The sequence below is a fragment of the Ranitomeya imitator genome, chromosome 2, assembly GCF_032444005.1.
Source record: "Ranitomeya imitator isolate aRanImi1 chromosome 2, aRanImi1.pri, whole genome shotgun sequence".
In the NCBI taxonomy this organism is placed as follows: Eukaryota; Metazoa; Chordata; class Amphibia; order Anura; family Dendrobatidae; genus Ranitomeya; species Ranitomeya imitator.
The window spans coordinates 434,998,129-435,142,307 of record NC_091283.1 but is presented as its reverse complement, the minus strand read 5'-3'; the positions used below and the strand labels follow the sequence as shown (position 1 = coordinate 435,142,307).

General features: G+C 42.8%; 3 long non-coding RNA genes across 4 annotated transcripts; 1 reads left to right on the top strand and 2 right to left on the bottom strand.

The window, feature by feature from the left end:
* Positions 1-25,126: 25,126 nt before the first annotated feature.
* Positions 25,127-90,172, bottom strand: LOC138664314 (uncharacterized). Its single transcript, XR_011318325.1, has 3 exons — positions 90,117-90,172; positions 27,384-27,541; positions 25,127-25,235 (listed from the first exon to the last, which is right to left on the bottom strand). It is a non-coding gene; the product is annotated as an uncharacterized lncRNA (long non-coding RNA).
* On the top strand, positions 54,035-72,810 carry LOC138664313 (uncharacterized). 2 transcript variants are annotated; one of them, XR_011318324.1, is made up of 5 exons: positions 54,035-54,066; positions 54,765-54,822; positions 68,795-68,831; positions 72,084-72,270; positions 72,354-72,810. It is a non-coding gene; the product is annotated as an uncharacterized lncRNA (long non-coding RNA). The 2 variants fall into 2 exon arrangements; XR_011318323.1 differs by lacking the exon at positions 54,035-54,066 and having other exon boundaries at positions 54,617-54,822.
* Positions 90,173-91,170: 998 nt separating the features above from the next.
* LOC138664315 (uncharacterized) lies at positions 91,171-118,582 on the bottom strand. Its single transcript, XR_011318326.1, has 4 exons — positions 118,466-118,582; positions 113,684-113,734; positions 99,252-99,364; positions 91,171-91,776 (listed from the first exon to the last, which is right to left on the bottom strand). It is a non-coding gene; the product is annotated as an uncharacterized lncRNA (long non-coding RNA).
* Positions 118,583-144,179: the final 25,597 nt, after the last annotated feature.

Below are 144,179 nucleotides of genomic sequence, written 5' to 3'. Positions count from 1 at the left end.
ACCAAAAAAGGACACATTCAAGAAAAAACACCAAAGACACGCAAAGATGCTTACCTGTCTAAATAGGCCTCAATACAAATGCACAAGCAGGGTGCAGCGGACCCAAACAAAATAGCAAATGCACAGGTGCAATACCGAATGAAACAGCCAGCCTTCAATAAGGGTTTGGCCGTGTGGTACACCAATGCACTAAGATAAAATACTCTGTATGTGGCGTGTTCACACAAGGAATACAAAGTATCTGGCTACAGCCTATTAATGACGCCCTATGGCGGACTGCCCAGTGCTAAAATGCATCCCGTGTGAACAGAGGCCACAGTGTACAGAACAATTTGGGCCCAGCTGCACCCTGGTGGTGGTGAGAGAGGCAGTGATGATGATGGTGGTGGGGGAGGCAGTGATGATGATGGTGCTGGGGGCGATGATGGTGGTGGGGGCAATGATGATGGTGTTGGAGGCAATGATGATGGTGGTGGGGGCAATGATGATGGTGGTGTGGGGCAATGATGATGATGGTGGTGGAGGCAATGATGATGGTGGTGGAGGCAATGATGATGGTGGTGGATGCAATGATGATGGTGCTGGAGACAATGATGATGGTGCTGGAGTCAATGATGATGGTGCTGGAGGCAATTATGATGGTGGTGGGGGCAATGAGGATGTTGCTGGAGGCAATGATGATGGTGGTGTGGTCAATGAGGATGGTGCTGGAGGCAATGATGATGGTGCTGGAGGCAATAATGATGGTGCTAGAGGCAATGATGATGGTGCTGGGGGCAATGATGATGGTGGTGGGGGCAATGATGATGTGCTGGAGGCAATGATGATGGTGGGGGCTATGATGATGGTGGTGGGGGCAATGATGATGGTGCTGGAGGCAATGATGATGGTGGTGGAGGCAATAATAATGGTGGTGGGGTCATTGATGATGGTGCTGGAGGCAATGATGATGGTGGTGGGGGCAATGGTGATGGTGGTGGTGGCAATGATGATGATGGTGCTGGAGGCATTGAGGATGTTGGTGGTGGCAATGATGATGGTACTGGAGGCAATGATGATGGTGGTGGGGCAATGATGATGGTGGTGGGGGCAATGATGATGGTGCTGGAGGCAATGATGATGGTGGTGGGGGCAATGATGATGGTGGTGGGGGCAATGATGATGGAGATGGAGGCAATGATGATGGTGGGGACAATGATGATGATGGTGGTGGTGGGAGCAATGATGGTGGTGGGGAAGCAATGATGATGGTGATGGGGAAGGCAATGATGATGATAGTGGTGGTGAGGAAGCAATGATGGTGGTGGGGGAGCCAATGATTATGGTGGTGGTGAGAGAGGCAGTGATGATGATGGTGGTGGGGGAGGCAGTGATGATGATGGTGGTAGGGGAGGCAATGATAATGATGGTGGGTAAGAAAGCAACGATGGTTGTGGTGTAAAGGACAAAGATGGTAGTGGTGGAAAGGACAATGGTGGTGGGGGAGGAGGCAATGATGGAGGTGGTAATGAGTACAATGGTGGAGTGGGAGAACAATGATGATGGTGGAAGGGACTGCATTATACACTTTCAGGGGGGCTACATTATTCCCTATGAGGGGGCTACATTATGATTCTGCGGGGGGCTGCATTATTCTCTGAGGGGGCTACATCATACTATATGAGGGGAGCTGCATTATGCCCTATGAGGGGCTACAGTATATTCTATGGGGGGGCTGCCTTATGAGGGGTTGGCATTATATTCTGAGGGGGCTACATTATATTCTATGGAGGGGCTGCATTATATTTTATGTGGGGGCTGCATTATTCTCTCAGGTGGCTACATCATACTTTATGAGGGGAGCTGCATTATGCCCTATGAGGGGCTACAGTATATTCTATAGGGGGCTGCCTTATGAGGGGGTTGCATTATACTCTAAGGGGCTACATTATATTCTGTGGAGGGGCTGCATTATGCCATATGAGGGAGCTACATTATATTCTATGGGGGGCTGCATTATACCTTATGAGGGGGTTGCATTATATTTTGTGGGGTGCTGTATTATACCCTATGAGGGGGGCTGTATTATATTCCATGAGGGAGGCTACATTATATTCTATGAGGGAGCTGCATTATATTCTATGGGGGGCTGCATTATATTCTGTAGGAGGCTACATTATATTCTATGAGGGGGCTACCCCAACCCCTGCTACATAATTAAGATGTGCACTACCTTATATTATGCCATGATATTAGCGTGTTTTACTACACAATTGATGGTCTTGAATTTATTTCTATGTAGCTACATAGTGGGCCCCAAGAATGATTTTCTCTTGTGGGCCCAAGGTGCTCCAGTCCGACGCTGATGACAGGTAAGACTTATCTATTGATAACACCATTCACAACAGGTGATGTCACAGCTCACTTTCTCCCCCTCATTGCACAGTAACCTCTGCAAAGGTCACAGAGCATGCCTACTATAATCATGGCTAGGTAGCAGCGATCCCATTAATGTAAATTTCACAGGAGTAATACCTGCTGAACTAATATAGAGGGGGATGTCCTTCACTCAGGACACTCTTCAATTAGCCGGAGCAAAACGCCATGGAAAGTGAATCCCTCTGTGTCTGCACCTATCTTGCTTATACTATAAAGCAGTATATGAGACAGATCTGTGTTGTTTTGTGCCCTGCAATGGTTTATCCATAATAATAATGATTTTCTGTTATTGTTTAGATTGGAGAGTGGCATCAGCTCTGCTCCGATTCCTTGAATCTTTTCTGTTTCTTATTACTGCATTCTCAGCAGCCAGGAAGGGGTTAATAAAGAACAGGTGATGAAACTCCTGATGATCTCTGAAGCTTCTGATGCAATAGGATCCAGGAAGGGGGGATGTTAAATCCCCTTAGACCTAACTGTAAATTTAGCAACAAGGTAGAGAGTGTTGTTTACAGGTAAGAGGCGATGCTACCTTTTTCCAGCATTTAAAGGGTTATATAATGGCTTCCATTACAGATGACAGGCTCAGCGAGGGGTCTGTATGGGAATGTATATGTGATATGTCATGAATATAACATTGCAGGGGTGGACAGGACAGGACATAGGACGTGTCACTCCCGCTGCCTGCCCACATCCTAGGAAGAAGAAGAACAAGCGGTCATGACGATAAACGACGACGGTGCAGAACACTTTTTTGGAGAACAAGTTGAAATATCACCTGGAAAAAACTGGTTCAGCTGGTTCCGCAAATTGTATTCGAGTGTCCTCTGCTGCCAAAACAGGGAGTAAAGAGGCAAATATTACCATATCCCAAATGTGTGTCAAGTGTCTACACCGCTCAGGAGTGAATGAAGAACAGATAGCATTAAAACGAATCTGCCACCCCCAAACTGGAACTGAACTATTTAGACTTTCATATAGGGAACTTTGCCCCTATAAATATCCTACCTCTCACAGTAGATTTAAAGGACATTTATTGCATAGAAAAACAGTTTTTATTAAATATGTAAATGAGGGGGTTTCGGTGCTTACTTGTCATGGCCAAGGGCTTGTTGCACCATTCCACCCATTCAATTACAACAATCATCCGTCCCTCCCTTTATGGTGACTAAAAGAATTAGTTTTGAAGCGTTGCCTGATCTAAATAAAGCGCTGCGGAATTTGTTGGCGCTATATAAATAAAGATTATTATTAAATCCCTGGCCCTGCACATACTAACACTGCAGAGACCGAGAGCTTGCATGCAAAGTGTCAGTGTGTACAGGGGTCAAGATCTCATACCTCCTGTCCTGTTTGCAGCATCAGACACTCACTGAACATGGGGTCATAAAGTGGGCCGCCGATACTGACTGAAGAGGGAGATGGGAAAGCATGTAATGTGGTGCGGGTTGGTAGCTGTGGGCGAGTTAATCATCTTTACTCATCTTCCGTGCCCCGATATGCTACATGAAGATGGGGTTCCTGGCTGGGTGTATGGGCTTCGTCTACAGGAGTGCTACGCCCTTACAGGCCACATGATACCAATGACTTCGGTTGACCAGATGTTGAAAAATTCAATGATGAGACCACAAATCAAACATCAACAATCTTTTACTAAACATCAACCTGGTGGGCATTATGTACGATAGCAGGTGCATACCTACACAAACGTTTTCTTTAGAATACGGAGAATCTTCACACATATTCTCTCTTCCCTTCTTTAGGTCTAAGAGGAGGTGAAAATACTCCTAAAAACCCCGATGCTGTATCACATTGGTGCAAGAATGCTGCCACCTACCATTTAGACAGGACCATGAGGAACTAACCGTAAGGCCGGGGTCACACTTGCGGGTGCAATGTAAGAAACTCGCGCGAGTCTCTTGCATCAATATCCAGCACTGCCGCTAGCACTCGTTACCGGAGCGTGCAGTTGCATGTATTTCTATGCAGCTGAACGCTCTGGTCCCAAGTGACGGCGGCAGTGCTGGGTATTGAGGCGAGAGACTCGTGCGAGTTTCTCGCATTGCACATGCAAGTGTGACCCCAGCCTTAGGCCGGAGTCACACTACAGCGAGATATGACCGAGTCTTGCAGGTTAAAACCAAGGTCTAGCACCGGCACTCCAGAGCAGAGCGTGCTGCTCCATGTATTGCTATGCGGCCGGACGCTCCGATCTGGAGTGCCGGTGCCAGAGCTTGGTTTTAACCTGCGAGACTCGGCTGTATCTCGCTGTGTGTGATCCCGGCCTAAGAGGAAGAGTTGGAGGGGGGCGAGTTTGGATGTAACACTCAATCACATGACCTTGATGATGGAATTCCTCACTAAAAGAGTCTGCGCACCAACCCAGAGAAAGTTTTGGGGCCAAAGGAGAGAACGGTCCAGATGTGCTCAGGAGGAGATGCTGCAGCTGGAGTGATAGGTCTGATTGAGAAGCATGTGTCAGCGGACTGCTGTCCAGTTACAAATAGGGCCCCAGCGCCACCAAGTGAGACCTATAGTCCACACTGCGCCGGTCAAGACCCGAGGGCTCGAGCTGTGTCAGTCAAGACACAGTGTCCCAATTATGCCAGTGAATACCCAGAGCCCAGATGACTCTAGTCAAGAGCCAGAAACCAGCCCTCTTTTCCTCAGACAGACCTGGCAGACACCCACCGGCGGTCTTGCAGTGGTTAACCTGAGACACAAGTAAGCTAGGCCATCGCTTCCATCACTGACATATGGTACAGGGGTTGGTCTAGGCTGGAACAGCGGATAGGGCATACGTCAACTGAAGCGAAGGAGGTTCAACGTGCTTTAGTAGACTTTGTCAGGAGGATTTGCGGACTTTAGGAAGAATCGGAGGCTATTATTATGGGAGTAGTCTGCACAGTAGCTCTCACAGGAACGGGTATAACCTGGTAGCGTGCTGAGGCTGGAGAAAGGCACAGCTGGTGGATAGTCTGTGTCTAAGGGGTTCCTGTAATATCAAGTTGCATGGGAATTATCCATATCTCCCAACTTTTGAAAAAGGCAAAGAGGGACAAAGTTTGCAGCGCGCCACAGCAAATTTTAGGCCATGCCTCTGACCACACCCATTTCACAACTAGTCATACCCATATCCACACCACAACCACACTCACTTAGCACTGCTGATCACACTGTTTCATAAACAATAATTATAAACAAAAAGATATGGCCACACAGTGCTCCATTCTGTACAATGGCCACACATGATGCTCCATACTTTATAATGGCCACATAGTGTTTCATACTGTATAACGGCCACACATGATGCTCAATACTGTATGATGGACACACATGATGCTCCATACTGTATAATGGCCACACATGATGCTCCATACTGTATAATGGCCAGACAGTGCTCCATACTGTATAATGGCCACACATGATGCTCTATACTGTATAATAGCCACATAGTGCTCCATACTGTATAATGGCCACACATGATGCTTCATACTGTATAATGGCAACACAGTGCTCCATACTGTATAATGGCCACACATGATGTTTCATACTGTATAATGGTCACAGATGATGCTCCATATTGTATAATGGCCACACATAATGCTCAATACTGTATAATGGCCACACAAGATGCTCCATAATGTATAATGGCCCCACATGATGCTCCATACTGTATAATGGCCCCACATGATGCTCCGTACTGTATCATGGCCCCACATGATGCTCAAATACTGTATAATGGCCACACAGTGCACCATACTGTATAATGGCCACACATGATGCTCCATACGGCATAATGGCCCCACAGTGCTCCATACTGTATAGTGGCCACATATGATGCTCAATACTGTATAATGGCCATACAGTGCTCCATACTGTATAATGCCCACACATGATGCTCAATACTGTATAATTGCCACACTTGATGCTAAATACTGCATAATGGCCACACATAAGGCTCAATACTCTATAATGACCACACATGATGCTCAATACTGTATAATGGCCCTATATGATGCTCCTTACTGTAATAATGGCCACACAGTGCTCCATACTGAATAATGGCCACACATGTTGCTCAATACTGTATAATGGCCACACAGTGCTACATACTGTATAATGGCCACACATGATGCTCCATACTGTATAATGGCCACACATGATGCTCCATACTGTATAATGGCCACATATGATGCGCAATACTGTATAATGGCCACACAGTGCTCCATACTGTATAATGGCCACACATGATGCTCCATACTGTATAATAGCCACACATGATGCTCAATATTGTATAATTGCCACACATGATGCTAAATACTGCATAATGGCCACACAATGCTCAATAATCTATAATGACCACATATGATGCTCAATACTGTATAATGGCCCTATATGATGCTCCATACTGTAATAATGGCCACACAGTGCTCCATACTGAATAATGGCCACACATGATGTTCCACACTGTATAATGGCCACACATAGTTCTCCATACTGTATAATGGCCACACATGTTGCTCAATACTGTATAATGGCCACACGGTGTTCCATACTGTATAATGGCCCCACACGATGCTCAATACTGTATAATGGCCACACAGTGCTGCATACTGTATAATGGCCACACATGATGCTCCATACTGTATAATGGCCCCACAGTGCACCACACTGTATAATGGCCACACATGATGCTCCATACTGTATAATGGCCACACATGATGCTCCATACTGTATAATGGCCACACATGATGCTCAATATTGTATAATGGCCACACAGTTCTCCATACTGTGTAATGGTCACATATGAAGCTCAATACTGTATAATGGCCACACAGTGCTCCATACTGTATAATGGCCACGCATGATGCTCCATACTTTATAATGGCCACATAGTGTTTCATACTGTATAACGGCCACACATGATGCTCAATACTGTATGATGGCCACACATGATGCTCCATACTGTATAATGGCCATACATGATGCTCCATACTGTATAATGGCCAGACAGTGCTCCATACTGTATCATGACCACACATGATGCTCAATACTGTATAATGGCCACACGGTGCTACTGTGTCATCCAGCCATGCTGTGTCGCTGACTGCTCACGTCGCTGCCGCTCCAGTACGCCACTGATAAAGACCTCTCCATGTCTCCTGTTCCAGTCAGTGTCAGAGCAAGGAGCAATATCCGCTCCGATCCAACACAGCCAGCGATCGCGTTAGCAGTTTAAAGCGGCGGTACTTCTGGTCTGAGGCCATGCAGGAAAAGGGGGATCCCGGCAGGGACAGCGAGGCAGAGTTTCAGAATCGGGACTGTCCTGCTGGATCCGGGATGGTTGGGAGTTAGGCACACGCAACTCCGCTCCGTACACACATGGCTCCGCTCTGTACACCTCGTACACACATGGCTCCGCTTCGTACACCTCATACACATACATGACTCTGCTCCGTGCACCTAGTAAACATATAATAATAAACAAAGCACCAGAAAAAACGCAGTCGAAAAATGTCCAGTTATTACAAAGTAGAAAAACAACTTTATTGAATTAAAATACACAGGTGCATATAGGGGAGGACGGGACTGCTGTGCATATACTCCGTATCTCACTACTGCGGTATGTACTATACATCGGATATTTGTTCATAGGGGTATATATATTATTGATGGATTTTTCCAATGACGCTATTTTAGCACATATGGACGTGTAATGTATCCATATGGTCCATGACGAATACCGTTGCACTGCAGCCCGGTCCCTCTATATGAGATGTGTGTGCGGGCTTGTGTAGGGGATTTTTCTGCCCGCCATGCTGTACACCTGTGTATTTTAATTCAATAAAGTTGTTTTTCTACTTTGTAATAACTGGACATTTTTCGACTGCGTTTTTTCTGGTGCTTTGTTTATTATTATATGTTTGTGCAGTTGTCCATTTGAGGTCCTAGGTCCGCCTTGGTCGACATAGTTAGTATAATTAATATATGATATATAAGATATATGATTTATATAACCAAGACGGACTATGTATGCCAGTGATTTGTACCTAGTAAACATGCGGCTCCACTCCGTACACATGCAGCTCCGCTCCGTACACCTCATACACATGCGGCTCTGCTTCATACACCTCGTACACATGCGGCTCTGCTCCGTATACCTCGTACACATGTGGCTCTGTTCCGTATACCTTGTACACATGCGGTTGCGCTCTGTACACCTCCTACACACACGGATGCACTCCGAACACCTCATACAAACCCTGCTCCTCTCCGTACACCTTGTACACATGTGGCTCCGATCCGTACACCTCGTACACACACCACTCCGCTCCGTACACCTCGTATACACACAGCTCTGCTACATCCACACTGCAGTAAACCCCTCCTGATCCAACATATAAACTTATCCTCATCCAGCACCATGACAGCACAGCGGAGTCCTGCATACATGGAGGCCCCTGATCATGTGACCCCAGACGCCTTCCCTCCTGTGACCTCATCACAGTTCCTGTGCGCACAGAGCAGCCATATATTTGGTGTGGGGCTCTGTGGGTGGAGGTATGTGGCTCACATTACAGTGTGGGAAAAGTAAGATCCTGGCCATGACAGCGGGGCAGACTCTCAAAATCGGGACTGTCCTGCTGGATCGGGATGGTTGGGAGGTGTGAGATTATCCATTAACTCCTTTTACCTTCTGATGTCTGATGGTCACCAGCTGACCCGTCGATCTGCTGCAGCTGACTTCACATTATATGCTGTTTCTACAGATTTAACAGGTGAGTTTAATCAGAGCGTAAAGCTCACTGTATTCCTTGGATAAGGCCCTATTTACGCTGATCTCTCCTACAGCTTCCTAGGAAGCTGTCTCTATCAGCTTACTTTGACCCCCATCCCACTCATGGCTAATCATAAATATTAAACATAACTCTCCCTTCTGTAGGGAAAAATACAACATTGTCACTAATAACGCAGGTCACAATATACATTAAACATTACCACAATACTCATGTCTTCAAAGGGAAACATGAACAGCAAGTCCTTTTTGTTACATTATCACTAGTGTTTGAGCATTCCATATTCTGCAAATATCGGGTATCGGCCGATATTCGCTGTATCGGAATTCTGATACCGAGTTCCGATACTTTTGCGATATCAGATACCGGAATCGGAAGTTCCCAGAGTGCAATGATGCGCTATAATGGAGTGTGGGTGGTGCGTGGGCGAAGACTGCGTGTCTGTGTGTGTGGGCGTGGTCTGTGCGAGACCGTGGGGGGTCTGTGCGGGCCTGCCGGGGGTCTAATGCCTGCCAGGGGTCTGTGCGGGCCTGCCAAGCTCTGTGCGGGCCTATCGGGGCTCTGTGCGGGCCTGCCGGGGGTCTGTACGGGCCTGCCGAGGCTCTGTGCGTGAGAATCTTTGGAGGTTTGTATTTCTTTTATTTTATTTCTCATGGGGACAATATTCAGTTTTAAGATTTCTCCCAACATGTGCCAAATTCATATAGACCCCTTTAAAAGAGCCTTGACATGGCAGAAACAAATTAATAGAGGGGTCCACACAGAGACCTCTCCCATCAGCCTTTCCCATTAGGACACACTCTCTGTTGCCAAAGCCAGATAACCTATTTGGCTATGTGCACACGTAAGAAAAGAGGTGCAGAATTTTCTGCACAAAATTCGCATCTCCTGGCAGAATCCGTAGCGGATTTGCGGCGGTTTTTATGCGGATTTTGTGCTGTTTTTATGCGGAATTGCTGCGGATTTTGTGCCGATTTTCTGCGGTTTTTGCCACTGCGGATTTTTAACATGGAGGGGTGAAATCCGCAGCAATTCTTTGAAATCCGCAGCAATTCCGCACTGATTTTTCCGCACATCTTTTTTTTTTCCCATTGACTAACATTGTATGTGAATCACTACGAAGAATAGATGAACAGTTTCATAATGAAGAAGAGCTGGGAAGAGAAGGAATTTCATACATGTACCATTACAGGCAGAGCAGAACACGTCAGGCAGGATATTCAGCATTACATCCATTATCAACATTCTCCTTAGTTATAGATAGGAACATAACAACAAGTGTGCTATGCAGAGAAGGAAATATGAAAAAGAATCAGATGATTGTCCAACCAATGAAAATAGATTTGTAAGTTAAAGGGAACCAGTCATGTAAAAAAACTTTATTAACCTGCAGAAAAATATTTAGAATTGAGAGTCCTCAGTGGTTGATACCTTTTAATGGCTAACTGAAAAGATGGTAACAAATTGCAAGCTTTCGAGACTACACAGGTCTCTTCATCAGGCAAAGACTAAAACAAATTCTGAAGAATCACATATTTATGCACAACATATTTTTCTATCTACTGGCTAACACGGTACCAAGATATATTTCTTTCCTGTATTAACCTGCAGATAATCTTTATTCCTCCAGGCAGTCTTCAGTCATAGAGACACGGCTTCAGTCAATGCTCAGTGTATAGTGAATGGTGGCTGTAACCATGCCCCAGCTCTGACTGACTGACGCACTGCTGAGCTGGCTGTCAGTCAGTGCTGGGTCATGGTTACAGCTGATGTTCTTTGTATACTGAACGATCACTGAAGCCTTAACGGCCCTACCTTTGTGACTAAAAGTCGGAGGCTTCCAGAGGAGTAGTTCATTTACTCCTGGTAGCCGGGCTCTCAGTGCGGCAGTCCCAGAGTTTTAGAAAGCTATTAACCTGTGGATTAACCCCATAACTGCAGATTAATGGCATTTTTTTACATGACAGGTTACCTTTAATCTGTCACCATGTTTTTGCAACTAATCTAATACCAGTACAATGTAGGGGCAGAGGGCATGAATCCAACAGTTTGTCACTTACTGTCCTGTTAAGATTCATTTTTATAAAATCACATAGTAAAGAATAAACCTTATGAAAATAAAGATGTATATACCTGCATTATATCAGTAAAAATAATTATATGTCCATTACCTTCTAAATTGAGAGAGATCTGAAAGCGTTTACCACACGCGACGTGCATTTTTCATTAAAATATATTGTTCCTGCCCCCTTATGTTTTTATGGTTAACTGTTTACCATATAGCTTACCTTATACAATTTGTCTGGGTTTTTCCACCAATTTACCTCATCTGTGTTGTTTTTTTTTGCCTTTTTACTATCTTTGCCTTTTACGCACAACTTCAACCCCTCACTCACAACAGGAGTCTTCCCCTTATCCTTCAAGCATCCCAAGATCACACCCATCCTCAAAAAGCCCTCCCTTGACCCATCCTCTGTGTCTAGTTATCACCCGATATCTCTTCTCCCTTATGCCTCCAAATTACTGGAGCAACATGTCCATCTTGAACTGTCCTCCCACCTCTCCTCCTTCTCCCTCTTTGATCGATTACAATCTGGCTTCCGACCCCATCACTCAACTGAAACTGCCCTAACTAAAGTCACCAATGACCTACTAACTGCCAGGAGCAAGCGACACTACTCTGTCCTCCTTCTCCTGGACCTGCCTTCAACACTGTGGACCACTCTCTTCTGCTACAGATCCTCTCATCTCTTGGCATCACAGACTTGGCCCTATCCTGGATCTCGTCATATCTGACAGACCGAACATTCAGTGTCTCCCTCCCCCACACCACCTCCTCACTTTGCCCCTTGTCAGTCGGTGTTCCTCAATGCTCTGTTCTAGGACCCCTACTCTTCTCCATCTACACCTTCGGCCTTGGACAGCTCATAGAATCCCACGGTATGCAGTACCATCTCTACGCCGATGACAAGCAGATCTACCTATCCGGTCCTAATCTCACCTTCTTACTTACCAAAATCCCGCACTGTCTGTCTGCTATTTCAGCCTTCTTTTGTGCTCGCTTTCTAAAACTGAATATGGACAAAACAGAATTCATCATCTTTCCCCCCTCCAACAGACCTATCCATCAATGTCAATGGCTGCTCACTTTCCCCAGTCCCACACGCCCGGTGCCTCGGGATGATCCTCGACTCTGCCTTCTCTTTCAAGCCACATATCCAAGCCCTTGCCTCCTCCTGCCACCTCAAACTCAAAAATATTTCCCGGATCCACGCATTCCTTGACCGCAACACCACAAAAACACTAGTACATGCCCTCTTCATCTCCCGCCTTGACTACTGCAACCTCCTACTCTCTGGACTCCCCTCTAGCATTCGGGCACCACTCCAATCCATCCTACTCTCTGCTGCCCGACTAATCTACCTGTCTCCCCGCTATTCCCCAGCCTCTCCCCTATGCCAAGCCCTTCACTGGCTTCCTATCGCCCCGAGACTCCAGATCAAAACCCTCACAATGACATAAAGCCATCCACAACCTATCTCTTCCATACATCTGTGACATGGTCTCCCGGTACCTATCGACACGCAACCTCCAATCGTCTCAAGACCTCCTTCTCTACTCCCCTCTCATCTCTTCTTCCCACAACCACATCCAAGACTTCTCCCATGCTTCCCCCATACTCTGGAACTCTGTACCCCAACACATCAGACTCTCGCCTACCATAGAAACCTTCAAAAAGAACCTGAAGACTCACCTCTTCCGACAAGCTTACAGCCTGCAGTGATCCTCAACTTATTGAACCGCCACACAACCAGCTCTACCCTCTCCTTTCATCACCCATCCCCTGCAGACTGTGACACCTCGCGGGCAGGGTCCTCCCTCCTTATGTACCTGTGTCCCTTGTTTTTTGCTCATGTTTAATGTATTTGTCTATATTTGCCCCGTATTGACATGTAAAGCGCCATGGAATAAATGGCGCTATAAAAATGTCTAATAATAATAATAATAATAAAATAATAATAATAATTATGGCTTGGTTTTATAATGTGTCTCAATAAAATTTAATTTTATACTTTCAATTGGTCTGAATAGAATATTGTAGATTGTAAGCTCTCACGAGCAGGGTCGTCTTATTTTGCTTTAATTATTGTATGATAATGTAAGGTTATACACATGGGAAGAGGGAATCAATATCACCATTACACACTGAACGGGAAACCACTGGGTAAATCTGACAGGGAGAAGGACTTGGGGATCCTAGTTAATGATAAACTTACCTGGAGCAGCCAGTGCCAGGCAGCAGCTGCCAAGGCAAACAGGATCATGGGGTGCATTAAAAGAGGTCTGGATACACATGATGAGAGCATTATACTGCCTCTGTACAAATCCCTAGTTAGACCGCACATGGAGTACTGTGTCCAGTTTTGGGCACCGGTGCTCAGGAAGGATATAATGGAACTAGAGAGAGTACAAAGGAGGGCAACAAAATTAATAAAGGGGATGGGAGAACTACAATACCCAGATAGATTAGCGAAATTAGGATTATTTAGTCTAGAAAAAAGACGACTGAGGGGCGATCTAATAACCATGTATAAGTATATAAGGGGACAATACAAATATCTCGCTGAGGATCTGTTTATACCAAGGAAGGTGACGGGCACAAGGGGGCATTCTTTGCGTCTGGAGGAGAGAAGGTTTTTCCACCAACATAGAAGAGGATTCTTTACTGTTAGGGCAGTGAGAATCTGGAATTGCTTGCCTGAGGAGGTGGTGATGGCGAACTCAGTCGAGGGGTTCAAGAGAGGCCTGGATGTCTTCCTGGAGCAGAACAATATTGTATCATACAATTATTAGGTTCTGTAGAAGGACGTAGATCTGGGTATTTATTTATTATGATGGAATATAGGCTGAACTGGATGGACAAATGTCTTTTTTCGGCCTTACTAACTATGTTACTATGTTACTATGTATTGTTAACGTTGTTACTTATGACTTTTGTGTTTGAAACTGTTAAACTGTAAAGCGCTGCGGAATATGTTGGCGCTATATAAATAAAGATTATTATTATTAATAGAAAGTAATTTTCTTTGGTGCTTCTTTTATCTCCTTAATAACAAAAGGGTCAGACATTAAAATGCCCGACCCTTATCTCCCCCCGACATCTTCTGTCGGGGGAGAGTTGGGAGGCCCCATACACATTAGACTGTAGGCATATAGTATCTCGTGGATATTGGTGGGCTCAGACATCTTTAGTCTAATATGAGATACAGCGCTTAGAAGAGAGTATCCCACATCATAAATTGAAATGCCCAAGCTCATAAAATAGTGTCATCCGGCTTAGATACACAGATCAGAAAGCAATATCGGCTTAAATACACCTGTTCACTAGACAACATTAATTTACAGGAATAAAAAATTAAGATGACCTGAAAGCTACGGACATGCCTTAGCCTTACCACATTAACAGGTCATGCAAATAAAATATTCTTTATACAATACTTCCTCCATATTTCTTGATTCTCAGCAGAGGCAGTAAACCTGGTGTTTCTGATGCTTTTCTACCCTGACTTTTATGTACATTTCTACAATCATCCAATAACCAAAATACGTTTATGCAGCATCCACCAGATTTACTGTCGGCACTAGTGTTGAGCGAGTGTGCTCGTTACTCGAGATTTCCAAGCATGCTCAGGTGTTCTTCGAGTATCTTGGGTGTGCTCGTAGATTATGTTTGTGTCCCTGCAGCTGCATGATTTGCGGCTGCTAGACAGCCTGAATACATGTGGGGATTCCCTAACAAACAGGCAATCCCTGCATGTGTTCAGGCTGTCTAACAGTCACAAATCATGCAGCTGCGGAGACACAAACATAACTATGAGCATGCCCAAGATACTCGGAAAACACCCGAGCATGATCGGAAATCTCGAGTAACGAGCACACTCGCTCATCACTAGTCGGCACTGATAGGGTATAATCTCGGAAGCTGCAGTTGAAGACATTTCAGAGGCTCCAGCTTTGTGTCTGTTGTGAAATAATTCAGTGTAATTCTGTATGGGAAACAGGAAGTGACATGAAAGGCGACAGCTCCATACAAAAACCACAGAATGGGTGTCTGATGGGAAACTGAAATTTGGGGTTATGGCTTCTTCTAACATACCAGAACTCACTTGCATTACAACTTTTTACCACTGCAGTAATTACTTTCAAGAAGGCCATAGTATTCTAGCGTGAAAAGACTGTGAAATGCAATAGTTGTGGACTGAATGATCTTCTGGATCTGGTCTCATCCTCTTGTCTCAATCAGACAGGGAACATCTGCAGATCAGGTGTCAGCACCCATATAATATATTCTGTAAACCTCACAAAACATCAATGGAGAGAAAATCCTGTTACCGTTATTACAATATACATAAAAATGTTTCTTTTTCTTTTTGCCGTATATGAGAGAATGGAAGCTTTTGGGGGGAGTGTGATGAACAAAAAACAGCAATTGGGCGTTTTGTTTTTCTTTTTAGGCTGTGTTCACACGTTGCATTTTTGTTGCTTTTTTATGCAAAGTTTAAGCTGCACTTAAGCTGCTTACAAAAATCTTTTTTTCTTAGTTTTTGCTGCATTATTTTCTTAGCTTTTGCTGCATTTTTGTACCCCATTTTTGTCAGGGTCCATTTGTCTGATAAAGTTTGTGCATAAAAAAAATCTGATTCATCTTCATCAAGTTTTGGCACCAAAAGCGCAGCAAACCACTAGATTAATTCATTGAGAGGTTTAGTTTGTAAAATGGGGCCACAAATAGGCAATCCCCATATGTATTCAGGCTGTCTAGTAGTCGCAAATCATGCAGCTACGTTGACATGAACTCTCCAAGCACGCCGAAATACTCGGAGACAGCCCAAATATGCTTGCAGAAACTCGAGTAAAGAGCATACTCGCTCATCACTAGTGCTCTCCAAATACGACATGGCATCCGCTAATTATTCCAGCAAATTTTACATTCAAAAAGTCAAAGGTGCTCCTTCCCGTTCAAGCCCTGCTGTGCACCCAAACAGTTGTTTTACTCTACATGTTGGGTATCTGTGCACTCAGGAGAAAATGCACAACAAATTGACACAGCAATTTCACCTTTTACCCTTATAAAAATGCAAAATCTGGAGCTAAATAGATTTATCTGTGAAGCACATGTGGGTTCAAGGTGCTCAATCCACATCTAGATAAGTTCCCTGAGTGGTCTAGCTTCCAATATGGTGTCACTTGTTGGGGATTTCCACTGTTTAGGCACATCAGGGGCTCTCCAAACATGACATGGAGTCCGCTAATTATGCCAGCAAATTTTACATTCAAAAAGTGAAATGGCGCTCCTTCCATTATGAGCCCTGCTGTGCACCCAAACAGTAGATTTCCCCCACATATGAGGTATCGGTAGGCTCAGGAGAAATTGCACAACAAATTGTATGGTCCATTTTCTCCTGTTACCCTTTACGAAAGTAAAAATAAATAAGCACTGCAGTACTTTGCTCTGCCCTCAACAGGGCAAATCAATGCGCCTGCGCAGGAGCGGCGACAGGAAGCAAAGAAGAGGACAACATCGTATGAAGATAGGAGGCGCCGGACCCAGACCACGACGCCCATTGGACCGGAGCACACCAGGACCTCTCCTGGGTGAGAATAATCTAAAGGTATCGTCACATTAAGCGACGCTGCAGCGATATAGACAACGATGCCGATCGCTGCAGCGTCGCTGTTTCGTCATTGTGTGGTCGCTGGAGAGCTGTCACACAGACAGCTCTCCAGTGACCAACGATGCCGAAGTCCCCTGGTAACCAGGGTAAACATCGGGTTACTAAGCGCAGGGCCGCGCTTAGTAAACCGATGTTTACCCTGGTTACTATTGTAAATGTAAAAAAAAAAAACACCACTACATACTTACATTCCGGTGTCTGTCGCGTCCCCCCGCTGTGCTCTGCTTTACGGCCGGCGCTGACACAGTGCAGGGAAGCTGAAGGCAAGGGACGCGACAGACACCGGAATGTAAGTATGTAGTGTTTTTTTTTTTTTACATTTATAATGGTAACCAGGGTAAACATCGGGTTACTAAGCGCGGCCCTGTGCTTAGTAACCCGATGTTTACCCTGGTTACAAGTGAAGACATCGCTGAATCGGCGTCACACACGCCGATTCAGCGATGTCAGCGGGTGATCCAGCGACTAAATAAAGTTCTGGCATTCTAGCTCCGACCAGCGATCTCACAGCAGGATCCTGATCGCTACTGCGTGTCAAACACAACGATCTCGCTATCCAGGATGCTGCAACGTCACGGATCGCTATCGTTATCGTTCTAAAGTCGCTCAGTGTGAAGGTACCTTAACTTGTTTTACTTATCTTTCAGGTTACATCGGGGGCTTATCTACAGCATTCTGTAAGCCCCTGATGGCGGTGGCCTTAGCTTCTAGGTGAAAAATGGGGTGACAGATTCCCTTTAACTTATTCAGAAGCAGCAATAGACTGTGCAACACAGGGGCAATGTAAGGCAAACATTATCAAAAATGTTATAATTCAACCCAAAATATGTGCATTTAAGAAAAAAATAGTCCCCAATGGTGTACTCTTTTAACTAGTTTAAAAAAGTCCGAAATTTGTTAACATTTTTAAAAAAATTGGTTAGTGATGCCATTTTCTGAGACTTCTAACTTTTGTATTTTTCTGTCAAAGGACCTGTGTGGGGGCTTGCTTTTTTGTGTGCTGAGTAGTGATGAGCGAGTGTACTCGTTGCTCGGGTGACCTCTGAGTATTTATGACTCCTCGGAGATTTAGTTTTCATCGTGGCAGCTGAATGATTTACAGCTATTAGCCAGCTTTATTACATGTGGGGATTCCCTAGCAACCATGCAACCCCCACATGTACTCAGCCTGGCTAATAGCTGTAAATCATTCAGCCGCCGAGATTAAAATGAAATCTCCGAGCACTAAAAAATATTCGGAGGACACTCGAGTGTGCTCGGGAAAACCCGAACAACGAGTACACTCGCTCATCACTAGTGCTGAGCTGAAGTTTATTGATACCACTTTGGGGTACTTATGAGATTTTGATCGTTTTTTAAAATATTTTTTTAGCGCAGTGACCAAAGAAAATAATTTTGGATTTTCCATTTTTTTTCTTTTTCTATTTTGAAAGATCTGATTTCTTAGTCCTTTTAGGGCACTTTAAACCTGTGAACACTTGATGGCTTATGCTGCAATACTACTGCTTTTGTATTGCATTATATAGTGAAATTGCATCTCTTCTATGAGAAAGCATGGCGAAATAGCGGCGAAAGGCACGTCGGGGTGAAAAAGTGTGTATGCCTTGGTATGTAGTAAGATGGTCCCTGTTCATGATTTATGTACATTAATGGGATTACTTTATATGACAATTTGGGGTTTTGTTGGGGCTTGAACCGGCAACAGTATCTTTGGATTTATACATAATATATATGTCATTATACAATCAATTACCTATAAAGAATTTATTATGTTTAATATGTTGCTAATTTCCATTTAAGATATGGAATGGGATAGGCCCCAAACTTCACAAGGTATATGTTATTGGTAGAATGTATAAATTCTGTGTTGTGGAACCATCATTCTATATGGTACTGAGTGCCACCATTTTGGCGTCCTTATTATTTGCACTTTTTATGCATGGTATTTTTGTATTCTCTGTTTGTCAATAAAGAAAATTTTGTACGTTTTTTTAAAAAAACACTCCTATGGTTCTCCTTTTTCAAACATCTCTTCTATGAAGCCTGCCTCTGGCTGAGAATCACAGGACCACAGTGGCTTTCAATGTGGTGACCCATTGCTCCTCCTGATCATGTCACAGGAGGGTTGATCAGAGCCAGTGTGGATGCAGGTAATTTATTTGTCAGTATTAGTGAGTGACAGCAAACGTTTAACAGCAGAAATCAGGGCCATCTCTGCCAGATGCTTTTGCAGACTGATGCCAGCTATGTAACACAGTTGGTATCTGCTAGATATAAGCCCGCTCCATACAGTTTTCTTGGACTTGTGACTAAAATATGTGTTACAGGTCATCAAGAGGTCAAATGTGCAAAAATAATATTTTCATAGATTTTCTACTCCACTAGGGTACTGAAATACCATTGCACAAAAATTATACAACATTTCAAAAAGTTGCAAATGATGAAATAGATAGAAATATCTGGATAATAGAAATGATGTCCAACATTAACAACCAAACCCCCAAAATAACGAGTTAAAAACTAGAGAAAAAGATGGTGTAAAATTCATAATGAATTTGGCTCAAAAATAACACTTTCTAAAATCAAAGTTTTACTGCCCAGTGGCTCAGTGGTTAGCACCGTTGCTTTACATTGTTGACCCTTTAGAACATCCGCAAGGACTTTGTATGTTCTCCCTGTGTTTGCATGTCCTGGTTTCCTATAACATTCCAAAGACACTTTCTGACAATCACTGTGGCATATGATGGCGCTAATATAAGTAAATAAATAATGATGAATGGCGGTGTTCATGTACTTATGTAATACACAGACGGTACATGGCATCACACTCCGTTGCACACAGTGTAGTCACCATTCAGCTCACTGTGAACTCCGGATTCTCTGGGATGCTCAATTCCCTGTCTGAGGGAGCAGATGGTGGTTGCATTTCTGTGCAGGGTTGTTGACTATGTAAATGAAGGAGAAGCCTTCATTAAACAAGTCTCATAAAAGCACCTGATATGTAACCTACTGTTTGGAAGTCAGTTTAGCTCCAGGGCTCATTTGCTTTCCCAAAACGAATTGCTTCCATCACAGTACAGAGATGTTCAGATTGACAGGGACATTTCTCACAGTCTTTCACGCTCAATTTTGGGTAGGTGAAACCACCAACAAGGGTTAACTAATCTCTTAACAGCCCCCAGATATCTCCTGATGGAGAAATGTGTCCATATGGGGTATCCCATCTTTCCCAAGAGTGGTCAAAGAAAATAAGCCTCAGGGATATGTTGGTTTTAACTCTGCCCTTGACGCTGATTTTGTTGACTCTCCAGTGACCCTAAATATCTACCTTTTCCCTTTATAGAATACCCTTACCAACCAAACCAACTCATCCACAATAAAGGCAGACACAAAGGTTTGGATAATATTTGCCACAGTGGCCTTTATTATAAACATTACAAACATTTATAAACCATTTGTAAACCATGGTTAGGTCCTTGAAGCTACAAGATCTGGTGACCACAAAACAACCATAAGAAAAACCACGATAACTTTCGGCCACAAGCCACAGCCTCAGGAGCACCAAAAACCTAAAGGGTTAATTTAGTGGATAACCGCTAACCCAGGACTCAATATTCTTTTTGCCATTAGCCCCACCAATCGGCAGACCAAACAACCAACTTATAACAGAGGGATCCATGTCCTCAATAAACAAAATTGGGAATTATCCTGTTCACCTTTATTCGCGCCTAATCTAACTTCTCAACTGAACGGTAATTCAACCACCTCATCCGGGGAACGATCTCGGACCAAACTGTGATAATCCCAGAAAAAGATACCCAATGCCGTAAAAAATGCTTCATATCTCTAACCAACTCCATGCATGAGCGAGCCCCAAATTATTACTCTCATGTGCAAACCAAAATATCTGGAGGGCGATCTAACCGAACAAATCGATGAACTTCTTTTATGAAAACCAAGCTGCCTATGGTCTCTTCTCATGTCCACCCCGGCTGTGCCCCAATAGATGTATATGGCATTCCAGGAGTTTGGGTACCACAGTGGTATTGCTTTCCTTTTGGGGAGGGTGATGCCATGCCTGGAAACGATGAGGATCCCTTTGACAGGTAATCTGTACATCACATGCAACATGTTTTGACTCCAGGCCAGAAGGGGGAGCTCTAGACCTGGTTTCAGTGGAGCTTCCCTAGATAAAGATATATATTCTGGCTTGGAGGAGGAGTCATTTAGTTCAGTCTGGAGTTTGTGTGAGACAGAGAAGGAGGAAGGAGGACAGGAGAAATAAGCAGCTGGAGGAGAGCTGCGACTGGGCTCCCTCCACGCTGAAGCACAGGTACCAGACACCGGGAGTCTAAGGCTATCTGGGACTGTATGCCCCACAGCAGAAACCAGAGGGCAGTAGATTGAAAGTAACTTGCCCACATCTACACCCTGAGGTACAGCAACATAAAGAGCCCGGAGTCACCGTGAATAGAGACCCCTATAAAACTGCTCGCATTGCCTACCATGCAGGAACGGTCTCAGGACAAATAGTGAGAGAGGACCTTGAAAGAAGCCATAGGCAGCAAGGGACTATTATACAGCGTGTAGTGGAAGGCTCCCATTCTGACCTGGGAAAGGGAATTCAACTCGTTTCCAGGCTGCCTGGACTCCACCGTCACCTGTTGCTAGTACCCTGGACTGTCTCCTTAAACCACCAGTAAAACAGGTAAAGAGACTGCAACCTTGTGTCCTGTAATTATTTCTGGCACCATACTGTCTTTGCCAAAAAAACACTGGGAGCCCTGGGGACCCAGCTTCACCTGTGTGAAGCCATACCATCCTTGCTGCAGTGCCATCACTCCCCAGAAGACCCCTTTAAGCAGTGTCGGTCACCCCTGACCAAATACCACAGGTGGTGTCACAAACATTCTTATTTCTAATAACCCCTTTAAAGATATTCCCTTTAATTTGGACTCCCAGGGCCACGGACCAGGTCGCTGCCAATGTGACTTCCCCTTTAATGACCACCAGACCCGGTACCGAGTACCCCTAGGCCCTGGCGGGCGCTCCACATAGGAATGGCCCATAATCCATATCAAAAGGGGAGAACCTATATAAAAATAATGACATTAGGAGATGTAACACACTTAAACTGATTTCTTAAATTTTACTAAACTTAATCAGGCTTAACATGTGATGACATGTGCGTATTCACCAGACAATTTCAGGGCTCAAACCACAAACTGCAGCCTCAGTAGCATCTATATGGAAGGAATGAGGAGCAAAACTAGAAGAGTCCAAACGACTTAAACAACTCCTAAATATTTCCATAAAATGGTACCTTGACAAAAATGTACCGTCCTCATGATGTAACAATGAGCCATCTACTTTATTAAAATGCCTCCTGAAGGTGCTTAAAGGGCACATAACCGAATCATAACAAGCCCCTAAACACACCCACTTCCCTCTTCCTAACTGATCTGTTTCTGACTTTCAAATCCAAAATTCGAACCTGTAGCCACACCGTATGCCAAAAGCCTTCTGATTTCCTTTTTCGTGGGCGAGACCAACTCACTAGACCCTGTTTTGTCAGAAATATTTTTGATAAATCCCTATTATGTTGTAGTTTAAAACCAAAAGCCAACCTGGAGATCAAACGATTTACCTTTGACATAGACCATTTTCTTAACGTTTCCTCACTTAAGCATAGCAACAATAATCCTACCTGATTGTCTTCAAGCAACACCCAACCAAATGATCATATCAAATTCTCCCACAATTCCCAAAAGACTGATATGCTATCCAAGTGCCAGTGAAAAGAGACGCCCTAATCAATGATTCGCCTGCTCGAAAGACAAGATCCGTAACTGAGAAGGACAGCCAAACCCTTTCACCTCCATGTCCAGAGCCAGCAACTGGAAACAATCCCACCGAAAATGAGAAAGGGAATCAGCGATCGAGTTCTGAATAACTAGCATATGCAACAACAAGCATTTAACAATAAGCACTCCAAGACCATTTGCCACGGCACCCAATCTATTGGAGAGGAAGATGCCGTAACACTGTTAATTGCTAACACTACGCCAATATTATCACAATTAAAACAAATGCGTTTTTTACAAAAGTGCTGCCCCCACAATCTCACTGCCAAAAGTATTGGAAAAATCTCAAGTACACCCACATATTTAACTAAACCCAACAATCGCCATTCTTCAGCCCACCTACCAACACTGCCCTAGAAAACAAGCACTATAGCCTGAACTGCTGGCTGCGTCCATTTACAAATCGAGGTCAAAGTTGTCAACAACCTGTTCTTTTCATCATAGCCATTGTTGAAATCTCTCAAAATGTAACGCTTATGATTGCGGTCAAAAAGTTCAATTTTGGTCTAATCACTCCAAATTACCTTGTTCCAGAAGTTTTGAGGTTTGTCTCTGTGCTGTTTTGCATATTGTGGGCGAGATACTTTGTGACATTTGTGCAGTAATGGCTTTCTTCTGATGACTCGACCATGCAGTCCATTTTTCTTCAAGTGCCTCCTTATTGTGCATCTTAACACAGCCACACCACTAGTTTTCAGAGTCCTGTATTTCAGCTGATGTTATTTTCTTTGCATCCCGAACAATTTTCTTTGCAGTTGTAGGTGACATATTTGGTGGTCTACCTGACCGTGGTTTTGTTTTTACAGAGCCCCTGATTTTCCATTTGTTAATCACAGCTTGATCGCTGTTTCCTGGCATTATCAAATCCTTGGATATATTTTTGTATCCCTTTCCTGTTTTATGCAGTTCACCTACCTTTTCCCGTAGATCCATTGACAATTCTTTTGCTTTCCCCACAACTCACAATCCAGAAACGTCAGTGGCTGGATGAAAGATGCAAGAGTCTGTCTCAATCAGCTTTTATGCATACACTGATAACAAGCAAACAGGTGATCTGTGAGGATGTTACCTTTAGTAGCCATTCAAACCCATTTGTGTCAACTTCTGTGCATGTTATCAGGCCAAAATCACTAGGGTATGTGAACTTTTGATCAGGGTCATTTGGATGTTTTGGATTGTCATTATGATTTAAAATCAGAAAACACACTTGTAGTTTGACAATAAATGGCTTCACCCAACCACTAACCATGAGTGGAGAAAACTGTATATATATATATATATAAATAGATAGAGAGAGAGAGAAAATTAGAACAGCATCATATTACCAAACTTGCGGTGCAAAGCTTTCCAAACCAATATTCAAATGGTTCCAAAATATAAGGAAAAAAAAGGAAAACAGCACACAAAAAATAGAAAAAAGTGGGCTTTAATGCCTGACGGCGTGGCAACGTTTCGGATTTCCAATCCTTTTTCAAGCAGTGAACATACAAATGAAGTGGGTATATATAGCTAATACATATGTTCTCTATTAATCATCATTAAAATAATATTTACATTTCTGACAATAGTGCTAATGAATTCCATATCACAATAAAGTGCATCAGTGTCAATGTGCATATATCTATAATGTACCATTAAAACAATAACCATCATGTACAGTACACCATATAGATCACATAGATATCATAATAAGCAATTAGACCTACACAGATGTCCCAATCTAATATATAATTAGATAGAAGGCACACTTACAGGCATATCGCCGCTGTGTGCAATTCTCGGCGTCTTCCTGGAGTCATTGCGCATGTCTATGGCATTTGACCCAAGACGCATAGCATTGTGGTCAGCGCCTGCGCACTAGTACTCCAAGGACCTCGGCGCCATTTTGGAAAAGGGAATACCCTTGATTTCAAGGGAAAGCAGGAAAAAACTCTGCAAATTCATGGCGAATTTATATATTCAATACAGCGCTAGCCACATGAGTGTCTTATAAATATATTGATATTAAAGATCACTACATAAACTTGTTGGGCTCACATAAGCGCTATTAGCTGTATACTAGGACGCACCCAAAATGTCTTAGTTAGAAGAGGATTAATCGTATCATATTTACATAGTGGTCCGGACATAAGTCCACTAGGGGTCCAAATCGTTCATCCCACCTAAGGGGGTATTATAAGTCACGACTGAGATATACAGAGGTAGAAAGCCTCCATTGTCCCCATATATACTTAATTCTTCAGATCATAATAAACTTCCATCATGATACTGTGAAACAAAAAAAATTATAAAGACAAGTGAGTGCCATCCATGTATTTATTGAAACTTTTAGCAGAGTATTCATTTTGAAACAGGAAAATTGCAAAAGAACGTCATTTTCCATACAAGGTGTATCCTCCCTTCATAGATTGGGACATCTGAAAAAAATGTAAAAAATTAAAAACAATTTTCCCACATATAAATGAAAAGAGAAAATTTACCAAATTCTACAGGACTTGATTAGTTTTAAAATCCACATTCAATCCATATGGTTTTAATGTATTAAGTTTCACAATCCATTCTAATTCCCTCCTTTTAAGTAATCGCACGCGATCTCCCCCTCTTCTCTGAGGAGGAATCATGTCAATGATACGAAATCGTAGTTGTTTTTCTGTGTGCGATTTCTCTACAAAGTGCTTGGAAACAGGCAAATCCATACGTCGCTTCCTTATGGTATGTCGGTGTTGATTAATACGAGTTTTAAAGTCACAAGTTGTTTCACCGACATACCACAAGGAACAAGGGCACTGTAATAGGTACACAACAAATTCAGAATTGCAAGTCAAAAAATACTGTATTTTAAATTTTTCTTGAGTAATGGGATGAAAAAAACGTGATCCTTTAAGCATCAAGGAACAGTTGACGCATGATAGACATGGGAAACATCCCTTCCTATCTTGACCAGATATAGTTGTTTGACCGGACCTTTTAAGGGGTCCAATGTCAGATTTGACTATAGTGGAACCAATAGTGCGATTACGTTTGTAAGAGAATATTGGAGGATTGGAGAATTCTGTCACATGTGGTAAGCATTTGGACAACATTCCCCAATGTTTACATATAATTTTTGAAATTTTGCTACTCTCTTCACAAAAAGAAGTCACAAATGGTATGCGTTTCAATTCCTTTTTGGAGGGCTTTTTTTGAAGAAGGTCATCTCTTTTTAATAAATCCACTTTACTTTTTTGTGTTTTTAGGAGATTTTTTGGATAACCTCTATCTGAAAATTTTCTTAGGGTATTTTCCATAGATTCTTTTAAAGAATCTTCCCCACTCTCAATTCTTTTGACCCTGATTAGCTGGCTAAAGGGGATCGCTTCTTTTGTTTTTTTCGGATGTTGACTATTAAAGAGAAGTAGGTCATTTCTGTCAGTCATCTTAGAATACAGTTGAGTAGTCAATCTATTATTGTCAATTTTCACATTCACATCCAAAAATTGAATATCTGTATTTGAATGTACCAAGGTGAACTTGATTGTGTCGTCAACTGTATTCAAGTATTGATGGAACTCAATCAGTGTATCCTCCGGGCCAGTCCAAATCAGAAAGATATCGTCTATGTATCTCCACCATGCAGCAACATAGCTGAAGTGGGGAGACACATAGAAGAAATCTTCCTCGAGGGTGCTCATGACAATATTAGCATAAGCTGGCGCCATATTAGCGCCCATGGCGCTAATATAAAGATATTACGTCGAATGAAGCCAATATGACTTCACCCGTCACTTCAATCCCACCAATCTTTTCAAGGAAATCTGTGGTATCCCTCACAAAAGACTCTGTATGATTAGCAATTGGATTCAAAATCCTATCCAAAAAGATCCCAATATGGGAAAAAATGGAATCGCAGCCTGAAACAATAGGCCTGCCCGGAGGGTGTACGAGAGACTTATGTATCTTAGGTAATATGTACATCACAGGAGTGATGGGAAATTTAACTATCAAAAAATCAAATACATCTTGGTCAATGATTTGCATATTCAGGGCACCATCCAAAATGGATTTAGTGTCCCTCACAATGTCAAACTTTGGATCATGGGTAAGTCTCTCGTACACCTCCGGGTCAGCCAACTGTCTGTTAATCTCATCAATGTAATCTTTCTTATTCATGATGACGACTGCGCCACCTTTATCTGCATTTTTGATGATTATTTCATCATCATGTGCCAATTCATACAGAGCCTCCATTTCACCTGCTGTCATATTCGGATACAAAAATTGGTTAGTACATTCTTTTTTTAACTTTTCTATATCATGATTGACAGCCAAAATCAAGGCTTCAATAACAGGCGAGTTATCTGGTGGGATAAAATGATTAGTTTTCTTCAAATTTAGTTGTTGTAAACTTAAATTGCAGCTAAGAGGTTTCTCTATATTAGGCTTATTCCAAAGCCACTCTTTGAGTTTGATAGACCTAAAGAATTGCTGGAAGTCCATATTAAGTTGGAACCAATCCACATGTGTGCTTAGCCCAAAGGATAACCCCTTATTCAAAACTGATACTTGATTTTTAGTGAGGATCTTACTTGAAATATTTACAATTAAGTCTGTTCTTTGCTCCTTGTTGCCATCTGTTTCTCTACGGGTGACTTGTTTTTCCCTTTTCTCTCTTTTTTGTTGTCGCCGATGCTTTTTTCCTCCCCTTTTCCTGCTGTTTTCGTTTTTTCTTTCATAGGGTCCATTCCTAGAAAAATCAACATGAGGTAACAAATTTTCATTATAAAAACAATTCGGTCCGTTTTTCAATGTCCAGTAACCTTTTTTCCTCCAATTGCCTGCATTATCTCTTTGCCAATTATAAATGTTCCCATCTTTGTAGTCATCCATATCACGGTTCCATTTTCTTCGCTTTACATCCTCTAGCTCAAGACGCAACTTGTCAATCTTGATATTTATAGATTCTTTAAAATTAGTCCATTCTTCCTCCCTCATGAGACCTTTAAGTTCCACTTCCACCAACGATATATCACATTTCAATTTTTTTGTTTCCTGTTGCAGATACTCAATATTGAGGAGGATTATATCCAAGCCGTATTTATTTGAGATCATGCCAAACTTAACACAAAACGACGTATCATTTAGCATAAGATTAGGACGGATATTAGAGCGAAGACCTCTAGGGATTTTTTTAACCCTATAGTACTCACTAAGGGTCACCAGATGTAATTGAGCTGTAGTTAATTTCCTTATAGTATTTTCGTATTTCACTTTCAAGTCATATAGTGATGGTGTACTTAAGAAAGTGGCATTACTTTCCACCCCTTCAAGTATCCTTTCCCCGTCTTCATTAGTATATGCAAAAAACCCCGAATCAGGCATAGCTTTTTCCATAGCCCACACTGGAAAATATATTAAACAAAAAATACTCAAAAAATAAGTCCAAAAAAATAATGAGCAAATAAGGGTGGTAGAAAAAATAGTCCGATGCAAATTTCCACAGAACATAGTATAGAGAAAAAATTAGAACAGCATCATATTACCAAACTTGCGGTGCAAAGCTTTCCAAACCAATATTCAAATGGTTCCAAAATATAAGGAAAGAAAAGGAAAACAGCACACAAAAAAATAGAAAAAAAGTGGGCTTTAATGCCTGACGGCGTGGCAACGTTTTCGGATTTCCAATCCTTTTTCAAGCAGTGAGCATACAAATGAAGTGGGTATATATAGCTAATACATATGTTCTCTATTAATCATCATTAAAATAATATTTACATTTCTGACAATAGTGCTAATGAATTCCATATCACAATAAAGTGCATCAGTGTCAATGTGCATATATCTATAATGTACCATTAAAACAATAACCATCATGTACAGTACACCATATAGATCACATAGATATCATAATATGCAATTAGACCTACACAGATGTCCCAATCTAATATATAATTAGATAGAAGGCACACTTACAGGCATATCGCCACTGTGTGCAATTCTCGGCGTCTTCCTGGAGTCATTGCGCATGTCTATGGCATTTGACCCCAGACACATAGCATTGTGGTCAGCGCCTGCGCACTAGTACTCCAAGGACCTCGGCGCCATTTTGGAAGTGGGAATACCCTTGATTTCAAGGGAAAGCAGGAAAAAAACTCTGCAAATTCATGGCGAATTTATATATTCAATACTCGAGGAAGATTTCGTCTATGTGTCTCCCCACTTCAGCTATGTTGCTGCGTGGTGGAGATACATAGACGATATCTTTCTGATTTGGACTGGCCCGGAGGATACACTGATTGAGTTCCATCAATACTTGAATACAGTTGACGACACAATCAAGTTCACCTTGGTACATTCAAATACAGATATTCAATTTTTGGATGTGAATGTGAAAATTGACAATAATAGATTGACTACTCAACTGTATTCTAAGATGACTGACAGAAATGACCTACTTCTCTTTAATAGTCAACATCCGAAAAAAACAAAAGAAGCGATCCCCTTTAGCCAGCTAATCAGGGTCAAAAGAATTGAGAGTGGGGAAGATTCTTTAAAAGAATCTATGGAAAATACCCTAAGAAAATTTTCAGATAGAGGTTATCCAAAAAATCTCCTAAAAACACAAAAAAGTAAAGTGGATTTATTAAAAAGAGATGACCTTCTTCAAAAAAAGCCCTCCAAAAAGGAATTGAAACGCATACCATTTGTGACTTCTTTTTGTGAAGAGAGTAGCAAAATTTCAAAAATTATATGTAAACATTGGGGAATGTTGTCCAAATGCTTACCACATGTGACAGAATTCTCCAATCCTCCAATATTCTCTTACAAACGTAATCGCACTATTGGTTCCACTATAGTCAAATCTGACATTGGACCCCTTAAAAGGTCCGGTCAAACAACTATATCTGGTCAAGATAGGAAGGGATGTTTCCCATGTCTATCATGCGTCAACTGTTCCTTGATGCTTAAAGGATCACGTTTTTTTCATCCCATTACTCAAGAAAAATTTAAAATACAGTATTTTTTGACTTGCAATTCTGAATTTGTTGTGTACCTATTACAGTGCCCTTGTTCCTTGTGGTATGTCGGTGAAACAACTTGTGACTTTAAAACTCGTATTAATCAACACCGACATACCATAAGGAAGCGACGTATGGATTTGCCTGTTTCCAAGCACTTTGTAGAGAAATCGCACACAGAAAAACAACTACGATTTCGTATCATTGACATGATTCCTCCTCAGAGAAGAGGGGGAGATCGCGTGCGATTACTTAAAAGGAGGGAATTAGAATGGATTGTGAAACTTAATACATTAAAACCATATGGATTGAATGTGGATTTTAAAACTAATCAAGTCCTGTAGAATTTGGTAAATTTTCTCTTTTCATTTATATGTGGGAAAATTGTTTTTAATTTTTTACATTTTTTTCAGATGTCCCAATCTATGAAGGGAGGATACACCTTGTATGGAAAATGACGTTCTTTTGCAATTTTCCTGTTTCAAAATGAATACTCTGCTAAAAGTTTCAATAAATACATGGATGGCACTCACTTGTCTTTATCATTTTTTTTGTTTCACAGTATCATGATGGAAGTTTATTATGATCTGAAGAATTAAGTATATATGGGGACAATGGAGGCTTTCTACCTCTGTGTATCTCAGTCGTGACTTATAATACCCCCTTAGGTGGGATGAACGATTTGGACCCCTAGTGGACTTATGTCCGGACCACTATGTAAATATGATACGATTAATCCTCTTCTAACTAAGACATTTTGGGTGCGTCCTAGTATACAGCTAATAGCGCTTATGTGAGCCCAACAAGTTTATGTAGTGATCTTTAATATCAATATATTTATAAGACACTCATGTGGCTAGCGCTGTATTGAATATATAAATTCGCCATGAATTTGCAGAGTTTTTTCCTGCTTTCCCTTGAAATCAAGGGTATTCCCTTTTCCAAAATGGCGCCGAGGTCCTTGGAGTACTAGTGCGCAGGCGCTGACCACAATGCTATGCGTCTTGGGTCAAATGCCATAGACATGCGCAATGACTCCAGGAAGACGCCGAGAATTGCACACAGCGGCGATATGCCTGTAAGTGTGCCTTCTATCTAATTATATATTAGATTGGGACATCTGTGTAGGTCTAATTGCTTATTATGATATCTATGTGATCTATGTGGTGTACTGTTCATGATGGTTATTGTTTTAATGGTACATTATAGATATATGCACATTGACACTGATGCACTTTATTGTGATATGGAATTCATTAGCACTATTGTCAGAAATGTAAATATTATTTTAATGATGATTAATAGAGAACATATGTATTAGCTATATATACCCACTTCATTTGTATGTTCACTGCTTGAAAAAGGATTGGAAATCCGAAACGTTGCCACGCCGTCAGGCATTAAAGCCCACTTTTTTTCTATTTTTTTGTGTGCTGTTTTCCTTTTTTTTTCCATATATATATATATATATATATATATATATATATATATATATATATATATATATATATATATATATATATATATATATATATATATCTCTCCTCTATATTTTTCAACAATCTGACCAGAAAAAAACCCTAACAAAGTCCAATGTCCGTGTATAACAAAGAATAACCCTTCAGATCATAAATGGTTGTGTTAAGTGGCAGCGCTATTAAAACCACACAACATCCATATACAGTTGACACAAAAGAGAATAGTAAAACCAAAAACACTCAGTTTGAAAAAATGTTGCAGTAATCCGCAAGTGCTAGTATAAGATGTAAAAAACAGGGTATTTGGTTGATACGTTTTTTGCAAAAAATGTATACTAAGCTGCTCTACCAATCTTCACGGTATACCCTTATCAGAGCAGTCCTAACTAATGTATGCAATCCCTATCTGATGTATTTAAAAACCTGATCATCTGTATATAACCTGTGTGAACAGGGTTCAGAGAGGAAAAATCCATGTGTGCATACAGGGCAGAACAGCTTTTGTGCAGATAGCCCAAGAGGAGTGGTGGAACTCCCCAGTCTTGTAGACACAAGAGAACAATTATGGAAACAGGAACACATGGGCTACTTGAACATGATCATACAGACTTGTTCACTGTGCAAGTAGCCCATGTGTTCCTGTATCCATATACAGTTGAAGCCAGAAGTTTCCATACACTAAATAAAAAGAGTGACACATATGCATGTTTTTCTCAATATCTGACATGAAATCAGAATAAACCTTTTCCATTTTAGGTCAATTAGGATTACCATAATTATTAATATTTACCAAATTTCAGAATAATGAGAGAGAATGTTTTAAGGCATTTTTATTACTTACTGCAAAGTCAAAAGTTTGCATACACTAAGATTCCTATGCCTTTAAACAATTCTGGACGGCCCATATGATAATGTCATGTGCTTGGAAGCTTCTGATAGGTTTTTTTGGCAACATCTGAGTTAATTAGAGACACACCTGTGGATGTATTTTAATGCATACCTGAAACACATTGCTTCTTTGTGTAGTATCATGGGAAAGTCTCAAGAAATCAGCCAAGATATCAGGAAGAGAATTGTGGACTCGCACATGTCTGGCTCATCCTTGGGTCCAATTTCAGGATACCTGAAGGTGCCTCATTCATCTGTACAAACAATTATATGCAAGTACAAACAAGATGGGAATGTCCAGCCTTCTTACCGCTCAGGAAGGAGATGGGTTCTGTGTCCCAGAGATGGACGTGATTTGGTCCAACATGTGCATATCAACCCATGGACAAAAGCAAAAGACCTTGTGAAGATGATGACAGAAGCTGGTAAGATTGTGTTAACATCCACAGTGAAAAAAGTACTGTATCAACCTAGGCTGAAAAGCCACTCTGCCAGGAAGAAGCCATTACTCCAAAAGAAACATAGAAAGCCAGATTAATGTTTGTAAATGTACACAGGAACAAATACCTTCATTTTTTAGACATGTCCTGTGATCTGATGAAACTAAAATTTAACTTTTTGTGCATAAAGACCATCCTTATGTTTAGAGGAAAAAGGGAGAAGCTTGGAAGCCTAAGAACACCATCCCAACTGTGAAACACTGGGGTGGCAGCATCATGTTTTGGGGTTGTTTTGCTGCAGGAGGGACTGGTGCAGTTCACAAAATAGATGGCATCATGAGAAAAGAAGATTATGTGGCAATACTGAAGCAACATCTCAAGACATCAGCCAGGAAGATAGAGCTTAGGCGGAAATGAGTCTTCCAAATGGACAAGCATACTGCCAAAATGGTAACAAAATGGCTTAAGGATAACAAAGTCAATGTTTTGGAGTCACCATCACAAAGCACTGATCTCAATGCTATTGAAAATTTATGGGCAAAGCTGAAAAGGCAGGTGCGAGCAAGGTGACCTACAAACCTGGATCGATTACACCAGTTTTGTCAGTACTCAGGAATGGGCCCAAATTCCGACCTTTTATTGTGAGAAGCTTGTTGAAGGATATACCAAACGTTTGACCCAAGTAATTCAGTTTAAGGGCAATGGTACCAAAAACTAATGAAATGTATGCAAACTTTTGACTTTGCAGTAAGTATTAAAAATGCCTTAAACATTTTCTCTCTCATTATTCTGGCATTTGGCAAAAATTAATACCACCATCCCATGACTAAGAACAAGTTCGAAACGCGTCAGTCTTGGGCTATTCCACGGATATGCAATTTTTGCTAATATGATACAAAAAAAAAATGTTAATAATTTTTTTAAATAAATAGTTGTTTTTAACACTTACCTCTCTGGATCTGTTGCTGGACATCTTCTCTACCAAGTTTTCTTAATTTCCTGCTGCCAACACAGGCTTTCATGTCCCTGCACTACCGGAGGACTTCAGTTTATGAGTGAGCTAGAAAACCACTTTTTTTCTATGTGAATACCTCCTTTATACAGTATAAGGCCCACATAGCTTCCTATATACAGTATGAGTCCGCACCTAGCCTGCTATATACAGTATGATAGTAACAAAACCAGGCAACATCATATAAAGATGAGAGGAGAAGAAGGCGCTAAATAGCGCCAAAGGACCCCTCACCAAACACCAGAACCAACTCCATAGAGCTTATGAAGAAAGGAGTACAAGAGGAGCATATAGGTAATCCAAAGAATAACAATATTTTATTAAGTCACAAATATTAATTTACAAGTGTAAATAGTACCATATAAAAAGATCAGACATGACAATGTGCAAGGATGATAAAAACCATACATGAGTGGATGTCCCCCCGGTGCGCACTGACTATAGGGCCAGTATACAGATAGATAATAGAGGCGTGCTGCGATAAGTAAAAGATATAGTTCAGTAGATCACCAGAGCCTAGTGGCATAAGAATAATTAAATAATTGACTTGTACTGAGCAGCGCTTACCAGTATAGAGTCCTAGAGCCAGGCGCACCGGTTGAGATCCACGAACGCGACCCCCGACGCGCGTTTCGCCCACAAGTAACTTAGCTTTATCAAGGGGGAGATAGCGTTATCCGGGTATGGCGTCATTAAATAGGGCCGGCCTGTCGTAACATGGGACCTCACATGCTGTATCCCCGCCAATGGCCGCGGGATATTCGGCGCATGCGCACGTCCTACCCACCACGCGCCGCGTCGCAGAGGGCGTCATGCGTCGCGAGGGCGCCTGGGACATAGCCCAGAGCGCACGCGCAACGCAGAAAAGACGCCACCGCGACGGAGGGCGAGGGGAGAGGCGCAGCGCATGCGCACCACCGCTATCAGCCGGCTTAGGGATATAGAACCACCCACTATTGTGAGCCCTAACGCCGGATCTCGCAGGAGAATGAAAAGAGCAGAATATGGAAGACGATACAAGTATACCAGCTCAAAATATTTAAACACTGCATAAGACCCGGCGGTGAAGTCCAGAATGCTTGTCCAAAAACGGTATAAGCCGCAACATACATAGGACTCGTGTTGTCAGTTGTATATTAAGGATGAGGTAGTAATGTTCCCATATAGCTTGAAAGGGAGGTCCATTCCGGCCCATGATGTTAATAACCCGGTTATTGCTAGAAATGGCTAAAAGAAACAAAAAACATAACAATGAATAAGTAACAGATAAAAAACATTAAAACCAAAAACACACAAAGGATCCCAAAAAGGGGGACCCACTCAAAGAGGGAGATGTAAACAGAATAGAGGGGCGACGAATGCATCTCCGCAGATTACTCATTATGATATTAAGGCAGGTGAATACAAGGTATCAACAGTAATGTTCCAAATCTAGGAGGTGACCAAGCACTACAATACAGACCCATGAATGATTTAGAGGAAAGAGGAAAAACTCAGGGACTCATTCAGTCCTTTAGGTACCATAGTGTCAACCCGAATAATCCAGCCTGCTTCCCGTTGGGCAAGGATCTTCTTATAATTACCACCCCTAGCTCCGAGGTGAATACTCTCAATGCCCCTGACCTGAAGAGACCCCGCGTCACAATTATGAAATTGTTTAAAATGGCGGGGGATAGTCTTCAGGTCAGAGGCATCATCCAGAGTCCGCGCTGCCCGTATGTCCCTAACGTGTTCACGGACACGTACCCGTAGCTCCCTAGATGTCAGTCCAATGTAGATTAAATGGCACCCACATGTGGCATAATAAACCACACTGGATGTGCCACACGTGATGTGCTGCCTAATCGAGAATTCTTTCCTGCCATCAGAAGATTTAAAAGTTGTGGCCCTCACGATATTCTCGCATGCCCGGCAGTGACCGCATTGGAATGAGCCAAGTGACGGGCCCCGTGAACCAAAAGGGTTAGCCATGGGGGGGACATAATGACTGCGGACCAGCAAACTATTAAGGTTAGGAGATCTTTTAGCGGTCATTAACGGGAAGTCACCGAGGGCTTGGGCCAGAGAGGGCTCAGTCATCAAAACCGACCAGTGTCTCTTCAATATGTTCCTCATATTGAACCATTCATGGTTATATGTTGTAATAAACCTAGTCTTATCTACATCGGTTTTCCTCCTCCGTCCGCTGTCATTCATATACAATAGGTTCCTACGAGGTGTTCTCCTGGCCCTCTCAAAGCCTCGTCTAATGCTTCTGCGGCTATATCCGCGATCTATGAAGCGCCCCTCGAGATCACCAGCCTGTGCAAAAAACTTTTCATCCGTAGAGCAAATCCGCCTCATTCTTAGGAACTGTCCGACCGGGATAGCCCCAATGGTGGTAGAATTATGTGCAGAATCAGCATGCAGGAGAGCATTGACAGCAGTCGACTTCCTGTAGACGTCAGTCTGGATCCGACGCATGTCGTCGACCTCCAGCTTGACGTCCAGAAAGTCGATCTGCTGTGGATCGAAATTATATGTCAGTCTAATATTAAGAGAGTTCTCATTGAGTTGACTCATAAAATCCTCGAGCTGCTGCGCCGTACCCCCCCACAAGAACAGGACATCATCAATATACCTGAGCCAGCACAGCACATGGTCCGCGGCCCGCACACCTCCGTCGCCAAAAATATCCCTCTCCCATGAGCCCAGGAAGAGGTTGGCGTACGAAGGCGCACAGGCCGCGCCCATGGCTGTGCCACGCCTCTGCAGGTAAAACCAGTCCTTAAAAATAAAAAAGTTGTGGGTCAGGATGAAGCGCAGCAGCTCGAGGATTAACTCACACATGGGGCCACCCAAGTCGGAGGTCCCCAAGAAGAGGCGGACTGCAGCCAGACCGTGTTCATGGTCAATACACGTATATAATGTCTGCACATCGGCGGTGACCAAGAGGACGCCAGGGTCCACAAGGACGCCGTCAACCCGTGAAAGGACGTCCGTCGCGTCTCTGACATAAGATGGTAGTACCTCGACCAATGGTTTTAAGTAGAAGTCGATGAATTTACAGATGGGATCACATAATCCCTCAATGCCAGACACGATCGGACGCCCCGGTGGATTGACGGCGTCCTTGTGGATCTTTGGGAGCAGATAAAAGGTTGGTACCCTCGGTGACCTCACCGTCAGACCCTCCAAGACCTTCCTATCTATAATCCCCTTATCAAAAGCCCTCCCAAGGATAGCCTGCAGCTGAGATGCGAAGGAAGGTAGAGGATTAAAGGACAGCTTCGTGTATGTTATTATTATTATTATTATTATTTATTATTATAGCGCCATTTATTCCATGGCGCTTTACATGTGAGGAGGGGTATACATAATAAAACAAGTACAATAATCTTGAAAAATACAAGTCACAACTGGTACAGGAGGAGAGAGGACCCTGCCCGCGAGGGCTCACAATCTACAAGGGATGGGTGAGGATACAGTAGGTGAGGGTAGAGCTGGCCGTGCAGCGGTTTGGTCAATCGGTGGTTACTGCAGGTTGTAGGCTTGTCGGAAGAGGTGGGTCTTCAGGTTCTTTTTGAAGGTTTCGATGGTAGGCGAGAGTCTGATATGTTGTGGTAGAGCATTCCAGAGTAGGGGGGATGCACGAGAGAAATCTTGTATGCGATTGTGGGAAGAGGAGATAATAGGGGAGTAGAGAAGGAGATCTTGTGAGGATCGGAGGTTGCGTGCAGGAAAGTACCGGGAGACGAGGTCACAGATGTATGGAGGAGACAGGTTGTGGATGGCTTTATATGTCATGGTTAGGCTTTTGTACTGGAGTCTCTGGGTGATGGGGAGCCAGTGCAGGGATTGACAGAGGGGAGAGGCCGGGGAATAGCGGGGGGACAGGTGGATTAGTCGGGCAGCAGAGTTTAGAATAGATTGGAGGGGTGCAAGAGTGTTAGAGGGGAGGCCACAGAGCAGGAGGTTACAGTAGTCAAGGCGGGAGATGATGAGGGCATGGACTAGGGTTTTTGCAGATTCTTGGTTTAGGAATGTGCGGATCCGTGAAATATTTTTGAGTTGGAGGCGGCAGGAAGTGGAAAGGGTTTGGATATGTGGTTTAAAGGAGAGATCAGTGTCAAGGATTACCCCAAGACAGCGGGCTTGTGGGACTGGGGAGAGTGGGCAGCCGTTTACTGTAATGGATAGGTTCGTTGGGGAGATCGCGTGAGATGGGGGAAAGATGATGAATTCTGTTTTGTCCATGTTAAGTTTTAGAAATCTAGTGGAGAAGAAGGATGAAATAGCAGACAGACATTGAGGGATTCTGGTTAGTAGGGAGGTGATATCTGGTCCAGAGATGTAGATCTGTGTGTCGTCAGCAAGTGTGTGGTGGTATCCCTCAGCTGATGAAAGGCCTCTTTTTCATATTTGTCGCACGGCCAGATGACTATGTTCCCCCCTTTGTCTGCCGGCTTAATGACAATGTCCTTAAAGGACTGTAGCTCTTTAATTGCATTTCTCTGTTTGGATGAGAGATTGTCAAATTTACGTCTTGAAGATAAACGTTTGAAATCTTCCGTGACCAGTCTAGTGAATATGTCCACGGCTGGACACAGAGACAAAGGGGGGAACCTAGTCGATCTGGGCATGCATGCAGGCGGAAACCTACCTTGAGGAGTACTGGATTGTTCCTCTAGGAGATCTTCTAAAGCCTGTAAAGCCTCCCTCTCCATCTCCGATGCAGGCCCCTGGGCGTAATGGCTTTTATAGTGTAATTTTTTTAAAACGAGTTTCCGGGAGAACTAATGAAATGAAAAAGGATATATTACAAAGTATTGAGATGAAATTTTGTTTCTGACCAAATACTTATTTTCCACCATAATATGCAAATAAAATGTTAAAAAAAACAGACAATGTGATTTTCTGGATTTTTTTTTCTCAGTTTGTCTCCCATAGTTGAGGTCTACCTATGATGTAAATTACAGACGCCTCTCATCTTTTTAAGTGGTGGAACTTGCACTATTGCTGACTGACTAAATACTTTTTTGCCCCACTGTATATAGATAGGCTGTATTCTCAGTTATGTCACTGCACTGTAGTATATGGATAGGCTGTATTCTCAGTGATGTCACTGCACTGTAGTATATGGATAGGATATATTCTCAGTGATGTCACTGCTCTGTAGTATATAGAAAGGCTGTATTCTCAGTGATGTCACTGCTCTGTAATATATGGATAAGATATATTCTCAGTGATGTCACTGCTCTGTAGTATATGGATAGGATATATACTCCGTGATGTCACTGTTCTGTAGTGTAGGATAGGATATATTCTTAGTGATGTCACTGCTCTCTAGTGTAGGGATATGTTGTATTCTTAATGATGTCACTGCTCTCTAGTGTAGGGATAGGTTGTATTCTTAATGATGTCACTGCTCTCTAGTGTAGGGATAGGTTGTATTCTTAGTGATGTCACTGCTCGCTAGTGTAGGTATAGGCTGTATTCTCAGTGTTATCACTACTCTGAAGTATATGGAAAGGCTGTATTCTTAGGGATGTCACTTCTCTGTAGTCTAGGGATAGGCTGTATGCTCAGGGATGTCACTGATCTGCAGTGTAGGGATAGGCCCTGTAGTGTAGGGATAGGATGTATTCTTAGTGATGTCACTGCTCTCTAGTGTAGGGACAGTCACAGGTTGTATTTTTAGTGATGTCACTGCTCTCTAGTGTAGGGACAGGTTGTATTCTTAGTGATGTCACTGCTCTCTAGTGTAGGGATAGGCTGTATTCTTAGTGATGCCACTGCTCTCTAGTGTAGGGATAGGTTGTATTCTTAGTGATGTCACTGCTCTCTAGTGTAGGGATAGGCTGTATTCTCATTGTTATCACTGCTCTGAAGTATATAGATAGGCTATATTCTTAGAGATGTCACTTCTCTGTAGTCTAGGGATAGGCTGTATTCTCAGGGGTGTCACTGCTTTGTAGTGTAGGGATAGGCCCTGTAGTGTTGGGATAGGCTGTATTCTTGGTGATGTCACTGATTTGTAGTGTAGGGATAGGCTGTATTTTCAGTGATGTCACAGCTTTGTATGGATGGATAGACTGTGGTCCCAGGTTTGTCACTGCTGCTCTCTGCATTCTCAGAGATAATCTCTTGTTGATTCCTTCTACAGTTTTAAATATCTAATATTACTTACATTTCCTCTGGGGAAGTGTTGTGAATTCTGTGATCAAGCTCCCTCCTGTGGTCACGAGTGGTACTGCGGCTTCTGAGTTTCCTTCCTCAGGTGATGAGGTTAAGTCGTTAGGTGCTGCTCTATTTAACTCCACCTAGTGCTTTGATCCTGGCCTCCAGTCAATGTTCTACTATTGGTCTTGCTTCCTCCTGGATCGTTCCTGCTAAGCTAAGTTCTGCTTGTGTTACTTTTGTTGCTTATTTTCTGTCCAGCTTGCTTTTTTGGTTTTGCTTGCTTGCTGGAAGCTCTGAGACGCAGAGGGAGCACCTCCGTACCGTTAGTCGGTGCGGAGGGTCTTTTTGCCCCTCTGCGTGGTTGTTTGTAGGCTTTTGTGTTGACCGCAAAGCTATCTTTCCTATCCTCGGTCTATTCAGTAAGTCGGGCCTCACTTTGCTAAATCTATTTCATCTCTGTGTTTGTATTTTCATCTTAACTCACAGTCATTATATGTGGGGGGCTGCCTTTTCCTTTGGGGAATTTCTCTGAGGCAAGGTAGGCTTATTTTTCTATCTTCAGGACTAGCTAGTTTCTCAGGCTGTGCCGAGTTGCATAGGGAGCGTTAGGCGCAATCCACGGCTACCTCTAGTGTGGTTTGATAGGTTTAGGGATTGCGGTCAGCAGAGTTTCCACGTCTCAGAGCTCCTCCTATGTTTTGTGGTTTTTGTCAGGTCACTTGTGTGCTCTGAACTTCAAGGTCCATTGTGGTTCTGAATGACCTATTCATAACAGTACTGGAGGCCCAAAGTACTATGCTTCTCAATAGAGGGAAAAAAGAAGTTCTGAGACCATTTTTTTTTCTTTGCACTGTGTTTTTGCCTTTTTTTTCCCCTAGACATTTGGGTGGTTCAGGACACAGGTGTGGTGATGGACATTAAAGGTCTGTCTTCATGTGTGGATCTTCTCACTGCAAGAGTACAAAATATTCAAGACTTTGTGGCTCAGAATTCTATGTTAGAACCAAGAATTCCTATTCCTGATTTGTTTTCTGGAGATAGAGCTAAATTTCTGAGTTTCAAAAATAAATGCAAACTGTTTCTGGCGTTGAAACCTCGCTCCTCTGGTGACCCAGTTCAACAAGTTAAGATCATTATTTCTTTATTACGTGGCGACCCTCAAGACTGGGCATTTTCCCTTGCGCCAGGAGATCCTGCATTATGTAATATTGATGCGTTTTTTCTGGCGCTCGGATTACTGTACGATGAACCTAATTCAGTGGATCAGGCAGAGAAAAATTTGCTGGCTCTGTGTCAGGGTCAGGATGAGATAGAGATTTATTGTCAGAAGTTTAGAAAGTGGTCTGTGCTCACTCAATGGAATGAATGTGCTTTGGCAGCAATCTTCAGAAAGGGTCTCTCTGAAGCCCTTAAGGATGTCATGGTGGGATTTCCTATGCCTGCTGGTCTGAATGAGTCTATGTCTTTGGCCATTCAGATCGGTCGACGCTTGCGTGAGCGTAAATCTGTACACCATTTGGCGGTATTATCTGAGCATAAACCTGAGCCTATGCAGTGCGATAGGACTTTGACCAGAGCTGAAAGGCAGGAACACAGACGTCAGAATGGGCTGTGTTTCTACTGTGGTGATTCCACTCATGCTATCTCCGATTGTCTTAAGCGCACTAAGCGGTTCGCTAAGTCTGCCACCATTGGTACGGTACAGTCGAAATTTCTTTTGTCCGTTATTTTGATCTGCTCTTTGTCTTCCTATTCTGTCATGGCATTTGTGGATTCAGGCGCTGCCCTGAATTTGATGGACTTGGAGTTTGCTAGGCGCTGTGGGTTTGTCTTGGAGCCCTTGCAGTGTCTTATTCCATTGAGAGGAATTGATGCTACGCCTTTGGCCAAGAATAAGCCTCAGTATTGGACCCAGCTGACCATGTGCATGGCTCCTGCGCACAAGGAGGATATTCGCTTTCTGGTGTTGCAAAATCTGCATGATGTGGTCGTGTTGGGGTTGCCATGGCTACAAGTCCATAACCCAGTATTAGATTGGAAATCAATGTCTGTGTCCAGCTGGGGTTGTCAGGGGGTACATGGTGATGTTCCATTTCTGTCTGTCTATCTCATCATCCACCCCTTCTGAGGTCCCAGAGTTCTTGTCTGATTACCGGGATGTATTCGATGAGCCCAAGTCCAATGCCCTACCTCCGCATAGGGATTGTGATTGTGCTATCGAGTTGACTCCTGGTAGTAAGTTTCCTAAGGGTCGACTGTTTAATTTATCTGTACCTGAGCATGCCACTATGCGGAGTTACGTAAAAGAATCCTTGGAGAAGGGTCATATTCGGCCGTCGTCGTCGCCATTGGGAGCAGGGTTCTTTTTTTGTGGCCAAGAAGGATGGTTCGCTGAGACCTTGTATTGATTACCGCCTTCTAAATAAAATCACGGTCAAATTTCAGTACCCCTTGCCGCTGCTATCTGATTTGTTTGCTCGGATTAAGGGGGCTAGTTGGTTCACCAAGATAGATCTTCGTGGTGCGTATAATCTTGTGCGTATTAAGAGAGGCGATGAGTGGAAAACTGCATTTAATACGCCCGAGGGCCATTTTGAGTACCTAGTTATGCCATTCGGACTTGCCAATGCTCCATCAGTATTTCAGTCCTTTATGCATGACATCTTCCGAGAGTACCTGGATAAATTCCTGATTGTATACTTGGATGATATTTTGGTCTTCTCGGATGATTGGGAATCTCATGTGAAGCGGGTCAGAATGGTGTTCCAGGTCCTGCGTGCTAATTCTTTGTTTGTGAAGGGATCAAAGTGTCTCTTTGGTGTTCAGAAGGTTTCATTTTTGGGGTTCATTTTTTCCCCTTCTACCATCAAGATGGACCCTGTTAAGGTCCAGGCCATCTATGATTGGACTCAGCCGACATCTCTGAAGAGTCTGCAAAAGTTCCTTGGCTTTGCTAACTTTTATCGTCGCTTCATCTGTAATTTTTCTAGTATTGCTAAACCATTGACCAAGAAGGGGGCTGATGTGGTCAATTGGTCTTCTGCTGCTGTGGAAGCTTTTCGAGAGTTGAAGCGTCGTTTTTCTTCTGCCCCTGTGTTGTGTCAGCCAGATGTTTCGCTTCCGTTCCAGGTTGAGGTTGATGCTTCTGAAATTGGAGCGGGGGCTGTTTTGTCGCAAAGAGGTGCTGATTGCTCGGTGATGAAGACATGCGCCTTCTTTTCCAGGAAGTTTTCACCTGCTGAGCGAAATTATGATGTTGGTAATCGAGAGTTGCTGGCCATGAAGTGGGCATTCGAGGAGTGGCGTCATTGGCTTGAAGGAGCTAAGCATCGCGTGGTGGTCTTGACTGATCACAAGAACTTGACTTATCTCGAGTCTGCCAAACGGTTGAATCCTAGACAGGCTCGTTGGTCGCTGTTTTTCTCCCGTTTTGACTTTGTGGTTTCGTACCTTCCGGGCTCTAAAAATGTGAAGGCGGATGCCCTGTCTAGGAGTTTTGTGCCCGACTCTCCGGGTTTGCCTGAGCCGGTGGGTATTCTCAAAGAGGGAGTAATTGTGTGCCATCTCCCCTGATTTGCGGCGGGTGCTGCAAAAATTTCAGGCTAATAAACCTGATCGTTGCCCAGCAGAGAAACTGTTTGTCCCTGATAGGTGGACGAATAAAGTTATCTCTGAGGTTCACTGTTCGGTGTTGGCTGGTCATCCTGGAATCTTTGGTACCAGAGATTTGGTGGCTAGATCCTTTTGGTGGCCGTCTCTGTCGCGGGATGTGCGTTCGTTTGTGCAGTCCTGTGGGATTTGTGCTCGGGCTAAGCCCTGCTGTTCTCGTGCCAGTGGGTTGCTTTTGCCCTTGCCGATCCCGAAGAGGCCTTGGACACATATCTCTATGGATTTTATTTCGGATCTCCCCATCTCTCAAAAAATGTTGGTCATTTGGGTAGTTTGTGATCACTTCTCTAAGATGATCCATTTGGTACCCTTGTCTAAATTACCTTCCTCCTCTGATTTGGTGCCATTGTTCTTCCAGCATGTGGTTCGTTTACATGGCATTCCAGAGAACATCGTTTCTGACAGAGGTTCCCAGTTTGTTTCGAGGTTTTGGCGAGCCTTTTGTGCTAGGATGGGCATTGATTTGTCTTGTTCCTCGGCTTTCCATCCTCAGACAAATGGCCAGACTGAACGAACCAATCAGACCTTGGAAACATATCTGAGATGTTTTGTTTCTGCTGATCAGGATGATTGGGTGTCCTTTTTGCCGTTGGCTGAGTTCGCTCTTAAAAATCGGGCCAGCTCGGCTACCTTGGTTTCACCGTTTTTCTGCAATTCTGGGTTCCATCCTCGTTTCTCTTCAGGGCAGGTTGAGTCTTCGGACTGTCCTGGTGTGGATACTGTGGTGGACAGGTTGCAGCGGATTTGGACTCATGTAGTGGACAATTTGACCTTGTCCCAGGAGAAGGCTCAACGTTTCGCTAATCGCAGACGCTGTGTGGGTCCCCGACTTCGTGTTGGGGATTTGGTTTGGTTGTCATCTCGTTATATTCCTATGAAGGTTTCCTCTCCTAAGTTTAAGCCTCGTTTCATTGGTCCGTATAGGATTTCTGAGGTTCTTAATCCTGTGTCTTTTTGTTTGACCCTTCCAGATTCTTTTTCCATCCATAACGTATTCCATAGGTCATTGTTGCGGAGATACGTGGCGCCTGTGGTTCCATCTGTTGATCCTCCTGCCCCGGTTTTGGTGGAGGGGGAGTTGGAGTATATAGTGGAGAAGATTTTGGATTCTCGTGTTTCGAGACGGAAACTCCAGTATCTGGTTAAGTGGAAGGGTTATGGTCAGGAAGATAATTCCTGGGTCTTTGCCTCTGATATCCATGCTGCCGATCTTGTTCGTGCCTTTCATATGGCTCATCCTGGTCGGCCTGGGGGCTCTGGTGAGGGTTCGGTGACCCCTCCTCAAGGGGGGGTACTGTTGTGAATTCTGTGATCAAGCTCCCTCCTGTGGTCACGAGTGGTACTGCGGCTTCTGAGTTTCCTTCCTCAGGTGATGAGGTTAAGTCGTTAGGTGCTGCTCTATTTAACTCCACCTAGTGCTTTGATCCTGGCCTCCAGTCAATGTTCTACTATTGGTCTTGCTTCCTCCTGGATCGTTCCTGTGGCCTGTCTGCTCAGCATAAGCTAAGTTCTGCTTGTGTTACTTTTGTTGCTTATTTTCTGTCCAGCTTGCTTTTTTGGTTTTGCTTGCTTGCTGGAAGCTCTGAGACGCAGAGGGAGCACCTCCGTACCGTTAGTCGGTGCGGAGGGTCTTTTTGCCCCTCTGCGTGGTTGTTTGTAGGTTTTTGTGTTGACCGCAAAGCTATCTTTCCTATCCTCGGTCTATTCAGTAAGTCGGGCCTCACTTTGCTAAATCTATTTCATCTCTGTGTTTGTATTTTCATCTTAACTCACAGTCATTATATGTGGGGGGCTGCCTTTTCCTTTGGGGAATTTCTCTGAGGCAAGGTAGGCTTATTTTTCTATCTTCAGGACTAGCTAGTTTCTCAGGCTGTGCCGAGTTGCATAGGGAGCGTTAGGCGCAATCCACGGCTACCTCTAGTGTGGTTTGATAGGTTTAGGGATTGCGGTCAGCAGAGTTTCCACGTCTCAGAGCTCCTCCTATGTTTTGTGGTTTTTGTCAGGTCACTTGTGTGCTCTGAACTTCAAGGTCCATTGTGGTTCTGAATTACCTATTCATAACAGGGAAGAGAATTAAAGAACTGAAGTTTATTTTAGATGTTTACTGACCCTTAGACTATTACTTCACACTTTCTGGTATTAAACTGCACTTACAACAAATTCCTTTGTCTATTCTTCTTATCTCAATAAATCGTTAATCATTTTTGCAGTCTCTGCCCTCTGGCTCACACATGCCAAGCTGTGCCTTCAGATCATTTGTTATAGAGCTAATGAAGATATTATGTGGCTCTGGTAAGCTGACCCTGGGTGTTCACTCATATCCTTTCTACTGCTGAAAAATCTGCACCTATATACTATTCTGTGGTTTACACTTCAGAAACCTAGCCAGTACGGCATTGTTCTATCTTAGAATGGTCACTAATGTATTTTCAGGCTGTGAGCCAGGGAGCAGGGAAAATGGGCAACTCCTGCCCCAATCTGGCCTTATAAAGGCCCCCACAGTAGCCTCCTCCCTTCTAACAGTTATCCCCCACCTCCCTCCAAACCCTTATCATGCTGGCCTCCGCTCATGATGCGGGCTTAGAGTTCCAGACTCTCTTTTTTATGCATACTTCCCATTCCGGCACTGTATAAACTTGAAAACTTATTGGATGAAGCAGATCTTGTGATGTGTATTTTTGTAAGGAAGGGGTGAGGTCTAAGGATACAATGCCCTTTATCAAGGTGTGCAGAGCTATTGGACAGCTTGTTTTCCTCAGGTAAAATGGGCCTAAATGAGATTTACAAAAACCAAATGAATTTGAAACCTTTTATAGAAATGAATACCATTTCCGCCATATATGTGAAGACATGTAAAGAAGCTGCGGAAACACCATCACGTGTTTCTCGACGCAAGCAGTGAATAGCCAGGCCTTTCCCCGGGAAGGAACAACCACGGGAAGGGCAGCATCCTATGAAGGAAAGCCACCTATGCCAAGCATGGTATCCATCCACAGACAGCTGTTTCAGGGTTTTTGCCCCTCATCAGTGTGGAGTAGGAATCTGGCTATTAGGAGCAGTGCCTAGTAAAAAGGCTATAAAGGCACAGATGATTGGCCTCGGGGAGACCAAAACATCCAACACCGCGGAGACACCATCACGTGTTTCTCAACGCAGTGATTCCAGAACACTGCCCCCATCCCTTATGGGAAATATGCAGATGCATGTAAAGAAGCTGCGGAGACACCATCACGTGTTTCTCAACGCAGTGATTTCAGAACACTGCCCCCATCCCTTATGGGAAATATGCAGATGCATGTAAAGAAGCTGCGGAGACACCATCACGTGTTTCTCGACGCAAGCAGTGAATAGCCAGGCCTTTCCCCGGGAAGGAACAACCACGGGAAGGGCAGCATCCTATGAAGGAAAGCCACCTATGCCAAGCATGGTATCCATCCACAGACAGCTGTTTCGGGGTTTTTGCCCCTCATCAGTGTGGAGTAGGAATCTGGCTATTAGGAGCAGTGCCTAGTAAAAAGGCTATAAAGGCACAGATGATTGGCCTCGGGGAGACCAAAACATCCAACACCGCGGAGACACCATCACGTGTTTCTCAACGCAGTGATTCCAGAACACTGCCCCCATCCCTTATGGGAAATATGCAGATGCATGTAAAGAAGCTGCGGAGACACCATCACGTGTTTCTCGACGCAAGCAGTGAATAGCCAGGCCTTTCCCCGGGAAGGAACAACCACGGGAAGGGCAGCATCCTATGAAGGAAAGCCACCTATGCCAAGCATGGTATCCATCCACAGACAGCTGTTTCGGGGTTTTTGCCCCTCATCAGTGTGGAGTAGGAATCTGGCTATTAGGAGCAGTGCCTAGTAAAAAGGCTATAAACCCCGAAACAGCTGTCTGTGGATGCGTCGAGAAACACGTGATGGTGTCTCCGCAGCTTCTTTACATGCATCTGCATATTTCCCATAAGGGATGGGGGCAGTGTTCTGGAATCACTGCGTTGAGAAACATGTGATGGTGTCTCCGCGGTGTTGGATGTTTTGGTCTTCCCGAGGCCAATCATCTGTGCCTTTATATATGTGAAGACAGCCACAGTCTCATCGTTAGCAAAAAGTGTCAGAGAACCTCCAAAAGCAGATGAGTGGAAGCATGTGACCAAAAGAAGCAAGAAGACCATGGAGAAATCACCAACCACACAACTGAAGAACCAATATCAAATCTTTGTAGAGGATGAAGATGGCACACCTAAGAATGAAGCAATACCAGCAAGCAAAAAAGAAAAGGGCACACAGCAACAAGTGACAGCAAAAAGTACAGCCAAGAAGCAACAAAGAGTGGTGGTGGTGGGAGACTCACTACTGAGAGGCACAGAAGCAGCCATCTGCAGACCGGACATAACTGCAAGAGAAGTATGCTGCCTTCCAGGTGCGATGATCAAGGATGTGACCGATAGGATACCAAAGCTCTTCAGCTCCAAGGACGTCCACCCATTTCTTCTGATACATGTTGGCACCAATGACACGGCAAGGAAGGACCTACCAACAATCTGCAAGGACTTTGAAGAGTTGGGGAAGAAAGTAAAGGAACTGGATGCACAGGTAGTTTTTTCTTCTATCCTTCCAGTAGACGGGCATGGCACCAGGAGATGGAACAGGATCCTTGATGCAAACAACTGGCTAAGACGATGGTGCAGACAAGGATTTGGATTCCTGGACCACGGTGTGAATTACTGGTATGATGGACTCCTTGCCAGAGACTGACTACACCTCAACAAACCTGGGAAACACACATTCGCCAGAAGACTCGCTACACTCATCAGGAGGGCGTTAAACTAGAAGAAGAGGGGACGGGAAGAAAAACATTAGACTCGAACAAAGACGACCCAGGAAAACATACTCAGAAGGGAGGTAAGAACATTTCTAAAACAATCCACAGTGAGGAGATTGGAACAAAACAAAATCCTCTGAACTGCATGCTCGCAAACGCCAGAAGCCTGACAAACAAGATGGAAGAACTAGAAGCAGAAATATCTACAGGTAACTTTGACATAGTGGGAATAACCGAGACATGGTTAGATGAAAGCTATGACTGGGCAGTTAACTTACAGGGTTACAGTCTGTTTAGAAAGGATCGTAAAAATCGGAGAGGAGGAGGGGTTTGTCTCTATGTAAAGTCTTGTCTAAAGTCCACTTTAAGGGAGGATATTAGCGAAGGGAATGAGGATGTCGAGTCCATATGGGTTGAAATTCATGGAGGGAAAAATGGTAACAAAATTCTCATTGGGGTCTGTTACAAACCCCCAAATATAACAGAAAGCATGGAAAGTCTACTTCTAAAGCAGATAGATGAAGCTGCAACCCATAATGAGGTCCTGGTTATGGGGGACTTTAACTACCCGGATATTAACTGGGAAACAGAAACCTGTGAAACCCATAAAGGCAACAGGTTTCTACTAATAACCAAGAAAAATTATCTTTCACAATTGGTGCAGAATCCAACCAGAGGAGCAGCACTTTTAGACCTAATACTATCTAATAGACCTGACAGAATAACAAATCTGCAGGTGGTTGGGCATTTAGGAAATAGCGACCACAATATTGTGCAGTTTCACCTGTCTTTCACTAGGGGGACTTGTCAGGGAGTCACAAAAACATTGAACTTTAGGAAGGCAAAGTTTGAACAGCTTAGAGATGCCCTTAATCTGGTAGACTGGGACAATATCCTCAGAAATGAGAATACAGATAATAAATGGGAAATGTTTAAGAACATCCTAAATAGGCAGTGTAAGCGGTTTATACCTTGTGGGAATAAAAGGACTAGAAATAGGAAAAACCCAATGTGGCTAAACAAAGAAGTAAGACAGGCAATTAACAGTAAAAAGAAAGCATTTGCACTACTAAAGCAGGATGGCACCATTGAAGCTCTAAAAAACTATAGGGAGAAAAATACTTTATCTAAAAAACTAATTAAAGCTGCCAAAAAGGAAACCGAGAAGCACATTGCTAAGGAGAGTAAAACTAATCCCAAACTGTTCTTCAACTATATCAATAGTAAAAGAATAAAAACTGAAAATGTAGGCCCGTTAAAAAATAGTGAGGAAAGAATGGTTGTAGATGACGAGGAAAAAGCTAACATATTAAACACCTTCTTCTCCACGGTATTCACGGTGGAAAATGAAATGCTAGGTGAAATCCCAAGAAACAATGAAAACCCTATATTAAGGGTCACCAATCTAACCCAAGAAGAGGTGCGAAACCGGCTAAATAAGATTAAAATAGATAAATCTCGGGGTCCGGATGGCATACACCCACGAGTACTAAGAGAACTAAGTAATGTAATAGATAAACCATTATTTCTTATTTTTAGTGACTCTATAGCGACAGGGTCTGTTCCGCAGGACTGGCGCATAGCAAATGTGGTGCCAATATTCAAAAAGGGCTCTAAAAGTGAACCTGGAAATTATAGGCCAGTAAGTCTAACCTCTATTGTTGGTAAAATATTTGAAGGGTTTCTGAGGGATGTTATTCTGGATTATCTCAATGAGAATAACTGTTTAACTCCATATCAGCATGGGTTTATGAGAAATCGCTCCTGTCAAACCAATCTAATCAGTTTTTATGAAGAGGTAAGCTATAGACTGAACCACGGTGAGTCATTGGACGTGGTATATCTCGATTTTTCCAAAGCGTTTGATACCGTGCCGCACAAGAGGTTGGTACACAAAATGAGAATGCTTGGTCTGGGGGAAAATGTGTGTAAATGGGTTAGTAACTGGCTTAGCGATAGAAAGCAGAGGGTGGTTATAAACGGTATAGTCTCTAACTGGGTCGCTGTGACCAGTGGGGTACCGCAGGGGTCAGTATTGGGACCTGTTCTCTTCAACATATTCATTAATGATCTGGTAGAAGGTTTACACAGTAAAATATCGATATTTGCAGATGATACAAAACTATGTAAAGCAGTTAATACAAGAGAAGATAGTATTCTGCTACAGATGGATCTGGATAAGTTGGAAACTTGGGCTGAAAGGTGGCAGATGAGGTTTAACAATGATAAATGTAAGGTTATACACATGGGAAGAGGGAATCAATATCACCATTACACACTGAACGGGAAACCACTGGGTAAATCTGACAGGGAGAAGGACTTGGGGATCCTAGTTAATGATAAACTTACCTGGAGCAGCCAGTGCCAGGCAGCAGCTGCCAAGGCAAACAGGATCATGGGGTGCATTAAAAGAGGTCTGGATACACATGATGAGAGCATTATACTGCCTCTGTACAAATCCCTAGTTAGACCGCACATGGAGTACTGTGTCCAGTTTTGGGCACCGGTGCTCAGGAAGGATATAATGGAACTAGAGAGAGTACAAAGGAGGGCAACAAAATTAATAAAGGGGATGGGAGAACTACAATACCCAGATAGATTAGCGAAATTAGGATTATTTAGTCTAGAAAAAAGACGACTGAGGGGCGATCTAATAACCATGTATAAGTATATAAGGGGACAATACAAATATCTCGCTGAGGATCTGTTTATACCAAGGAAGGTGACGGGCACAAGGGGGCATTCTTTGCGTCTGGAGGAGAGAAGGTTTTTCCACCAACATAGAAGAGGATTCTTTACTGTTAGGGCAGTGAGAATCTGGAATTGCTTGCCTGAGGAGGTGGTGATGGCGAACTCAGTCGAGGGGTTCAAGAGAGGCCTGGATGTCTTCCTGCAGCAGAACAATATTGTATCATACAATTATTAGGTTCTGTAGAAGTACGTAGATCTGGGTATTTATTATAATGGAATATAGGCTGAACTGGATGGACAAATGTCTTTTTTCGGCCTTACTAACTATGTTACTATGTTACTATGTTAGCACCAGCAACATAAGCAGGAAAAAAGGGAACACAAAAAGTGAAAAATTAAAAACATACTGTGACCATGCCCTCTGCGGCCCAGAGCACACATGGTCAAACATCAACCCAGTAATTGATCCTTTGCTTATATCTTTTGCCCTATCACTATCTGTTTTTCCATATCTGACCATGGTATATGTATAATCATTGTATATATAGTGTATTCTCTAGTGTACCCTTAAGGCGATTAAATATATAATTTAACCTTGAGCTGTTCTTTTATCTCGATCCATAAATCAACACATTCATTTCTAACTTTCCATGCTATCGGGGCTGGTTTCTGGCCCAATATAATCCTTTTAATGCACAGGGTTTATTTCTAACGAGGAACTGGTGGCAGTCATACTGGGCTGACAGCGCTCTGTTTCACTGGTGCTACTAAAAGGGGCCTCTCAGCCTGCCAGGGTTGTAAGCGAGTGCGATGCCACATCAGTGACTGCATGGGTCACATCCTCTCACTCCCTATGTTTCTCATGGGCCCATGTAGACAGGGGTGTCTGTGTAAAACTGTACCAAGCTGACCTTATGTGTCCCGGGGATGGGGGGGCGTGGAATGTCACGTTGATGAAAGTGGTGAATCCATTACGTGATCCATCTGACATAATAGTGACGTCAGGTGGGGTGGCGAGGTGTGGGTTCATCACATGTGGTGGCAGTGGTGGGATTCTGCGTGATCTCTCTGGTGCCATCCATCACAAGTGGTGGCAGTGGTGGGATTCTGCGTGATCTCTCCAGTGCTATCGTTCACACATACTTTATTTCATCTTCATTAAAAAAAAGTACAAACATTGGGTAGCGAAGGTCTGTTGATGCGTTTTGACTGCACATCAGTATTAGTCATACCATACTTTTCCATACAACTGCTTTCTTTTAAAAACCCAAAAGCCCCATCCATGTTAGTGCCAATAGAATATGCAAATATAATATGAAAAGAACAAGAAATAACAAACATCAATAAATATACATAAGGTCATTGCGGTAATTCATGCCTGGGGGATATCTAGTGTTCGCTTTTAAAATTCATAAAGCTTCTTTGTTTAGGAGTGGCTTTCTCCACTTATCACCTATTTTGGACTTAGTGATCCTTTGATTACGAAAAAGAGGTAGGTTTCAGCAATGTGTTTGGATTTTAGATTTTCTAATGGTACATCCTATATATAGCACGTTCCATAAATCGCAACTAATACTATAAACTAAATATTTGGTGCCAGAAGAAGCTTTTTGGACAGACGGTAACGTTGCCAGTACACATTGAATGCTTGTTTGGCAAACAGCTACACCAAGATCCCCTATATAAACGCATGCCCAGCTCATATACTGGTCTAAAAGTGCTTAAAGGGAATTAGTCACCAGGTTTTTGCTTCCTCATCTAAGAACAGCAAACAGCTTAATGTAGGGAAAGAGACCCCGATTCCAGCTATGTATCACTTAGTTTACTGGGTGCAGCAGTTGTGCTACCATTAGAGTTTTTAGATATAGCATGTAGCAGAGCTCAGAAATCTAACCCTGTCCACACCATTACTTTCTGTGTATATTGACGGTAAGCTGCTAATCAGAGGTGGATGAGGAGCTGGACCAGGAGGCACGAAGGCAGCTAGTCCGGCAGTGATAAAACACTCATTGTATTGCAACAACAGCACACAATCTAATAAGTGACCCATTGCTGAAATCAGTGTCTCAGCCCCTACCTCATGCTGCCCTCAGAATATATAGTAAAAATCTGCTGACAGATTCTCTTTAATGGAAATATTTAAGGAACTTCCGTGGCTGTCATACAGGTGAGTATCCACATTTCTAAGAAATAGTGTATGAAAAAAAATAGTTGTTTTTTTTTTTAAACTTATTTGATATATAGGTAATGGTGCTGCCTTTTTCTTAATAGTATTATTTTGGAGGATAATGCCCTGATTCCACCGCCCAGTAGATATCAAATATCTGTTCCTAGTAAGACATCAGTATCCAGTTCTTAGTCACCTGTGATCTCAGGATTTATAATGGAAAGACTTTGATCCTATGTTATGAGTAAAGCATATAACACTTCTCCTTATCTATAGATTGCCACATTTCTGTCTTTGTAAGAGATGCCTGGTGTCGGTGGCAGAAATGGAAAGTTCATCATTTTTAAACAGGACAGCCTGACTATATGCCCCCACAACAATGACATGTAAGATAAGAGTAAGCAAAAGAAAAGTGCTGCTGTGAAAGCAAAGTAAATACACAAAAGCTGACGTAAATGATCCTGATAAACTAGCAACGTCGCCTTGTCACGTGCAGCCTTGTCCTCACTGACAAGCCAAGCATGCTCACATCCCGAAATACTCAGTGATGTTGGTGGATCCTACTTCTTCCGCTATGTACCTTTCACTCCATGACTTCCAACAATATCAGAGTTCTCCTGAAATACTCTGTGATGTTGGTGGATCCTACTTCTTCCGCTATGTACCTTTCAATCCATGACTTCCAACAAGATTATTATTATTATACATTTTATAGTGCCATTTATTCCATGGCGCTTTACATGTGAATACGGGGCAAATATAGACAAGTACATTAAACATGAGCAAATAAGGCACACGGGTACATAAGGAGGGAGGACAGTCTGCAAGGGATGGGTGATGAAATACTAGTAGAGGGTAGGGCAGGTTGTGCGGCGGTTCAGTAACTTCAGGATCACTGCAGGTTGTAGACTTGTCAGAAGAGGTGAGTCTTCAGGTTCTTTTTGAAGGTTTCTATGGTAGACGAGAGTCTGATGTGTTGGGGTAGAGAGTTCCAGAGTATGGGGGAAGCACGGGAGAAGTCTTGGATGCGGTTGTGGGAAGAAGAGATAAGAGGGGAGTAGAGAAGGTGATCTTGAGAGGATCAGAGGTTGCGTGTAGGCAGGTATCGGGAGACCATGTCACAGATGTATGGAGGAGACAGGTTGTGGATGGCTTTGTATGTCATTGTGAGGGTTTTGAACAGGAGTCTCTGGGCGATAGGAAGCCAGTGAAGGGCTTGACATAGGGGAGAGGCTGGGGAATAGCGGGGAGTAGGTAGATTAGTTGGGCAGCAGAGTGTAGGATGGATTGGAGTGGTGCCAGAGTGCTAGAGAGGAGTCCAGAGAGTAGGAGGTTGCAGTAGTCGAGGCGGGAGATGATAAGGGCATGCACTAGCGTTTTAGCGGTGTCGCAGTCAAGGAAAGCACGGATCCGGGAAATATTTTTGAGTTTGAGACGGCAGGAGGAGGCAAGGGCTTGGATATGTGGCTTGAAAGAGAGGGCAGAGTCGAGGATCACCCCGAGGCACCGGGTGTGTGGGACTGGGAAAAGTGAGCAGCCATTGACATTGATGGATAGGTCTGGTGGAGGGGTAGAGTGAGATGGGGGAAAGATGATGAATTCTGTTTTGTCCATGTTCAGTTGTAGAAAGCGAGCAGAAAAGAAGGCTGAAATAGCAGACCGACAGTGCGGGATTTTGGTAAGTAAGGAGGTGAGGTCAGGTCCGGATAGGTAAATCTGCGTGTCGTCAGCGTAGAGATGGTACTGCATACCGTGGGATTCTATGAGCTGTCCCAGGCCGAAAGTGTAGATGGAGAAGAGTAGGGATCCTAGAACAGAGCCTTGAGGAACACCGACTGACAAGGGGTGAAGTGAGGAGGTGGTGTGGGGGAGGGAGACACTGAATGTTCGGTCTGTCAGATATGACGAGATCCAGGAAAGGGCCAAGTCTGTGATGCCAAGAGATGAGAGGATTTGTAGCAAAAGGGAGTGGTCCACAGTGTCAAAGGCAGAAGACAGGTCCAGGAGAAGGAGGACAGAGTAGTGTCGCTTGCTCCTGGCAGTTAGTAGGTCATTGGTGACTTTAGTTAGGGCAGTTTCAGTTGAGTGATGGGAACGGAAGCCTGATTGTAACCGATCAAAGAGGGAGCAGGAGGAGAGGTGGGAGGACAGTTCAAGATGGACGTGTTGCTCCAGCAATTTGGAGGCATAAGGGAGAAGAGATATCGGGTGATAGCGAGACACAGAGGATCAGATCAGATCAGAGATCTTCTGAAATACTCAGTGATGTTGGGGGATCCTAGGCCTTCCACTATGTACCTTTCATTCCATGACTTCCAACAAGATCAGAGATCTCCTGAAATACTCAGTGATATTGGGGGATCCTACTCCTTCCACTATGTACCTTTCACACCGTGACTTCCACCAAAATCAGAGATCTCCTGAAATACTCTATGATGTTGGTGGATCCTACTTCTTCCGCTATGTACCTTTCACACCATGACGTCCAACAATATCAGAGATCTCCTGAAATACTCTGTGATGTTGGTGGATCCTACTTCTTCCGCTATTTACCTTTCACTTCATGACTTCCAACAAGATCAGAGATCTTCTGAAATACTCAGTGATGTTGGGGGATCCTAGGTCTTCCACTATGTACCTTTCACTCTGTGACTTCCAACAAGATCAGAGATCTTCTGAAAAACTCAGTAATGTTGGGGGATCCTAGGCCTTCCACTGTGTACCTTTTATTCTGTGACTTCCAAAAAGATCAGAGATCTCCTGAAATAATCAGTGGTGTTGAGGAACCCTACTCCCTCCACTATGCACGTTTCACTCTGTGACTTCCAACAATATCAGAGATTTCCTGAAATACTCAGTGATGTTTAGGAACCCGACTCCCTCCACTACAGTATGTACATTTCACTCCATGACTTCCAACAAGATCAGAGATATCCTGAAATACTCTGTGACGTTAGAGGATCGTACTCCTTCCACTAGGTACCTTTCATTCCGTGACTTCCACCAAGATCAGATATCTGAATTACTCTGTGACTGCCTGACATGTTTTAAAGAAGTGTTTTGCACTCATGGTGCCCATTGATAAACACCAGTCCTGAAATAACTAAGTTCTTCTTTCTCCCAGCCCTGAGACAGGCTTGGTCACAATGTGATTCAGAGGTCATCAGATCACTGTTATTATAGTGTAATGTCCTCCAGCCTGTACCAGAAATTCTGCTCCTCACCTGTGCACAGAACCTCATCATACACAGGACACAATGCATAAGCAGCAAAGAAATAATTCTAATTTGGAAGACGAGTACTGTACCAAACAAGGGACGATCCCTGGTCCATACGGTTCCAGTTAGTGGACCTGGGCACCCACCGATCCCCCGTGTCTCCACAGTCATTATGCTCATTTATTCTCAGCTATGGTGACACTAACTCAAATGTTAAGAAAGTTTCCAAAGAAATTTCTTAACCCCTTCAATCTCTAACAGTGGCATTTAACAGTACTTCCTCCCATTGGCGCACCCGTGACATAATCGCGGGTCGCCGATAGGCTTGTCATGACAGCAGTGGGTCAGCTGATAACCCCCATGCTCGTCATTACGGAACTCTATGTCTGTGGAATGGCTTCATAGGAAACTGGTTTCTGTTATATACAACGATGATGTGGCATCACTGCATATAGCGAAAGTGATTGGATAACAAGCTAACAAGAACAATAAAAAGTAGGGAAAAAAAGTTTTAAAAATATGAAAAAAAAAGTAAAACTTCAAATCAACCACCTTACCACCCAATGAAAATTAACATATAATTTAAAAAAATAATACACGTATGTTGTCTTGCCACCTTTAGAAAACTCAGAGCTATCAAAATATAAACACAATTAACCAGATCAGTAAACACTGTAAAAGGAAAATATTCAAGAACGCCAAAATTACATTTTTTTGGGTCTCCCCAAATCCACAAAAAATTCTGTAACAAGCGATCAAAAAGTCAAATAAGTCTAATAAGAATGTCATCTCATCTCACAAAAATTAACGTATCAAACAGCTCCATCCAAAGAAAAATAAAAATGTTACGGGTCTCGGAAAATGTCAACAACTTCAAAAATTTTTTTTAAAACGTTATATTTTTTTTCCACTACTAAAATAATTTAAAAAACTGGACATTTTGGGTATCTCCATAATCATATTGCTGAGGAGAGTTATATTGAACATTTTTAACCACAAAATGTACACAGTAAAAACAATTCCCAAAAAACTATGTCAGAATTGTGTTTTTTCACAATTTCACAGCACTTGGCTCAAAAGTAAAACTCGTCCTGCAAAAGACAAGCCCTCATATGTCTATGTGGACAGAATAATAAAAATATTTAAGGCTCTGGGAAGAAGGGGTGCAAAAAACAAAAGCGAAAAAATCGTATTGCACTCTGGCTAATGTTGTCCAATGATTTCTTGCTCATCTGTGATTTTTTTTGTCAGATTGATTTTCTCAGCTCAGATTGGGCTGGCAAAAAATATCTGCGCCCAGCTGTCCGCTTTCCCTTTGCTGGTTCTTAGGTTCTTAAAATTTCTGGGACCCCACACCATTTTTTCTAAAATGTATGGATTTATTAAACACATGTACAGTAAGCTACACATGTACTATACTAATTATATATGTAGCATCAAAAACTCATCATCTGTACACAGTCTGATGGGGCCCTAAAGTATCATTTTTTCTTTTTGGGGAGGTTACCAGAATAGTCAGTCAACTGCAGGCCAAAAATAAGACAATGTATCAAACACTGGGACTCTAAACCAGTGCTCCCCCTAGTCATTCCTGTGGCTCAGTGATCATATTTCACATAGTGATTCCATCAGCAGAATAGTGAGTGTAAAGGTACCTTCACACATAACGATATTGTTAACGATATCGTTGCTATTTGTGACGTAGCAACGATATTGTTAATGAAATCGTTATGTGTGACAGCGACCAACGATCAGGCCCCTGCTGGGAGATCGTTGGTCGCTGAATAAAGTCCAGAACTTTATTTCGTCGCTGGACTCCCTGCTGACATCGCTGGATCGGCGTGTGACACCGATCCAGCGATGTCTTCACTGGTAACCAGGGTAAACATCGGGTAACTAAGCGCAGGGCCGCGCTTAGTAACCCGATGTTTACCCTGGTTACCATGCTAAAAGTAAAAAAAAACAAACACTACATACTTACCTACCGCTGTCTGTCCTCCAGCGCTGTGCTCTGCACTCCTCCTGCACTGGCTGTGAGCCGGAAAGCAGAGCGGTGACGTCACCGCTCTGCTTTCCGGCTCACAGACAGTACAGGAGGAGAGCAGAGAAGCAGAGCGCAGCGCTGGAGGACAGACAGCGGTAGGTAAGTATGTAGTGTTTGTTTTTTTTTTTACTTTTAGCATGGTAACCAGGGTAAACATCGGGTTACTAAGCGCGGCCCTGCGCTTAGTTACCCGATGTTTACCCTGGTTACCGGCATCGTTGGTCGCTGGAGAGCGGTCTGTGTGACAGCTCTCCAGCGACCAAACAGCGACGCTGCAGCGATCCGGATCGTTGTCGGTATCGCTGCAGCGTCGCTTAATGTGAAGGGGCCTTAAGTGTAACTCAGGATCAGTACAGGATAAGTAATGTAATGTATGTACACAGTGACTGCACCAGCAGAATAGTGAGTGCAGCTCTGGAGTATAATACAGGACTGTAACTCAGGATCAGTACAGGATAAGTAATGTAATGTCTGTACACAGTGACTCCACCAGCAGAATAGTGAGTGCAGCTCTGGGGTATAATACAGGATGTAACTCAGGATCAGTGCAGGATAAGTAATGTAATGTATGTACACAGTGACTGCACCAGCAGAATAGTGAATGCAGCTCTGGAGTATAATACAGGATGTAACTCAGGATCAGTACAGGATAAGTAATGTAATGTACAGTATGTACACAGTGACTGCACCAGCAGAATAGTGAGTACAGCTCTGGAGTATAATACAGGATGTAACTCAGGTTCAGTACAGGATAAGTAATGTAATGAATGTACACAGTGACTGCACCAGCAGAATAGTGAGTACAGCTCTGGAGTACAATACAGGATGTAACTCAGGATCAGTACAGGAGAAGTAATGTAATGAATGTACACAGTGACTGCACCAGCAGAATAGTGAGCGCAGCTCTGGAGTATAATACAGGATGTAACTCAGGGTCAGAAAGGCCGTACTGGGCCTCCGGCCCTTGGGGGAGGCCGCCATGACAGGGTGACGTGGGACAATAGGGAGCTCGTAGGAAGTTGGGGGGTATAGGGTTAACAGAAGCTAAGAGGAGGGACGGAGTTTTTTTGAATTTGAAAAAGGAAGGAGGGGTCGGAGACAGGGCAGGGGGGGGGCCTATATAAAAAGGTGGTGGCCACGTGGAGGGGGCAACCATTTGGGTACTCACCAGCCACAGAAGAGAAGCTCCTTGTACCCAAGCGATGGATGTCGAGGCCTTGCTTCAGCAGCTCCGGGTGGAAGCAGCCGCCCAAGGGACGGATTGGCTGCAGGCTTCGGTGAACAGCCTGCTTCAGGGGTCGGTAGCCGGAGCCTCCATCGCCCCTCCAACAGGACCCCGGCCGCGGAGGTCTCGGCCTCCGGCGCGCTTTAGTCCTGAGGCTACCCCCCGGGTTCGGCGCCGCATACGGAGCCCCTCCAGGGACCCTCCAGCCAGGGCCGGTGGACGCGGTCCCCCTGCTCCCCGCCCGCAGGCTGGGAGGAATCCATCCAACAGGCGGGACCTACAACAGGGTCGGGTTCCCCCCCCCCCCGCGGCACAGAGGCGACGGGATCCAGGACCAGGAGCGGCGGGCGTCAGCGGCTCTGCAGGCCCCGCTCGGCGTGGAGGAGCACGTGGAGGAGCGCGAGGAGCCAGGGGGCGGGCCCCTGTGCGGCGACGTCCCAGCGGCCGGCAGCCGGCCGGCCTGTCTTCAAGCACGCCGGATGGAGCGGCGTACAGAGGATCGTCGGCTCTGGGAGCGATGGGGGCGGCTCCGGTGAGCAGCGGGCAGCATTCGGCTGCCTTGGTCAGCAGCGCTGCAGCAGCGCCACTCTCCCAGGGCTTCATCCAAGATGGCGCCGCTGCAGGAAGTGCGGCACCACGTGGGAGAGGTCTCCGGCAAGATGGCGCCGGATCAGGGAGCCCGGCGCCTGCGCACCAGCACCAGGGACTACAGCAAGATGGCGGCGCCCTGTGGAGACCTCCCCAAGATGGCGGCGACCTGCAGATCACGGCGGCAGCTCCGAGGGGCCCTGCAATTCTTGCCGGTTCGCCTGCTTCTGGCGGTGGGCAGCCGGTGAGGCAGGTTGACTCGGGAGCTGCGGAGCCACCAGCAGACGGAGCCAGCATGGGACCAGCACGCCTTCATCAGGACCCAGGACCTTCGGCTGCTGGGTTCACAGCGCCCAGGCAGCCAGGTGAGAGCCAGCAATTTACTAATTTTAACCCCTCCGTAGCTCCCAGTGAGAGTAGGGAACGGGAGTTATTTATGGGGGGGGGGCTAGCGGGGGGATGGGCCTTATATTACATGGCCTTAGAGATTTAGCCAGAATATGGTACGGGGGCCCTCAAGGGGGGGGGTCACCTGCAGCGGCGTGGTTAGGAATCGCGGAAGGGCCAGTGGGGACTGGGGGGTTAACAAGCCCTGAGGTAGTGTCGCAGTGTGGGGGCCAGGGTACAGCGGTCGCAGCTACATCAGGGGGGGGCGGCAGTGAAGCAGTAAGGGGGACGGGGTCAGCAGACGCGGGAGGCCAAAACGAAGGGGCTAGCAAAGATAAGGAAAATGAAGACACGGTGCGTCTGGATGATTCCGCTAGGAGCGAAGTATACGTTTGTTTTGAGGGACCGCTGGGGTCACATTTGCGGGAGGAGGTGAAGGAAAAGATATGGAAGGGGGATTACGTAGATATTTTTTCATTACTGCCGTTGGAAAGATTTAATCTGGATAGGTTAAGAAGAGACGATTCCAAGAAAGATGATGAGGAAAGGAGGCGGTACCGCCTAATCCCTCGTTCTTTTTCAAACTGGTTGCAGGCGTTTGCTATATTGGCAAGCGTGATAGGCGAAAAGGCACCCGAAAATTGTTCGGGACTTTTTTGCTATATGGACGCGATTGGAGAGGCTTACAGGGTATATGGCGGTTTGGGATGGTTAAGGTACGACGAGCAGTTCAGGCAGCGCAAAGCGGTACGACCAGGTATACGTTGGGATCATAAGGATATAGCACTGTGGATGAGAGTTATGGCACCGGTTAGAGCGAATCAGGGAACCCAGCCATTTCAGGGGGGCGCCGGGGTTCAGGGCAGTCAGGACACTCGGTCGCAATGCAGAAGGGACTGTGTTTCTCCTTTAATGAGGGGACATGTAGATTTGGGAGCAAGTGCAAGTACAAGCACGAATGCTCAAGTTGTGGGGGCACACACGGGGCGGCTAGATGTTTCAGAGGGGGAAAAACAAGAGGGGGAGACGGTGCTGAAAAAAGGGGAGACACCGGTGCGGCTGGACGCGATGGAAGCGTATCTAAATAGATACCCAGATGTAGCAGCAGCGTCACTTTTGAGGGAAGGTTTTGGTTACGGTTTTAAAATTCCGTTTATTGAGCAGGATGTTTGTTTGTCAAGAAAGAATCTAAAGTCGGCACTGCAGTTTCCTAGCGTTGTTTCTGAAAAATTGAAAAAAGAGGTTGATCTGGGTAGGATGGCCGGACCTTTTCCAACGGCTCCAATCAGTAATTTGAGGGTGTCACCGCTAGGAGTGGTTCCGAAGAAGGAGCCTAACAAATTTAGGCTTATTCACCATTTATCCTTCCCAAAAGGTCTGTCAGTAAACGACGGTATTGATCCTCAACTGTGTGCAGTTTCTTACATGTCTTTCGATGCAGCGATTAATCTGGTACGGTTGTGTGGTAGGGGTGCTGTGATGGCAAAAACGGATATCGAGGTGGCGTTTCGTCTGTTACCAGTGCATCCGGAGAGCATGCACCTGTTGGGCTGTTTTTGGGACGGAGGTTTTTTCATTGATCGTTGTCTTCCCATGGGCTGTTCGCTATCATGCGCCTATTTTGAAACGTTTAGTACATTCTTGGAATGGGTTGTTAAGGATGTATCTGGTTTGAATTCGTGTTTACATTATCTTGACGATTTCTTGTTTGTAGGCCCGCCACAGTCCGCGGCTTGCTCGATTCTACTGCACACAATGGAGGGGGTAGCAAAAGGTTTCGGAGTTCCATTAGCGGCTGATAAAACGGTTGGGCCGGTGACGACACTAAGTTTTCTAGGCATTGAAATTGATACCGTTGCAATGGAATGTAGATTGCCTGATGACAAATTAGTCGCTTTTCGGGAAGAAGTGAGAAAAGCGTGTACCCGGCGCAAGATAACGCTGCACGATTTGTAATCTTTATTGGGCAAGCTGAACTTTGCTTGCAGAATTATGCCAATGGGCCGCGCATTTTGTCGCCGTTTGTCTTTGGCGACGGTGGGGGTAAAGTCTCCCCTGCATTTCATCAGATTGACTAAGGAGTTGAAACAGGATTTGAAGGTGTGGGCTCTTTTCTTAGAGGAATACAATGGCAAATCCATTTGGATTCAAACAGTGGAAAACGCAGTAGATCTAGGTTTTAGCATTAACGTGATTGAAAAGCGTGGTTTCAATTTGTGGTATCGCGGTCAGGTGTTGGTGGCGGAGTGGCCACTCGATTGGCGCGAACGAGGTTTATTACAAAACCGGGTCCTATTACAGTTATTTCCTCGAGTAGTGGCGTTGTCAGTGTGGGGCGAGTCAGTGATGAATAAAAAGATCTGTTTTTCTTGCGAAAATGTGACTGTCGTGGAAGCCATCAATTCGCTGTCTGCAGCGTCTCAAGAAGTAGTTAGGGTACTGGAGCACTTGGTTTTCGTGGGGCTAAAGCTCAACTTGTGGATTGTAGCGGATTGCAAGGCAATTGAGCCTACTAATGCTGATGATGTTCTTTTCCATTCACAGTGGCATCAGTCTCAAGGGCCGAGGCCTTACTTGGATTCATTGTGCCGGGAATGTCCAGCGGAGCTGTGGAACCTGCCTTTAGGGCCGTGAAGGAGCTATTTGCTAGATCACTGTCAGAAAGGTCTTGGCTGCATTACGAGCAGGCCTGGAGTACATGGGAAAGTTGGAAGGTGTCTTACGGGTCTGTTATGGACGACGAGAGCAAGCTGCTGTTGCTAGTAGGGCATGTGTGGGAATCCGGTTGGTCGGTGTCCAAAGTGAGTAAGTTTCTAGCTGGTTTAGCATTTGGTTTCAGGGCTAGAGGTTTAAACGATGAGACGAAATCATTTATGGTAATGCAAGTGGTAAAAGGTTTGAAAAAAGGGCAGAAGTCGTTCGATGGTAGACGACCGGTCTCCTTTGAGGTGCTGTTGACAATCGGAAGGCAATTACGAGCGGTTTGTTTTTCGGATTGGGAAGTAATTTTATTCCAAGCGGCTTTTGCGTTGGCGTTTTTTGGGGCATTTCGCTTGGGGGAGTTGGTTAGCCCTTCAAGATTTAAGGGAGGGGGTTTACGGAGAGAAGACGTGGATGTTACGTCTGACAAGGTAGTGGTGTTTATTAGGTCGTCAAAAACGGATGTAACTGGCAAAGGGTGCAAATTAGTGTTATTTCAAGTTCCAAATTGTCCATTGTGCCCGGTAATCTGCGTGGATAGGTTGATGAGAAGAGGGGGTGTATTATCCGATCCACTGTTGGTTCATGCAGATGGTTCGTTCTTGTCGCGCTACCAATTTGTTTCAGTTTTTCGGAAGTGTTTGGAGACAGGGGGGATTTCGCCAGCGAAGTATAGCGGCCATTCATTCCGGATAGGGGCTGCAACGGAAGCAGCCAGGAGAGGGTTGGGGGATGAAGTGGTTAAAAGAATTGGGCGGTGGGAATCGGAAAGGTTTATGTTCGCCCGGATCTGGTTTAATTTTACATGGTCACGTATTCGGTGGTGGGCGGTATTCGGTGGGTTTTCTCGAAATGATCGGTGTCAATGTTTATTCTCTTACAGAACACGATAGAAGGCTGGTGTGGATAATGGGACACTCGTTCGTGTTCTGGGCGGCGGAGAGGGCAGCGGTTCGCCCGGATGGCCGCCAATTGGGGTTTTCGCGGGACGTCGCAACGCTGAGATGGATCGGGAAAAGGGGGATGACATGGAGTCAATTTTTACCGGACTTCCATCGTTTCGTGCGTTGGGACCAGGTCCCACAAATTTTAGTTATTCACCTGGGGGGTAATGACCTCGGGAAAAGGCCATGCAGGGAACTTATAAAAGATATTAAGTTCGACGTATTGAGGTTATGGGCGATGTTTCCAAAGGTCTTGGTAGTGTGGTCGGACATCGTACCGCGGAAGGTTTGGCGGGGTGCTAGGTCACCAGAAGGGGTGAACAGGGCAAGGATTAAGGTAAACAAAGCTGTTTCGAGGTTCATGGCAAGGAACGGAGCGGTGGTGGTGCGTCATATAAATTTGGAGTCCGGTACGGGAGGTTATTGGAGGTTGGATGGGGTGCACTTGAATGCAGTTGGTACCGACATGTGGTGTCTGGCGATCCAGGAGGGCATCGAAACAGCTTTGAAGGTGTGGAGGGACATAAATGGCTAAGGGGTTAGTACATTTATGTTTGTGGCTGGGGTGGTGGTCCTCGAAGTTGGTGGAAGTGGAAAATGGCGGATTACCGGGGGGGGGGGGATCTCAATAGGTCCTGGACTCCCCGGGGTAATTTGAAATGGTAAAAGGGGTATGGATAATCCCGTGGAGGGGATTATTGGGGGACCCACAAACTGGTGTGCGGTTTTGGCCTGGCGGGTGGAGTTTGCCTCCGAGCTGGTGCTTAGCGGCTGGGGGTAAGGCGGTTATAAGGCCAAAATAGGTGGGACGGTTGGCTGAAAAACGTTAATACTGGTTTCGGGCTTCGAGGACCATCCACTTCCGGGGTTTACTGTTATTATATTGTTGTATGTTAAATTTTAATAAACGGCTGCTGTGGCCAATTAATCCAATTTAATTGTCGTGTGTTTAATAGGGGGTAATCCTCTGTCGCAGGAAAGGGGGAGGTGGCCGTTACTCCGGGGTGTCATAAGGTAAGGTAAGGCTACGTTCACATTAGCGTCGCGTCGCTGTTGCGTCGGCGACGCAGCGGCGACGCGCCCCTATGTTTAACATAGGGGACGCGTGCGTCTTTTTGCACGCGTTTTCCGACACGTGCGTCGTTTTAGACGCTAGCGTCGGACGCAAGAAAACGCTACAAGTTGCATTTTTCTTGCGTCCGATTTCGTCAAAAAACGACGCACGCGTCGCAAAACGCGCGCGTTTTTCCGTGCGTCGCGCGTTGCGTCGCCGACGCAGGGCGGCGCAACGCTAGTGTGAACGTAGCCTAAATGGTTTTATACGAGAGCTCACAGGAGTCACGGATACCCGTTGTCAAGAAAGGCCGTACTGGGCCTCCGGCCCTTGGGGGAGGCCGCCATGACAGGGTGACGTGGGACAATAGGGAGCTCGTAGGAAGTTGGGGGGTATAGGGTTAACAGAAGCTAAGAGGAGGGACGGAGTTTTTTTGAATTTGAAAAAGGAAGGAGGGGTCGGAGACAGGGCAGGGGGGGGGGCCTATATAAAAGGTGGTGGCCACGTGGAGGGGGCAACCATTTGGGTACTCACCAGCCACAGAAGAGAAGCTCCCACCCACCCTCCCTTTTGTAGGTAAGGTTCAAGGGTAGAAGCAACTGTTGTTAGTATGAGGTTAGAGCTAGGATGCTTAACATTATGAAGGTACTTATGTAAATTTAAGTATGGATGATCTTATGTCACGGCAGCATGGCTGGGGTGGTGGTCCTCGAAGTTGGTGGAAGTGGAAAATGGCGGATTGCCGAGGGGGGGATCTCAATAGGTCCTGGACTCCCCGGGGTAATTTGAAATGGTAAAAGGGGTATGGATAATCCCGTGGAGGGGATTATTGGGGGACCCACAAACTGGTGTGCGGTTTTGGCCTGGCGGGTGGAGTTTGCCTCCGAGCTGGTGCTTAGCGGCTGGGGGTAAGGCGGTTATAAGGCCAAAATAGGTGGGACGGTTGGCTGAAAAACGTTAATACTGGTTTCGGGCTTCGAGGACCATCCACTTCCGGGGTTTACTGTTATTATATTGTTGTATGTTAAATTTTAATAAACGGCTGCTGTGGCCAATTAATCCAATTTAATTGTCGTGTGTTTAATAGGGGGTAATCCTCTGTCGCAGGAAAGGGGGAGGTGGCCGTTACTCCGGGGTGTCATAAGGTAAGGTAAATGGTTTTATACGAGAGCTCACAGGAGTCACGGATACCCGTTGTCAAGTACAGGAGAAGTAATGTAATGTATGTACACAGTGACTTCACCAGCAGAATAGTAAGTGCAGCTCTGGAGTATAATACAGGATGTAACTCAGGATCAGTACAGGGTAAGTAATGTAATGTATGTACACAGTGACTGCACCAGCAGAATAGTAAGTGCAGCTCTGGAGTATAATACAGGATGTAACTCAGGATCAGTACAGGGTAAGTAATGTAATGTATGTACACAGTGACTGCACCAGCAGAATAGTGAGTACAGCTCTGGAGTATAATATAGGATGTAACTCAGGATCAGTACAGGATAAGTAATGTAATGTATGTACACAGTGACTCCACCAGCAGAATAGTGAGTGCAGCTCTGGAGTATAATACAGGATAAAACTCAGGATCAGTACAGGATAAGTAATGTTATGTATGTACACAGTGACTGCACCAGAAGAATAGTGAGTGCAGCTCTGGGGTATAATACAGGATGTAACTCAGGATCAGTACAGGATAAGTAATGTAATGTATGTACACAGTGACTCCACCAGCAGAATAGGGAGTGCAGCTCTAACATATACTACAAAAAGAAACTAAGGCTCCGTATAAAGGTATGTGTCCACATTCAGGATTGCATCAGGATTTGATCAGGATTTGACGCAGGTAAAATCTGATGCGTTTTTTTTCATGCGGATTTGTGTGTTTTTGTAAGCTCCATAAAGATATACCAAAAAAAAGGGTGATGTCATTTCTAGTCCAACCTCTTCATTTACACACTCCATTGAAGAATAATGTTTACACACACAGACAGATAGATGATATATAACAGATAGATAGATAGATAGATGATAGATAGATGGATAGATAATGGATAGATAATAGATCTATTGTATCTATCGTATCTATCTATCGTATCTATTATCTATCTATAAGTATATCTATCGATCTGATGATCGCTGCTATGTAGCAGAGCCGATCGAGTTGTGCCAGCTTCTAGCCTCCCATGGAGGCTATTGAAGCATGGCAAAAGTTACAAAAAAAGTTACAAAAAAATGTGAAAAAAATAGGAAAAAAATATAAAAGTTTAAATCACCCCCCTTTCGCCCCATTCAAAATAAAAAAAACTCAAACCTACACATATTTGGTATCGCCGCATTCAGAATCGCCCGATCTATCAATAAAAAAAAGGATTAACCTGATCACTAAACGGCGTAGCAAGAAAAAAAATTTGAAACGCCAGAATTACATTTTTTTGGTCACCGCCACATTGCATTAAAATGCAATAACGGGCGATCAAAAGAACGTATCTGCACCAAAATGGTATCACTAAAAATGCCAGCTCGGCACGCAAAAAATTTGCCCTCAACCGACCCAAGATCATGAAAAATGGAGACGCTACGGGTATCAGAAAATGGCGCAATTTCTTTCTTTTTTTAAAAAAAAATTTGGAATTTTTTCACCACTTAGATAAAAGAGAACCTAGACATGTTTGGTGTCTATGAACTCATAATGACCTGGAGAATCATAATGGCAGGTCCGTTTTTAGCTTTTAGTGAACCTAGTAAAAAAGCCAAACAAAAAACAAGTGTGGGATTGCACTTTTTTTGCAATTTCACCGCACTTTGAATTTTTTCCCCGTTTTCTAGTACACAGCATGCTAAAACCAATGATGTCGTTCAAAAGTGCAACTTCTCCCGCAAACAATAAGCCCTTACATGGCCATAATGACGGACAAATAAAAAAGTTATGGCTCTGGGAAGTAAGGGAGCAAAAAACGAACACGGAAAAACGGAAAATCCCAAGGTCATGAAGGGGTTAATATTCTTAATTTAACCATATTTACCATACTCGATCGCCTGCAAAAAAAATAAAATAAACCATATACTACCTGTCCGCTGTAGTCCAATTAATAACGAGTGTCCCACGACGATCTCCCCTATAGAACAGTGACATCGGGTGATGTCACCGCTCTATAGACCTCCAGTGACACACTGACAGGAGACAATGGCTCCTGCAGTGCATCACTGAGGTTACCTGAGTTCAGGGTCTCACTTTATGGCATTGCTGCGTGGGAACTTTCTCACACAGCAGTGCCGGAAGTGAGACTAAGGACTATTTTCTCACAGGGGCGTAGGAATACATTGTGGAAGGATACTTTCCATCATTATATTCCTGGAGCCCCTGAGAGCGGTCGCACCAGCTGATGCTGCTGTTCTCCACTGGAGATCGTCATGGGACACTCATTTTAATTGGATTTCTGTGGATCAGGGAGTACAGGATTTGCTTATTATTTTATTATTTTTTTTACAGGTGACACTGGCTTCGGGGATCAAAATGACAAGTGATGGTGAGTATGTACTCTATGTTATATGTACTGTATGTCTATATGTATGTACTGTATGTATGTGTTGTATGGTGTATGTTGCATGTTGCATGGTGCATGTCGTATGTTGCATGTTGTCACATGTTGTCGCATGTTGTCACATGTCGCATGTTGTCACATGTTGCATGTCACATTTTGTCGCATGTTGTCGCATGATGCATGTTGTTGCATGTTGCCACATGTCGCATGTTGCCGCATGTCACCGCATGTTGCATGTTGTCGAATGTTGTTGCATGTTGTCGCACTTTGCATGTTGTCGCATGTTGTTGCATGTTGTCGCATGACGCATGTTGTTGCATGTTGCATGTTGTCGCATGTTGTCGCGTGTTGCATGCTGCCGCGTGTTGCATGTCGCATGTTATCGCGTGTTGCAATGTGTTGCATGTTGTCGCATGTTGTCGCATGATGTCGCATGATGTCGCATGTTGTCGCATGTTGCATGATGTCGCATGTCAACGCATGTTGCATGCTGTTGCATGTTGCATGTTGCATGTCGCATGACGTCGCAAGGTGCATGTTGCACGTCATCGCATGTAGCATGTCGTCGCATGTTGTCGCATGGTGTATGTTATATGGTCTATGTTGTGTGTTCTATGTGCACACAGTGTAGACGAGTCCAGCTCTGCTCCATCTGGATGCCTGACATCTAGATGTAGCAGAGCCTGTAGATGACCGCCTGAGATAACTCTCCAGCGATCACCTACACTGCAGCGTTCTCACTATCAGCTGATCAGCTGTTTGTGAGAACCAGAGTAGTGACCGGAGATAAGTCCCGGTCACGTGCACGCCAGTTATCGCAATAACATAAGTTATCGCGAGAACTGCAGTGGACGAGTGACTTCCGGCGGCGGGACAGGTGAGCCGGCAGACATGCGTAGTAAGCTGCGTGTACGCAGTTTCTACGCATGTGACTAATAATTAGATGAGGTTTTACCGCATTTAATGATAGTCTATGGTAAATATACGGCCCGGCGACGGAGCGTCGCCGCATTGTAAACAGACATGCTGCGTTTTGAAAAGACGCGCCGCATGTCCGTTTACGTCGGTATGCCGCCTGCGTGTTTTACCGCATAATGGAGACGGGATTTCATAAAATCCGTCCACTATGCTGTAACATCTGGACGCTGCGTGTTTGACGCTGCGGCTCTAGGCAGCGTCAAACACGCAGCGTTTTCTGAATGTGGAAACATACCCTAAGATGAGTAATGTAATGTATTAAAACAATAAATTTTGCTTATGTGAATTTATTCTAGGTATAAACTATTATATAATGATCATAGTTGGAAAATAAAACATATTTACCTAACTTTGGTCTCTGTTCTAACTACTGATTTGCTAAAGCACAGCTATTTTAAGCTTAGTGTCTTTATTGGACAGTATGTATTTGTGTATCTATTACGTTCTTTACTTGTTTATATGTACTAAGTATATTAATAATTGTGTGCCTGTGCGTGTATCTACATACACATTTGTTTCCGCATGTGTGTATATATAGGACTGTGTGTGGTTGTGGGATTTCGTTGGCTGAATGCAGACTTTGCCATTCTTTTAACCATTAACTTCCTGTGTAGAGATTCATGCATTACAAACACTCAACTTCCTGACATCTGAGGCTCTTTGAAATCCTAACATTTGTATGTTTAATTGTATCTTTTTCACTGTTTAGGTTTAGCTCTGACAAGCGTATTTTACTGTAAAATTTGTACAGCACACTGACCAATGTAATTTTAAGGCCATGTTCACAAACTCAGTATGTGGTCAGTATTTTACATCAGTATTTTTAAGCCAAAATCAGGAGTGGAACAATCAGAGGGAAAGTATAATAGAAACATATGCACCACTTCTGCATTTATCACCCACTACTGGTTTTGGCTTAGGCCGGCGTCACACTAGCGAGTTTTACGGACGTATGAGCGCAGAAAATACGTTCAGAAAATACGCATTACACACGGCCCAATGATTCTCTATGGGGCAGCTCCTATCTGCCGTATATTACGCATCCGTATTATACGGTATGTTACGGGTGTAGAAAATCGCAGCATGCTGCATTTGTCAGCGTATTGCGCAAAAAATACGCCAATCAAAGTCTATGGGGGCGAGAAAATTACGGATCACACACGGACCAACAGTGTGACTTGTGAGAAATATGCAGCGGTGTTAGAGAGAAAAGCCGGCAATTCAGTGCGGTGTACAGTAAAATCACACTGACAGAAGAGAATAGAATAGAATAGAATAGGTAGAATAAATGTGTGCACATAGTATAGGTATATATATATATATATATATATATATATATATATATATATATATATATATATATATATATATATATATAATCAGTGAGACACCTATATATACATATTTATATTTCATACAGCGCTAGATAGCAGATAAGCCGGTAATTCAATTACCGGCTTTTCCTATCTCCTTCTCAAACCCGACAGGATATGAGACATGGTTTACATACAGTAAACCATCTCATACCCCTTCTTTTATTACATATTCCTCTTTAGTAATGTAAGAAGTGTCTTTGTGTCAAATTTGGGGTCTCTAGCTATTAAATTAAAGGGTTAAATCCCGGAAATAATTGGCGTGGGCTCCCGCGCAATTTTCTCCGCCAGAGTAGTAAAGCCAGTGACTGAGGGCAGATATTAATAGCCTGGAGAGGGTCCATGGTTATTGGCCCCCCTGGCTAAAAACATCTGCCCCCAGCCACTCCAGAAAAGGCACATCTGGCCTTTTCTGCGCACCCATGGACTTGAACAGGTAAGTCTCATCCGAAAAATTTGAAAAGCCTAGTGCATACTACGATTTTTTTCACGTGGACATTCGGTCCATTGGGACAGCTCTGTTGAGCATCATTGGTCCCAGTGATGCCTCGATGCAAATAAAAATTGCAGCATGAACAATTCTAGTCCGTATTTTGGATGAGGCTTGTCCTTTTAAGTCTCTGGGTGAACAAAAAAAAAAAAAAACTGGATCCCTTACATATCATCCGTATAGCATTCAATTTTTATGGTCACATTGCCATTATTGACCTAGGAAACCATACTTGCCATGCGGTGATTAAGAGCGGGTCAACCGCTCGAAACGTGTAGGTTCTGTACTTCATTTTTTTACTCTACATTCAATAAAGAAGATGTTATGCTTTATCAATGGGGTTGGACCAAACATACATTTTATGGATTCTCATATTTGATAATGTATCTTTTAAAGTTTTGATAGGTACATACGGATATCAAAAACAAAACACACGGATGACACACGGACGTGAAATAGGGACACACGGATAACACAAGGATGGAGGACAGAAGACATTACGGATGAAAACTCGGACAATTGTTCCAGACTCTCGTAAGATCCTGGCCTTATTTTTAGTCCACGTTCCCATGATGAGCTTTTGGTGAGTTTTTGATGTTGTAGATTTTCTGCATGCTTGCGTTTTTCATTGCGTTTTTGAGTGCAGTTTTTTACATTTCTTTTTAGGGTTCACTCACACTGGCGAGTAGTATCTTACGATTGTCTCATGCGGGAATCGGATCACCGGTGCGGAAAAGATGGAAAACGTATGAAATGGCATATATCGATGTTTTGCACGTACCCATAGACTTGTGTAGGTGATCGCCGTCCAATATACGATGCACCGATTTTTTTCTCATACTGACTCACCATGAGAAAATAAATGCTAGTCGGCACTGCCCCATAGTATAACAGTGGTATCCGAGTGCTATCCGATGAAACATCACATAGCACTCATCCGAGTTATACGCTGGCTACTCGCCAGTCTGAGCGAGCCCTTAAACCGGTTTTCACCCTACTTTCTTTATTTCTTTTTGTTATGTCATGTTTTAAAGGGACTCTGTCACCTGAATTTGGAGGGAACAATTTTCAGCCGTAGGGGCGGGGTTTTCGGGTGTTTGATTCACCCTTTCCTTACCCGCTGGCTGCAATATTGGATTGAAGTTCATTCTCTGTCCTCCATAGTACACACCTGCGCAAGGCAAGATTGCCTTGTGCAGGCATGTACTACTACTACATGTACATGTACAAATTCAGGTGACAGAGTCCCTTTAAACAAAGCTGCTTTGGTTTTGATACTTACTGGTTATTCGCATTGACAAAACTTTACTGATAAAGTCATGGGTGGATTATATGCTTATTTTACTTACGGATTTTCCGCATCTAATTCAAGACTCTGGGAAAAATCTGCACATAAAACAAACTGTACCCACAAGAGAAATTGACATTTCGCAGATTTGAAACTCGCACCGCAGGTCAGTTTTTGCTGGGCAAAAGAGCACAGTGGGCAGGAGATTTTTATAAATCCCATCCACTTTGCTGAAACTGTAAGACGTTGTGTTTATGTCAGAGACCTGAAAATGGCTGTCCACCAACGTTCACCATCAAGCCTGACAGAACTGGAGAGGATCTGCAAGGAAGAATGGCAGAGGATCCCCAAATCCAGGTGTGAAAAACTTGTTGCATCATTCCCAAGAAGACTCATGGCTGTACTAGTTCAAAAGAGGGCTTCTACTCAATACTGAGCAAAGGGTCTGAATACTTATGATCATGCGATATTTCATGGAAATGACAGAAAAAAGACTCGCACATCCAAACTAGTGTGAATAGGTGCATACCAGGAGCAGCTACCTCCATACATAAATATACAAAAAAGGTTGCACTCTATCGTGCAAAAGCATGTCTAATATGAAATATATGAAATATGAATAGCAAAATGGCTTTTGAACATTAGGAAAATATTTAAGAGACGCTTTGCACAGAATTTGATATAATCAAATAGTGTGAGCCCATCAACCAATCGTCAAGGTGGTCTCATAAAACTGATGGGTCCCTGATCTCCATGTCCAAATGTGAACACTTACCGAAGGCCAATGTCTGTATGCCTGGGTGAACGTGGACACCTCTGTTCAGCAAAGCCTACATATGGGTTGACCGGGACCAAGTGTGATGAGATGCAATTAAAAACCACATGGTGATGGGAGGAGTGCGCAGTCAGTCATGCGATATTTCAGTTATTCGCTTTTAATAAATTTGCAAGGATTACTACATTTATGTTTTTTTCTCAGTCAAGATGCGGTGCAGAGTGTACATTAATGAGAAAAAAAACGAACTTTTTTGAATTTACCAAATGGCTGCAATGAAGCAAAGAGTGAAAAATTTGAAGGGGTCTGAATACTTTCCGTACCCATTGTGTATATATATTTATATAATTTTTATTTTTGAAGTCTTTTCAAAGCTCAGCTCAGACGTTCCTACAACAGTGATACCAAATTTTTCTATTTCACTATCGTTATATTTAAATATGATCTAATATGGAATAATTGTAATCTAAGTGTTAAGTTGACAGCTGTGTGTAAGGTGATTTCTGTCTTTCTCCAATAACATGCTCCGAATGCCACAAATCACAGACGTCGATCCGTTTTTCTCGTAAGTCATTAGTGATTTTCATAAATTTTTCTCTGATGGGGCAAAAATGTTTCTCCACCTTCCCTATCAGTCAGTGAAAAAACGACAGCACACAGATGGCATCCAAGAGCTGTCCAATTTTTTTTCACCGACCCATGGACTTGCATTGGCGATTTTGATCCTACAATATCAAAATCGGACAAAAAGTAAGCCAAAAAATATCATAGGTACAAGATCTATCTGAGAAAAACATGGATAACACTCGTGTGAGAAAAACAGACACCTGAATGAGGCCTAAAGGTACCTTCACACTCAGCGACGCTGCAGCGACGCTGTTTGGTCGCTGGAGAGCTGTCACACAGACAGCTCTCCAGCGACCAATGATCCCGAGGTCCCCGGGTAACCAGGGTAAACATCGGGTTACTAAGCGCAGGGCCGCGCTTAGTAACCCGATGTTTACCCTGGTTACCAGCGTAAAAGTAAAAAAAACAAACACTACATACTTACCTACCGCTGTCTGTCCCCGGCGCTCTGCTTCTCTGCACTCCTCCTGCACTGGCTGTGAGCACAGCGGCCGGAAAGCAGAGCGGTGACGTCACCGCTCTGCTTTCCGGCTGACCGACGCTCACAGCCAGTGCAGGAGGAGTGCAGAGCACAGCGCCGGGGACAGACAGCGGTAGGTAAGTATGTAGTGTTTGTTTTTTTTACTTTTACGCTGGTAACCAGGGTAAACATCGGGTTACTAAGCGCGGCCCTGCGCTTAGTAACCCGATGTTTACCCTGGTTACCAGTGAAGACATCGCTGGATCGGTGTCACACGCCGATCCAGCGATGTCTGCAGGGAGTCCAGCGACGAAATAAAGTTCTGGACTTTCCTCAGCGACCAACGATCTCCCAGCAGGGGCCTTGATCGTTGGTCGCTGTCACACAGAATGATTTCCATAACGATATCGTTGCTACGTCACAAAAAGCAACAATATCGTTAACGATATCGTTATGTGTGAAGGTACCTTAACTTCAAAATGATAGACAAAATTAAGCTCTGCTCACATCTGTGTTGGAGGCTCAGTCACAGATTGAGACAAAATAAAGAACAATATAGAACATTATGCTGCGTTACTTTCTGCAGTTATAACCAAAGATAGAAACAAAATAAGCAGAAACCCTGCTGTAAGTAAGTAAATAGTAATAGTACGGTACATATATATAACATAAGATACTTAGTAAACACTGTTTTTAACCCCTTCCCGACCCATGACGCCACGTAGGCGTCATGAAAGTCGGTGCCAATCCGACCCATCACGCCTATGTGGCGTCATGGAAAGATCGCGTCCCTGCAGGCCGGGTGAAAGGGTTAACTCCCATTTCACCCGATCTGCAGGGACAGGGGGAGTGGTAGTTTAGCCCAGGGGGGGTGGCTTCACCCCCTCGTGGCTACGATCGCTCTGATTGGCTGTTGAAAGTGAAACTGCCAATCAGAGCGATTTGTAATATTTCACCCATTATAACGGGTGAAATATTACAATCCAGCCATGGCCGATGCTGCAATATCATCGGCCATGGCTGGAAATACTAGTGTGCCCCCACCCCACCCCACCGATCGCCCCCCCAGCCCCCCGATCTGGCCGGTACACTGCTCCGGCTCCCCTCCGTCCAGTGCTCCGCTCCCCCCCGTGCTCTTGTCCGCTCCCCCCGTGCTCCAATCACCCCCCCGTGCTCCAATCACCCCCCCCTGCACTCCGATTCACCCCCCCGTGCTCCGTTCCACCCCCCGTGCTCCGTTCCAGCCCCCCCATGCTCCGTTCCAGCCCCCCCGTGCTCCGTTCCACGCCTGCCGCGCTCCGATTCCCCCCCCCCGTGCTCCGATCCCCCCCCCGTGGTCCCCCCCCACCCCATCATACTTACCGATCCTGCCGGGGTCCCGTCCGTCTTCTCCCTGGGCGCCGCCATCTTCCAAAATGGCGGGCGCATTCGCAGTACGCCCGCCGAATCTGCCGGCCGGCAGATTCGTTCCAAAGTGCATTTTGATCACTGAGATATAATCTATCTCAGTGATCAAAATAAAAAAAATAATAAATGACCCCCCCCCCCTTTGTCACCCCCATAGGTAGGGACAATAAAAAAATAAAGAAATTTTTTTTTTCCACTAATGTTAGAATAGGGTTAGGGGTAGGGTTAGGGTTAGGGGTAGGGGTAGGGTTAGGGGTAGGGCTAGGGGTAGGGCTAGGGTTAGGGCTAGGGTTAGGGTTTCGGTATGTGCACACGTATTCTGGTCCTCTGCGGATTTATGGCGGATTTACCGCGTTTTTTCTGCACATTTCACTGCGGTTTTACAATTGCGATTTTCTATTGGAGCAGTTGTAAAACCGCTGCGGAATCCGCACAAAGAAGTGACATGTGTGCAGCGATTTTTGTTTCCCGTAGGTTTACATTGAACTGTAAACTCATGGGAAACTGCTGCTTTTCCGCAGCATTTTCCGCAGCGTGTGCACATACCTTTAGAATTAGGCCATGTGCACATGGTGCGGATTTGGCTGCGGATTGGCCGCTGCGGATTCGCAGCAGTGTTCCATCAGGTGTACAGTACCATGTAAACATATGAAAAACCAAATCCGCTGTGCCCATGGTGCGGAAAATACCGCGCGGAAACGCTGCGTTGTATTTTCCGCAGCATGTCAATTCTTTGTGCGGATTCCGCAGCGTTTTACACCTGTTCCTCAATAGGAATCCGCAGGTGAAATCCGCACAAAAAACACTGGAAATCCGCGGAAAATCCGCAGGTAAAACGCAGTGCCTTTTACCCGCGGATTTTTCAAAAATGGTGCGGAAATATCTCACACGAATCCGCAACGTGGGCACATAGCCTTAGGGTTAGGGTTGGAATTAGGGTTGTGATTAGGGTTGTGATTAGGGTTATGGCTACAGTTGGGATTAGAGTTAGGGGTGTGGGGGGGTTAGTGTTGGAGGTAGAATTGAGGGGTTACCACTGTTTAGACACATCAGGGGTCTCCAAACGCAACATGGCGCCACCATTGATTCCAGCCAATCTCGTATTCAAAAAGTCAAATGGTGCTCCCTCACTTCCGAGCCCTGACGTGTGCCTAAACAGTGGTTTACCCCCACATATGGGGTACCAGCATACTCAGGATAAACTGCGCAACAATTACTGGGGTCCAATTTCTCCTGTTACCCTTGTGAATCTAAAAAAATGCTTGCTAAAACAAAATTTTTGAGGAAAGAAAAATGATTTTTTATTTTCACGGCTCTGCGTTGTAAACGTCTGTGAAGCACTTGGGGGTTCAAAGTGCTCACCACATATCTAGATAAGTTCCTTGGGGGGTCTAGTTTCTAAAATGGGGTCACTTGTGGGGGGTTTCTACTGTTTAGGCACACCAGGGGCTCTGCAAACGCAATGTGACGCCCGCAGACCATTCCATCAAAGTCTGCATTTCAAAAGTCACTACTTCCCTTCTGAGCCCCGACGTGTGCCCAAACAGTGGTTTACCCCCACACATGGGGTATCAGCGTACTCAGGAGAAACTGGACAACAACTTTTGGGGTCCAATTTCTCCTGTAACCCTTGGGAAAATAAAAAATTCTGGGCTAAATAATTATTTTTGAGGAAAGAAAACGTATTTATTATTTTCACGGCTCTGCATTATAAACTTCTATGAAGCACTTGGGGGTTCAAAGTGCTCACCACACATCTAGATAAGTTCCTTTCGGGGTCTAGTTTCCAAAATGGGGTCACTTGTGGGGGGTTTCTACTGTTTAGGCACATAAGGGGCTCTGCAAACGCAACGTGACGCCCGCAGAGCATTCCATCAAAGTCTGCATTTCAAAACGTCACTACTTCAATTCCGAGCCCCGGCATGTGCCCAAACAGTGGTTTACCCCCACACATGGGGTATCACCGTACTCAGGAGAAACTGGACAACAAATATTGGGGTCAAATTTCTCCTGTTACCCTTGGGAAAATTAAAAAATTCTGGGCTAAATAATTATTTTTGAGGAAAGAAAACGTATTTATTATTTTCACGGCTCTGCATTATAAACTTCTATGAAGCACTTGGGGGTTCAAAGTGCTCACCACACATCTAGATAAGTTCCTTTCGGGGTCTAGTTTCCAAAATGGGGTCACTTGTGGGGGGTTTCTACTGTTAAGCCACATCAGGGGCTCTGCAAACACAACGTGACGCCCACAGAGCATTCCATCAAAGTCTGCATTTCAAAACGTCACTACTTCCCTTCTGAGCCCCGACGTGTGCCCAAACAGTGGTTTACCCCCACACATGGGGTATCAGCGTACTCAGGAGAAACTGGACAACAACTTTTGGGGTCCAATTTCTCCTGTAACCCTTGGGAAAATAAAAAATTGCAGGCTAAAAGATCATTTTTGAGAAAATAATTTTTTTTTTTATTTTCATGGCTCTGCGTTATAAACTTCTGTGAAGCACTTGGGGGTTCAAAGTCCTCACCACACATCTAGATTAGTTCCTTTGGGGGTCTAGTTTCCAAAATGGGGTCATTTCTGGGGGATCTCCAATGTTTAGGCACACAGGGGCTCTCCAAACGTGACATGGTGTCCGCTAATGATTGGAGCTAATTTTCCATTTAAAAAGCCAAATGGCGTGCCATCCCTTCCGAGCCCTGCCGTGCGCCCAAACAGTGGTTTACCCCCACATATGGGGTATCAGCCTACCCAGGACAAACTGGACAACAATATTTGGGGTCCAATTTCTCCTATTATCCTTGGCAAAATAGGAAATTCCAGGCTAAAAAATCATTTTTGAGGAAAGAAAAATTATTTTTTATTTTCATGGCTCTGCATTATAAACTTCTGTGAAGCACCTGGGGGTTTAAAGTGCTCAATATGCATTTAGATAAGTTCCTTGGGGGGTCTAGTTTCCAAAATGGGGTCACTTGTGGGGGAGCGCCAATGTTTAGGCACACAGGAGCTATCCAAACGCGACATGGTGTCCGCTAACGATGGAAATAATTTTTCATTCAAAAAGTCAAATGGCGCTCCTTCCCTTCCGAGCCTTACCATGTGCCCAAACAGTGGTTTACCCCCACATGTGAGGTATTGGTGCACTCAGGAGAAATTGCCCAACACATTTTAGGATCCATTTTATCCTGTTGCCCATGTGAAAATGAAAAAATTGAGGCTAAAAGAATTTTTTTGTGAAAAAAAAGTACTTTTTCATTTTTACGGATCAATTTGTGAAGCACCTGGGGGTTCAAAGTGCTCACTATGCATCTAGATAGGTTCCTTGGGGCGTCTTGTTTCCAAAATGGGGTCACTTGTGGGGGAGCTCCAATTTTTAGGCACACGGGGGCTCTCCAAACGTGACATGGTGTCCGCTAAAGAGTGGAGCCAATTTTTGATTCAAAAAGTCAAATGGCGCTCCTTCCCTTCCAAGCCCTGCCGTGTGCCCAAACAGTGGTTTACCCCCACATATGAGGTATCAGCGTACTCAGGACAAATTGGACAACAACTTTCGTGGCTCAGTTTCTCCTTTTACCATTGGGAAAATAAAAAAATTGTTGCTAAAAGATAATTTTTGTGACTAAAAAGTTAAATGTTCATTTTTTCCTTCCATGTTGCTTCTGCTGCTGTGAAGCACCTGAAGGGTTAATAAACTTCTTGAATGTGGTTTTGAGTACCTTGGTGTCACTTTTGGGTATTTTCAGCCATATAGACCCCTCAAACTGACTTCAAATGTGAGGTGGTCCCTAAAAAAAATGGTTTTGTAAATTTCGTTGTAAAAATGAGAAATCGCTGGTCAAATTTTAACCCTTATAACTTCCTAACAAAAAAAAATTTTGTTTCCAAAATTGTGCTGATGTAAAGTAAACATGTGGGAAATGTTATTTATTAACTATTTTGTGTCACATATCTCTCTGGTTTAACAGAATAAAAATTCAAAATGTGAAAATTGCGAAATTTTCAAAATTTTCGCCAAATTTCCGTTTTTATCACAAATAAACGCATAATTTATTGACCTAAATTTACCACTAACATGAAGCCCAATATGTCACGAAAAAACAATCTCAGAACCGCTACGATCCGTTGAAGCGTTCCTGAGTTATTACCTCATAAAGGGACACTGGTCAGAATTGCAAAAAACGGCAAGGTCTTTAAGGTCAAAATAGGCTGGGTCATGAAGGGGTTAATAAAAGAAAGTGTAAAAACCATCCCACTGCAACAACGTGTACCAAAATCAGGACCATCCTACACTATTTACCAAGTTATATGTCAGGCCCCATAATAAATTAAAGTCAATGGGGTCTAATATGTTATGGTTTTTGGCATGTCAAGCGTTTTTGCAGCATTTATTCATTCATAGAAAACATTGAGTAATTGGAAAAACTCAGCAAAATCAGTTTTTACAGCATTTTTTTGGGAAAAAAAGCATGTACGGCAGGATGTGAAACCTATTTATTTTTGCGATTTTCCTATATATAAATCATCATGTCTTGGTGTCACGTCCTGAGAATGGATGTTAGTATTTTATTTTACTGTAGTGTAATTCACACTTAATTTTTTTTAAAAAGCAATCATTTTTTTTTCTTCCTCCTGTAAACAGAGTTTAATTAAATTAGTGATAATTAAATTAGTGATATGTTAGGGTACCGTCACACTATAACATTTCGATCGCTACGACGGTACGATTCGTGACGTTCCAGCGATATCGTTACGATATCGCTGTGTCTGACACGCAGCAGCGATCAGGGATCCTGCTGAGAATCGTACGTCGTAGCAGATCGTTTAGAACTTTCTTTCATCGCTGGATCTCCCGCTGTTATCGCTAGATCGGTGTGTGTGACACCGATCTAGCGATCTAGCGATGCGATCCAGCGATGCGTTCGCTTGTAACCAGGGTAAACATCGGGTAACTAAGCGCAGGGCCGCGCTTAGTAACCCAATGTTTACCCTGGTTACAAGCGTAAAACTAAAAAAAAAAAAACAGCACATACTTACATTCTGGTGTCCGTCAGGTCCCTTGCCGTCTGCTTCCCGCACTGTGACTGCCGGCCGTAAAGTGAAAGCAGAGCACAGTGGTGACGTGCTTTCACTTTCACTTTACGGCCGGCAGTCACGGTGCGGGAAGCAGACGGCAAGGGACTTGACGGACACCAGATGTAAGTATGTGCTGTTTGTTTTTTTTTAGTTTTACGCTTGTAACCAGGGTAAACATCGGGTTACTAAGCGCGGTCCTGCGCTTAGTTACCCGATGTTTACCCTGGTTACCCAGGGACCTCGGCATCGTTGGTCGCTGGAGAGCTGTCTGTGTGACAGCTCCCCAGCGACCACACTACGATTTACCTACGATCACGGCAAGGTCATATCGTAGGTAAATCGTATAGTGTGACGGTACCCTTACCAATGTCTGACCAATTCTAATTCCCCCACTGGTTTTACGTTTGCAATTGTGTGTTCTTTCATGTATTCATATGGCATTGATTCATGGCTGCACTTCATACATGAATCGAGCTATTTGTTCAGAAGAGTCACTATTTTTTGCAGACATAAAAAAAAAAATTATAAAAAGCAATCCATTTGTTTCCCCCACTGCAAGCATAGTTTAATTGATTTACGGTTAATTAAATTAATGATATGTGTTAAAAGTGAACAATACCCAAGTTAGGCCGGTTTCACACGTCAGTGGCTCCGGTACGTGAGGTGACAGTTTCCTCACATACCGAAGACACTTAAGGTACCGTCACACTGAACGATATCGTTAACGATATCGTTGCTTTTTGTGACGTAGCAACGATATCGTTAAGGAAATCATTCTGTTTGACAGCGACCAACGATCAGGCCCCTGCTGGGAGATTGTTGGTCGCTGAGGAAAGTCCAGAACTTTATTTTGTCGCTGGACTCCCTGCAGACATCGCTGAATCGGCGTGTGTGACACCGATCCAGCGATGTCTTCACTGGTAACCAGGGTAAACATCGGGTTACTAAGCGCAGGGCCGCGCTTAGTAACCCGATGTTTACCCTGGTAACCAGCGTAAACGTTAAAAAAAACAAACATTACATACTTACCTTCAGCTGTCTGTCCCCGGCGCTCAGCTTCTCTGCACTCCTCCTGCATCCTGTGTCAGTGCCGGCAGCCGGAAAGCACAGCGGTGACGTCACCGCTCTGCTTTCCGGCCGCTGGGCTTACACAGGGCAGAGAAGCAGAGCGCCGAGGGACAGACAGCGGAAGGTAAGTATGAAGTGTTTGGTTTTTTTTTACTTTAATGCTGGTAACCAGGGTAAACATCGGGTTACTAAGCGCGGCCCTGCGCTTAGTAACCCGATGTTTACCCTGGTTACCGGCATCGTTGGTCGCTGGAGAGCTGTCTGTGTGACAGCTCTCCAGCGACCAAACAGCGACGCTGCAGCGATCCGGATCGTTGTCGGTATCGCTGCAGCGCCGCTCAGTGTGACGGTACCTTAACTCAAGTAGACACATTAAAATCAATGTGTCTCTGCACATGTCAGCGTGTTTTCACGGACCGTGTGTCCGTTTGAAAAACACGGAGACATGTCAGTGTTTGGGGGAGCGCACGTATCACATGTATCCCATAGGGGTGGAGCTGCATATTCATCACTGTAATAAGCGGCACCACGTGACCGCTCATACAGGAAGAGCTGCGACGCTGAGAGGAAGCATCGGGGGAGCTGGGTAAGTATTTTAACGCCAGCGGGTGGGCGCACAGGGGGAGGGAGGGAGTGGGAAGATTACCGGGAACTTTATTTTAACAACAACAAAAAAAAAAAAGATTTTTCATTCCTTCGCTCCAGCGAACGCTGCTGGGAAGAAGGAATGAATTCAGCACCCAATGAATTCAGCACCCAAAGCAGGGGACAGCGCTTAACTCTAGCGCTGTCTCCTGCACGGTGCGTGTGGTACCCAGTCGGCACACGGACGGCACACGGCTGTCGCACGTGTGCCACACTGATGTGCCACGTGAGCACACGGACACACGGACACGGATAACTCCGCTACCGATTTTTCCGGTACCCGAATTATCTGGACATGTGGGACAGGCCTTAATAAGCATAAAAATCCTTTTCCCCAAATAATTTTATTAAATTGCTCTTGTTTTGCAAAAATGTTTTATGACTTGCATTGGTGCATTAACACCTTGTACAATAATATAACTACTATACTGCCCCCTATGTACAAGAATATAACTACTATAGTACTGCTCCCTATGTACAAGAATATAACTACTATAATACTGCTCCCTATATACAAGAATATAACTACTATAATACTGCCCGCATGTACAAGAATATAACTACTATAATACTGCTCCCTATGTACAAGAATATAACTACTATAATACTGCTCATATGTACAGGAATATAACTATTCTAATACTTTTCCTATGTACAGAAATATAACTATTGTAATACTGCTGTTGTGTAATAGAATATACCGTATTTTCTGGCGTATAAGACGACTGGGCGTATAAGACGACCCCCAACTTTTCCATATAAAATATGGAATTCGGGATATGCCCGCCTTATAAGACGGGGGTCATCTTATACGCCCAGTCATCTTATACGGCGTGTGGTTCCCAGGGTCTGGAGGAGAGGAGACTCATTCAGGCCCTGGGATCCATATTCATGTAAAAAAATAAAGAATAAAAATAAAAAACATGGATATACTCACCCTTGGACGGGCCCTGGCTCACAGCGCTGCTAGCGTCTCCCTCCGTTCCTTAGAATGCGGTGAGTGAAGGACTTTCAATGAAGTCGCAGTCACATGAGCGGTCAGGTGACCGGTCGCCTGACCGCTCATGTGACCACGACATCATCGAAGGTCCTTCACTCTCTGCATTCTCAGGAATGGAGGGAGACGCTCGCAGCGGTGACAGCCAGGGCCCGTCCGAGGGTGAGTATATCCATGTTTTTTATTTTTATTCTTTATTTTTTGCATGAATATGGATCCCAGGGCCTGAATGAGTCTCCTCTCCTCCAGACCCTGGGAACCACATGCCGAAATGCGGGATCGCTCCCTGCACACGCCGTACCGGCGTATAAGACGACCCCCGACTTTTGGGACAATTTTTGGGGGTCAAAAAGTCGTATTATATGCCGGAAAATATGGTACCTATTATAATACTGCTCATATGTACATGAATATAACTACTATAATACTGTCCCTATGTACAAGAATCTAACTACTATAATACTGCCCATGTACAAGAATATAACTACTATAAGGCCTATAATAAGACTATAATTACTGCCGAGATACGCAGAAAAGTTTCAGAACAGTGATCCGTATTCAATCCGAGGATGCGATTTTTTTTTTTTTCTCCAAAAGGTATCCGTGTGTCATCCCTATGGCATCCGTACAGCGAGATTTTCTTGCTGACTTGCAAAATGGACATATAATGGATCCATGGGCTCAAATATTCGTGCACACATATATAAAGTCTATATATATATATATATATATATATATATATATATATATATATATACACAGTACAGACCAAAAGTTTGGACACACCTACTCATTTAAAGATTTTTCTGTATTTTCATGACTATGAAAATTGTACATAGTAAATATAGGAAAACTGACTGAACAGCAATCTAGTCTGAACTGGTGCATGACCAAAAAAGACTTACATAGCAAATAGATCATTGGCTGCACTTAATTTTACTGTACTAAAGCAAGGAAATGTGCGATACATGAAATGTGAATAGCATAATGGCTAGTGAAATCTCTGAAAAACACATGAGATGCTTAGCACAAGATTTGGCCAAAAATTGTGAGCCCATCCACCAAATGTCAAGGTAATCTCAGATCGGATGGGTACCTGACCTGTCTACCTAGTGTGGACACTTACCTCTGGCTAATAACATCATAAAGCCTGCATTTATAGGAAGGTCGGAACCAACTGTGCAATTGAATTACCGGCTTTTATACTATCTAGCTCAGTATTAAAGATAAATATATTTATATATGTGTGTCAGTGACATATATATACCTATACCATGTGTAGATATTTATTTTATCTATTCTATTTTTAACCTGTCAGTGTGATTTTACTGTACACCGCACAGAATTACCAGCTTTTCTATAGGACAGCGGTGCGTATTTCTCGCAAGGCAGATGTGTGGTCCGTGTGTAATCCGTATTTTTCTCGCCCCATAGACTTGCATTGGCGTATTTTTGGAGGAATACGCTGACAATCGCAGCATGCTGCAATTTTCTCAGCCCGTTAAATGCGGCCGAGAAATATACGGCTGATTGAAGCTGCCCCATAGAGAAACATTGGTCCGAGTGCAATGCATTGTTTTTGCGCCTCTCACTCATCCGTATTTCTATCTAGTGTGACCCCGACCTAATACTGCCTCTATGTACAAGAATATAACTACTATAATACTGCCCCATGTACAAGAATATAGCTACTGTAATGCTGACCACTATATAAAAGAATATTCCTACTATAATACTGCCCACATGCACAAGAATACAACTACTATAATACTGATCTTATGTAGAAGAATATAACTACTATAATAGTGCTCATATGTAAATGAATATAATTACTATAATACTGCCCCTATGTACAAGAATATAACTACTATAATGCTGCCCCATGTACAAGAATATAGCTACTGTAATACTGACCACTATATACAAGAACATTCCTACTTTAATACTGCCCCCATGCACAAGAATACAACTACTATAATACTGCTCCTATGTACAAGAATATAACTACTATAATAATACTGCCCCTATGTACAAGAATATAACTACTATAATACTGCCCCCATGCACAAGAATACAACTACTATAATTCTGCCCCTATGTACAAGAATATAACTACTATAATACTGCTCCTATGTACAAGAATATAACTACTATAATACTGCTCCTATGTACAAGAATATAACTACTACTAGATGGTGGCCCGATTCTAACTCATCGGGAATTCTAGAATATGCATGTCCACGTAGCATATTGCCCAGCCACGTAGTATATTGCCCAGCCACGTAGTATATTGCCCAGCCATGTAGTATATTGCCCAGCCACGTAGTGTATTGCCCAGTCACGTAGTATATTGCACAGCATCGGAGTATAAAGCACAAAGCCACGTGGTATACAGACTTAAAATAAAAAATAAACATATACTCACCCTCCGAAAGCCCGTTGAAGTCCGGGCCCTGTGTGCGGTGCACGCGGCAGCTTTCGGTCGCAGGGGCTGGTATGGGCGCAGGACCTGTGATGATGTCGCGGTTAGGGTTGAGCGAAACAGGTCGGCCATTTTCAGAAGTCGCCGACTTTTGGCAAAGTCGGGTTTCATGAAACCCGACCCGACCCCTGTGTGGGGTCGGCCATGAAGTCGGCGATCTTCTGAATCTGGTATCGGAATTCCGATCCCGAGTTCCGATATGTTTGCAATATCGGAAATCGGTATCGGAATCCATATTTAAGTGTAAAATAAAGAATTAAAATAAAAAATATCGCTATACTTACCCTCTGACGCGCCCTGGTACTAACCGGCAGCCTTTCTTCCTTCGAATCAGCGCTTGCAGGACCTTGCGGTGACGTCGCGGCTTGTGATTGGTCGCGCGAGCTGTCACATGGGCGGTCGAGCGACCAATCACAAGCCGCGACGTCACCGCAAGGTCCTGCAAGCGCTGATTCGAAGGAAGGAAGGTTCCCGGTTAGTACCAGGGCACGTCCGAGGGTGAGTATAGCGATATTTTTTATTTTAATTCTTTATTTTACACTTAAATATGGATCGCAGGGCCTGAAGGAGAGTTTCCTCTCCTTCAGACCCTGGGAACCTTTGGAAACCCAATGCACTGCATTGGGTTTCGAGTTTCGGCCGACCCCGACCCCGACTTTTTTATAGGATCGGCCGATTTCACTCGACCCGACTTTTGAAAAAGTCGGGTTTCGTGAAACCCGACCCGATCCTATAAAAGTAAAAGTCGCTCAACCCTAGTCGCGGTCACATGACCGTGACATCATGGCAGGTCCTTCTCGCACACCATCCTTGCCACCGGAACCTGCCGCTTGCATGAAGCGGTCACAGGAGCGTCGCGAGGAGCGGGAAAGGCGGCGGAAAGTGAGTATATAATGATTTTTTATTTTTTTAAATTATTTTTAACATTAGATCTTTTTACTATTGATGCTGCATAGGCAGCATCAATAGTAAAAATTTGGTCACACAGGGTTAATAGCAGCGTTAATGGAGTGCGTTACACCGTGGCATAACGCGGTCCGCTAGCGCTGCCATTAACCCTGTGTGAGTGCTGACTGGAGGGGATAATGGAGTGGACACTGACTGCGGGGAGGAAGGAGCGGCCATTTTGGCGCCAGGCTGTGGCCGTCGCTGATTGGTCGTGGCTGTTTTGCTGCGACCAATCAGCGGGTTGGATTTCCGTGACAGACAGAAGCCGTGACCAATGAATATCCGGGACAGACAGACAGACGGAAGTACCCCTTAGACAATTATATCATAGATAATACTGCCCCTATGTACAAGTATATAACTACTATAATACTGCCCCCCATGTACAAATATATAACTACAATAATACTGCTCCTATGTACAAGAATATAATTACTATACTACTGCCCTATGTACAAGAATGCAACTACTATAATACTGATCTTATGTAGGAGAATATAACTACTATAATACTGCCCCCTATGTACAAGAATATAACTACTATAATACTTCCCTCTATGTACAAGAATATAAACACTATAATACTGCTCCCTATGTACGAGAATATAACTACTATAATGCTGCCCCATATACAATAATATAGCTACTGTAATACTGACCACTATATACAAGAATATTCCTACTATAATACTGCCCCCATGCTCCACAATACAACTACTATAATTCTGTGCCTATGTACAAGAATATAACTACTATAATACTGCTCCCTATGTACAAGAATAAAACTACTATAATACTGCCCCATGTACAAATATATAACTAATATAATACTGCTCCCATGTACAAGAATATAACTACTATAATACTGCCCTATGTACAAGAATATAACTACTACAATACTGCTCCTATGTACAAGAATATATCTACTATAATACTGCTCCTATGTACAAGAATATAACTACTATAATACTGCCCCCATGTGCAAGAATATAACTACTATAATACTGCCCCCTATGTACAAGAATATAACTACTATAATACTACCCCTATGTACAAGAATATAACTACTATAATACTGCCCCCTATGTACAAGAATATAGCTACTATAATACTGCCCCCTATGTACAAGAATATAACTACTATAATGCTGCTCCTATGTACAAAAATATAACTACTATAATACTACCCCTATGTACAAGAATATAACTACTATAATATTGCTCTTATGTACAAGAATATAACTACTATAATACTGCCCCCATGTACAAGAATATAAGTACTATAGTACCAATCCCGTGTCGCTGATTGGTCGCAGCCGGCCAGCCGCGACCAATCAGCGATATTGGGCGATATTTAAACACTGCTTCACTTTTTGCTATTGATGCTGCCTATGCAATATGCAATGATATAGTAAAAACATATCATGTTAAAAATAATAATTAAAAAAAAATTATATTCTCACCTTCCGGCGTCCATGGCACTCTTTCCCGCTCCTCGTGACGCTCCGGTCCCAAGAATGCATTGTGGCAATGACTCGAGATCACGTAGCGGTCTCGAGAGATGATGACGTCGTGGTCTCGCGAGACCGCTGCATGATCACGGGTTATTGCCGAAAGGCATTACTGGAAACGCAGCGCCGCGAGGAGCATCGCTAAAGGCCTGGGCTGGATACGGGGGCCGCCAGAAGGTGAGTATATAACTATTTTTTATTTTAATTGTTTTTTTAACAGGGATATGGTGCCCACACTGCTATATACTACATGGTCTGTGTTATATACTGCGTGGGCTGTGTTATATACTGCGTGGGCTGTGTTATATACTGCGTGGGCTGTGTTGTATACTACGTCGCTATGCTATATACTACGTGGGGTGTGTGATATACTACGTGGCTGTGCAATATACTACGTGGCCTGTGTTATATACTGCGTGGGCTGTGTTATATACTGCGTGAGCTGTGCTATATACTGCATGGGCTGTGTTATACACAGCGTGAGCTGTGCAATATACTACGTGGGGTGTGTTATATACTACATGGCTGTGCAATATACTATGCGGGCTGTGTTATATACTATGTGGGCTGTGTTATATACTGTGTGGGCTGTTATATACTGCGTGGGCTGTGTTATATACTACGTGGGCTGTGCTATATACTACATACTTATTCTAGAATACCCGATGCGTTAGAATCGAGCCACCATCTTATAACTACTATAATACTACCCCTATGTACAAGAATATAACTACTATTATATTGCCCCAATGTTCAATAATATAATTACTATAACACTGCCCCTTATCTGCAAGAATATAACTATTATTATATATTCAACATTTATTATACAACTTTCTACTGCCAAGAGATCAGGTTTTGGCTGAAGAAAAAAACACAGCAGAAAAGCAATGTGCGAATATACCTAATTCTGCTTTTATGACGGGAGGAGCAGCATAACAGGTTTTTAATTCACTGGTGTGAACAGAGCTCCAGCTGTGCAGAAATCATTTGTCGTTGATCGCAGTCATGCCATTTTTTGGAACAGAGTAAATATCTGCACTAACTTACAATATCTGACAGGTCATGTGCAGCAATGCTGGAAAGCAAAGATAGTAAGTAGCTGCATAATCCCCAGGGGGGAAGCTAACAGACACAGTGCCACTCACCAGACTCATGTCCTACCTGGTAACAGCCGATGATTGGCCCACACAAGAGGATTCAAGTAACAGAGCAAACAGGAACAAGGGCTGTATAATCCTGTACATGGAGCTATACCTCCCACCCCACCCCCACCCCATGGCTTCTTTTCATATAGAAAACGTAAAAAGTTCACATCCTGAACAACTTACATGCAGCAAGCAAAGTGGAAAAATAATGTTTACACGCACATTAAGACATGTAGTATTGAGTTGGCAGAATAAAAAAATACAAGGAATATTTTTAATTTTATTTTACCTTTTTTATTTATTTATTTTGCTGTATGTTTTGCTGTTTGAGTTTTTTTACTCTTGTGATCAGGTTTTATAAATACTTTTACGTTACTATCATTCTTCCCTCTACTCGTTTTAAAATAAGATACTTTAATAATGATCAGTGTCATTCTTTATTTTATTGATATCTTCATGCCTGACGGGGGCTGAATGCACGGAATAGATCGTGTCAGTGTCATATATGACCAAAACTAATGGAGGATCTAAGATGGACTTTGGAGAGATATACATATATATAATTTGCAAATTGGGGAGAACCCCAAATAAACCCTCACTAGAAGACCATAAAATGTAACTTTTATTTCTCCATACAAAGGGTATAAAACGTTTTGTCCCTAAGCTGTCTCAGAAGTCTGCAGTTATTTTATGCAGTATTCCTGCTAATTTATATTTAGAAAGTGTATAACACCCGGTATGTTAATACATATTGACATATTGTCCCCCCAACATGTTTCGCCGCGCTAGCAGCATCATCAGGGGATGGGACATAGGCATAAGCATAATAAAATAATACTTACAGATGAGCAATATATCTATACTAGCTGAAGAGCCCGGCGTTGCCTGGACATAGTAATTATCTGTGGTTAGTTATAGCACCTCACTTCTCTCATTTTCTCCCTCACACCTCTCATTTTCCCCCTCCTCTCATTCCCCCCTCACTCCTCTCATTCCCCCCTAACACTTGTCATTTCAACCTCACATCTGTCATTTTCTGATCACTCCACTATTTTCCCTCACTCCTCTCATTTTGCACTTACACCTTTTCATTTTCACCTCACACCTCAGTATATACATGTTTGTCATCTCCCTTATATATAGTATACACCTGTATGTCTTCTCTTGTATATAGTATATACCTGTATGTCATCTCCCTTGTAAATAGTATATACCTGCTGTATGTCATCTCCTCCTGTATATAGTATATACAGTTAGGGCCAGAAATATTTGGACAGTGACACAAGTTTTGTTATTTTAGCTGTTTACAAAAACATGTTCAGAAATACAATTATATATATATAATATGTGCTGAAAGTGCACACTCCCAGCTGGATTTATGATAGTTTCCACATCCAAATCGGAGAAAGGGTTTAGGAATCATAGCTCTGTAATGCATAGCGTCCTCTTTTTCAAGGGACCAAAAGTAATTGGACAATGGACTCTAAGGGCTGCAATTAACTCTGAAGGCGTCTTCCTCGTTAACCTGTAATCAATGAAGTAGTTAAAAGGTCAGGGGTGGATTCCAGGTGTGTGGTTTTGCATTTGGAAGCTGTTGCTGTGAGCAGACAACATGCGGTCAAAGGAACTCTCAATTGAGGTGAAGCAGAACATCCTGAGGCTGAAAAAAAAGAAAAAATCCATCAGAGAGATAGCAGACATGCTTGGAGTAGCAAAATCAACAGTTGGGTACATTCTGAGAAAAAAGGAATTGACTGGTGAGCTTGGGAACTCAAAAAGGCCTGGGCGTCCACGGATGACAACAGTGGTGGATGATCGCCGCATACTTAATTTGGTGAAGAAGAACCCGTTCACAACATCAACTGAAGTCCAGAACACTCTCAGTGAAGTAAATATTTCTGGCCCTAACTGTACCTGTATGTTATCTCTTCTGCATATAGTATATACCTGTATGTCATCTCCTCCTATAGTATAAACCTGTATGTCATCTCCTCTATATAGTATATACCTGTATGTCTTCTCCCCTGTATATAGTATATACCTGCTGCATGTCATCTCCTCCTGTGTATACCTATGTGTCATCTCCTCTTATATATAGTATATACTTGTATGTCATCTCCTTCTGTATATAGTATATACCTGTGTGTCATCTCCCCTGTATATAGTATATACCTGTGTCATCTCCTCCTGTATATAGTATATACCTGTGTGTCATCTCCCCTGTATATAGTATATACCTGTGTGTCATCTCCTCCTGTATATAGTATATACCTGTGTGTCATCTCCCCTGTATATAGTATATATGTGTGCGTCATCTCCCCTGTATATAGTATATACCTGTGTGTCATCTCCTCCTGTATATAGTATATATCTGTGTGTCATCTCCTCCGGTATTAGACCTCATTCACACGTTATTTCGTCAGTATTTTTGCCTCAGTATTTGTAAGCTAAATTGGCAGCCTGATAAATCCCCAGCCAACAGGAAGCCCTCCCCCCTGGCAGTATATATTAGCTCACACATACACATAATAGACAGGTCATGTGACTGACAGCTGACGTATTTCCTATATGGTACATTTGTTGCTCTTGTAGTTTGTCTGCTTATTAATCAGATTTTTATTTTTGAAGGATAATTTCAGACTTGTGTGTGTTTTAGGGCGAGTTTCATGTGTCAAGTTGTGTGTGTTGAGTTGCGTGTGGCGACATGCATGTAGCGACTTTTTGTGTGTCGAGTTGTATGTAACAGGTTAGTGTAGCAAGTTGCGCGCAGCAAGTTTTGGACATGGCGAGTTTTGCACATGGCGAGTTTTATGTGTGGTGCGTTTTGAGTATGTGCAAGTTTTGTGTGAGGCAACTTTTGCATGTGTTGCAACTTTTGTGCATGTGGCAATTTTTCCGCGTGTGCAAGTTTTGCATGTGGTGAGTTTTCCATGAGGTGAGTTTTGCACGTGTGGCAAGTTTTGCGTGAGCCTAGTTTTGCATGTGGCGAATTTTGCGCGTGGCGAGTTTTGAGTGGCGACTTTTGTGTTTCGACTTTTATGTGGCGAGATTGGTGTATGTGTGGTGAAATGTGTGCTGAGGGTGGTATATGTGTTCAAGCACGTGGTAGTGTGTGGCGCGTTTTGTGTGTGTGTGTTCATATCCCCGTGTATGGTGAGTATCCCATGTCGGGTCCCCACCTTAGCAACTGTACGGTATATACTCTTTGGCGCCATCGCTCTCACTCTTTAAGTCCCCCTTGATCACATCTGGCAGCTGTGATTTTGCCTCCAACACTTTTCCTTTCACTTTTTCCCCATTATGTAGATAGGGGCAAAATTGTTTGGTGAACTGGAACGTGCGGGGTATATTGCCCAGTCACGTAGTATATTGCACAGCGACGTAGTATACAGCACAGCCACGTAGTATATTGCCCAGTCACGTAGTATATTGCCCAGCCACGTAGTATATTGCCCAGCCACGTAGTATATTGCCCAGACACGTATGTAACAGGTTAAAAAAGAGTTAAAATAAAAAATAAACATATACTCATCTTCTGAGGGAGCCCTTGTAGTCCTGTCGCCTGCGTGTGGTGCAGGCGGCAGCTACCGGTTCCAGGGTTGGATGAGCGCAGGACCTGTGATGATGTCGCGGTCACATGACCGTGATGTCATGGAAGGTCCTTCTCGCATACCATCCTTGGCCCCGGAACATGCCGCTTGCACTGCCGAGGAGAGGACGCGACGGCGGAGGGTGAGAATAACCTTTTTTTTTTTTTAATTATTATTATTTGTAACATTAGATCTTTTTACTATTGATGCCGCATACGCATCATCAATAGTAAAAAGTTGGTCACACAGGGTTAATAGCTGTGTTACATAGTAACATAGTTAGTAAGGCCGAAAAAAGACATTTGTCCATCCAGTTCAGCCTATATTCCATCATAATAAATACCCAGATCTACGTCCTTCTACAGAACCTAATAATTGTATGATACAATATTGTTCTGCTCCAGAAAGACATCCAGGCCTCTCTTGAGGAGTGCATTACACCGCGGTCCATTAACGCTGGCATTAACCCTGTGTGAGGGCTGACTGGAGGGGAGTACGGAGCGGGCACTGACTGTTGGGAGGAAGGAGCGGCCATTTTTCCGCCGGACTGTGCCGGTCGCTGATTGGTCGTGGCTGTTTTTGCCGCGACCAATCAGTGACTTGGATTTCCATGACAGACAGAGGCCGTGACCAATGAATATATGTGACAGAAAGACAGACAGAAGGACAGACAGAAAGACGGAAGTGACCCTTTGACAATTATATAGTAGATAATATTGAATTATGTTTCAGCACTTGTCTTCATTTTTAACCCCTTAATGACCGCCAATACGTCTTTTAACTGACCTGAGATATGAGAATAGCCTCCCCATACAGGTGACAATCCAGCAGCTGTTAGCTGTCCACTATAGCTGACAACTTGCTGCATCAGCCATGTTCAGTATTTGCACCATCCAATTCTGTTTAACCCCTTAGATGCTGCTGTCAATAGTGACTGCATCATTATAAATGGTTAACAGAGGGTGGGGGCTTCCTCTTTATCCCAATTGGTGCACTCAGATCGTGAATTTGTGGTCCTGTTGTTTGCCATGGCAATTCATGACCAAATAGCGGCCTTAGAGTCTGACGGCTGTAGTAATCTGTTTAGAAGTTAGAGGCATTTAGGGGGTAAAAACACACATTTTCATTTCTGTCAGGACACTTTGCATTAATTCCTGAAAAGCACCTGAAGGGTTAATAAACTACCTGACAGCAGTTTTCAATATGTCTGGGGGTGCTGTTTTTAAAATGGTATCACTTTTGGAGGTTTTACAATATATAGGACCCCTAAAGTCACTTCAAACATGGATAAGTCCCTAAAATAATAGATTTTGTAAGTTTCCTTGAAAAAAGTTAAAAATTATTGCTTCAATTTTAAGCCTCCTAAAATGCTAACAAAATAAAAGAACATTTTACAAACAGTGCTGATGTAAAGCAGACATGAGGGAAATGTTATTTATTAATGGTTTGCTGTGGTATCACTATCTGGATTAAAGGGATACTCATTCAAAGTTTGAAAATTGCTAATTTTTTTACATTTTTCTCACATTTCTGATATTTTTTATAAATAAACACAAAACATATCGACCTAAATTTACCATTATCATAAAGTATAATGTGTCATGAAAAAACAATCTCAAAATCACTGGGATTTGTTGAAGCCTTCCAGAGTTATTACCACATAAATGGACACTGGTCAGATTTTCAAAAATTGGCTCCGTCACTAAGGGGTTAATATTAGCTTTTTGTGTTCTTTTTGTTTTGTAATTACTACCTCGTAAATATTCCCCAAAGTTCTACCAGTGTCATGAAGGTGATTTCATAGGGTTTTTCTACTTTTACAGCTGTTGTAATGTGTAAGGAATTGCTGCGTACAGTCATTGTGTGACAGAGTGTGGAGGAGGATTTTACAGGAAGCAGAATGTAACTGCGCTTGTTCCTAGATCCGTGGAATGACTTGTCTGCTCTCGGTAGCAATCATTTTTTGATTTTTCAGATCGATATGACATTGCCTGCCCTTGCTCAGCACTGGTTAATTGACAAGTAAATATAAGAGGAGCGGTGAATGCAGAAGGGCGTGGTTCACCTCTGACCCCAAATGGTCTACTTATCTACCCAACTAGAAGTAACTGATCACTATCAGCAGGGCACAAAGTTTCTCCTGTGGCAGGAAGGACCAGCTCATTGTGAAATCATTTGTTACAGTAAACAGCAAGAAATTCAAGCTAAATCTCAATAATTCGGAGCAGTATGTATCCATGGAGGACTTTTGCACCATGCTTGTTTTCATTCATAGATTTTTTTTTTCTGCTACTTGTGGACTGTTTTTTTTTTTAATATTTCACATGAGTTGTTACATCATTTGCAGCCGATCTGCAGTGCGAAATTAGTAACGCAAATTTGCTTGTGAATTTGTTGTAAAAGTTGACTATGAGATGTTCTAAATTAAAATGTATTACCTTTATTATTACAATTTTTTATACTCACATTTTTATTAGTATTTTGACAATTTTTGAACTGACAAAAAATAACCTGTTGAGCAACTAAATAGTATTTAAAACAAATTGGAGATATAGGTTGGCATCTAAAGCTGCATGTGATACAGTTGTACTAAGCTCACCCAATTAATACTCAACAAAGGGTATAAGAGGGTGCAGGGACATAACAATGGTGGTTTCAGACTGGGGGGGGGAAATTGTACCAGGAAGGGGCCCAGGATTGGGGACATTATGCTGGAAGGAGTTCAGAATGGGGGACATTGTTATAGGATGGGGCCCGGGATGTTGGTCATTATTACTGGAGGGGTCCAGGATGTGACATTATTACTGGAAGTTGGCGGACATTATCATAGGAAGGGGTCTCGGAGGGGGGACATTATTAAATAAAGGGTACATTATTACATGATGGTGAGTGTTAAACCAGGAAAGGGCCCAGGATAGGGTTTATAGCATGGGACCCAGTATGGAGGGTATTATCACTGGAAGGGCCCAGGATCTGGTACATTATTACATGATGGGGAACATTACACCAGGAAGGGCCCACAATGGGGGACATCATACCTAGTTACACCACTGAGAGGGTGGAAAGAGGACAAGGAAAGGGTATGTTCAAACTGCCTCTTTTTCCCCCATTTTTTGAGCGGGTCTTCCATAACAGCCCTTTCAAAAATTGCGCACAAAGCACAAGAAAGAATTGTCACATTCATTCGAAAAACTACTCATTCACTGTTCATATGTTCAGGATTTTGAGCGTCTTGTAAACTCATCAGGCTTTCACAGAAGCCAAGCGTTGAATAGAAGTGACATGTCCATTCTTCAGGCATTTTTCACAAAATACGTTACAATACAAGTCAGTAGGGAGGTGAAAAAGAAGGTGCCCCTGAGACTTTTCGAGCATTATGTAAGCATTTTCGTTTTTGTTTTTTTTAAACACAAGCAACTTCTTAATTGCTTTATGGATTTCAAGAAAAGTTTGGAAAACACCATTTAAAAGACGTCCCAAAAATGATGAAAAAAACGATGACAAGAAAGGAAAATGTTGAAAAAGCACTCAAGAAAAGACTAAAAAAAAAAACAAAAAAGCCGCTTCAGGATTACAAAATGTCAGTGAAAAGTGAAACGTCTTCTGCTTGAAAAATGGACGATATTGACTAGAGAAAAAAGACGTAGTGTGAACATATTCTAAAGCTTGCTCATATAATAGGGAAATAAAAAGAAGGGAAAGAAAGAGAGGTGGAGAGTAATTTTTTGAGAAATGTCTTTATTTTATTCCTCAGAAAAAAAAAAATGCTAAAGGGAAAATGCAAAAAAAAAAAAAGAGAATTGAAAATGAGAATGCTGGCTACGCAGTATCCAAACAGTAGATAATTTATATCATGGTAGGGAAATAGGGAAGAGAGCAAATGAAAAAAGTACAGACATGGTTGAAAGGGTTTTGGAAACAATGCAGTCAATTCATTAAGGTATTTACTCCAAAATTCTGGTTTAAAACAACATAATAAGTAGCAATATTCTTGTGCAACTTGAAAGATGCGCAAAAATATTGTAACATTTGGCATTTACACGCCGGTCTCGGCTTGCAACGTCCATGTGGATGTAGCATGAGCAGAATGGGGTGTCAAATCCATGAAAAGGTACGCCAGTTAACAGTTCCCCTGAAATCATTAAGCAGCATGTACCTTTAAAAGTAATTAGGGTCATTGTCCTCCGGCGTGCTCTTTAGTAAGACTGGTGTGTGCAAATCGAACCCAATATCGCTAAATAAATTGGATGAGAGATCATATACAGTCATGGCCAAAAGTGTTGGCCCCCCTTGAAATTATTCCATAAAATTAAGTATTTCTCCCAATTACACATGTTCTGTTATACACACGTTTGTTTTCTTTTTGTGTATTGGAACAAAACAAAAGAGAAACTGAAAAAAGCCAAATTGGATATATTTTCACAAAGCCCCCAAATATGGGCCAGACAAAATTGTTGGTACCATTCCAAACGTGTGGGTAAACAGCTTTGTTTCAAGCATGTGATGCTCTTCCAAACGCACCTGTAGCAAGCAACAGATGTGGGCAGTATGAAAATCAAGCCTGAAACCAGATAAAAAGGGGAGAAGTTGACTCACTCTTGCATTGTGTGTCTGTGTGTGCTACCCTAAGCAAGGAGAACAGAAAGAGAATAGAACTGTCTGAGGACTTGGGAACCAAAATTGTTAAACAGTATCAACAATTTCAAGAATACATAGTCCTTCTCCAGACATCTTGATGTTCCTTTGTCCACAGAGCGCCACATAATTAAGAAACTTACAACCCATGGCACTATAGCTAATCTCCTTGGACATGGACGACAGAGAAAAATTGATGAACGTTTGCAACACAGGATAATTCAGATGCTGGAAAAGCAGCCAAAATCAAGTTCCAAAGAAATTCAGCTGTCTTGCAGGCTCAAGGTACATCAGTGTTAGCACATAGTATCCATCTACATTTGAATTAAATGAAGCGCTATGGCAGGAGACCCAGTAGCACCCTGCTGCTGACACAGAGACATAGAAAATGCTAGACTGCAGTTTGCCAAAATGTACTTGAGTAGCTCAAAATTCTTCTGTAAAAGTGTCTTGTGGACATATGAGATCATGATAGAGCTTATCTCCATATACAACATACAAAAAAAGGTTTCACTCTATCATGTTAAAGCATGTCAATGTGAAATATATGAAATATGAACAGCAATATGGCTTTTGAATATTAGGAAAAAATAAATGAGATGCTTTGCACCAAATTTGGCCAAATAATGTCTGCCCATCAACCAACATCAAGGTGGTCTCAAAGTCTCTAACCAATGTAAATACATCTCTTAGGGTGATTTCTGAATTCTTGGGTGAATGTGGACACCTCTCTCAGTAAAGCCATGTCTTGTTGATGGGCAGACATTATTTGGCCACATTTTGTGCAAAGCGTCTCATTTATTTTTCAAAAGCTATATTGCTATTCATTTTTTATATATTTCACGTTGATATGCTTTAGCACGATAGATGCAATCTTTTTTGTATTCAAAAGAAATAACATAGTACCTACAGTCAAATATGATGGAGGTTCAAAGATGTTTTAGGGTTGTTTTGCTGCCTCTGGCACTGGGCTCCCTGGCTGTGTGCAAGGCATCATGAAATCTGTGCAGAGATCTTCAATTTCTGTTGGGAGAAGGCACATATTAGAGACCTGGAGCAGTTTGCAAAGGAAGAGTGGTCCAAAATTCCATTTGAGAGGTGTAAGAAGCTTGTTAATGGTTATAGGAAGCCATTAATTGTAGTTATTTATTCCTAAGGGTGTGCAACTTAATATTAAGTTGAGGGTGCCAACAATTATGTCTGGCCCATTTTTGGGGTTTTGTGTGAAATTATGTCCAATTTGCCATTTTTTTTCCACAAAGGAAATATGCATGTTTATAACAAAACGTGTGTCATTGCAATAGTTGTCTGGGAAAAATACTACATTTTCTGGAACAATTTAAAAGATATCAACACTTTCAGTCATGACTGTAAGACAAGTGTAATCAATTAAACAGAATACACTGTTTATTTGCAAGTGCAATAAATTTTAGTTAAATTCTGTGAACAAGACATGGCACATGTTTGAAAAAGTAAGTACTCTAACCCCAAAGTCAGCAAAAGATATTTTCTGTGTAAGTCACAGGTTTTATGTTTAAGGAATGGAGTTCTGTCATTGGGACAATTATTTCTGAGAGAGGATTGAAAGAGACTTTCACTTGACTGCTTTGGTCCACCTTGCAGAAGAACACGTTTCCAATGTATTTCAGTGATGCCCCCTCGCTCCTGGTATTTTATTGTTTTGCCCCCTTGCTCCTGGTATTTGGCTATTTTATTTAATCATTACACATTTAGATTAACTTTAATTAAAATATAATCAGTAAGTTTGGTTTATTGTGGAATTTGTATTTATTGATCATTGACAGCTTAGAGCATTGCTCTAAAATTTAAAAAAAAAACATTTTTTTTTTACTTCTTGTCCAGTTACATCTACTATATTGGTGCTTTCACTGTTATTTTTTTTTTTCTCAAATGAAACGCTAAGCATTTTCATTGAAAAGGGCAAAAAACTTAAAGGGCCACTGTCACCCCCCTCCAGCCGTTATAAACTAAAAGAGCCACCTTGTGCAGCAGTAATGCTGCATTCTAACAAGGTGGCTCTTTTAGTTTTTGTTTCTGTTATTCCCACAATAAATGTATTTATAATTCTGCTGAAATACCTATCTTTGTCCATGGAGGCGGGACTGAAGCCTCCTCTTAGAAGCGCCCAACTGCCGTCAGTCATCTCTTATGTAGATTTTTGCCGCCCCCTCAGCGCTGTTATTGTGTGAATTCCGGCACCTGCGCTCTGCTCTTCTGCCTTGCGCAGGCGCATAGAGCATTATCCGTCCGAGCGCTGGTGCCGGGTTCCTTTCTGCGCCTGTGCGGTCAGTGCGGCCAGCCTGTTACTGAATCCCCGCCCCGCACGGTGTTATGCAGTATGCACAGTGCGGGGCTGGGATTCCTGGGCATGCGCACTGCGCTTGTCAGACGCTCCACAGGTCCCCCGCCTTCCAGCGTGGTTCTGTGCGGCTGTTCCAAACGCCGGCAAGGATACCTGTATATTCCGGCAACGCTGAAAGGCGAGGGACCTGGGAAGCGTCTGAGAAGCGCAAAGCGCATGCCCAGGAATCCCAGCCCCGCACTGTGCATAATGCATAACACAGTGCGGGGCGAGGATTCAGTAACAGGGTGGCCGCACTGCCCGCACAGGCGCAGAACGGAACCCGGCACCAGCGCTAGGATGGCAAATGCTCTATGCGCCTGCGCAAGGCAGAAGAGCAGAGCGCAGGCGCCGGAATTCACACAATAACAGCGCTGAGGGGGCGGCGAAAATCTACACAAGAGATGACTGACGGCAGTTGGGCGCTTCTAAGAGGAGGCTTCAGACCCGCCTCCATGGACAAAGATAGGTATTTCAGCAGAATTATAAATACATTTATTGTGGGAATAACAGAAACAAAAACTAAAAGAGCCACCTTGTTAGAATGCAGCATTACTGCTGCACAAGTTGGCTCTTTTAGTTTATAACGGCACGGCTGGAGGGGGGGTGACAGTGGCCCTTTAAATAGAATAAATCTTGTGGAGCTTGGTCCGAGGGTATAACATAATAAATCTGTCCCACTTCTAAAAGGCGCTTGCAGCAACCATTCAGATCAACATAAACACCCTCATTCAAAGTGTTACCAAGTGGGCAAGCTATCCCCTATGTATTGGATGGGGGATAACGTCCTGATCATTGAGGGTCCGACCACTTGGACCCCTACTGATTCCAAGTACAGGGGCTCTGAAGAGCCGCGTGTAAATGGTGCCATGGTCAATCATGCGCACTTCTATTCCATTCATGCTTGATGTGAGTGCTGAAGACCCGGAGATCGCTGCACTTGGCTATCTCCGGCGTTCCCATTGCAAATGAATAGAGCAGAGATGCCCATGATCAGATCTACCTCTTCAGAGCTGCAGTGAAAGGATAGTTATCCCCTTTTCTATGGATAGGGAATAACTTCCAAAGTTGGTACAACCTCTTTATGACTAGATTCACATTAATACTGTGCTCTCAGGTGAGCACTACAACAAGTTGGAATTCCTGAAAAACTGTATTTTGACAGGAACCCTGATGGTACACACTTGTCTCAGGTATCCTGTTTTATTTCTTTGGGTCCTGTGCTTTCTACTATGCTCTGTGTTGGGTTTTGCAGATTGCAAAGAGTAGAGCAATGATATCATCTCCCTAGGCCAATTTAAGGTCCATTAAGACATACACCTTAGTCTTTGGATTGAGACTCTAGAGCTCTATGTTTGGTGTGCTCCACTTTCTTTTCATAATGTGTTTTTACTTGCTTTCTTAGCTGCTAGGTTCCATTTCATCCACCCTGCTTCTCCTGAGTTGAGTGTGCCTTGTGCCAAGTCCTCGTTGCCCATGAGCCTTCCTACCTACTGCATCAACGCCTGGGATCCGAGTGCCCAATGGATCAGGGGGTTACAAGATTCACCTCACCTGGTGAGCCTAACATCCGACAGAGCCCTGACGGAGCCATTCACTTGAATAAAGTCAATTTAGTCACTGTGGCCATGGTCTGGTCTCAGTCCCGGCAGCACTCGTCTTTCTCAGACATGTGCAAAAACGTGGCAAACCAGAAAACTGCCATATATTTTAGTTTAAAACTATATCAGAGTAAGTACGGTGAGATCGTTTTCTTTTTTTTTCTTAAGTCTGCACATAGATGTCAATTTCTGGGACAAAGACCACCAAAAGATGCCCCAAATTTATTAAGAGGCGCACACTTCTTAATAAATGTGACGCGCCTTATTCTAGCAGCTATAGGTTCAAGACTGGTGTGCAAAACTTGCGTCATAATACATTTCAACCATAAGTGTCTAAAACCCTTATTAAATGCGGGACATGGAATTCTGGTTCGATTTCTGACAAAACTCAGGCGCATTTACATTAATTAGTGCATCTGCCCCATCATTTTTTATTGTCATAACTGTACAATAAATTCATTATCGTGGTTTCGCATTTTTGTTTTCTGAAAAATCTGTATCAGTTCCAGATCAGTGGGAATTATGAAATGTAGTATATTGTAGGTTTTTTTCTGACATATTTCTTGTTTAGTTTCTTTTTTTCTAGAAGCAGCATAATCTAGGTACTGTGGATTTCATTTTTACACATTTGAATACAAAAATTCTGCTTTTTTTTACAAGCTTAAAACGTTTAGCCAAAGGATTATTAACCAGACCTGAGTGTGGAGTGCTGACTGCTAATACAACCATCTGCTTAATCAAATACTTGAGTTAAACCTGAATTGTGCAAATAAAAATATGCACATTATTCTGGCATTGTTTTATTGTGGAAGCTTCACCTTCCATGGTTTCTGTGAAGTAATTTGGCACCTAAGGATGTAATGAAAAGAGAGAGTTCAGGGAGCAGCTGAGTCAGGGGGATTGCCATTGTGTTTATAGCCGCCATTTGCTGGAAGGAGCACATGGCTATTAGACAACAGACAAGAATTCGCAGTTCTGCAACACATGACTTTGAAGTTGGCAATGCCGGTCTACAGAAATCTAACAGAATCTTCTGGACTTTCCAACCAAGTATTTTGACATGTAAATTGACTTACAATTACCTGGTCATAGACATTAGGCTTATGGACTGGGCCCTGGCATTTGAAATCACACAGTCCCATGTTGTCCCCGTCACCAAGCACCAGATGGGATATATTACTAATATTACCCTGTATGGAGGAAAGAAAGATTTACTACAAGACCAATATTTGTGCTCCATCACAACTCTTAACAGCATGGGTGTCTTGAGAACATCGATTATGCCAACCAGGGCTGCGGAGTCGGTAAGCCAAACCTCCAACTCCTCAATTTCCATGACACCAACTCCAACTCCACCAAAATGGGCTAAGACTTCACGATTCCGACTCCACAGCCCTGCTGCCAACAACATAGCAGACAAGGCAGCCCACGACCAGATAGGCCCTTCTGGCATTTGCCAGAATTGCCAGATGGCCGGCCCTGGAGATAAGCAATGGCACAAATGCCCCCCTTTCTACAGAGAATTTTGCCTTTGGTGTAGGTGGGCTGAAAGCTTAGGGAGGGAGTCAGGATGGACATCTATCTCTCACACATCAGTATTTGGATGCCAAAACCAGGAGTGTCCCCAAAACACAGAGCAGGTGTCACGCTTTCAATTCTAGTTTTTCCCTGTAAGTTCTACTCCATGTTTTCACATAAAAATACTGATGCAAAATAACTGACCAAATGCTGACGTGTGAATAAGCCTTAAAATCTATGGCTAACTTTATTGACTATTACTACAGGGCTATTTCTCAGTTTTGCTCATGTGATTACTAAAGGGGTTGTCCGGCCTTATGATATTAATTAATGAGTGAACGTTATTGATTAATGGGTGAACGTTGTTGTGCTCTTTCAGTTCCATTCACTGTTTATATCCCTTTGCCGCTGGAGCTGTAAACTGCTTTTCTGAGGGGGTACTGGGTGTCAGACACCCACTAATCTGATAGTGATGAGCTATCAAGAGGAGAGGTTATCAATATCATAAAGCCAGACAGCCCTTTAAGCCATAATTGCATGGCTCATTTTGCCTAATTTTAGGAATTTTAAGGGTGATAATTTAATGATACAATACACACATTGGTAAATTTCTACAGTGTAATGTAGCGGAAGAGACACTGATTGCAGCGATGTGTCACTTTCTGGGCTGATTGCTGTACGTTTGATAAAATCGGTTTTATCAGCAGGAGATTATCACTAGAGGACTAGTAAACCTGCTGCCATGTAGTCCACCATATTCATGAGCTCTGTATAACTGCCCCATCACTGATTGGCAGCTTTCTGCCTATGCACAATGTGCACAGAAAGCTACCAATCAAAGGTGTGGGCAGGGTTATACAGAGCTCAGTATTCAGAGAGAGAACTGGTAGATTTTAGCAGAGAAACTGTGATTTCATCAAAACTGCAGCAAGTAGCCCAGTAAGTGACACAAAACTGGAATCAATGTCTCTACCTCAACATCATACTGCTTTCAGATAAAACCCTTGATACAGTTCATTTTTTAACCCACTCCCCCACTTGGTTTGCATAGTGTAAGTTTATGCACTGCTGACGGCGGGGGTGGGTGGTGAGCACTGGATTGTAAAATATCATTACATTATATTGGCTACTTAACAGAGAGAACCAACTATCTCATGATAGATGAACTAGAATGGACAAGACTGTCCAGCTCGGGCCCTCGGGTTCTCCTTTCTCAGTAATGACTGGGCTGTGTGTGTACATTGAATGTGAGATACAGTCTCCACTTTTATGACAGGTTTGCAGCCTTGAAGAAGACCTTGCTTGGTAATAAACAATATTTCCTCTGAAGAGAATTCTCTCTGCTTATTATGTCTGAAGTCTCAGCATTTGGTAGTGACAGCGCACAATCTGCTTACACATGCAGACAGTATATAGATATATCAAGTAAGGACAGGAATTCCCCTCTCCTTGTATTATAAATAAGACTTCCTGCTTCCCTCTTTACATGTATATTTAAACCAGAGGCGTAGCTAGGGTTTTGGCTCGGGTGGGGGGGTGGGGGTAAAGCTTCTGAGTGGGCCCCTATCCAGGTAACCTTGATTACAGCTGGGTGATGCACCCTAATAGTGAAGGAGAACCTCAGCAGATGACCGCCCTGTTACTGAAGATAATCTCTATATAAAGACCAATATGGATATTACCGCCATATGGTCAGTGGTAGTGTGTTCTTATTACTGCACCTGATACCCCAATACTGAGCCGCTGCTGCCGTATGTGTCCCTATTACTGCCCCTGATACCCCAATACTGAGCCGCTGCTGCCGTATGTGTCCCTATTACTGCCCCTGATACCCCAATACTGAGCCGCTGCTGCCTTATGTGCCCCTATTACTGCACCTGATACCCCAATACTGAGCTGCTGCTGCCGTATGTGTCCTACAGCACCTGATACCCCAATACTGAGCCGCTGCTGCCGTATGTGTCCCTATTACTGCCCCTGATACCCCAATACTGAGCCGCTGCTGCCTTATGTGCCCCTATTACTGCACCTGATACCCCAATACTGAGCCGCTGCTGCCGTATGTGTCCCTATTACTGCACCTGATACCCCAATACTGAGCCGCTGCTGCCGTTTGTGTCCCTATTACTGCTCCTGATACCCCAATACTGAGCCGCTGCTGCCGTATGTGTCCCTATTACTGCACCTGATACCCCAATACTGAGCCCCTGCTGCCGTATGTGTCCCTAATACTGCCCCTGATACCCCAATACTGAGCCACTGCTGCCGTATATGTCCCTATTACTGTACCTGATACCCCAATACTGAGCCGCTGCTGCCGTTTGTGTCCCTATTACTGCTCCTGATACCCCAATACTGAGCCGCTGCTGCCGTTTGTGTCCCTATTACTGCTCCTGATACCCCAATACTGAGCCTCTGCTGCCGTATGTGTCCCTAATACTGCCCCTGATACCCCAATACTGAGCCACTGCTGCCGTATGTGTCCCTATTACTGTACCTGATACCCCAATACTGAGCCGCTGCTGCTGTATGTGTCCCTATTACTGCCCCTGATACCCCAATACTGAGCCGCTGCTACCGTATGTGTTCCTATTACTGCCCCTGATACCCCAATACTGAGCCACTGCTGCCGTATGTGTCCCTGATACCCCAATACTGAACCGCTGCTGCCGTATGTGTTCCTATTACTGCCCCTGATACCCCAATACTGAGCCGCTGCTGCCGTATGAGTCCTTATTACTGCACTTGATACCCCAATACTGAGCCGCTACTGCCGTATGTGTCCCTATTACTGCCCCTGCTGTGTGATTCTCTGCCCTCTAAATTCTAAGTCACCCCTCTATAATATAGCAATGCCAGGTGCAAGTGCCCTAGAAAACAGTGCCCATATTTTGCCCCCTAGAAAGTAATATTGTCCTGTGTGCCCCTTTGATAGTCACAGTAACCTGAGTTCCCCTATAACAATAAGTGCCCACTTTACATTTAATAATGTCCCGAGTCTCCGCCTGTACAGCTCCCCTATACACAGTATGATGCTCTCTTATACACAGTATACTAACCCCTTAGTAGCCTCCAAACTGATGGCTCCAACACTGTAATCCCCACACTGTGTGATGCCCCTCTAGATTGCCTCCATATAGTATAATGCACCAGATAGTCCTCAGTATAGTATAATGTACCAGATAGTCCTCAATATAGTATAATGTACCAGATAGTCCTCAATATAGTATAATGTACCAGATAGTCCTCAATATTGTATAATGCACCCCTCATAGGCAGACCCTGTAGTATAAAGCAGCACCCCTATAGGCAGACCCTGTAGTATAAGACAGCACCCCTATAGGCAGACCCTGTACTATAAGGCAGCACCCCTATAGGCAGACCCTGTAGTATAAGGCAGCACCTCCATAGGCAGACCCTGTAGTATAAGGCAGCACCCCATAGGCAGACCCTGTAGTATAAGGCAGACCCCCCCATAGGCAGACCCTGTAGTATAATGTAGACCCCCCCAAAGGCAGACCCTGTAGTGTAAGGCAAACCCCCCATAGGCAAACCCTGTAGCATTAGGCAGACCCTCCCATTGGCAGACCCTGTAGTATTAGGCAGACTCCCATAAGCAGACCCTGTAGTATAAGGCAGACTCCCCTAAAGGCAGACCCTGTAGCATTAGGCAGACCCCCCATAGGCAGACCCTGTAGTATTAGGCAGACCCCCCCATAGGCAGACCCTGTAGTATAAGGCAGCACCCCTATAGGCAGACCCTGTAGTATTAGGCAGACCCCCCATAGGCAGACCCTGTAGTATAAGGCAGACCACCCCATAGGCAGACCCTGTAGTATTAGGCAGACCCCCATAGGCAGACCCTGTAGTATAAGGCAGACCCCCCACAGGCAGACCCTGTAGTATTAGGCAGACCCCCCTGATAGGCAGACCCTGTAGTATTAGGCAGACCCCCCCATAGGCAGACCTTGTATTAGGCAGACCCCCCTACAGGCAGACCCCCCCCATAGGCAGACCCTGTAGTATTAGGCAGACCCCACCATAGGCAGATTGTGTACTATAAGGCAGCACCCCTTAAAAAAATAAATAAATACCTCTTCTTCCTGGTTCCTGCGCTGCTCTGAGCTCCCGCTCGCCTTGGCGCTGGGCAGTGACTCATCGCACCCCCTGTCAGCGTCGCCGACGTCAGACAGGGGAAGGAGCGCAGCGCTCCTTCCCTCATCATTGCAGTCAGCTGTATCGGCTAAATGCTGATACAGCTGACTCGGCGATGACAGGCGGGCCCACTGCTGGCTCAGGGGCCCCATAACGGCCGGGCGGAAGAGCAGGGAGATCGATTCTCCCTGCTCTGCCGCAGAATGTAACTGTAACAGCGCTATGCATGCGCCGATACAGTTACAGTAGCGTAGCTCCGGCTGGGCCCCCTCAGAGCACCGGGCCCGGGGCGCCAGCACGCTCTGCCCCCCCAGTAGCTACGCTACTGATTTAAACCTATCTTTTTGCTCTTCCCTATTGTTTTTCTTTCTTTTGGGATTGTTGATCAAAACCCCAAAAATTGAGCCAGAGCACATGTTGGTATAAGTGCAATGCATAGGTGTGTATTCACACTGTGGCCATTTAACAAACAGAACCTAAGTAAAAACAACATGAGCAAATAACCCTGTGATACGTAAATTAATAAATAATAACAGTACATGTCAATAATATAGGGTACTTAGTTAACTCTGTTTTGCTCAAAAAAGCATAAAGGCCTTCCCAACGTGACAAGGTGCACCATAGTTTGGACAGTCTATAGATCTTGTAGTCCTCACTATGTGTCAGCAGACCTCAAAATAGGTAAGAGCAGGACCAGGTCCCGACTGTTCAGACACCTGCCCATGGAAAGCTATACAAACAAAATGAACAGTTTAAAAAAGTACAAAGACTAAAACAGAACAACAAAAAATAATCTATATTATCCATTTTGATGTCTTTTGACACATTTTGAAGTGAGCTACAAGAGTTAGGTACTGACCCGACTTGGTACACCTTGTCGTGATGGGATGGTTTTTGCACTTTTGTCGAACTGCAGTTTGACACTTTTACTCCATGGGCATTATTTAATGACACCAATACAGCTGGTCACAGATAAGGGATCCATTTAGAATGCTCTACCCCAAGATATTAGGACCATCCACAATTTGCATAGTTTTAGGCGCTCGCTCAAAACTCATTTGTTCAGAGCAGCCTATCACATTCAGTAATCAAAGTCATTTTATGTTTGTGTGTGTGTAGCCCATTCACTATCTCCATCTACCCCCCACCCCCTGAAGATGGCTGGACCATCATTGTAAATACATCATTGTAAATACACACCTGTACTTTGTATCTCCCCCACCTCATTGTAGATTGTAAGCTCTCACGAGCAGGGTCGTCTTATTTCACTTTAATTATTGTATTGTTAACGTTGTTACTGTTTGTGTTTGAAACTGTTAAACTGTAAAGCGCTGCGGAATATGTTGGCGCTATATAAATAAAGATTATTATTATTATTATTATTATTATAGAACGTAAAATCACTGCACTCGTACGATGAAGAGATTCAATTCATGTGGATGCTTTTATTAGATAAATGTTCAGGTGAAGCGATAAGTACAAAAACGTTTCGGCCAGCCCGTGGCCTTGATCACTAAATCGCCTTAGGTAGTAGATTCTTCCCTTGCATGCGTAAATGTTGCTGCTGGGGTGTCAGCCAAGAGAAAAAAAGGTAAACAACCTTAGTATTAATGATGTCGTAGTCGCCGTGGTGGAGGGCAGACTGGTGTATATCAATGGCTCTGCGCTTTAAGGGACCAGCCTGAGTACAAGTAGGATACCTTGGGAGAGTACAACCAATCATGTGGGGAGATTCGTATGGCTTAGTGGCACTGGTGCCGTAGTCGCCGTGGTGCAGGGCAGACAGGTCTATGTACCATTTGCTGTGCGCTATAGGAGACCAGCCAGAGCAACACTTGAATACCTTTGAGGAGTACAGCCAGTACTGTGGGAAGATTTGTGTAGCTGCTGGGTTGTGGAGCCAGTCAAAGCCAATGTATAATGAGCTAAACCACCGGAATAGGGGAACCAATGTCAATCCGTCCTCAGAAGTCCGTGGAGACAGGTGGCCAGGACCAGCGTTGGTTGGATTACAGTCATGAATATGCGGCTCCACCTCCCATAGGAGTGGAGCCGCATATTCATTACTGTAAATGAGCGGCCCCACGTGACCGCTCATACAGTAGAAGGTGCGGCCAGGACAGGAAGCAGCGCCAGCCAGCGAGGGAGCCGGGTGAGTATTTTAATAACAGCGGGCGGGCGCACAGGGGGTGGGAGGGGGGTGGGGACATGGATCTTTATGTTAAACACGAGAAACAACAAAAAAAAGGATTATTCATATCTTCTCTACAGCAAATGCTGCTGCAGAGAAGATATGAATGGCGGCTTCAGCACCACGTGGGGGGGGGACAGCGCTTACTGTAGCGCTGTCTCCTGCACGGTACACGGACTGCACACGGACAACGTCCGTGTGCGGTACGTGTTTTACACGGACCTATTGACTTTAATGGGTCCGTGTAATCCGTGCGCTCCCACAAACACTGACATGTCTCTGTGTTTGGCACACGGAGACACGGTCCGCAAAAAATCAATGACATCTGCACAGATGCATTGATTTCAATGTGTCTACGTGTGTCAGTGGCTCCGGTACGTGAGGAAACTGTCACCTCACGTACCCGAGCCACTGACGTGTGAAACCGGCCTAATGGAGTGACTGGTTCATTCCCTGGCTTGCAACTTCCACTGATGTAGGTTGATATAATGCACCTGTCAGTGGCAATAAGCAAGTGTTGTCAGACAGAGGAGAACTGCGGCTCCCAAACCTGGACACAGAAGAATGCAAAAACATAACTTTATGTCACTGTATGCGGTATTATGTGGGTGCTTTATATAAATATTTGCTACAGTGTTTGACAATATAGTAGGTTGTATTTGAAAACAGTACGTGTTACTGCATTACTTAGAACTTGCAGCATAAGGGTATGTGCACACCTTCAGTATTTGCAATAGAAAACTCTGGTGTAAATACTGATATGATAGCAGAAAAAGCACTGGGTAAAATATGCAAGTTTTTTGCATCATTTTGTGATGAGTTTTTTCCCTCTTTATTTGAATGGGTGAAAAATACTACAAAAACGCCAAAAGATTTGTCATCCGACAGATTTGAAACTGCTTTGAATCTGCAAGGAAAAAATGTGTGCATGAGATTTCATTCACTTTGCTAAAACAGTAAAACGGAAAAATGCATGAAAAAAAAAGTAAACAAAAATGCAAGTACATTTTAATTCTGCTCCTTTTTTTCCGCAGGGAAAATAGGCAGCAGCCAGAAGTGTAGGGCAGCAATGTCCTCCCCTTTCCTCATTCCGAATATGGGTGCAGTGATCCTACATTTCATAGTTTCCAGTGGTGGCTTTGGATCAGTGATCTCAGTGCTCTGTGTGTGTAGTATGTGTTGCACTCAGATACAGAACCAGCAACAGAGTGTTTCAGTGACAAATTGCATTATATACAACTTGCACAAGATGCCTAGATAAACCATTATAGCTACTAGCATTGACAGTTCCCAAGCAGGGTTATGCAATCGTCTCTTCTGCTACAATTCCTGCATCACATGTGATGGATTGTCCTTTTTCAGGCACATGAGAGGCTCTGTAGATGTGAGGACTGGGCTGTAACTTCCGTCATATAAACCACCGCTGCTGACACAATAGCTGCATCATATTACCAGGCTGGAGGACTGTGCTCTGGAGCTGCAGCTTCTCTACAACCTGTGGTTCTCCAGCTGCTGTGAAGTTACAACTCTCTGCGGATGACAGATTGCGACTGCTACTATACACCCTACAGTCAACATGACTCAGATACCTAACAATGGGCCCATAGAGGCAGGAGTGAGTCTGACATTGGGCACGTGTCATACAAGTCAAATCGCATCCCTCCACCGCCAAAACTAAAAGCAAATGGGAATTTCGTTTTTCATTTATATTTATTTACAGACATTGCCCCCTTTCTTTATTCTAAAAACCAAATAAGCTGTCACTCAGCCAATGCGGCAATAATTTCAGCGAGTAAAACTAAAGGGTTCTTCCTAAAATAATATCTCTTAGGATAGGATCTAACCTATGAACTTGCTGGGTGTTTGACAATCCCAAGAAGAAAGCTCTGAAATCCCAAGACCGAAGCTCTGAAATTCCAAGACCGAAGCTCTGAATTCCCAAAAACGAAGGTCTGAAATCCCAAGACCGAAGCTCTGAAATCCCAAGACCACCGAAGCTCTGAAATCCCAAGACGGAAGCTCTGAAATCCCAAGACCACCGAAGGGATGGGGGCAGTATTCTGGAGCACTGCATTGAGAAACACGTGATGGTGTCTCCGCGGTGTTGGATGTTTTGATCTCCCCGAGGTCATTCATCCTTATGTTTATAGTCCTTTTCTAGGCACTGCTCCTAATAGCCAGTTTCCTACTCCACACTGATGAGGGGCAAATACCCCGAAACAGCTGTCTGTGGATGGATACCATGTTTTGGCATAGGTGGTTTTCCTTTTAGGATGCTGCCCTTCCCGTGGTTGTTCCTTCCTAGTGAAAGACCTGGCTATTTATTGCTTGCGTTGAGAAACACGTGATGGTGTCTCCGTGGCTTTTCTACATGCATTTGCATATTTCCCATAAGGGATGGGGGCAGTGTTTTGGATCACTGTGTTGAGAAACACGTGATGGTGTCTCCGCAGTGCTGGATGTTTTGATCTCCCCGAGGTCATTCATCCTTATGTTTATAGTCCTTTTACTAGGCACTGCTCCTAATAGCCAGTTTCCTACTCCACACTGATGAGGGGCAAATACCCCGAAACAGCTGTCTGTGGATGGATACCATGTTTTGTCATAGGTGGTTTTCCTTTTTGGATGCTGCCCTTCCCGTGGTTGTTCCTTCCCGGTGAAAGACCTGGCTATTTATTGTTTGCATTGAGAAACACGTGATGGTGTCTCCGCGGCTTTTCTACAGTCATTATAAATCAGACTATTATCGAACCACAATACCCGGACCAACCGAGTCTCATCTGACCTGAGCATGACAGTTGAATAGAAATATGTGATGCTGTAACACTCAGGTTCGGAAGGCCACCAGTCACTGCCGCCACTTACTATATACTAAACGGTGACTGAAGCAGCGCCGACCACACCTCTATGACTGAAAGCCGGAGGCTGCAGGGAAGAAGTGCACTTGACGGGCAGCTTTAGAATGTAATTTAACTGCAGATTCAACCCATATCTGCAGGTTAATAGCGTTTGAGGATGTGACAAGTTCCCTTTAACACCACATTAGAGGACAACTGAAGGACTTTTAGTTGCTAAGGATATTTCTTATTTATGAACATATCCTCTGTAAAGGCCCCCATAAATGTACAAAAATATTGGCCAAATCCTCTGATATCGAGAGGCTCAGTCGATGATCTAAAGAGGGAGATAAGGATCCGGAATGTCAGATTTTGGATTGCCAATCCTTTTGTTCTCTGAGTGATAAGACGCCCCCAGAAGAGTCTCTCACTGAGGACACAGGCGTTCCTGTGTATGGGATAGTCGGCAAGGTTGCTGTTGGCTGAACCCTATCTAAAGTGTATAGGGGGCCTAAAGTACATACACGTAGTGTAATGTGGAGATTAATCACTCAGTGATAACATGGAGGCAGATCTTTGTCACAGTAACCTTCCCAAGACGCTGTGTAAACTGTATTATACAAGCAGAAGTAATAACGCAACAGGTACAAAGTGCAAGAATCTTCTCTTAGTGATTACCTTCCTGCTTTATCCGGCGTAGGACCTGGATAAAATTCTGATTCTCATACTCTAGAATAAAACAAATGGAAAAATAAAATGTTGTCATTGAAATAATATAGTGAAAGATGCAGAAGGAAAAAAAAAAAGCGCGTCAGTGTATAAAAGCACTGGATGAGTCATTTACCCACTGCCGCTCCACTGGAACATAATATATAACCCTACCTGAACGATGACTGAAGACAATATGGGAAAAGTCTTTATTACTACAAGTTCAGCAGGACTATATGATAGGCAGCACTGGAGCAGTGGGGAGACTTAAAGGGTTAAAAATTATAGCGATATACTATGGCAGCGTCCACTTTCCAGCCATTTAAAGAAAAACATTCTTGGACATCTTCTTTGGTTTACAAATTATGTATTAGCAGCCATTAGTGTTTGTTGTTGTTGCCCATCATCTGTAGTTATTTAGGTTGGTTGGTTCTCATGCATCTTCTTTACATTGAGAAGCAAATGGCTTGTAGATCATAGGACTCTCCCACCTAAACCAAACAGGGCCTTATGAAAGACAAAGGACTGAGGCATTTACACCTCTGTGGTCAAATGAATGCAAACCTGATTAGCATCAAAATGCTATTGAGTGCAATGATAAAGTGATTGTATGAGAAAAAGAACATTTCAATGCAGATTTATACAACTCAGTATATGGAGAAAGTACCCTAAATGCAGGTGAAATTGCCAGGGGAACCTTGTTTGTTATTATTATTATTTTATTTTTCCCCTCATTTTAAGAAAATGTATACACCATTCAAAAACGCTGATTATTTATTACGATGAGGCTACACCAAAAATGAATCAACATCCACACAACAGTATGTACGTGTACATATATACATAACATACATATTATAGTAGTTATATTCTTGCACATATGGAGCCGTATTACAGTAGTTATATTCTTGTACATAGGAGCAGTATTATAGTAGTTATATTCTTGTACATAGTGGGCAGTATTATAGAAGTTATATTCTTGTACATAAGGGCAGTATTATAGTAGTTATATTCTTGTACGTACGGGGCAGTATTATAGTAGTTATATTCTTGTACATAGGGAACAGTATTATAGTAGTTATATTCCTGTACATCGGACCAGTATTATTGTAGTTGTATTCTTGTACATAGGGGGCAGTATTATAGTAGTTATATTCTTGATATAGGGGCAGAATTATAGTAGTTGTATTCTTGTACATAGGTGCAGTAATAAAGTAGTTATATTCTTGTACATAGAACCAGTATTATAGTAGTTATATTCTTGTACATCGGACCAGTATTATAGTAGTTATATTCTTATTGATAGGGGGCAGTATTATAGAAGTTATATTCTTGCACATAGGGGCAGTATTATAGTAGTTATATTCTTGTACATAGTAGCAGTATTATAGTAGTTATATTCTTGTACATAGGGGCAGTATTATAGAAGATATATATTCTTGTACATGGTGAAAGTATTATAGTAGATATATTTTTGCACATAGAGAGCAGTATTATAGTAGTTATGTTCTTGTACATAGGGAGCAGTATTATAGTAGTTATATTCTTGTACATCGGACCAGTATTATAGTAGTTATGTTTTTATTGATAGGGGGCAGTATTTTAGAAGTTATATTCTTGTACATAGGGGCAGTATTATAGTAGTTATATTCTTGTACATAGGGGCAGTATTATAGAAGTTATTTTCTTGGACATGGTGACAGTATTATAGTAGATATATTTTTGCACATAGAGAGCAGTATTATAGTAGTTATATTGTTGTACATAGGGAGCAGTATTATAGTAGTTATATTCTTGCATATAGAAGATATATTATAGTAGTTATATTCTTGCACGAATTGAGCAGTATTATAGTAGTTATATTCCTGTACATAGGGGCAGTATTATAGTAGTTATATTCTTGCTCATAGGGAGCAGCATTATAGTAGTTATATTTTTGTACATACGGGCAGTGTTATAGTATTTACATTCTTGTACATAGCAGCAGTATTATAGTAGTTATATCCTTGTACATAGGGAGCAGTATTATAGTAGTTATTTTCTTGTACATCGGACCAGTATCATAGTAGTTATATTCTTATTTATAGGGGGCAGTATTATAGAAGTTATATTCATGTACATAGGGGCAGTATTATAGTAGTTATATTCTTGCACATAGGGAGGAGCATTATAGTAGCTATATTTTTGTACATAGGGGCAGTATTATAGTAGTTATATTCTTGCTCATAGGGAGCAGCATTATAGTAGTTATATTTTTGTACATAGGGGCAGTGTTATAGTATATTCTTGTACATAGGAGCAGTATTATAGTAGTTATATCCTTGTACATAGGGAGCAGTATTATAGTAGTTATTTTCTTGTACATCGGACCAGTATCATAGTAGTTATATTCTTATTTATAGAAGGCAGTATTATAGAAGTTATATTCATGTACATAGGGGCAGTATTATAGTAGTTGTAATCTTGCACATAGGGAGGAGCATTATAGTAACTATATTTTTGTACATAGGGGCAGTGTTATAGTATTTATATTCTTGTACATAGGAGCAGTATTATAGTAGTTATATCCTTGTACATAGGGAGCAGTATTATAGTAGTTATTTTCTTGTACATTGGACCAGTATCATAGTAGTTATATTCTTATTTATAGGGGCAGTATTATAGAAGTTATATTCCTGTACATAGGGGCAGTATTATAATAGTTATATTCTTGCTCATAGGGAGAAGCATTATAGTAGTTATATTTTAGCACATAGGGGCAGTGTTATAGTATTTATATTCTTGTACATAGGAGCAGTATTATAGTAGTTATATCCTTGTACATAGGGAGCAGAATTATAGTAGTTATTTTCTTGTACATTGGACCAGTATCATAGTAGTTATATTCTTATTTATAGGGGGCAGTATTATAGAAGTTATATTCATGTATATAGGGGCAGTATTATAGTAGTTATATTCTTGCACATAGGGACGAGCATTATAGTAGCTATATTTTTGTACATAGGGGCAGTATTATAGCAGTTATAATCTTGTTCATGGGGCAGTATTATAGCAGTTAATTCTTGCATTCAGGAGCAGTATTATAGTGGTTATATTCTAGTACATAGGGGGCAGTTTTGTAGTACTTATGTTTTTGTATATAAGAGGTAGTATTATAGTAGTTATATTCTTGTAAATAAAAGCAGTATTATAACAGTTATATTCTTGCACATAGGAGCAGTATTATAGTAGTTATATTCTTGCACATAGGGAGCAATATTATAGTAGTTATATTCTTGTACATAGGAGCAGTATTATAGAGATAATATTCTTGTACATAGGAGGTAGTTTTATAGTAGTTATATTCTTGTACATAGGGATCAGTATTATAGTAGTTATATTCTTGTACATAGGATCAGTATTAAGTAGTTACATTTTTATTCCTAGGTTGCAGTATTATAGTGATTATATTCTTGTACATAGTGGGCAGTATTATAGTAGTTATATTCTTGTACACAGGGGTAGTTTTATAGTAGTTATATTCTTGGACATAGGGAGCAGTATTATAGTAGTTATATTATTGTACATAGGGACAGTATTATAGTAGTTACATTTTTATTCCTAGGTTGCAGTATTATAGTAGTTATATTCTTGTACATAGGCGCGGTATTATAGTAGTTATATTTTTGCACACAGGTAGCAATATTATAGTCGTTATATTCTTGTCCATAGGATCAGTATTATAGTAGTAACATAGTAACATAGTAACATAGTTAGTAAGGCCGAAAAAAGACATTTGTCCATCCAGTTCAGCCTATATTCCATCATAATAAATCCCCAGATCTACGCCCTTCTACAGAACCTAATAATTGTATGATACAATATTGTTCTGCTCCAGGAAGACATCCAGGCCTCTCTTGAACCCCTCGACTGAGTTCGCCATCACCACCTCCTCAGGCAAGCAATTCCAGATTCTCACTGCCCTAACAGTAAAGAATCCTCTTCTATGTTGGTGGAAAAACCTTCTCTCCTCCAGACGCAAAGAATGCCCCCTTGTGCCCGTCACCTTCCTTGGTATAAACAGATCCTCAGCGAGATATTTGTATTGTCCCCTTATATACTTATTTGTCCCCTTATATACTTATGATATTCCTGCATTCATTTAAGGGCAGTATTATAGTAGTTATACTCTTATACATAGGGGCAGTATTATAGTAGTTATATTCTTGTACATAGGGGCATTATTATAGTAGTTATATTCTTGTACATAGGGGCAGTATTATAGTAGTTATAGTCCTGCATTTAAGGACAGTATTATAGAAGTTATATTCTTGTACATATTGTCAGTACAGTAAAATAGTATTTGTCAGTCAAAATATATAATACAAATTATCCTTTACAGAACTTCTTTCTTTGTCCCTGACACAGAGATATGCATATTCATGTATGGAACACAAGACGCACTTGCAGTAATTAAAAGCAGCTGATATTTCTATGGTTAGAACAGATGGGATGTCAGTGGATATCAGAGTGTGATCGAGGAATGAGTAAATTAAATATTTCCTGAACTTGTAAAATAAAGTAACATGTTAAGCAGAAATGTGGCCTGAGAGATGCCACAGCAAAGAAGAGAAGCAAGAACTCTGAAATCTGTGAGCAATGACTCATTGTATCACACCTACTGTGTCCAGTCCCTGCACAATGGCCACACATACAAGAGCTTTTCACATGGAAAGTCAGTGGCTTTACTAAACAGCAGCTATTGTCTTTTACCTTTTCTCTTATTCTTCTCTGTTACAAAAAGAAGCAGGAAATAAAGAAAAGAAGCCATCAGGTGCATTTCTACATTATCAATTAAAATAGGAGAAGTGAAGCAATGCTGCATCCTCCCTAATTTGTAGAAGAAAAAACAGTTAAAGAATAAATAATAAGAATGAAATATATTAACATATATAATTTCTGTAATTCGTCATCATGATTCTTCAATCTATACACCTGAATTAAATATAAAATATTGCAATATTATGTAATTATTTTCTCTTTTTTTTCCTGCGCTGATCTGTGGTTAATTTTAATTGATAAACTACAGTAACTTATTAAACTACTCGCAGCAGACTGGTTGGGGACGCAAGCTTGAGAGATCAAAAAAGGTTTTAATTTAATATATGGAAAACTATGTAAAAATATATTCAAATGAGTGAATGTAATATTCACTTACAGGAATAGATAGATAGATAGATATGGGATATATAGATAGATAGATTGATAGATAGATAGATAGATAGATAGATAGATAGATAGATAGATAGATAGATAGATAGATAGATAGATATGGGATAGATAGATAGATAGATAGATAGATAGATAGATAGATAGATAGATGGATATTAGATAGATAGATAGATAGATAGATAGATAGATAGATAGATATGGGATAGATAGATAGATAGATAGATAGATAGATATGAGATAGATAGATAGATAGATAGATAGATAGATAGATAGATAGATAGATAGATATGGGATATATAGATAGATAGATTGATAGATAGATAGATAGATAGATAGATAGATATGGGATAGATAGATAGATAGATATGGGATAGATAGATAGATAGATAGATAGATAGATAGATAGATAGATAGATAGATAGATGGATATGAGATAGATAGATAGATAGATAGATAGATAGATAGATAGATATGGGATAGATAGATATGAGATAGATAGATAGATAGATGGATATGAGATAGATAGATAGATAGATAGATGGATATGAGATAGATAGATAGATAGATGGATAGATATGGGATAGATAGATATGAGATAGATAGATAGATAGATAGATAGATAGATAGATAGATAGATAGATAGATAGATAGATATGAGATAGATAGATAGATTTGAGATACATAATATATATGAGATAGATACAATCTAACTAGATAGATAGATAGATAGATAGGTAGATATGAGATAGATAGATAGATAGATATGAGATAGATAGATAGATAGATAGATATGGGATAGATAGATAGATAGATAGATAGATAGATAGATATGAGATAGATAGATAGATAGATAGATAGATAGATAGATAGATAGATAGATAGATATGGGATAGATAGATAGATATGAGATAGATGGATTAGATAGATATGAGATAGATAGATAGATAGATAGATAGATAGATAGATAGATAGAAAAGTCTGGTGAAACTTTTAATAATCCATTTGTGCAACAAGCAATGTTTCGAATCCACAGAGCTGTTTCACTGGACTTTTGATAGTTTCCCATTTTGAGTGCTCCCTGCTTTGTTTATTTTTCAACACTATTCTTTTTATTTGTGGGGATTTTTTTTAACAATTTATGGGAAGGGGATTATAGTTATAGACAATAAGGTGAGTAATAAAACATAACATAGTGATGTAAAACTTGCTCTATTAAACAAGCACCTAAGAAGATATATTCAAAGAAGAATCAACAGAGAAAAAAAAAGGTTAATGCAAGAGGAAAAGAATGTGGAAGAAAAAGTTAGGAAAGGAAGAGAGGAAGGGTCAGGAAAGAAAAGGGCATAGGAGAAGGTTGGATCAGATAAACGTGGAGAGTAGGGACAAGGGAAATTGTCGCTTTCTTTATTTTTCGATAGAGTGTCGTGTATATACATATCTATATTGTGGTATTTGTGCTGCTGTACTGAGTGCGGGTATTTGCATGGAGCAGATAATAATGTAATCTAGTTAGAGGCAGGATCCCAGAGAACCTGTTCTGCCAGAACTGACTGCTGTGAGACAATGAGGGGCAGCAGGGGTCTGAAGATCGGCTCTCCTGATGTAAAGTTTTTAATTAAGAACTAAAGCAGGATTGTGAGCGCGGCATCCATATTTACTGCACATATGCATATACCAAAGGCAGCGCTCTGCTGACACCAGACAGACTGTATATGTTAAGAATTAATCCTCGTGTATATCAAAGTCTGGAGATATATCCAGTTATGGAGCATGCCTGGAGTTACAGTGGATATAAAAGTCTGCACACCCCTTTTAAAATGCTAGGTTTTTGTCACCTAAAAAATCATACCAAGAACAATCATTTCAGAACTTTTCCTACCTTTCATGCCTCCCATATCCTGTACAATTCTATTGAAAACTAAACTGAAATCTTTTCGGGCGCAAAAAGAAAATATTAAAGAACTAAAATAATGCGGTTGCATAGATATGCACACCTTAGGCCGGGGTAACACGGCCTTGGATTCTCTGATGCGAGATAATTGGGGCCCATTATGCAAATACAGTTGGCTCAAACTCTCTCAGGGTTTCATTCGCGTGTCAGTGCACTATGTTCTGATCTTCTCACATGAGAGAATTGGAGAACATGTACGGAGAAGACGGAGAAAGTAATTTCTTTCTTCTCCATTGCCTGTCTCCACGGTAATCGCTCTCTACTCAAATGGCATCCAAGTGCAGTCCGATGTTTCACACGCACTCATGTATGGGTGTGTGTAAGCCGAGTCTCGCAGCCGCTTGCTGCATGCTGTGATTGGTTTCTCATGACGAAGCACATGAAAAAATAATCGCTGAACTACACTGCCCTATAGTATAACATTGGGCCAAGTGCTGTCCGATAAAACATCACATAGCACTCGGCTGTGCTCTATGCTCCTGTGAGCCAGCCCTAAACTGATACCTTGCTGGACTACCCTTTAAATATATGACAGCATTAAGTCTTTTTGGGTAACAGTTCTTGATGAGCGAGCACTAAAATCGGTAATCGAATCAAGCAGGTCAGACACTCGGACGGGAGTCAATGGGAAACTCGAGCATTTTTCCGGAAGACCCTAACAGAAGGGCTGGGAAGGCAGGAAAATCACTCAAGTGGATGGAAACAACACCCAAATGGAATGGGAACAGCATGGGGAAGACGCCTGGACTCATCATGGCTCCCAGATCGCTGCTTGGAACAATTCTGTCAGAGTATTACTTCACTTTTACGGAGTGAAAATAAAAAATCCAAAACCGAAGATAAAGTGGATTTTACAGGAAAAAAAATGTTAGGAAACATTATTTCCTGTGTAATGACTCTGATACACCCTGTATTGGAGGGCCTAATACACCTTCTGCTCAAATTGTTCGGTAGTGCGACTCCTAGACTCATATAACCTATGCACTAAGTAAAAGGGCTGTCACAGATTAGGAGGGACTGCAATGGACACTGTAAGACATGTAGAAGAGGGACTCAGAAAATATTTTCCCCCATGTTTAACCCCTTTACCCCCAAGGGTGCTTTGCACGTTAATGACCGGGCCAATTTTTACAATTCTGACCACTGTCCCTTTATGAGGTTATAACTCTGGAACGCTTCAACGGATCATGATGATTCTGACATAGTTTTCTCATGACATATGGTACTTCATGATACTGGTAAAATTTATTTGATATTACCTGCGTTTATTTGTGAAAAAACTGAAATTTGGCGAAAATTTTGAAAATTTCGCAATTTTCCAACTTTTAATTTTTATGCCCTTAAATCACAGAGATATGTCACACAAAATACTTAATAAGTAACATTTCTCACATGTCTACTTTACATCAGCACAATTTTGGAACCAACATTTTGTTTGTTAGGGAGTTAAGGGTTAAAATTTGACCAGCAATTTCTCATTTTTACAACACCATTTTTTCACAATTTGAAGTCACTTTGAGGGGTCTATATGATAGAAAATACACAAGTGTAACACCATTCTAAAAACTGCACCCCTCAAGGTTCTCAAAACCACATTCAAGAAGTTTATTAACCCTTCAGGTGTTTCACAGGAATTTTTGGAATGTTTAAAAAATAATGAACATTCAACTTTTTTCACAAAAAAATTAATTCAGCTCCAATTTGTTTTATTTTACCAAGGGTAACAGGAGAAATTGGACCCCAAAAGTTGTTGTAAAATTTGTCCTGAGTACGCTGATACCCCATATGTGGGGGTAAACCTCTGTTTGTGCGCATGGCAGAGCTCGGAAGGGAAGGAGCGCTGTTTGACTTTTCAGTGCAAAATTGACTGGAGTTGAGATAGGACGCCATGTCGCGTTTGGAGAGCCCCTGATGTGCCTAAACATTGAAACCCCCCACAAGTGACACCATTTTGGAAACTAGACCCCCTAAGAAACTTATCTAGATGTGTGGTGAGCACTTTGACCCACCGAGTGCTTCACAGAAGTTTATAATGCAGAGTGGTAAAAATAAAAAATCATATTTTTTCACAAAAATGATATTCCGCCCCCAATTTTTTATTTTCCCAAGAGTAACAGAAGAAATTGGACCACAAAAGTTTTTGTGCAATTTGTCATGAGTATGCTGATACCCCATATGTGGGGATAAGGCACCGTTTGGGCGCATGGCAGAGCATGGAAGGGAAGGAGCGCCATTTGACTTTTCAATGCAAAATTGACTGGAATTGAGATAGGACACCATGTCGCGTTTGGAGAGCCCCTGATGTGCCGAAACATTGAAACCCCCCACAAGTGACACCATTTTGGAAAGAAGACCCCCTAAGGAACGTATCTAGATGTGTTGTGAGAACTTTGAACCTCTAAGTGTTTCACTACAGTTTATAACGTAGAGCCATGAAAATAAAAAATATTTTTTTCCACAAAAATTATTTATTTTTTAGCCTCCAGTTTTGTATTTTCCCAATGGTAACAGGAAAAATTGGACCCCAAAAGTTGTTGTCCAATTTGTCCTGAGTATGCTGATACCCCATATGTAGGGGGGAACCACCGTTTGAGCGCATGGCAGAGGTTGGAAGGGAATGAGCGCCGTTTAGAATTCAGACTTATGTGGATTGGTCTGCAGGCGTCACGTTGCATTTGCAGAGCCCCTGATGTACCTAAACAGTAGAAACCCCCAACAAGTGACACCATTTTGGAAACTAGACCCTAAGGAACTTATCTAGATGTGTTGTGAGAACTTTGCACCCCAAGTGTTTCATTACAGTTTATAATGCAGAGCCGTGAAAATAAAAATTCTTTTTTTTTTCCACAAAAAATATTTTTTAGCACCCACTTTTGTATTTTCCCAAGGGTAACAGGAGAAATTGGACACCAAAAGTTGTTGTCCAATTTGTCCTGAGTACGCTGATACCCCATATGTTGGGGTAAACCCCTGTTTGGGCACACTGGAGAGCTCGGAAGGGAAGGAGCACTGTTTTACTTTTTCAACGCAGAATTGGTTGGAATTGAGATCGGACGCCATGTCGCGTTTGGAGAGCCCCTGATGTGCCGAAACAGTGGAAACCCCCCAATTATAACTGAAACCCTAAAGGTACCGTCACACTAGACGATATCGCTAGCGATCCGTGACGTTGCAGCGTCCTCGCTAGCGATATCGTCCAGTGTGACAGGCAGCAGCGATCAGGCCCCTGCTGTGCTGTCGCTGGTCGGGGAAGAAAGTCCAGAACTTTGTTTCGTCGCTGGACTCCCCGCAGACATCGCTGAATCGGCGTGTGTGACACCGATTCAGCGATGTCTTCGCTGGTAACCAGGGTAAACATCGGGTTACTAAGCGCAGGGCCGCGCTTAGTAACCCGATGTTTACCCTGGTTACCATCGTTAAAGTAAAAAAAACAACCGCTACATACTTACCTACCGCTGTCTGTCCTCGGCGCTGTGCTTCTCTGCTCTGGCTGTGAGCACAGCGGCCGGAAAGCAGAGGGGTAACCTTACCGCTCTGCTTTCCGGCTGCCCAGCGCTCACAGAGCAGAGAAGCAGAGCGCTGAGGACAGACAGCGGTAGGTAAGTATGTAGCGTTTGTTTTTTTACTTTTAGGATGGTAAACAGGGTAAACATCGGGTTACTAAGCGCGGCCCTGCGCTTAGTAACCCGATGTTTACCCTGGTTACCGGGGACCTCGGGATCGTTGGTCGCTGGAGAGCTGTCTGTGTGACAGCTCTCCAGCGACCAAACAGCGACGCTGCAGCGATCCGGATCGTTGTCGGATATCGCTGCAGCGTCGCTTAGTGTGACGGTACCTTAACCCAAACACACCCCTAACCCCAACCCAAGCCCTAACTTTAGCCCCAACCCTAACTTTATCCCCAACCATAACCCTAACTTTAGCCCCAACAATAACTTTATCCCCAACTCTAACCCTAACTTTAGCCCCAACCCTAACCTTAACCACAACCCTAACTTTAGCCCCAACCCTAACTTTAGCCCCAACCCTAGCCCTAACCCTAATGGGAAAATGAAAATAAATACATTTTTTAAAATTTTATTATTTTTCCCTAACAAAGGGGGTGATGAAGGGGGGGTTTGATTTACTTTTATAGCGTTTTTTTATCGGATTTTTATGATTGGCAGCCGTCACACACTAAAAGACGCTGTTTATTGCAAAAAATACTTTTTATGCCTCCACATTTTGAGAGCTATAATTTTTCCATATTTTGGTCCAAAGAGTCATGTGAGGTCTTGTTTTTTGCGGGATGAGTTGACGTTTTTATTGGTACCATTTTCGGGCACGCGACATTTTTTGATAGCTTTTTATTCTGATTTTTGTGAGGTAGAATGAACAAAAACCAGCAATTCATGAATTTCTTTTGGAGGGGCGCTTATACTGTTCCATGTTTGGTAAAATTGATAAAGCAGTTTTATTCTTCGGGTCAGAACGATTACAGCGATACCTCATTTACATCTTTTTTTTATGTTTTGGCGCTTTTACACGATAAAAGCTATTTTATATAAAAAATTATTATTTTTGCATCGCTTTATTCTGAAGACTACAACTTTTTTATTTTTTTGTTGATGACACCGTATGGAGGCTCATTTTTTGCGAGACAAGATGACGTTTTCAGTGGTACCATGGTTATTTATATCCATCTTTTTGATCGTGTGTTATTCCACTTTTTGTTTCGCGGTATGATAATAAAGGGTAATTTTTTGCCTTGTTTTTTGTTTTTTTTACACATGTAAATATTATTTTTTTTTACTTTTTTACATTGCTCCAGTGGGGGACATCATAGTAAAGTGACAGATCACTGATCTGACACTTTGCAATGCACTGTGTCAGATCAGCGATCACGAAGGCACTGCAGGGAGGCTTCCCGGCATCTGCTCTGAGCAGGCGCTTGAAAGCCATCTCCCTGCAGGACCCGGAAGGCCCCCCCGTGGCCATTTTGGATCCGGGCCTGCAGGGAGGAGGTAGGAGACCCTCGGAGCAACACGATCACATCGCGTTGCTCAGTGGGTCTCAGGGAAGCACGCACGGAGCCCCCTCCCTGCGCGATGCTTCCCTATGCTGCCCGAACACCGGCTGCGATAGTCAGCTGACACTCGGCCGCGCTCCCCCCGTGAGCACGGCTAATCGCGTTAGACATACTATCTCGTCGGTGGTCATACGGGCCCATACCACCTCGACGGGATCGTACGTCTAAAGTCAGAAAGGGGTTAAGGAGTGGGACTCTTAGGCTGATAAAGATTGTACGCTAAGTGCAAGGGCTGACACACATTTACCCCTGGAGTGTATATAAGAGAATTATAGATCTTATTATAGGTCTCAAACACATCCTGTAAAAATTATGAAGGAGGGCATCATACACACTGGAAAAATTAACAGCAATGGTCTAATAATGACCATCTAAAAATTATGAGCAAGGACCACCTGCTAACCCTCTAAAAAGTATGAGTGAGGGCCACCTGTTTATTCTCTAAAAATTATGAACGAGGGCCACATGATGACCCTCTAAAAAGTATGACCGGGGGCCGCCTGATGACCCTCAAAAAATCTGGGGCGATGGCTGCATACTTTGCACATTTTAAATTAGGTGTAAAATATGTCCCTGCAAACTTTCCGTTAGTAATACAGAAAAGAAAATGTGTAGCCCAGTAAGGCTACATTCACATTTGCGTTGTAGGGCGTTGCGTCGGTGACGCAACGCACAACGCATGCAAAAACGCATTCTTTTGTGACGCATGAGTCCATTTTTGGCTTGATTTTGGATGCAAAAAAATGCAACATGCAGCGTCCTCTGCACCCTGACGCTTGCGCCAAAAATGACGCAAGACAACGCATGTCCATGCGCCCCCATGTTAAATATAGGGGCGCATGACGCATGCGTCACCGCGGTTACGCCTGACGCAACGCAAATGTGAACGTAGCCTAAGGCAATAAACCCTGCCTATATGCCTCTAATCCAAAATTATCCCTCCTCCTCCAGCTATCCCTACACTGGATACAGGTAACAGCGATTTTACTAGAGAAAGGACAGTATGTAGCCCTGAAAAGGACTTTTCTTTTAAAGGTGCAGCAGATATATACAAGTACCGCAATAGCAATTATACACTGCCTGTATGCCTGCTCTAATCTCCCTCCTAGATCATCTCTCCATTAACTGCTTCAAGTGGAGTGTGCTGAGCATCAAGAAACCGGGTCTTATTTAACACCCGATGACGTGATGCAGCTGGCCAATCACAGTAATGTCAGTAGCCAATATGGCTACGGAATTACCGTGTATAGCAGGCAATCCTCACATGTTTATTGGCTGTCTAACAGCCGCAAAACATGCTGGGGGGTGACTCGAGCATGGTGCTTGAGCACCTGTGATACTTGATCAAGTAGCAAGCGTACCTAACATAGTAACATAGTAACATACATAGTAACATAGTTAGTAAGGCCGAAAAAAGACATTTGTCCATCCAGTTCAGCCTATATTCCATCATAATAAATACCCAGATCTACGTCCTTCTACAGAACCTAATAATTGTATGATACAATATTGTTCTGCTCCAGGAAGACATCCAGGCCTCTCTTGAACCCCTCGACTGAGTTCGCCATCACCACCTCCTCAGGCAAGCAATTCCAGATTCTCACTGCCCTAACAGTAAAGAATCCTCTTCTATGTTGGTGGAAAAACCTTCTCTCCTCCAGACGCAAAGAATGCCCCCTTGTGCCCGTCACCTTCCTTGGTATAAACAGATCCTCAGCGAGATATTTGTATTGTCCCCTTATATACTTATACATGGTTATTAGATCGCCCCTCAGTCGTCTTTTTTCTAGACTAAATAATCCTAATTTCGCTAATCTATCTGGGTATTGTAGTTCTCCCATCCCCTTTATTAATTTTGTTGCCCTCCTTTGTACTCTCTCTAGTTCCATTATATCCTTCCTGAGCACCGGTGCCCAAAACTGGACACAGTACTCCATGTGCGGTCTAACTAGGGATTTGTACAGAGGCAGTATAATGCTCTCATCATGTGTATCCAGACCTCTTTTAATGCACCCCATGATCCTGTTTGCCTTGGCAGCTGCTGCCTGGCACTGGCTGCTCCAGGTAAGTTTATCATTAACTAGGATCCCCAAGTCCTTCTCCCTGTCAGATTTACCCAGTGGTTTCCCGTTCAGTGTGTAATGGTGATATTGATTCCCTCTTCCCATGTGTATAACCTTACATTTATCATTGTTAAACCTCATTTGCCACCTTTCAGCCCAAGTTTCCAACTTATCCAGATCCATCTGTAGCAGAATACTATCTTCTCTTGTATTAACTGCTTTACATAGTTTTGTATCATCTACAAATATCGATATTTTACTGTGTAAACCTTCTACCAGATCATTAATGAATATGTTGAAGAGAACAGGTCCCAATACTGACCCCTGCGGTACCCCACTGGTCACAGCGACCCAGTTAGAGACTATACCATTTATAACCACCCTCTGCTTTCTATCACTAAGCCAGTTACTAACCCATTTACACACATTTTCCCCCAGACCAAGCATTCTCATTTTGTGTACCAACCTCTTGTGCGGCACGGTATCAAACGCTTTGGAAAAATCGAGATATACCACGTCCAATGACTCACCGTGGTCCAGTCTATAGCTTACCTCTTCATAAAAACTAATTAGATTGGTTTGACAGGAGCGATTTCTCATAAACCCATGCTGATATGGAGTTAAACAGTTATTCTCATTGAGATAATCCAGAATAACATCCCTCAGAAACCCTTCAAATATTTTACCAACAATAGAGGTTAGACTTACTGGCCTATAATTTCCAGGTTCACTTTTAGAGCCCTTTTTGAATATTGGCACCACATTTGCTGTGCGCCAGTCCTGTGGAACAGACCCTGTCGCTATAGAGTCACTAAAAATAAGAAATAATGGTTTATCTATTACATTACTTAGTTCTCTTAGTACTCGTTACTTAGTACTTAGTACCTGAGCACCCCGATGCTCTATTAAGTATCGAGCAGTGGCAAACACGCCCGCTCATCACTAGTAAGAGTCTATCAGCATATGGCATATCTAGAATTGTCATTCTTTGCACACTCTTCCTTGCAGTTGCGCTCCAGATTTTCAATTAGTTCCAGGCCTGGGCTCTAGCTGGGTATTTCTAAACTTCATTCTTTTGTTGAGTTGAAGGTATGTTTAGGGTCGTCGTCATGAAAGGTGAAATTCATCATCATCATCATCATTCCCTACACCTTGTCTAAAGTCCCAGTCCCAAAACAGCCAAAAAACATAATGCGACATGTTGGCTGTATGCCAAACATACTTTTTGGAATTACGGTAAAAAAGTTCAACCTTGGTCTCATCAGCCATGAGTCCATGACATGTTTGGACTCATGCTTTTGAAGAACTTAATGTAGGTTTTAGCAAAATATACCCAGGCTCAGATATTTTTCTCTGTCCTGCCATCCTACCCCACAGGCCAAACACATGAAGAATACAGGCGATTGTTTGTCACATGCAGTATATAGACCAAAACAAAAACAGACCTAAACATTAGCTTTTATTATATACCTCTAAAAAGCTTAAAGATATAAAAACACGCACATTGGTGAATGGATCAGACAGAGGTGCTCAATATTCATAAACCAGGTCAAAATAATTTATTCAAAGAAAAGGGTCTAGGGGAACAGATACTCCATTTCCCTACCTGGCAGCGGAGGTTAGAACCCTAGGGGGAAAAACGTAATGGCGCTCTACATAGGCTGACCCTGAATGTCCCTTAAAAAGGAATTTCCTCACCAAGCTATCACCAACACCCATATAGTGCTTAAGTGCTGTATGATAATGAACCTGCAATGTGATTGTGAATATGATCAGTGCATGCCGATGCTATACGTATGCAAAATTGTATAGTGCTCACTATATTTAATGGATAGTAGACAGAGGATGCCTTTTATGATTGGCTGAAATATCTTTAGTAGTTGTCCATGTGATTTCATATTGAGGTGTCAGTTTAATATATTTAAACTAGTAGATATGAATGTAATGGTTGGCACCATTACGTTTTTCCCCTAGGGTGCCAACCGCGGCTACAAGGTAGGGAAACTGAGTATCAGTTATCTGTTCCTCTAGACCCTTTTACTTGAATACATCATTTTGACCTGGTATATGAATACTGAGCACCTCTGTCTGATCCACTCATCAATGTGTGCATTTTTATATATTTCAGCATTTTAGAGGTACATACTAAACGCTAATGACCTCGTTTATTCACTTGTTTTTTTCTCACATGCAGTATACAATCAGTACTTGCCAGAAATTCCTGCAGCTCCTTTAATGTTGCTGTAGGAAAATTGGCAACCTTTTAGGCACATTTTCTAATTTTCTTTTTGAGGGATGCCCAGTTCTAGGTAATGTCACTGTTGTACCAAATGTAAGCCACTTCTTGATGACCGTCTTCAGAGTATTCCATGGTATATTTAGTGCCTTGGGAAAGTTTTTGTACCCTTCTCTTGACTGATAAATTTCAACATTCAGATCTCTATGCTGTGTTGTAAGGTGATTATGGACCGTTGCCTTTGTTGTAAAATGCAATAAAAAAATGTAAAGAAAATCACACTAGAACAGCTAAACTTTACACGGGGTTAATCGGAATCACTGTAAATAATGGCAGCTGTGTATTAACTTCTATTCATCATGAATTAAAACGTGTCTGGCTAATTCAGAACACAACCACATTCCCAAATATAAGAGCATGTTGACACTTTTGCAACAGCATCATTTTAGTTTTGTTAATTTTATTGCCCCCCCACAAAATAATTTCACAATTCATTTGTATACATTATGGGTGTTAAAGTTGGGAAAAAATTTTACTGGTTCTTCTTGATATAATATTTTTACATGACAAAAACCTGGCACATGTGTAGAGTTTTTACAATTAGGTACAGAAATATTTGTCAGTGCCACAAATTTTGGAATTTTAGCTGTTTACCAAACATATTCAATAAATAGTTATATAATCAGTATGGGCTTAAAGTGCAGACACTCAGATTAAATTTGAGGGTAATCACATCTGTAGTTGGCGGTTAGAAATTACAGCTCTTTAATATCTAGCTGCCTCTTTTTAAAGGGACCAAAAGTAAGTGTGTGCAAAGCAGTCCCCAAAGCAAAAGGTGGCTACTTTGAAGAACCTAGAATATAAGACATAATTTCAGTTGTTTCACACTTTTTTGTTAAGTATATAATTCCATATGTGTTAATTCATAGTTTTGATGCCTTCAGTGTGAATGTACAATTTTCATAGTGATGAAAATACAGAAACATCTTTAAATGAGAAGGTGTGTCTGTACTGTATATACCAGGATACTGCATTAATCCTTAAAATTATCATTAACAGTCTGAAGCCTATGTTTGTCTGACCCTCATCATATGATTCCTTCTGTGTGCAGAACAAACCAAGGACACTTGTTTGTGTAGCAGGCAGCAGAAGATCGGTTGGATGTGTGCTGGTTAGATAGCAAGGAGTGAGGCAAATTCTTGCTAGTTGGGGGATGGTAAATGTATTCTTTCATGCGTATTTACTGATCAAAGAGAACCTAAAGCACAAGATCCTCCTTGGGTTATTTCTCTACAAAGGAAGCCATTGTCCCACTTGACTATTTAAGAAATGATCTTCTGTGATGAGGTCTCTGCCAGCCCTTAACAAGATTATTGTTTTAGTGTGAAAATCAGAGAAGTTCTGCTGTGTGTATGGCCAGTTCAGGGGTCGGTGCGTGTGAGGCCCTTGTGCTTTCACTTCCTGTAGAAAAAAAAAGATAACGGTAAAGTTACATATGTCTGGGCTTTGTACGATCATTTTCAAAACATTAGAAATATTAATTTCTGTTGATTTCTTACTGTTGCATATATGGCACCAACATATTCCACAGAGTCTTAAAGGCATTATTATTATTCACTGTCTCCATTGGAGCTCACAATCTAAATTCCCTTTCAATATTTCTTTAGGCTCCGATTCATCAAGATTGGAGTTCTGCATACCAGTCTTGACGAAATGGAGAAAGATGGGCCAAATTCATTATGAGGCATATACGCCTGTTAATGAATTTGGCGCATCTTCTAGCTGCCATATGCCACCGAAAGAAGTGTACTCCGGTCAAGTAGTACAATCGTAGTCATGTTGGATTTCATGACCATGCCCTCTCCCAGCAACGTTTAATATTATTATTACCCTTTGATTCCACAGCGCTTTACAGACATTATCGGCACTGTCCCCATTGGTGCTCATAAACTATATTCTCTATCAGTATGTCTTTGGCATGAGGGAGGAAACTGGAGAACCTGAAGGAACCTCACGCAAACACAGGGAGAACGTATACACTTGCAGATGTCGTCCTTGGTGGGATTTGAACAATGCTAACCACTGAGCCACCATGCTGCTCACTACTATGCACACTTTTTAAAAATTTACCAGATTTGGTGAGTTGGACAAAAACATTGAGACATTTCAAAAAGGTTTACGTCAGAATTCTGTAAAAAATGTTTTTAAGAACCGGGACACTAAGGTCTAGGAGGAAATCTATGAGAGAACATACAAACTCCATGCTGATTTTGTCCTTGGTCGGATTTAAATTCAAGATCCCAGTTTTACAAAACAACCATAAATATGTAAATTATAAAATATTGTAGTAGAGTGGAATTAGCCAACCTACACAAGTTAATGGGTTGGTTAGGCCATGTTCTCACTATCAGTATTTGGTCAGTATTTTACCTCAGTATTTGTAAGCCAAAACCAGGAGTGGAACAGTCAGAGGAAAAGTATAATAGAAACACGTCACCACTTCTGCACTATTCACCCACATTAACTGGTTAGTAGGGATGGGCAGACCGGTGGAAGTTAGGGTTCTGGTTCCTTTTTATGAAGTTCAGTTTGGTTACCAGAACAGTACCTGAACTTCCACCAGAACCAACACCCAATGAAAATATGGTTACCCGAACTGATACGAAAAGAAAAAAAAAAATCTCTCTCTCTCCTCCTGCACCACCCCAGACTTACCCGAACACTGCACCGGACTTCGGAAGAAAGTCCATGTTCGGCGTTTAGGCCTGAACAGTCACTGTCCGGTACCAACGACAAACATTTCTTTTCGGGTTTCTCCATCTCTACTGGTTAGTAGTGAGAAGCCTATAGGACCAACCAGGTGCACAGATGCTGTCCATTTCAGTGGTGGCTTTTATTTATCTAGCCCTACTATACAGATTCTCCTTGGCGGAGATCTGCAACCGCTATTATCTATCCTTATTATCATTACTTACAGTGAATAAAATGGGTGATGGGTGAGAGGGCATTTCTTTGTTTTCTACAAGGTCCCTTGTATCTTACTGACACCCTTCTACTGATGGTACATATATACTCATGCTTACTGTACTATCATTACATTATTATTATTTTATTCTGGTAGGCACAATGGTATTCTCAGTAGATGTTCAGTAGACGTGTGGTATAGTGTTTACGGCAGAAACAATGAATTATGTCATAGACATGTTTTTTGGACAAGATTTCTTATGCAACAACTTGTACATTTCATAATGATAGATTTTGTGTCATCAGAGACGTTTCCTGCAATTCTGGATGTGAGTGTTGTGTATTGTGATTCTGCCTCGCTGGCTCTTTGTGCTGCAGGTCACCATCATCATCAAGGGGGAGGTGGAGGAGGAGGCTGGAAACACTGACAGAACTCCGCTTCATCATTGAACAAAGTGCTGGGAACTCAAGAAGACTTCCCCCGAAACACAGAAATGTCAGCCACATCTGCCACAATGCCCAGCCAAGAAGAAGTCCACAAAACATGATTTAATTACTTAAGGGTGTAATCTAGTCTTTTTAAAATTGATAGCGTAACTTTTGGATATGTGATTGGTGGAAGTCTTACTTTGGACACCTAATCAGCTATTTATGAAGGGGCTCCTAACTAAATATTCCCAGAATTGAAAGCTATCCCCTCTCTGTAGGACTGGACCACCACGCCAATCAGACTCCTCCTCACTGCGCAATAACTCCAGAGAGTTTGGGGTCTCTCGTTATAGTGATAGTAGGGAACCCATGATAGTGGATGAACCTGTGGTCAGACATTTATCATCTATAAGTGACTCATGTCCATTAAGGAAAATAAATGTTGACCAATCACATAAATTCACAACATAGTAAGTTGTTAAGGTTCAAACAACTCATAATTACATGGAAAAATACATTGTGTTTTGTAATTTTTCTTAGTTTTGACATTGCTTGTCTTTCCTCTTCTCTCCACTATTGACAAGCGCGTTCTGGTGTACAGGAACGGATATAAAGCCAACAGATAATAATCTTTAGGCCATTATAAAAGAGAGCGAGCAATTTCTCGCTGATCAGGCAATCTGTGAACATTTTTACACTCGTTCTCACCAGGTTTTAAACAATAATCACATCGTCTAAAAAGCTCTTTACCGCTTGATCATAATCTGGCCATTATTAAAGTGCTAGCAAAATGGAAAAGAATCCATAATTGTATAAAATTATTGCATAAAATGATCACAAAATAAGGCAGAAAAAATACATAAATACCACAATTCAATGAGATGATGTAAAAAATTTCTTCTGTTTATCTAAATGGACTAACAATGCCAAATGGCCATTAACAGCACATACATGCAGGTCAAGATGGGGCCAATTATTGAGTAATAGGCTGCGCTGTGGACACGATACACAAGAGACAACTAGGAACAATGACGGTAATGTATCCCCATGGAATCTAATGTACAGGATTTGTTTTACAATTAAGAATCACATGTAGTGAAATTTTCCCCCACGTACCATTCAATTAAAATGGATAAAAGAGAATGATCTCCAGCGTGTGACTTCATAGAATTAAAATCCAATTTTATTTAGAACATATTAAAAACAAGTGTTTGTCTTCGTACATGGTAGATGTGGGGTCCCTGGTGGTCCTACCGACGGGTTTTGACCATTCAGGTCTTACTCATGGTATGAGTATTCAATTATAATCAGATATAATGCAGTCGCAATATTACACAATATCAGGATGTAGATAATAATGCCTTTATTTCTATAGCATATTCAGCAGCACTTTACAATTTAGGGGGGGGGGGCATGTACAGATAGCACATTACAAAGTAACACATAGTTCACCGGTTCCAGGAGGAGCAATGCAATTGTTCTACGCGCATAAAATTGTAGTTGTCCTGTATAAACAGACAATTAAAAAAAAATGCAAATTAGTATACAAGTAGCCGATCACCGGCAATGATTGACACGTGCAAACCCTGCATTTAACAAGGAACCCTCTGCAGTTTACGACCAAGCCCAACTGTACGAGAAGAAGATCTGAAACTTCTCAATTACAACCATTGCGGTAAATTTCGGTCTTTGGCACAAGGCAACCATCAAGATGGTAAAATAAAAAGTGAGGCCAGTTATTGGCTGCAGCGGTCACAAGTTGTACACACAGATATGTGGATCACTACTGGTCTCTATAGTGAAGCTGTAATGTGCACAGGGCAATCTTGGTAATAACATTGATCACAAGTTGGTTACAATTTTTCATTCAATAATGATTATTATCTCTGTGATTTCTATAGTCATTGACGCTTTGAGGCTGACGGCTCCATGTAGGCAGAAAGCCCTCCCTCTAATGATGTGTCCGCCCTCTGAGCTTCTTTATATCACTCTCAGGATTATATTACAGCCTCCAGCGACATCTGCTCCTTGCAGCACTTTGTATGTAGACGAGGTGGGAGCTGTGAATATTCGTAGATACTGTATGTAGAGCAGGGAGACCGTACAGGACAAGGTCTGATAACTTATATGTCAGTTCCTGAATTTAGCAGGATGTGACCTCTCACTTCCTGTCTTCATCTCAGCTTCAGGCTTTATATCCACAATATAGAAATCTCTGAATATATCACCTTGTTAAAAAATAATAAAAGTAATAAATCCTGTTTAGTTTTATTATAGTCAATGATAATGGTCAATAAGAAGCAAACAATGGATATCGGGACTACGGGGCACAACACACCGACCTGCCCTAGGTCACTACAAATAGGGTTACACTCCCATAGGTTTCTATGTTCCTTTGGGTTCTGATAACCTGTAGGTGGTCTTGATGTTGTGTCTGGAGAACACAAGAATAAAACGTCTCCGCACAGCGCTGTGGGAATTCCTGGCATTGTTGACCCAACAAAAATAACACTGTTATTACTGTTCCATAGTTTTGTACCTAAGTTGTCAAGTCCCCCAAGGCTAGGTTCACATTGCATTAATGGGTGTCCGCTAGCGGACTCTGTTACATGGCGCAATTGTCACAATTAACGCTATGTAACGGATCCGTTAGCGCACCCATTGACTGCAATGTGCTAACGGATCTCTAGCGCATCGCTAGCGCGTGCCATTTTTGGCATGCGCTAGCGATGTCCCGTTAGTATCGGACGGACCTTGTCCGAGGTCCGTTCCTCGCTAGCGCAGATCGGGTATCTGCGCTAGCAGGATCGCCAAACGCGATCCCTTTTGGGACATTGCGTTAGCGCAATCCGCTAGCGTGTGCGCTAAATGGATTGCCCTAACGCAATGTGAACCTAGCCTAAAGGTGAATTTACACCAGCCAAGCACAGCGTTAAAAGACTACCTACCGGCTATATACAAGCCAATCCCCGGTCACTTAATGGCCTGTCTCGACAGACTGACCATAATTATATACGCCCAAAAAGATTGTCAGCGTGATCCTTCTGTGCGCATCAAATATTATGAAATCGCCAGCGCAATAAATGTTTACACAGGATGATGTGCTGGCGAAAACGCTCATTTTAATGATGTCATCCAATAACCAGATAAACAAGTACTCTGAATAATGTAGATGCCCTAAAGCTGAAGACCTGAGTAATCAGAGACAGACTAGTTTCTACGTAACAGGCTGCCTGACAACATCAAATAAGGGAAGACGATGATGATGTTGCAGACAGAATCTCAATACCCTCATGTACATGCAACTTGTACAACACTGTCTGGACAGCAAAATGGAGCACAGTCCCAGGCTAAACTGATATTTTAGTCTGAGTTCCAGTATCATAGTCAGTGTCTCCTAAAACCGTAAGGCTAGGTTCACACGTTGCCTGTTTGTTGCGTTTTTTTTTTTTCTGTTTTTGAGACAAAACCTGCTCTCTTGGCGAAAAAGAAGCTTCTTACAAAAAGGTTTTGCTGCTTTTTTTTGCTGTATTTTTGCTACAAGTTATAGGTATTATTTGTCTGCATTATATGTTTAGTAAAGTTAGTTTTATTCACCAAAACTGCAGCAAAAACGCTTTGTTGCGTTTTTTGCAGTGTTTTTGCACTTTTTCACTCCTTTCTACGTTGAAAAAAATGCTGCAAAAACGCTGAAAAAATGAACATGCTGCGGTTTTCAGCTTGTACTGTAAAAAGCATCATAAAAAAGCAGCAGTAAAAAATCTGCAAAAGCGCAATGTGTGAATATAGCTTAAGACAACCTGAGGGTCAGATCTTTATCCAGTAAATGCAGAACTTCTATCTGTTCCCCCTGAATGACTCTTTCACAAAACTTGCTTCTTACCACTTGGGAGAAGGAGGACTTTTTTATTACAGCGCCCTACCAACCATTCAGGCCGGCTTCACACTCAGCGTATGAAAATACGGTCCGTATATTACGGCCGTAATACGCTGAAATGTCTCGAAAATAGTGGTCCGTAGCTCCTCCGTAGGCAGGGTGTGTCAGCGTTTTTTGCGCATGGCATCCTCCGTATGTAATCCGAATGGCATCCGTACTGCGTGGTTTTCTCGCAGGCTTGCAAAACCAACATACCGCTATAGAAATGATCCATGTGTCCCAAAAAGAAAAAAAATATATATATACTGTCTATATATATATATATATATATATATATATATATATATATGTCATTAGACACATATATGTATATATTAATATTTATTCCAGCGCTATACAGCTTGAAAGCCGGTAATTCAATTACCGGCTTTTTCTTTCTCCTTCTTAAAACCCGACATGATTTGAGACATGGTTTACATACAGTAAACCATGTCTTCTCTCCATTTTTTTTGCAGATTCCACACTACTAATGTCAGTAGTGTGTATCTGCAAAATTTGGCCGTTCTAGCTCTTAAAATAAAGGGTTAAATGGCGGAAAAAATTAGCATGGGCTCCCGCGCAATTTTCTCCGCCAGAGTAGTGAAGCCAGTGACTGAGGGCAGATATTAATAGCCTGGAGAGGGTCCATGGTTATTGCCCCCCCCCCCCTGGCTAAAAATATCTGCCCCCAGCCACCCCAGAAAAGGCACATCTGGAAGATGCGCCTATTCTGGCACTTGGCCACTCTCTTCCCATTCCCGTGTAGCGGTGGGATATGGGGTAATGAAGGGTTAATGCCACCTTGCTATTGTAAGGTGACATTAAGCCTAATTAATAATGGAGAGGTGTCAATTATGACACCTATCCATTATTAATCCAATTGAATGAAAGGGTTAAATAAAACACAAACACATTATTTAAAATTATTTTAATGAAATAAAAACAATGGTTGTTGGAGTATTTTATTCTACGCCCAATCCAATCACTGAAGACCCTCGTTCTGTGAAAGAAAAAACATAATAAACCAACAATATACTTACCCTCCGCAGATCTGTAACGTCCAACGATGTAAATCCTTCTGAAGGGGTTAAAACATTTTGCAGCAAGGAGCTTTGCTAATGCAATGCTGCTCCTCCTCGCTGCAAAACCCCGGGGAATGAGTCTAAATATAGATCAATGAGCTATATTTAGCTTCATTTGCGGTGAGGCGCCCTCTGCTGGCTGTTTATAGATCGTGGGAACTTGCCTAGAAAGCCTGGGAGCTTTCTAGGAAATTTCCCACGATCTATGAACATCCAGCAGAGGGCGCCTCACCGCAAATGAAGCTAAATATAGCTCATTGATCTATATTTAGACTCATTCCCCGGGGTTTTGCAGCGAGGAGCAGCATTGCATTAGCAAAGCTCCTTGCTGCAAAATGTTGTAACCCCTTCAGAAGGATTTATATCGTTGGACGTTACAGATCTGCGGAGGGTAAGTATATTGTTGGTTTATTATGTTTTTTCTTTCACAGAACGAGGGTCTTCAGTGATTGGATTGGGCGTAGAATAAAATACTCCAACAACCATTGTTTTTATTTCATTAAAATAATTTTAAATAATGTGTTTGTGTTTTATTTAACCCTTTCATTCAATTGGATTAATAATGGATAGGTGTCATAATTGACGCCTCTCCATTATTAATTAGGCTTAATGTCACCTTACAATAGCAAGGTGGCATTAACCCTTCATTACCCCATATCCCACCGCTACACGGGAATGGGAAGAGAGTGGCCAAGTGCCAGAATAGGCGCATCTTCCAGATGTGCCTTTTCTGGGGTGGCTGGGGGCAGATATTTTTAGCCAGGGGGGGGGCCAATAACCATGGACCCTCTCCAGGCTATTAATATCTGCCCTCAGTCACTGGCTTTACTACTCTGGCAGAGAAAATTGCGCGGGAGCCCACGCCAATTTTTTCCGCCATTTAACCCTTTATTTTAAGAGCTAGAACGGCCAAATTTTGCAGATACACACTACTGACATTAGTAGTGTGGAATCTGCAAAAAAAATGGAGAGAAGACATGGTTTACTGTATGTAAACCATGTCTCAAATCATGTCGGGTTTTAGGAAGGCGAAAGAAAAAGCCGGTAATTGAATTACCGGCTTTCAAGCTGTATAGCGCTGGAATAAATAGTAATATATATACATATATGTGTCTCACTGACATATATATATATATATACCTATTCTATGTGTACACATTTATTCTACCTATTGGACTGTAAGCTGTCAGTGTGATTTTACTGTACACCGCACTGAATTACCGGCTTTTCTCTCTAACAGCGCTGCGTATTTCTCGCAAGTCACACTGCTTGTCCGTGTGAAATCCGTATTTTTCACGCTTCCATAGACTTTCATTGGCGTATTTCTTGCGCAGTACGGTGACAAACGCAGCATGCTGCGATTTTGTACGGCCGTAGAAAGCCGTATAATACTGATCAGTAAAATACGGCAGATGGGAGCAGGGGCATAGAGAATAATTGTGCCGTATTTTTTGCGAGTTTTACGGACGTAGTTTCTGCGCTCTTACGTCCGTAAAACTCGCAAGTGTGAAGCCGGCCTCACTGTGAGAGTTTTCACAGAAGGGGTTTCCTTACTAACAGTTCCAAGAATTAGAGTCTCTCTTCTGTACTTTGGAAGGAAGTCCTCTCTGCCCACAGTCTCAGTGCAGCGTCTAGTCTTTGTTCACATCAGCATTTTTGCTGTTTTGCTCTGTTATGGGACCGAAAAACTAAATGATCTGGGATTACAGACCCCTCACATGCCAGAACAAAGGAGTGTCCAATGGTTCCCACTGAAGAGAGCGTCAGGTTTCTACCATAGGTGGTGGCATTTTATCAGATGCTGAGCTATTCTGACTGGTATTTTTGTATGGTGAAAAAACTCTTATGCTGTCCCCTCTTCCTATGCCAGTGTTGTTATTCATTATGCTTTGCTTATATAGCACCATCATATTCCATGGCGCTTTTTTAGACATGATCATCATCAGGGCCGGACTGGCCATTGGGCAATTCTGGCAAATGCCAGAAGGGCCGGTCTGGTTGTGGGCTGCTTTGACTGCTACATTGTTAACAGAATCGATGTTCTCAGGACACCCATACTGTTAACAGTTGTGATGAAGCACAAAGTCACTGACTCCATCACTTACCCAGCAGGCCATCGGTATCATTTGAAATATTGGTCTTGTAGTACATTTTTCTTTCCTCCATCCAGGGTAATATTAATAATATATCCCATCTGGTTCATGGGGACGGGGACAACATGGGCCTGTGTGATTTCAAATGCCAGGGCTGAATTTCAGCCCCAGTCCGTACCTGATCATCATTATGTCCATTAGGGCTCAAAATTGAATTTCCCTATCAGTATGACTTTGGAGTATGAGGAGAAACCAGAGAACCCGGAGGAAACCCACGCAAACTCCTTATATATGTTGTTCTTGGTGGGATTTGAACCCAGGACCCCAAAGCAACAGTGTTAACCATTGAGCCACTCACCATAGGGTCACTGTGGTTTGATAGCAAGATGACTGTTCTCCCTCCCTGAGCACAATGGACGTTCCTCTGTCATCATGTCAAGACATGCTGAGACACAACTGGGACACCCAAGGATGAGCGACAGGGATGACGACAGGGGCAGTGCCATATGTAAGGGGCACAGCAACTCCCTCTACCAAGCAGTTAGCTCAGAAATGGATTGTTATCAGAAGCCAGAAAACAGCAGTTACTCCATGTTATTCCCCATCTCCAATGATGGCATCAGTTGAATTTAATTTTGGTGTAAAGGGAATTTACCATAGATCATGAGCCCCAATGGGGACAGTGATAATGTCTGTAAAGCGCTATGAAATTAATGGCGCTATATGAGTAAAATAAATATTTTTTTTACACACTGTAACTATCATTTTACTCTTTTTTATTTTTAGAAGGATGTATCTTATATGGGGCATATTTACAATGTATTGCATACTCATAAAACTGACCAAGGTAAAACATAGGAGCGCCGTTTGTATCTGCACTTTTCCTATTAATAAAGAATCATAATCATGTAGCTGTATCGGAGCTGAAGATATCTCACAGCAGAGGAAGTCACGATTATTTCCTGTCAATAATATCATCCACTGCAGTCAGCGTTTAGCCACACAATGGCTGATAGCAGAGAAATGCAGAGAACTTGTCTGCACGATTAAAATATAAATATACATACACATATCAAATTGGGCAGGGATTATTTCAGGTCACATATAGTTGCTAAGGACATGAGGATGTGAACCTATACTCGTATTTTCTGCCTTACTTCATGTCCTGCCTATAAGTGCAGGGTGACAGACATCCGGCCCAGGTTCTTCTCCTCTGTGAATCATGCAGGAATACAATGCTTGATGAAAAGACTCTGAAAAGTTTCTGTAATTAATGCTATTAGGTTGTTTCTATTATGAACAGCAATAAAACGTTCCCAACATCCTAAAAATGTTAACTTTTTTTTTTATTTTGGGAGAATGAGATTGAAATGCGAAATTTCCCTGATCACAGCTCTTCCCATTCAATAGAGGTTATGTGCCATATACTTGCTCTCTGCAGTCCTATATGGGGGCTTCAGCTTTTAGACAAATGTAACATTTTCATATCTACAGCACAGGACCCCATGAGGCTCATTGTTGTCCAGTTTGTGCCAATGCTAGAAAACATATATGAGTTACAGACGCTATCAAATGTATCATTTATTTATTTTTTCTCAAAAACAGCTGTCTTTGTTCTAAAACGTTAAAAAGTAACACTGCTCCCCTAATTTTTCCCCAAGCAATCAAGCGCTGACCCTCCTGCTGCACTGTTTGTCTTTTTATATACAACCAGTTATAGCCAATGAGTGTTCACAGGGATCACATCAGGAGAAAAAGGGCCTCTGGGCAAGAACATTATATGGGCCCTTTGCTGTCCAAAAGCTCATCATAATGCACAATTCCACATGCTTTAGAGGTGGTAGTGGCCCCCTTACCTCTTGGGCCCCTGTGTGGCTGCACAGGTTACACCAATGGTATGTCTGCCATGGGGAACATGCTATACTACTGTCATCTGGAAAACAGAAAGGATAATGCCAGCTCACCGTTGAAGTTTATAGGAGTCCAGTGTGCACGCAACCACAAGCCGACCACTCATGTGTAGCAATTGCAAAAGGAAGAAAAAATGTCCCAGCTTCTAGTAAGATTTTCAGAGTAATCTTTATTCCATCAAAAACTATTAAAAAAAAACATAGTGGATAGGAACAAGAGCAAGCAACACTATACACAAAAGATGATAATGAAGTCCATATACATAGAAAAATTACAAAACTTTATTGTTAAAATACAATGAACACTGGTGAGGGGGAAGCAAGAATATACAAAAAAAAGTCACACAATGATGTGCTGTGGAATAGGACATGCAAAAAAATACTGGGGCACAGTCCACTATCCAGGAAGATGCGCGTCCGCCCCCACGCGCGTTTCGGACCTTCCTTCTTCAGGGGGTCCCTAGTATTTATTGCATATTTGCACTATGGGACATATAATATGAAAAACAGCGAGATCTAACTGTGGTACAGACCGTGGGTGGCATAGTGGTGGACAGATATGATATAGGTTTATCCTGTATGATATGGTGAACACACATTGTAGTATGGTGTGCTCAAGCTAGGGTTCTATAATATGTGATCCCACTGCCACATGTCCAGTTTTTGCAAGTCCTATTCCACAGCACATCATTGTGTGTGACATTTTTTGTATATTCTTGCTTCCCCCTCACCAGTGTTCATTGTATTTTAACAATAAATGTTTGTAATTTTTCTATTTGTATGGACCTCAGTATCATCTTTTGTGTATAGTGTTGCTTATATGTTATGTGATGATAGGTCATAATAGTCCGATTATTGTTACACATGGCCTTTATATAATATGATCTAGGGCGAATATTTGTAACAGGTGCTACTAGGAACAAGAGCAAGCCATGCGTTTCGAACACGGTTGGTCTTTATCAAACTTGATAAAGACCAACCGTGTTCGAAACGCGTCGCTTGCTCTTGTTCCTGTCCACTACTGTCATCTACAGCTGACTGATGGGAGCCATGATGCCAGTGTGACCGCTGTGACCACTGATTAGCTCTAGCGGGTTTGGGATTTTGGCACATATGCGAAGATCGACAGTCCCGTAGGAAAGTCGGTGTTGGACTTTCCTACAGCGCTCTTCTGGTGAAAGGGTTAGATGATTAATGTTACTTTTATTAATTTAGAACAAAGGCAGCTGTTTAAAAATAATTATAAGGTCACGTTCCCACATAGCGATTTCTCCACTGCGTTGTTTCTTGCAGAACATCTGCTGCGTTTAATTGTCCAAACAGAGTTGACGCGATTATCATGAAAACTCATGCACACCGTACGTCTAAATACACTGTTGAAGTGTGCACTTTTTGGTGCGTGTTTTTCATTATAGGATTCAATGGAAAGCCTGTGAAAAGAAAAGCACGTAAAAAAAACGCAGTTGCGTTTTTTTATGCAGAATTACAGCATTCCGGAACTAACAAAAACTGGATCAAAAAAGTTGCTTCAAATCTGTATCAA